This window comes from Dendrobates tinctorius, unplaced genomic scaffold (assembly GCF_039654945.1).
Source record: "Dendrobates tinctorius isolate UK_male_01 unplaced genomic scaffold, ASM3965494v1 ptg000107l, whole genome shotgun sequence".
Classification (NCBI taxonomy): Eukaryota; Metazoa; Chordata; class Amphibia; order Anura; family Dendrobatidae; genus Dendrobates; species Dendrobates tinctorius.
The window spans coordinates 21,323,822-21,468,000 of NW_027361775.1; the positions used below are offsets into that span (position 1 = coordinate 21,323,822).

Genomic DNA, 144,179 nt, shown 5'->3' on the forward strand with positions numbered 1-144,179 from the left:
CGATCAGTGATACCCGGCGGGGGAGCTGGTCGCTGATGCGTGCCACACACAGCGAGATCGCTAGCGAGATCGCTGATGCATCACAATATCAGCGATCTCACTAGCGATCTTGCTATGTGCGACGGCCCCTAAGACACAGGAGGGGGCAGAATGTGAGACATGGGGCAGAATGCGAGACACGGGGCATGATTGGAGACAGATGGGGCAGGGTTGGAGACAGATTGTGCAGGATCATGGGGCAGGATGGATACAATGGAGACAGATGGGGCAGGATGTGGAGATCATATGGGGCAGAATGGATACTCATGAGGGTGGGATGGGAGCACATATAGCTGAAGCCAGGAATGAGACACACGGGGGGTCAGGATGGGGGATATTATTACCATAGGAGCTAATTAAGGGATATTATTACTGCAGTGATGTATTTAATTTTTTGAGTATACTGTTTTACATGGAGGGGCGGTCCTGTTACTGTGCAGAGCAACACTATGTCGCCTTTTTTTCTTCATGTGGTGTAATGTAGAAGTTGGGAAAAAATAAGTAATGTGTTCTGCAAGCAGAGCTCTAGATAACTGTGTTATTTCCCGCAGAGACGAGCCCTGGCTGGAAGACGTGATGGCGATCTGTGCTGGATGAAAGATGAAAAGCAAGGAAGAAGGACTTCACCTAGAGACATCACTGGTGAGTTAGTGTGTTACCTATACACTGACACTATACACTGTATACTACATACAGAGGTCCTGTGTATAATGTCACTAGTGATAACTGTGTTACCTGTACATTATATACAGAGCTCCTATGTATAATGCCATTGATCACTATATTACCTGTACACAGACACTGCATACTAAGTACAGATCTCCAGTGTATAATGCCACTTATGGTCATAGTATTATGTTTTTTTTTATTAATGGTCAGTATTGTAGTATTCAGTCACCATGTGGTTGTAATATGTGGTCTGGGCATGGTGCGGTGGTATTTGTCCCTTGTATGTGCTATTATTTGGTCACTTTGTGGTGGTAATATGTGGTCTGGTCATGGTGCGGTGGTATTTGTTCCTTGTATGTGGTATTATAGGTCACTATGTGGTGGTAATATGTGGTCTGGACACGGTGTAGCGGTATTTGTTCCTTGTATGTGATATTATTGGTCATTTTAAAAATTGAAAAATAAATAAAAATATGCCTAAATTGTATTGCATATTTTAACAAATATTTAATAGGTTACAGTAGAGTAGGGCCTGGCCAAAAGTGTCTACCCTGTTATGGTGGCGGTTTAAAAGAAATCTTTTGGCCAAAGCAAAAGCTGCTGGCTATATGTGTGATCTGGTGATGGGAACTGTTAATGTGTGATAGGTAAAAAGTGGAGTTTTTCCAAAAGAGAGCGGTGGGACTGTGGACAGTTCGAGGGATGGAGCCTGGGTTAGGTGGAGTGTTGTGAGTTCATTCTCTGGTTCCCCTTCTGGACTCCCTCTGGTGGGGTCGGGAGGTGGTGCGGCTGGTTTGATTGGTGGAGATCTGCCACCTGAGAATGAGGATGATGATTGGATCTCAGGATTCTCAGATTGGATTTAAGACAGCCGATGCCCTATTCAGTTGCTGGTGATTCCTTCTGGCTTGTCAGCTCTTGGTTTTCAGCTCTGTTCCAGTCATCTAAAGCTAAGTTTTTCTGCTAATGATCACACTTGATTTTGTTGGTCTATTCAGTTTTTTGTGTGGTCTGCCAGCCCCGGCTGGGGGCTGAGCTGAATTTACACTCTTATTTGTCAGTATTTTGCCAATTGACTTTTTGTCCCTTACTAGTTCGGTCTCTTTTTGCTCTGTCTCCGAATATTTCAGAGTGCTGATATAGTGGGAGAAGTCTAGTGACTTCAGGGTTAATTTTGCTATCAGAAGTGTTGGACATTATTTTGGTAGGGTTTTTTGCAGGTTGCAGTATCTTCCCTTTCCCTTCCTGTCTAGTTAGTTTGGGCCCCATCATTTGCTCAGCCTATTTTCCTGCCTGTGTTTGTGCCTTCATCTTGTTTCACCGTCAATACATGTGTGGGGGCTATCTATTCCTTTGGGGTCTGCTCTGGAGCAGTTAGTTTTCCCTTTTCTTGCTTTGGGCTTATGTAGTCCTCTGGCCGTGACGAGGCGTCTAGCTCCACAGCTACTGCTAGTTGTGTGGTAAGATCAGGGATCTGCAATCTGCATAGTTACCAACCACTCTGGTTTTCTGTGGCTTAGCTTGTTTTGCCTTTTTCTCCTCGGTGACCCATTCATAACAGTGGAGCCTGGGCGGAGTCTCAAGAGGGCCCACAAAATTCTGCCAGTATGGGGCCCCGAAATTCCTAGTGGCAGCCCAGAACACAACCCCAAAGCATGATTGATCCACCCCCATGCTTAATGGTTGGCGAGATGTTCTTTTCCTGAAATTCTGTGCACTTTTTTTTGCCACACATACATCATTGTGACCAAAGAGTTCTATTTTAACTGTATCGGTCCTGTGAGGTAGCGCTGTCATTCACATAGGGGATCACTCGCTTGGCAGCCAAATAATCACGTCCGGCACGGGTTTTCCATAAAACAATAACTCCATGTGGTTTATTCAGGCACCATAAACCCACAGCCATAACATGAAATTCATTTAAACAGCATAGCGTCCATGCCAGAGCTCCACTCTGTTACCCTGTAGTCATACAGGTTATGCAACATTCAATATGCAGGCTTTCTAGCCACCAAGTTATCTCACCCTGTCAGGGTCTCCTCATGACTGCTTCATTCTCCAGACGTTCTTTCGTTCCCCTGGGAACTCTCAGATGCTGGCAGCCATTACACACTGCCACTTCACATGCTGTTAGCCATCTCCCAGCGGGACCTTCTACAACGGACCAACCGGGTCCCTGCATTCACATGTGACCTACCCTGGCCACCTTATATGGTCCGTAGCCACGCCCACCGGGTCACATGGCTATGACCTCATCACAGGTCATTGAACCATTGACATACACTTTGGAATAGCGTTCTTAACCACACCCCCTGGGTGGGTTTGTAGGTAACCGGGTCCCTGCATTCACATGTGACCTACCCTGGCCACCTTATATGGTCCGTAGCCACACCCACCGGGTCACATGGCTATGACCTCATCACAGGTCCTTGAACCATTCACACACACTTTGGAATAGCGTTCTTAACCACACCCCCTGGGTGGGTTTGTAGGTAACTGGGCCTGCCCATCTCCCCAGTTACCTGGAGACTTCTCCCGGACACATTGACACAACACATCAGCAGTATCACTGCTGATCAACACACACATCAGTCTCCATCTCAAGGCCAGCCATCTTGAGATACATAATGGTCATTCATGACTCTGCCATTCATCCTCTCTCCTTGGACATCCACACAGCGCCCCCTAGCGGACACAGTGGTCACTACACCACAGTCCACAGGACTTGTTTCCAGAATGCATCAGGCTTGTTTAGACATTCTTTTGCATACTTCCTTATTAGGTATGGCGGAATGCACTAAATAAATAAATAATAAAGTGCGTTCACCGCTCGGGGTCCACCGTGCAGAAGGTGTAAACACTACTGCTGAGTAATGGCAGATGCACTATATGGCAGTATAACGCGCACGGGTTAAACGCCACCCGATGTGAGCAGAGCGGACTCTGTTAACTCACAGAGGCGCTGTAACATAAACATAAACACCGAGCCTGTTAGTTTCACAGGTCTCAGCGAAATTACACGCACGTATCAGGTCACAGGACAGGGTCCAAGACAGGGGACAGTGTCCGTCTAGACCTACCGTGCGTGCGGCGTCGCTACTGCGGATGCTGGTAAGTGCTGCTGAATGCAGAACGGTGGCAGACACAGCCGCTATGCGATAGTTCCATGAGAGACGTGACACCACCGGACGCTAGTGTAGAGGTGCTGTGTGCACAGTGGCCTAAGGTTTGCCACTGACCGGCGCTGACTCTTTCTATGGTTCCCTATCCACATGCGTAATATCAGAGGGAGGGGAATCTTAATAAGTCAGTCACCAGAATCATACATCCATCACTATTCACACATCTAGCAAGAAGAGTCTATACTAGCACATGGCCGAGTGGCCATGCGGGCCTTTTATAGCCGTGCGCTGCCGGGACCTTCCAGATCTCTGAGATGGACCAATCAGATCTGGAGAAGAACCTGAGCACGTGACTCCCGACCTCCAATGGGAGATCGTCTCGTGAGCATGCTCAGTGGAGTGGCAGAGGGACTTAGCCTCGGGAATGGCTTGCTGCAGAGCAGCATGTGAGGCTCTGGATTCCTGTTGTGTCGCTGCAGGAATCCGACGCCTAACACTTCTGACACTGAATTTTAAGCCGAGGTCACACTTGCGAGAAACTCGTACGAGTCTCGCATCTCAATACTTGGCACTGCCGCCTGCACTCGTGACCGGAGTATGCGGCTGCATGCATTTATATGCAGCTGAGCACTCCAGTCCCGAGTGCCGCTGGCAGTGCCGGATATTGAGATGCAGATGCGAGACTCGTGAGAGTTTCTCGCAAGTTTGACCTTATGGTCCTCACCTTATGGTGAGGAGGCAGGTTTTCTTCTGATGACTCTTCCATGAAGGCCATATTTCTGCAGGTGTCTCTGAATAGTAGAACAATGTAACACAACTTCAGAGTCTGCTAAATCTTTCTGAAGGTCTTTTGCAGTCAAGCAGGGGTTTTGATTTGCCTCTCTAGCAATCCTACTAGTAGCTCAGTGAAAGTTTGCTTGGTCTTACAGACCTTATCTTGGCCTTCACTGTTCCTGTTAACTGGCATTTCTTAATTACATTTTGAACTGAGGAAAGGGCAACTTGAAAACGCTTTGCTATCTTCTAATAGCCTTCTCCTGCTTTGTGGGCCTCCTCCATTTTCATTTTGAGAATGCTAGGCAGCTGCTTAGAAGAACCCTTCGCTGCTGTTTTTTGGCACAAGGTTAGAGGAGGCTGGGTTTTTATAATGCTGTGAAATTTGCATCACCTGGCCTTTTCTAATGATGATAGTGAACAAGCCATAACCCTAACAGGCTAATTAAGGTCTGAAATCTTGGTCAAAGTTAGCTGAGCACACAAATCTCCAAAGGTGGCCAAACTTTTTCACCGGCACATTTTGTTATTTGTAATTTTTAAAATGAAAAAAATGACAATATATTTTTTTTTTGCCTAAAATACGAAGGAAATGTTTAATCTTTAACTTTAGGCCTTTTAGAGATAATTATATCTTCAATTTTCTCAACTGTTCTCAATAATAGTAATTTTGACCAGGGGTGCCCAAACTACATGCCACTGTACATGAACTTGTTTAAAAAAAAAAAAGTCACAAGAAGTGGTAAGCATGTTTTTAACATGTTTTGTTATTTTAATTTTCTCATGTTTGAGCAGAGATAAACTGTCACAAAATCAAATGCCACAATGGCGTTCTCGACACAGTACAATGACATCACATTGAGCAGTCAATCTCTCACATTTTTGAATAGAAAAGCAATTGGACTGAGTGAGACATTGGTTTTCTGTGACAAGGAGACTTAAGGCCCCATCACACACAGCGATATCGCCAGCGAGATTGCTGATTTTGTGATGCCACAGCGATCTCGCCAGCGATATCGCTGTGTGTGACATGGATCAGCGACCGGCCCCCCTGCCGGGTATCGCTGATTATGCAGGATCGTCCTGGGCCGTTTTTTGATCATTGGTCTCCCGCTGGCCAGCACGCATCGCTGCGTGTGGCAGTGGGAGAGCAACGATCAGCGACGCTGCACGCTGGTTTCCAATGTAAACAGCGGGTATCTAGGAGCCGCGCGACTCTTAGATACCCGCTGTTTACATTGGAAACCAGCTTGCTCGCTGGTCCTGATCGCTGGAGGGGCTGTCTATGTGACAGCTCACCAGCGATCAGCCTAACGATGTCCCAGCAATCCCATCCATGTCGGACCGTTGGTGGGATCGCTGGGACATCGTTATGTGTAACGGGGCCTTTACATTTTAGGCCCAGGAGACAGGAGTGGACGTCTCAGTGGTACAGCCTGTGCAGTTGCACAAAGGCCCAGGATGTAAGGGAGTTCATATTCACCAGAAGAGTAGGCGGATTTGTGCGTTATGATGAGCTGTTGGACTGCAAAGGACCCCCATATACTGTTCCTGCACAGGGCCCCTCTCCTGTCTGTGTCCACCTCTGCCAAGGGTGCAATAATAGTGGAAACAAAGGAGCTTTATCTTGTGTCAGGAACTGATGTCTGAAGAACGAAAAGCTGACATGAAAAGCTCCACGGTAGACTTCAGAGTTACTATAGTTCTTCTTGGGTAAAGGTATGCTTTTAAGTCCACATTCACATATCCGTGTGTCACAGCACGCCCATGGGTTTCCAACCCAAACTCAACAGCCTCATAGGCATACTGTATATGAAGATGAAGCTGTCAAGTTCGAGTCAGGAGACCCACAGCGAGACTCTGCATCAAAGTTTGTAGAGTGCGACACATGGATGTATGAATCTGGCTTAAGGGTAACAGCCAGGATCCCTTTAAGCTTGGGGGCCTACCTATACAATAATAAAAAAAAATGCCCTAATTTGTATGAGATTACATGTCTTGGCTGTTGGTCTGCAACCAACAAGACAAAATGATACAGTGGTGAAGTATATTGTCATGATCCCAGTGCAGGTTTTTGAGCTGCACACCTGGGGTTAATATCTGGAGCTCGGTGCAGGTTTTGACCTGCACACCTGGGGTTAATGATTGTGGCCTCTTTCTGGTTCTAGGAGAGCTTCTTAAACCCCTGGGAAGCTCCAATCCCTGTCAGTTATACTTTTGCCTTTGGCCGAGTGTGGTGACCTCCGTGTGCCTGTGCCTCTTCGTTGTTATAGCTTGTTTATATGGTTCTGACCCGGTTCTGTTCCCCATTGCGAGTTTGCCTGTTGATTCTGTACTGCGCTACCCTCTCTGTGTATGACTCGTTGCCTGTTATCTGACTACTCTCTGCTCGCCCCTCTTGTACCTTTGCAGCTATCTCTGTGTGTGACTCATTGGCTACGTCTTGACTATTCTCCCTGTCTATGCCCCCTGGTAACTTTGTCTCGCAGTTACCCTGCTAGGAGTTCTCTTGCAGCGCCTAGCTCTGTGGAGTTTAGGCCACGCCCCCTGCAGTCACGTGCTTCAGGTCCTGCGGCTCTGAAGTACGCACCTATTCGGTTGCTGCCCGCTCCACAGGTATCTTGGAGCACTGTTCGCATTACTCAGGACACGCGCACTGGCTCAGTGAGCAAGTTCAGTGCGGTGTTCCTGACATATATGCTACAAAATGAAGACTAAGACGTTCTATAATAACCATGGCATTCTTAAAAATACATCTGTTGGACATTAAGGAAACATTCACACGTTCAGTATTTGGTCAGTATTTTACCTCAGTATCTTTAAATCAAAATAAAGAATGGAACAATCAGAGGCAAATTATAATAGAAACACGTCACCACTTCTGGATTTCTCACCCACTCCTGGTTCTGGCTTACAGATACTGAGGTAAAATACCGACCAAATACTGAACGTGTGACTGTGACCTAAGGGGTCCAAGAACTGTTCTTGTATGTTCTTCCATTCTCTTGTCTATTGAGATGTGTACTTTTGAATAGCTGATCCAGCAAGTGATTCTTTTTTTATTATATGGCATCCATGTACTCAAAGAGGTTAGTGAACATAAATGTACAGTAAGGCTATGTGCACACGATGCAGATTGGTTGCGTATCCACGGCGTTTTTTTTCCACGCGGAAATGCTCCAAAAATGCAAAGGACTAGGATTACTAAAGCAAGGTTAATCAATGACAATCCTGAATTGTTGTGCACATGATCCGGAAATTTCCGTCCTTATTCGCAGAGTTTTATTTTCTGCAGCATGTCAATTCTTTTTGTGGACCTGCAGCGTTTTTCACCCATTGACTTCCATTGAGTCACTCAAATCTGGAGCAAAAACACAGGTGTAACAAGGTTTTGCGGGTTTGCTGCGTATTTGGTGCCAAAAATGATGCAGATTTGTCAATGGAAATGATGTCAAAAGGAGGAAGAGTGTGTAGGCAGAGAATATAGAATAATAATATATCTTTAGCTAAAATCCGCATACAAATCCGCATCAAAAACGCATAAAATCCGCACAAAAAACATACGGAATTTACACTGCATATTTCTGCCAAGAGATGCAGAAATTTCCGCAAGCAAATCCGCAACGTGTGGACATAGCCTAAGGGCATTGACAGATAAAATAACATAAGAACGAATGCTGTGCACATATCCAATATTTTTCCTCAGACCGTATCAGGCTAAGGAAAGAAATTGCAGCATACACAAGTTGCCTCTGATTACTGAATCACACATGGTCTTTCATGTTTATAGGTCTGTGGATAAAATTGGACTGCACTCGGATGACATCTAAGTTTGGTTCGATTTTCTCCACATCTGAGAAAATCGGATCTCACTCTGATCAAACTCTAATCAGTGTAATTAGCATAATCGGACTGATCGATTTTCTCGAATGAGAGAAAATCGGTCGTGTCCATAGCCTGATAGTGAAGGTTACCAATGCTGTCAGATTGTATAAATGTATAAAACCATTAAAAAGCAAAAACTATAATGTTGATCATCCCTGAAAACTGGAAAGAAAAAAGTACAGTTTTGCTTACCACTAAATACTAAAACTGCATCCCCAAGCAAGGGAAGCAGGGCTAACATTATATTTAGGCCAAACATTATATGATGCTTCCATGTAGGGATAATATATAATTTTATATTAATCGAATCAAACATTGTTATACATATCTGTGACAGTATCACCTCCTCATATTATTTTCATATAATTCTTCACCATCAATACCAATAAGCAAATAAAGACAAACGATCGCCATTTTTTTTAGATATATATATGTATATATGTATTTATATATACACAGCCGGTCATATATTTTCATAGACGCAGGAAAATGAGTTACAAACTTTTGATGTTACCGTACAAGACCTTCCAAGAGCAGCAAACAGACACGTACAAAATGCTAGAAAAGAAAGGGCTCCCCTGCACAAAGCATGCGCCCACAGAGCCCACAGGAAGGAGGGTCCCCACAGTGTCACCGGAGCTCCACAAGTCCTTGTACAGTCCTGAGGCTGCACAAATGTCACAGAATCCATAGCACACCCCATGTTCCTCACATTCTGGTTCCTGGATTCTGTGGTGCAGAGGGAACCACAGATTTGTGAGTAGATCCAGGAGATGGCTGGGACAAACCGTGCTGCCACTGTTCCTAACCCAGTTTCCACCACCAACACAAAATCAGGCTGGAGGTGGCATCAGTTGGAGGTGGCATAAAATGGGGTGCAACACATGCAGACAACAGATTTAAGGCCCTCCACTGAATCAGCACGGTGCCCAAGGGCAAGAATCATGCAAAATAGACCAAACAGGCAATTAATTGTGTGTATGTAAATAAAATAACATGAAAAAGGAAATTACAAAAAAAAATTAGTGAAAAGAAAAAAAAAGTTACCAAAAAGAGAAATCAAGATGTCTGGAAATAATAATCCAAAATGATTGAATTAAGCTTATGGAAGAAAGATGTAATGCTTTCATGAGTAATGCCCTTTCATTAGTCCATGATTCTCTGAAATCAAGTTATACCATAATTCAGAAAAAAGGGGAGACTGAAAAAGTGAGAGTGGCAGTTTGATTTCAAGTCAGGGTTGGTCCTCTTCATCTTCATCTAGTGACACCACACCAGAAGACACCACATCAGAGCCCTTCCTATGCAAAGCGAGCACACCAGACCCTCCACTCAGTGTAGGGAAAGAAATAAGCTCATCTTCACTTGGACTTAGACAGGACTCAGAGAAGGACATGGAATATGAAGAGTCCTCACATTCGAGATCTTGGAGACGATCATATGGACCTAGACCTGATTGTGGTTTTATGAGTAAAGACTCTTCAACCATCTGAGCTGGAGATCCCAAAAGCAGCTGTTCCTCATCTAAGCTGCAGAGACTGGAACAAAGAGTTTGAGGAGACAGGGTGCGCGAGGAGTCACTGTCACAGCAACATACATGAGAAGACATCAAATCCTTCTGCATTGGGCTCAGAAAATCTACACAGAAAAAGAAAAAGTATTACATTAAGGGCTTGTTCACACCACTATATAAATCGAACAAGTTATATCTAATTTTTTTATTGGATAGAACTCAGACCAATCTTATTCAATGGGGCAGTGATGATGGACTTTTTTTCACTGACAGAATCTGTCTGTGAAAAAAATCACAGCATGCTGTGATTTCACTCCAAAAATGGATGGGTGCGAGAAAAAATCTGGATGCCATTTGGAGTCACAGTATGGCGTTCGATTTTTACAGATACATTACAATTCTGCAGAATAGGAAACGGTAAATGGTCCTGTAAAATATTAATAGCTTGCTTGCCCAGCAAGTGACCCAGTGATGGAATGAGCATTTTTTACCAGGACAGGCCCATTTGACTAAGACCATTAATAAGATTCTCCTGGAAATGCCAATCAGCGAGTGAAGTGTGGCACATTTCTCTAGTTGTATTTCAACCTGCAGCAGAACTGGCTACTCTTAAGGCCCCCATATACAGTAGGCAAATGTTGTCGGAAACCTCCTATATCAACAGGTTCGACTTATGGTCTAATGTCGATCACGCAAGTCTAATTTCGGACTGCTGAACATATTGTTCTCACTGAGATAAGTCGCTGGCCAAATTGTCAGCTGGAGGCGTTCTCATAAAGTACACAGAAGCCCTTGGCCGAGCAAGTGCTCCTGTGCATGGGAGAGTCGGCTGAGATGTATGTCGGCCAAAGCATCATTCAACGCCAGCCATCTAATGTGTATGGCCAGCCTTACTCTTCTTGGTCAGGACAGAATTCGTGATCATTCAGATCACCTTTCAAGAAAAGTCATGATGTAGCACTTAGTGCTCCCAAACGGTAGGTACAGTAGCACCATCTCACATGTTGAAAAAGAAACTTCTATTGATGATCTACAGTATATATTCTATATCAAATGCCTGTCCCTATAAAAGGGTATAAATATTATCCATCACTCTCCACAAATATATTGTGTTTCTTCTCTTAAGATTCAGCACCTTACAATGGATGGTGTATTTTTTTTTATTGCACCGCTGGAGTGGTGCTTTAAGGGTATGTGCACATGCTGCGGATTCCGCTGCGTTTCCGCAGCGTTTTTGGCCGCTGCGGACCCGCAGCAGTTTTAGCTGCGGTGTACAGTACCATTCAAATGAATGGTAAAAAAAAAACGCTGTGTAGACGTTGCGGAAAAATCCGTGCGGATTTGCTGTGGTTTTGAAACCGCAGAAAGAATTGACATGACATTGTGGAGATGGTGAATCCGCAGGACCAAACCGCAGGCAAAACCGCAGATAATCCGCAGGTCTTTTGACCTGCGGTTTATCTGCGGTTTTTGCAAAATCCGTGCGGATTAATCGGCAGCGGATTCCGCAGCGTCTGCACACACCCTAAATGTAAGTCCCCCGTCTCATACCTACCTTTTGGCGTTTTCATCTATTTTTGTGTTTTTGACGCCGCTCCTGTTGGTCTCCAGCGGAAAGTGACCTTCAGTGTTTAATGCAGTTATGTAGAGGTCACTTTTCAATAGAAGTCTAAAAGAACCTTGTTCTGCCCTCGCTCTGGCTCTCACAGACTTGCATTGTGCTCTTGTGACATAGCGTCCGACTTCCAGCCAGTCAGAAGCTGCGCTCACAAGATAGCGTAGGGAGACTGGGGCGGCACCGAAAAAACTGCGAAGACGCCGGAGGGTGAGTATATGACCGGGAGGCAGTGGGCTTAGCTTTAAAGCACCACTCCAGTGCTGAAAAAAACCCCCACTGGAGTGGTGTTTTAAGGGAAAAATCATGCACAATATAAATGGATAGAAAAAAAAGAAAGACAAATTTACTAACCCTGTCAAATCTTTGCAAAACTAAGACTAGTCACCAAATTTATTACCGTGGATTATGCTTGAATATAAATTTGACAATAGTTTTAACAGTTTGTCTAACATAACCTATTTGTTGGCTTAAATGTACTCTAGTATGGTACACCAAAAATGTGGGGTGATATTGCAATAAGCCACACTTCTTTCCACTAACCAATTCACTTGAAAAGTAAATTCCAAAAAATGACTGAGGCCTCATTCACAAGTTTCAACATCTACGTGAAAAAATTGTAGCGATTTCATCAGTGTTGTGCATTAGTGTGTCCGTTTTCACCATCAGTGTGTCTGTTTTTACCATCAGTGTCAACAGTGTTTTTCACGGATGGATAAATAAATTAAAGTATCTTCTATCCTTTGCAATGCTAAACACGGACAACACACAGACGTGTTTTTCACTGACCCATAGCCCACGTTCACATATTCAGTATTTGGTCAGTATTTTACATCAGTATTTCTAAGCCAAAACTAGGAGTGGGTTATAAATGCAGAAGTGGTATTGTGTTTCTATTACACTTTTCCTCTGACTGTTCCTCTCCTGGTTTTGGCTTACATATACTGAGGGAAAATACTGACCAAATACTGAACATGTGAGTGTGGCTATAGAGTTGTAATGGCCCTTTTCATTGGCGCTGGTGGTCAGATGAGACTAAAATTGAACTTTTTGGCCACCAAGGTAAATGCTATGTCTGACGCCAAACCAAAACTGCTCATCACCCTAAGAAGACCATCACCACAGTGAAACATGTGGCAGCAGTGAGATGTATTTAGGCAGCAGTGACAGGGAAAATGGTCCGAATCGAGGGGAAGATGAGTTATGCGAAATACAGGGATATTCTTAAGCAAAACCTGTTTCAGTCTGTCAGTGATTTGAGAATGGATGGAAGTTCACCAGTGGCGGCGGTCAAGATGCAGCCTCCCTTCCCAGGCTGTGGTTCGATGGTGTCGGGGCTCTGTGGTGTGGTGGCAGTAGGTCTCCGTCCTGCGTGGGCGGCTCCGCCGGTATTTTCATCAAAGCCCGGAAGCCCCTGCAGCTCCATTGCTGCGATGCGGTGGCCTCCGGAAAGATGGCCGCCGGGGACGAGATTTGAATTTGAGCATGCGCTGCCCCCGGCGGCCATCTTTCCGGAGGCCCCCTGTGGCCATCTTTCCGGAGGCCTCTGCGTCCCACAACGGAGCTGCCAGGCTTCCGGGCTTTGATGAAATGCCGACGGAGCCCCCCACGCAGCACAGAGCCGCTACCACCCCAGGACAGAGTACTGCCGCCCCACAGAGCCCCGCTGTCCCACAGATCTCAAGCCACCCCACAGAGCACAGCCACCCCACAGAGCACAAGCCACCCCACAGAGCCCAGCCACCCCACAGAGCCCAAGCCACCCCACAGAGCACCGCCGCAACACAGAGCACCGCCACCGCACCAGGCTGGGAGGGATTTCCCGGAGGCCACCGCCCCTGCTTGGACCACCGAATGACCCCTGTGAACACTCCTCCACATGTGCCGATCCCTTCCCTGGTAAGCTGAATTCGGACTGTAAGACGGACCCCCATTTGACACGTTATTTTTTTTCCCTATTTTCCTTCTGAAAATGTGGGGTGTGTCTTATGGTCCGGTGCGTCTTATAGTCCGAAAAATACGGTAATTACTGCAAAAGGAGGCTCTGCAAAGTACTGACTTTAGGGGGGTGAATAGTTATGTACACTGAAGTTTTCTGTTATTTTGTCCTATTTGTTGTTTGCTTAACAATAAAAAGAAAACCAAATGTTCACAATTGTAGGCATGTTCTTTACATGAACTGATACAAACCCTGTAAAAAAACACTGAAATTCCTGGTTGTGAGGTAGTAAAACATGAAAAATGCCAATTGGTGAATACTTTTGCAGGCCAATGCATGATAAAGTGCAGAAGCAGTGAAAAATTAAGTACACCCTACTACCAAAGGAATTAAGAGGAAAAAGTAGCAGCCAGGTGCTGTCAATCAATGAATTAATTATTCTACAATTAATTTGATCTTGTGCAATGGATGTTTAGTTACGTTTATATTATTATATATGTTTTTTATTTAATAAAAAAATTCAAATATTTTTTTTCACTTTTCACTGGAGACCCCTAGCTCTATTGGTCCTTATTAATTAGGAGTTTTGTTGAACTGTACCAATGAACATTCATAAAAAGTCACAATTTGAGCAATAAAATGTTGCATTGACTTGTGAAGATTGGTCTCTGGCTTTTATGGCACATTGCAAAGTCTACTACCATGCTAAAAACATTGTGCTGGCGCAATTTGGGCCAAAATTCACCACTAAAATGTGTCATTTGATAAATATGGAGTGGTGGAGTTTAAGTGGGTACATGTATGAAAAATATGCCACAAATTTCATCATTTTTGGCCAAAGGAATTCATTGTGTGTAGAAAAAAAAATGTTTTCTAATCAACTAAGTAAAGAACTGCCAAAAAGAATCTTTGACAAGCTATGACTATCAACATTGAGATTTGAAAATAGTAGTCCAGTATCTCCGTTCTACTTTATAGATAGCCTTTTTCAACCAAATAATTCTGAAAAGAATTTTGTTTAGGATCTCCATTATTCCTAATATACACACAGAAAAGCCCAGACTGACCTGCAGACTGAGAATGTTCCATAGAAGGAGGCAGATCCTCATCATACGAATCATCTGTGGAATCTTCTCCATCAACTGATGACCACGCTCGGAGTTTAGCTTCTGCTATAGCAAACTGCTCAGCTACTCCTGGTAGTATAGGAAAAGTGGAGGCAGAAGGGAAACCACAAGAGCAAAGAGAACAAGCATAGGACAGTATAGACAGCAGCGGAACACGGTTCGAAAATCCAGGAATGTAATACAGAAAGACAGCGTCAGGACAGCAGAATTCAAGGAAAGCCAAACGCAAAGCATGAAGATGCAGCAGGAAAAATGCATGGACAAAGTGTAAAAAAAAAAGGACATAAAATTAATGTTGTATTCAGGCAGTAGAAAAGAAGAAAGGATATTGAGGGAGAGTGAAAGAAGAATGAGATAAGAGCAGCAAAAGTGAAGAAAATTTAGGAGCAGAAAAAGGCAGTGCAAAAAAAATGGCACGACATGAAAAAAAGCACAGGGATGGAAAGGAAAGTGAGTGACTGTTCCTTCATACAGTATTCCATTAATTGCTGTAGAATCTCTCTCTCACCTGCAGCAAACCTTGCCTCCTGTTCTCCCTCACTTAGATGTGAGTAAGAGTTAAAGTGAGTCTCCAGAGCAGCAGGATTGTCACTGGGTTTGCTCCAGCCCTTCCACTCAATTAGATGCGCCACACGTCCCTGAGCCATGGCGGTAGGTTTGGTCACATGATCCTTCACCACCTGTGAGATTCCTAGTACATGGAGAGAAGGGACAGGTGTCTCAGTGTAATAATAGGAGTATATATCACAATGATTGTTCATACTCATGTTTATTCACATCTATGTAATTGGGTGCCCTTCCATGTACCTGTTTAATTCAACCCTAACATGTGATGTACCCTGGCATCAGCTACAATCCTACCTGTACTATTACAGGTTTAAAACAAAACATTTGGAAGGGATTTAAGATGTTCCCTTTGCTCTATATTTAGGGTTATGAGAATTGTAGGCATTCATGGTCTTGGTAAAGACCCACCAAATCTAGTAGCTACATATTAGGATTTAAAACTTTCTAGAATTTGCCTTCACCAACCAAATTCAACAGGAGGAGATATTCCGGCAAATTTATCAATACAGAACTAATCCTCATGCAATACAACCTAAGACTAGATAATCTCAAAATGATAAATATGGTGTATTTTAAGACTGTCTAGTATAAGTTTACACCACCTTTTAGTTGGGTTACTTTGTGCTAGAAATGGGTGCCACCATTCTAGTGTGTTTTTTTTAGGTGCATGGTGTCACACTTTATGCAACAACCCCTTTCTGATAAGTCATACCCATTTTAGCTAGGTCAGGCCCCCTTAACATTAACAGACAAGGTGCAAAAAAAAGTCTAAAAATTATGAATACGGTGCAAGTCAAAAAAGACAATTTTTTGTGAAAATTACAGTAAAATTCTGGTGTCTGACTCCTACAAAGTTGTGACTAATGCAAAACAAATATCTTAAAGTTGCAATCAAGGGCAGGGAATGCTTTTACTGGTGATATGGGAATGCAAGTGATTCAAGTCTCTTGGTCTGGAGTCCATGGTCTTCTGAAAACAAAACTGGGACTTCTGGGGGGTATGCTTGCTGGTACATAGTGGAAACTTACTCTCTTACAAGATCCAGTAGACTAAGTACAGCAGAATTTTATACAGACTTCTAATATTTTGTGCCAGAAACTTTATTTTCAAAGAAAACTTCCAAAGGTCCCCACCACCCAACATTGAGATATATTCCTACCGATATAAAAATTGACACACGCAGCTTGCGGAACTCACGACTTACAGCTTATTGCTCAAACGGCTAATCTTCACTTCCAGATTAGGGCAATTAATCTTTGATGTATGAAGACGTACGAAGCATAAACAAATGCATTTTCTAGGTAGACCGAGATTCCAAAACATACAATGTCATCTATTTTTGGTAGATACACAATCGATTAACCAGTTCAGCGAATGCCTCTCTGTATAAAGTACCGTACTCTGTTTTCTCATATATTTTATGCACATATAAATGTGTTCTACTTGTACTGTGAATGTCACAGCTTTTTTTGTAATGTTTCAACTTTCAAAAGCAAAACTAAAAAACAATAAAAAAAAGGATTCTGGCGCATTTAGCTTGATACATTTGCTCTCTTGGTGTAGATGCCTTGCACCTCAATTATTAATAGGTTTTGGGACTTTTTTTTGTCCCGCATGAGACAAAACTGTGCAAACATTTTGGCACAAATTAATTATTGGCCCAAAAAAGCCAACCAACAGGTGGTGTGAGGGTGTGTGCACACGCTGCGGATTCTGCTGCGGATTTTTCCGCGCAGATTTTGCAAAATCCGCAAGTCAAAAGACCTGCAGTTTATCTGCGGATCAGCCTGCGGTGTTCCCCTGCAGTTTGACACCTCTACAATGAAGCAGGTGTGAAACCACTGCGGATTCCGCACAAAGAAGTGACATGCTGTGGTTTTGAAACCGCAGCAAATCCGTGCGGAAAAATCCGCACCGTGTGCACTGCGGTTTTTGTTTTCCATAGAATATAAAGGTACTGTACAACGCAGCAGAAACTGCTAAGGATCCGCAGGGCCAAAACCGCTGCGGATCCGCAGCAGAATCCGCAGCGTGTGCACACACCCTAAAGATGTGAGAAACTAATCATCAGATGATCCACTACCATAAATTTGACCATTTTGATACTCTTTAGTCTAAGTTTATGTAGTCTACAAATTAGATAAGTACATTTTTTCCACTGATTTTCTTTTTTTCATTCCCTCCCAGTACATTGCCAACATAGTGATCTGAGGCTGAGATCAAGTTTGTTAATGAGGGAGTTGTGTCAATAAACTGACTTTTCCGCAGTTATGTGCCAACCTCTTCAGCTCACAATGTCTGATCATTGTTTGGACATAAGATATAATCACTTCAAAAGAAAACTAAGTATTTCACCCTAAGAAATGACATTCGATTTAGTCTTTTTTCCCATTGTACTTGAAAAGCATAATGAAGAACAAACTGAAGGGGGGGAAAAAGCAAAAAAAAATGAAGTCAGGAAACTGTGGGAGTAAGACCATACAGTCAAGGAACTTGGCCAACTGTCCAAGTATTAAATCAAGTGCTTAGCAGAAATCAAAAATGGGCAAAAGGGGTAAGACATGCATCATTATACATAAAAAAACAACAAAAAATGCAGACCTGCAAGAAAGTAAACTGTTACTGAACTCACCGTGCAGAGAGGAGCGAGCAAGGGCTGTGATTTCGTGAATAGTGAGGGCTCGTCGAGACTTGGGTAACATTTCACCAGTGTCTTCAACATGTAACTATCACAAAAGAAACATGTTATATAGTAACAGACATCCAGAAGAGACAATACGACTATCCAGCTGCTTAACACAAATGTCCTACACAACCAGGCACTAATAGCGAGTTGTGCAGCATTGTGATCATTGCTTACAGGTAGTGCATGACTTTCCAGATTCACTGCCATAGCGATATGATAGAGTGAAGGGGTAACACTAGGGCATTCGTCATGTAACAGAAGAGAATTGTTATTTCGCCACTTCGCCCAGCCAGTCACAAGGGCAGAGATTCCGCTCTCCTGAAGTCTGTACACTTCGACGTGGAAAAACACAGCATCCAAGTTCTTCCATGTGACAAATCCTTAACAAATGCAGCTTTTCAAAAATAAAAAGCGCTTACAGCTGAAAGGAGGGCACTTTGTTCAGGCTGCGAGCATTGTTTCTAGGGAAGTCATAATAACGAAATGCATAAGACTACCGTCTCTATTCATTAGTGCTCGATTATGGGTTATATTTAAAGAGCAAAAAAACAATACAGCAATCAATCTTTTGCCTTGCAGGCAAAGCAAGCAAGAATATGACGGCATTTCTTCAGCTTATCTGAAAGTCTGGGAAATTAAAAAGTTCACGTTCTAAACTATTTTAGGGTAAAAAAAATGTTATTTTCCACATACACTGTAGAATAAAGAATATATCAGTAACGATGGTCTAATTTACAAACGAAATGCACAACACTGTCTACACAGGTCGGTTTGTAATGTAGCAGATGTGGCAGCACTTCTCATTCTGCACAGGCGGCTGCATGATATGAAGGTATGATCCAATATAAGACACTTCAGCTTGTCCATAATGGTGCTGAACGAACCGGCTGTTCAAACATATCTTTAAAGGGGTATTCACATCTCATACATTTATGTCCTATCTCGATTATACGTCAGTGAAGAAGTGATTGGAATTCCTATTAATGTGTATGGGAATTCTAGCAAGATCTCCACTGACAGTAGTGCGCAAGAGGGCCTGGTCTCGAGATAGACGAGAGTCTCATTGCTGTGCGCAAGAGGGCCTGGTCTCGAGATAAGACGAGAGACTCATTGCTGTGCACAAGAGGGCCTGGTCTCAAGACAGGCGAGAGTCTAGTTGACGGAACACACATCTGCTATACATTTATGGCACATTCTGTATATAGGCCATAAATGTATGAGATGGGAAGCCCCCTTTAATGGTCCAGATATAGGCCTTAAAAATGAAAAGATCATTATAGAATTCCAATTAAAAAACAAAATCAGAACATAATAGATGCACATCTAATAAACTAATACTGCAGGGGAACGAGCCTATTCCCGATTACTAGTGTCTATGTTCAATGACCATCTCATGTGTAATAGGGAGTTTTAAATGTTCCCCTATAACAGATTCTAGAGAAAGACCTCTTAGGCTGTTTCATGTCAACATGCCCATTCTTTTTGTTATTAAGGGAGATAAAACACTGCCAGAGGTGACTCCCCTCTCGCTACTGAGGTCATGTATAAACTTGTCCGATATCGGTGAGGTTGGGAAGAATAGTTGTCAGCTGAATGACAGCTAGCTCAATGGCATCTTAGATCAGCTAAGGCTAGGTTCACACATCCTTGTGAGGTTACCATCCAAGGGAAGCGGACCGATCTTTTCCTATGGTGTCATCCTACTTACATCCTAGTTGCTTCCACTTTTATTGCTCTCATCCATTGATTCTTAGTAATGGATCCATTAAAAACGGATGAAGTCTGAATTACAAAGCCGGTCTCCTACTTGTTTTATACAAATGCCCACAGACTTTAATGACAGACAAAATGGATGAGAATAGGACCCGCTCTGAGTCTCATGGACCATAGACATGGATCTGTTTTTAAAACTATTGGTTATCTTACTAAAAACCCAATTATTTTCAACTTATTACAACAACTTCTGTCTATCCACAACATATAGGGTGTGTACATGTCCTGTATGCTGTTGACACCCATGAGCAGAAAGGAGTGCCGCTAATGTAGTGTGTCTGTTAGGGTGCAGTCAGAAGGCAGTATAATTCGGAACGAAATCGGAACTCAGTGCATGGGTTGGTCGTTGGCTCTCTCGGCCGCTTCATTTATTTCTATGCAGCTGATCCTCAATAGTTTCTGAATCGGGCTCCTTATCACAAGACCAGCTTTATTTGTAAATTATGTTGTCTTCATTAGACAACTTTAAGAGTTTTCAGTTGATCTTATAAAATATAGTTTGTGTCAAAAGTCATTGCTATAGACTACTGCTTGATATGGGATCACCTGTGAATATAGTGAAGTGTTCCCATAAAGTGTATGTAAATTTAGAAAAAGGTGCCAGAATATGAAAAAGAGCAATATTTAAATAAACTATAATTACAAGCTATGAAAACCTTTGACATAAAAAAAATCTAAATTTTTTTTTACACATATTAGTGACTTTTATTTAATAAACTTGCAGTTCACAGATCCCCGTGATATGGGGATCTATGAACAAACCAAAGGTCAGTTTCACACATATGACATTCATGGTCCAAGTATGATCCGCATGTAAAGACTGGCTGCAGATCTTCTGACTCAAACTCAATAGCCTCATTTACGTTGGGTATGGAAAGTATTCAGACCCCTTTAAATTTTTCACTGTTTTATTGCAGCCATTTGGTAAATTCAAAAAAGTTATTTTTTTTCTCATTAATGAACACTCTGCCACCCATCCTGACTGAAAAAAAACAGAAATGTAGAAATTTTTGCAAATTTATTAAAAAAGAAAAACTGAAATATCACATGGTCATAAGTATTCAGACCATTTGCTCAGTATTGAGTAGAAGCACCCTTTTGAGCTAGTACAGCCATGAGTCTTCTTGGGAATGATGCAACAAGTTTTTCACACCTGGATTTGGGTATCCTCTGCCATTCTTCCTTGCAGATCCTCTCCAGTTCCGTCAGGGCTCTGGCTGGGCCTGTCTAGAATGGTCACACAGTAGTTCTCAAGCCACTCCTTTGTTATTTTAGCTGTGTGCTTAGGGCCATTGTCTTGTTGGAAGGTGAACCTTTGGCAAGTCTGAGGTCCAGAGCACTCTGAAAGAGGATTTCATCCAGGATATCTCTGTACTTGGCCGCATTCATGTTTCCTTCAATTGCAACCTGTCCCTGCAGCTGAAAAACACCTCCATAGCATGATGCTGCCACCACGTTTCGCTGTTGGGATTGAATTGGGCAGGAGATGAGCAGTGCCTGGTTTTCTCCACACATACCAAAAAGTTCTATCTTCGTCTCATCAGACCAGAGAATCTTATTTCTCATAGTCTGGGAGTCCTTCATGTGTTTTTTAGCAAACACTATGCAGGCTTTCATATGTCTGGTGCTGAGGAGAGGCTTCCGTCAGGCCACTCTGCCATAAAGACCCGACTGTTGGAGGACTGCAGTGATAGTTGACTTTGTGGAACTTTCTCCCATTTCCCTACTGCATCTGTGGAGCTCAGCCACAATGAAGTAGGGGTTCTTCTTTACCTCTCTCACCAAGGCTCATCTCCCACGATTGCTCAGTTTGGCTAGACAGCCAATTCTAGGAAGACTTCTGGTGGTCCCAAACTTCTTCCATTTAAGGATTATGGAGGCCACTGTGCTCTTAGGAACATTGAGTACAGCAGAAATTCTTTTGTAACCTTGGCCAGATCTGTGCCTTGCCACAATTCTGTCTCTGAGCTCCTTGGCCAGTTCCTTAGAACTCATGATTCTCATTTGGTCTGACATGCACTGTGAGCTGTGAGGTCTTATATAGACAGGGGTGTGCCTTTACAAATCAAGTCCTTTCAGTTTAATTAAACACAGCTGGACTACAATGAAGGAGTAGAACCATCTCAAGGAGGATCGCAAGGAAATGGAAAGCAAGTGACTTAAATATGAGTGTCTGAGCAAAGGGTCTGAATACTTGTGACCATGTGATATTTCAGTTTTTCTTATTTAATACATTTGCAAAAATTTCTACATTTCTGCTTTTTTCAGTCAAGATGGGGTGCAGAGAGAACATGAATGAGGAAAAAAATGAACTTTTTTGAATTTACCAAATGGCTGCAATGAAACAAAGAGTGAAAAGTTTTAAGGAGTCTGAATACTTTGCATACCCACTGTAGAGATTTTTAGGTCTGGGCAAGGAAACCCGGGGCTGGTTATTGTGTTCCGTACTCATACCATGAATGTTGGAAGTGTGTGAATCAAGTCTTACAAGGAAAGAAGGTAGAGGGGAACAGAGAGAGCCATCATAATGAGGAGCAAGAGCTCTGAAAAATTTGTAACATTTGGACAAGGACAAATAGACACCCGACAATAGCAAAATGGCAGAAATTGTTTATGAAGACTGCTCAAGTTATATCACTTTGCACTTAAAAAAAAATAAATAAAAAAAATGTGCAAAGGTGTACTGTATTTTTTGGACTATAAAATGCATTTTTTACTCCAAAAATGTGGAGAAAAATGGGGGGGGTGCATCTTATAGTACGGATGTACTGGCTCTGGCTGTTGTGGTATCTCCACGCCCAGAGAGGTGAATATTCATTTCTCTTAAGTAGCGGCACACGTGACTGTCCGGCAGCATGTACTACATACAGACTTTGGCTTTGTATTTCTGCAGACGGCACAGGGGTGTATGGTCTTGGAACATTCAGGTTGGAGAGGGCTGCTAAAGGGTTTTTCCATAATTCTCACTGGATTCTCTTATCAGGTGACAGAGGTGCATCCCAGTCTGATGTTTCCTTAGTTAAGTCTCTTAGTATGGCTTTTGTTACGGTTCTGCAGCACAGGACTAGGGTAGGGGGGGAAACTGACCCTGCACTGTGAGTAGGCTGATGCCCTACGATGGAGTGGGCGACCCATTTCTTGTGAATAGACCCACCGACGATCCTAGGCTAATCTCAAGCGAAGATCTATAGATAGGGGGAAGGGGGTCCCTGAAAGATGGTGTCTCTGCAGCGTTGGATGTTGATCTCCATGAGTTCATTCATCCTCATTTTTCACAGTCTTCTACTAGGCATTGCTCATACTGGCCAGTTTCCTACTCCACACTGATGAGGGGCAATACCCCGAAACAGCTGTCTGTGGATGGATACCATGTTTTGGCATAGGTGGTTTCCTTCATTGGAGACTGCCCTTCCCGTGGTTGTTCCTTCCCGGGGAAAGAACTGGCTAGTCATTGCTTGCGTTGAGAAACATGTGATGGTGTCTCCGCGGCTTGTGTTTTGCATATTTTTGCAACAGGATAATGACCCAAAACACCCAAGAATGGCTAAGAGAAAAACATTGGACTATTTTGAAGTGGCCTTCTATGAGCCCTGACCTACATCCTAATGAGCATCTATGGAAAGAGCTGAAACATGCCATCTGGAAAAGGCAACTTTCAAACACGAGACAACTGGAGCAGTTTGCTCTTGAGGAGTGGGCCAAAATACCTGTCGAGCGGTGCAGAAGTTTCACTGACAGTTACATTAATCGTTTGATTGCAGTGATTGCCTCAAAAGGTTGTGCAACAAAATATTAAGTTAAGGGTACCATCATTTCTGTACAGACCTATTTCATGAGTTTTATTTTATTTTTTTAAATTCTGTGGAAGCATGGTTGCAAAGCAATGTCTGACTTTCATTTGCTCATTTTCATAGATTTTTTATTTATTATTACTTTTGTCAGATTCAAGCAATTTATGTGACCATTTTGGGTTTTTCTGTCATTAAACCAGGGGTACCAACAATTTTGACCACGTATGAATATCCATCAGACAGGTGCATCCGTCAGACAGGTACATCCATATGACAGTTATATCCATCAGACAGGTACATCCATCAGACAGCTGCATCCATCAGACAGTTATATCCATCAGATAGTTATATCCATCAGACATGTACATCCATCAGACAGCTGCATCCATCAAGACAGATATATCTATCAGACAGGTGCATCCATCAGACAGATATATCCATCAGAGAGGTGCATCCATCAGACAGGTACATCCATCAGACAGGTACATCCATCAGACAGGTATATCCATCAGACAGGTACATCCATCAGACAGGTACATCCATCAGACAGTTATATCCATCAGACAGATATATCCATCAGACAGGTACATCCATCAGACAGGTGCATCCATCAAGACAGATATAACTATCAGACAGGTGCATCCATCAGATATATCCATCAGACAGGTGCATCCATCAGAGAGGTGCATCCATCAGACAGGTACATCCATCAGACAGGTATATCTATCAGACAGATATATCCATCAGACATTTATATCCATCAGAGAGGTGCATCCATCAGACAGGTATATCCATCAGACAGGTATATCCATCAGACAGGTGCATCCATCAAACAGGTACATCCATCAAACAGGTACATCCATCAGACAGGTATATCTATGAGACAGATATGTCCATCAGACAGGTATATCCATCAGAGAGGTGCATCCATCAGACAGGTATATCCATCAGACAGGTGCATCCATCAAACAGGTACATCCATCAGACAGGTGCATCCATCAGACAGGTATATCCATCAGACAGGTGCATCCATCAGAAAGGTATATTCATCAGACAGGTATTTATATTAGACAGGTATACATACTCATACTGTTTTTTATATATTCGTATTGCATGCTCAGTAACACTTCCACACAGCACACCGGCAAGAAGATTGACTTTACCCATTGACTATTGCTGTATTTACATACAATGAACAATCCTTGTTGAGTCCTCTTAGTTATTAATGGTGTTTTTACCTCTACTGTTCATCTGAAAAGCTTTGTGTTTTTTGTTGGTAGTTTGTTAAGAGTGAATTATTTATTTATTGTAAGAAAATATAAGCCATATTATCAAAACCTCCAAACAAATAGTGTGTAATTCCCACCTTAAGCCAACAAAACAGGTGTGACCCCTTAAGTCATGGACTTCTCTTGGTGGTACACCTTCAATTGTTTGTCAATTTCATAAAACTTTTACGGAATGATGTTTGCCATTGTAGTTGTAGGGGTTTACTTGGTCCGCAACAATATTTAGGTGGATAGATGTAACGTCCACATAAATGCTACGAACCCAAATTGTCAAGCATAAGAATGTCCAGACTGTCTATGGCAGATGTCCTTTGCATAGTTCTTGCTGTCACCATCTCTTGCCCAGGTACACAAAGTACTTGGACCCGGATAAACACATGATGGCCAGGTCACCTTTTTCCATTGCTCCAGTCCAGTTTTGATATCCACCTGCCCATTCTAAGTGTTTTTTTTTGTGGTGGAGAGGAGTCAGTAAGGGCACTTACACATCTCAAGGTCTACGTATCCCCATAAGCCGTGAACTGTAGTGCACTGTGTGTCCTGAACCTATCATAGCCAGCAATACCTTTTTTTGGCAATTTGCGCTACAGCAGCTTTTTGTTGAGTAGACCAAGACTGGTAGCCTATGGTTCTTACAGGTATAAATCACCTTGAGCGCCCATGACCCGTCATTGTTTCTCCATTTGCACTTTCTGAACTACTTTTGGTCAGTAGCAACCACAAGACCTGCTGTTTTAGAGATGATCTGTCCTGTTTGTTTGGGTCTCGTCAATGTTGGATGATCCTTGCCCATCATCCTACTTCCATCACGTCAACGTCAAGATCTCACTGCTCGTTTCCTGCCAAACATATCCCAACCCTTGACTGCTGCCAGTGTCACTTGTCAGTGATTTTAATGATTTGGCAGATTGTTGTATATAGGTACCTATTTATTACTTAGGTAAACGCAGATGAATAAATAAATGTAATTAGGTGGAAGAACACATTATATACAGACAATTGCATTGTTTTAATCATTGCCCTGAAATCCTGAATGTCTCCATTACAAGACTAGTCCATTTACTAGATAACAATGCAGAATTTACTAAAGCTTCACTACAATTAAATCTAATGGACATGTAATATAATAAGAAAATGCAAATATCCCTCATGAATTCAGTTTATAACATATAAGAGCACCGTAAAGCATTTACCTACATCACTTCTAAAAGAAAAGAGGCATCATAGAAACTAATCTCTGTCCTGGGATGGAGAGGGAAGACAAAAACAATGGCACAGACAGAAGAACGCACGTCAAATACGGATTATGGAGCCCAGTGCACATACCACTACCCCAGAATTGCCCAAACTTTTGGCTGTTCCTTCGCTCTGCTGCAGATCTTCCCAACTCAACACACAGGCGTTGCTCTGTTAGGGAGAGAGAGGAATGCGTATAGTGCTCTGCAATGCAATGTGCCAGGGAGACAATTCATGCGATGCAAAAAAAAAAGGGGGAGCACAACATGCGCTGCACTTTCCATCACATACAGTCTCAGAACAGGTGGCGCTTACTCCAATCTCCCCCTCCTGCCACCTACTCATTGAGCGCCAACATCAACAAGGTGAATTTCTATGGAAACCTCAGCATGGAGAGAATCTCCCAGGATACAAAGAACACGTCAGTTGGGGGGAGAGACAAATAAGGGGGAGATCAAGCAAAGAGAGGAGGAGGAGATTGAGAGAGCAGATAAATGTTCCCTTGTCCCAAATCAACAGGTGCGTCGCACCACAAATCATATTCTTTACTAAAAAGTAGGCAACAAGCAACGATAAACAGCGCCCATGGGCGACCAGCCCCCGTCACTTCATGGACCCCACAAAGCACGCTAGAAGGCCGTCACCCGCAGGACAGGTGGCAGATGTGCCAGTTATTCTTCCATTCAGAGCTTGCAGTTAATTTGGAAATGGACATCACATTTTCTTTATTGCCTGATGAGCCTTATGGCAGCAGGACACAAGGCCGCGCACCACTGTCCATCATAGAGATGCATCGGAATCTCTTATCATGGAACTACTACTCCCAGTATGCTCTGTCTGTAAACACATGCCCAAACAGAGGGAAATTTAGGTTTGAACAAACTCCAGTTTTATCTGGCTAATGTCATAGAGGCGTAGCAGCGAAACATCATATCTGACTTGGACCAATGTTAGTCTATGGGGCTGTGCACGTCAGATATTTTGCCTCGGCCTGAGGGAAAAAAAACCCGCTGCATGTCAGAGTTTGATCTGATATTCCGATCCCACTCAGACATGCAAGTCAAAAAGTTAGTGGAAAACATCAGACTGCACTCTGATGACATCTGAGTGTAGTACGATTTTCATGGATGACAGAATGGAGAAGATAGAAGAAAATTTTTTTCCCCATCTTCTCCTCATTCGACAGAATCGGAGCACACTCTGATCAAAGCCTGCTTATCTGCACCGGCCCTGTGCCTCATTCCACACAACTTATGCTGCTGGTAACTACTAAGGAGATTAGATACTTAGAGCTTTTGCAGTATTTGACACTACAGCAGCATTAGGATAAACTTTGATTGCTTCCTTTACTCTTAGTTGTCATTTCAGAATTGCCTTATGTAGTGTTCCCTCCCTGTCCTATCTGGAAATGAAATAGTTAAAGCAAAATACTAATGAGGATTAACATGGCTAATAACAACTGTAAGGACAAGGCCAAACGGAGTGGTAGAGCCGTAGCCGGAGTGCAGCCTTTTTCCTAAGGTATCTCCATGGGCGGACATACCACCGGTTCAACCGGTGTGACTGCACCGGGGCCAGAGGACCCAGGGGCCCCTGCAGGGCAGCTAATATTGAGGGCAATTTGGCCTGTTTCTCCAGGCCCGAGGCTCCGGGGGGTCCCTGGCCAGATTGCTCTCATGTGTGGCGGGCACGGAGCGATCCCAGCAGCTCCGCTGCCTACAAGAGAAAATAGCAGGAGCGGAGCTGCAGGGATCCGTCCCGCTTCCTGCCCGGAGCCGGCGCTTCCTGTCTCTGACACAGACAGCAGCGCCGCTGGATGACGTTGCTTGGTGACATCATCATTCAGCAGCCGGTGTGCCAGAGAAAGGAAGTAGCAGGCGACGGCGATGCTGCGGCTGCAGACAGGTGAAAGGTGCTGTGTGTGTGTGTGTGTTTTTTTGCATGTACGTGTGTTGTGTGTGTAGAGATGAGTGGTGGTGGTGTGTGGGTGTGCGTGCATGCGTAGCGCTGTGGAGTAATGTGCAGAGAGGTGAATGGTGCTGTGTGTAGGTGGAGGAGAAGGCCATGATGGGGGTGATTTAGAAGGCAATGATGGGGGTGATGGGGAGAAGGCAATGAAGGGAGGTGATGGGGAGAAGGCAATAATGGGGTTGATGGGTAGAAGGCAATGATGGGGTTGATGCAGAGAAGGCAATAATGAGGGTGGTGGGGGAGGAGGAAATGATGGAGGTGGTGGAATGGGCAATGATGGGGTGGCAGGGGAGAAAGCAATGATTGTGGTGGGGGAGAAGGCAATGATGGAAGTGGTGAAGAGGGCAATGATGGGGTGGGAGGGAGGACAATAATGGGATGCGGGTGGAGGAGGACAATGAGGGGTGTGGGTGATTGGGAAGGGATGAAGCGGGACTTATAATGGATTTAGGAACAGGGGGAGGTGGAGGAAGACATTATCGCTTATTATGTCTAACACAGTCCCTTAGTATATAGTGTACTCACTTATTATGTCTAACACAGTCCCTTAGTATATAGTGTACGAACTTAATGTCTAACACAGTCCCTTAGTATATAGCGTACGCACTTATTATGTATAACACAGTCCCTTAGTATATAGTGTACGCACTAATTCTGTATAACACAGTCCCTTAGTATATAGTGTACGCACTAATTCTGTATAACACAGTCCCTTAGTATATAGCGAACGTACTTATTATGTATAACACAGTCCCTTAGCATATATTGTACTCATTAATTCTGTATAACACCATCCTTAGTTACATGGTTTCTTTTATCATGTATAACACCGTCCCTTATTACATACCATCCACTCTAGTTATATATGGTACCATCCCTTATTATATAGCTTCCTCTGCTGTTATGTACTGTGCTTTCTCTTACATAGTGTATTCGTGTTAATTTTGTTGTTCACAGCACCCTCTTCTATCTGATGGAGCAGCCGGTGACCAGACTACCAGTCCATCAGCTCCTCAATTAGAAAGTAAGCTTTCCCATGCTCCATCAGCCATCATTGCATTATACAGCTAACAAGACAGGACGGTATGTAATAAAAAACAGGGCTCTATATAATCCAATATGTAAGGGACGGTACTGTACATAACAAGAGAGAGCACTGTATAAGGGACAGCAATATACATTATATACATATGTAGCTTTGTCACCATAAAAGGAAGGGGGCCCAGACACATTTCTTGCACAGGGGCCCCAAGCGGTCAGTGTTCGCCCCTGGGTATCTCATGTCCCCAGGAGCATTTCCTGAAGCAAGGTCTTTTTCTACACTGTTTTGCAGCTTTTGACTTCACAGTGTCAAGTATGTAGTGGATGCCATGAGGAAGATGCTTCATGTAACTGACTTGGTACTTCTTTATTTTCAAGGCGAGGTTTAAAACCAAGAAAAAAAAGCTCAAGAAAACTCGTCAGAAAACACAGCCATAGAATAGGAAGAGCATTCACAGAGCATTTGAGGCTGTTTTGGGGACAATGTTTAAGTGGATCTGTTTAAAAAACAAAACAAAAAAAACTGTGTGCGTACCTAACACTTCTTCACGTGAAAGAAACCTACTGAAAGTAGAAAATATTGCAGGCAAAACCCCTCTGACACATGCATGCTGAACCCCAGAATTATAATGCATGGCAACCAAGGAAAAGCTGCACCCGCCCCTGCGCAATCCTGCAAATCCATGCAAATTTCTATTCCAGTTCCATTTCACAGATGCGCCTACCTTTTGGGGTTCAAGAAAACAATAGGTTATTGACCCAATAATGTTTGTAGCAGGCATCTTAGAATTTCTACTTAGGTCACCAGTTTCCTGAGGAATGATTCACATATTGCCCAATCTAACTAGATTTGGCTAGAAATAGATTTTTGGAATTAACTAATCATCGATATATTGTCTCATCTAAGATATTTATGTAATAAAAAGCATTTCACAAAGTTAAGGGGCAGGGAGAACGTGTGCTCTATAGTTTTGTGTTTGCTTCCTGTTGGTGCCGATGACGGTACTTACTGCCAGGCAATTATGAATAAATCTGGCTCCTGAAATGAGCTCATAGCTCCTGATGTGGCCATAATTTTATCCACCTCTGTTGCGATCCTTCTTCTACCCAACCAGATCTCTAGCCTCAGCGCTCTACAGCCGCATGAATATACGTCAAGCCCAATTATACTGAGCACATTAGCAGCTATTGCGCCTGTCGAGTGCTTGTCATAGCCATTACGAACCTACGTAGACAGGAACCAAATGATCATGTTTGACTGTCATAAAGTAAGTAGGCCTTCACATGATAACAGCGGCTGACGGTAACGCTATTTGTAGGCCCCTATCGAGATCATGATGCTAATAAGCCGCGTTAAACATGTCACTGCTGCTACCAAGCATTACAGCATTAGCAGTGATAACATGAATCATGGAGGTGACATTGTCACTTGGAACATGGCAGTAACCCCTACATGACTTAAACATGCTTGCTCATGCAGAAAAGTGCTGGGATTACAGGTGCAGAAATTGTCAGCGCAGTAACAGTGTGCAGAGGGCATGTGTCACAGCAAGGCAAACCATGTGTCACCTCTAGGAACTCCTGGCTCTCCGATGGGACTTGTAGCTTAAACCTTCGCACAAGGTACGGTCTTTTCTGACGATAAAAAGCAGTACTGCACCTCCCCTCACGCCACTCCACTTGCAGAGCCTCCACTGGATGGGAACACGCAGGAATTAGTGAGGACAAGCACATATAACAACAACCATGGGCCAGGGAGAAGCTCCCCAACCACAGATCCTGGTGCTGGTGGTACTGGCATGCGGTGTTGTGTGCAGATGACGCTCAGATTGCGGATGGCAGGTACACTATTGACAGGTAGCAAAGCAGGGTCTTTTTCAGAAGACAGAGAGAGATAGATTTGATAGAACAGGTAGAATGGTTAAAGGATATACAGGCACCGATAGTGTCAGACATGTATGCAGTTTATTCTAGCTTACGAAGAAGAAAAAGTCATCAACTCGCTGTTCCTTGGGAATGATCATAAGTCCAGTGGAGTGATGCACGTGAATCTCCAAGTCGGTTCTTGGGTAGTCAGACAGATGGAACAAAGTTAACATAGGTCGAAAATAAGTCACTGGAAACATGTCCTGCGCAGTTCAAATCTGGCCGGGTTCTTATTCATAGCCAACCATGATTAAGGACCCTGATAGGTTCAAAACGTGCAGAACATGTTTCCAGTAACTGCGGCTTCCAACCTATGTCTTTAATGAAGCTGTAATAAAAACAGAGTTATTATAAGGTTTTTTTCCTGTGAGTTCTGGATCACATTTGTCCTCCTCTGTCCGACTAACTTATGTAGCTAGTGAGCCTGGCCAAATATACAGTGAGAGACCGGTGACTGAGCTGCCTCCTCGTCTCTGATGCCTCTGTTACTGAACTCTTCAGTGGGGTCACAGTGATTATTGGGATTTGTTGCATATCCTTTATCTAAAAGGGAATTTGACAAGACGCAACTTTAGAAAAATGTGATTAATATGAAAAGAAGACAAAGAAATTAAATTGCAGATGCACAAAGGTAAAAGGATTTTCCCATCTTCCAAGATCCTATCTCAATATGTAGTAGGTGTAATAATAATATTAGCAAATACCTCCAATTAGAAATGTAGTATAGTTCTGATTCGCTTTGTCGCTTACCTCATGTGTAGGACATTGCAGTAGCTTAGTTATCCATGGTTATGACTAGAGTTGAGCGACTTTAGTCGGATCGGGTTTCATGAAACAAAATTTGAGTTGGATGAAACTGGTCCGACTAGGGCAAAAAAAAGTCGGAGTTTCGTCCGAAACCCGACCCCAATGCAAGTCAGTGGGAAATAAAAGTCGGCATTGAGTGGATGAATGTCATCCGCTCAATGCCGACTTTTATTTCCCATTGACTTGCACTGGGGTCGGGTTTCGGACGAAACTCCGACTTTTTTTTGCCCTAGTCGGACTAGTTTCATCTGAAACAAATTTTGTTTCATGAAACCCGATCCGACTAAAGTCGCTCAACTCTAGTTATGACCACTAGTAACTAACTGTCACTATTGAGTGGTCGTAACCATGGTTACCTAATCTATTGCATTGGCCTGCACATGAGGTAAGTGACATAGCTAATCAGGAGAACTATACTACAGGGTGGGCCATTTATATGGATACACCTAAATAAAATGGGAATGGCTGGTGATATCAACTTCCTGTTTGTGACACATTAGTATATGGGAGGGGGAAAACTTTTCAAGATGGGTGGGGACCATGGCGGCCATTTTGAAGTCGGCCATTTTGGATCCAACTTTATTTTTTCCAATGAGGAGAGGGTCATGTAACACATCAAATGTGTTGAGAATTTCACAAGAAAAACAATGGTGTGCTTGGTTTTAATGTAACTTTATTTTTTCATGAGTTATTTACAAGTTTCTCTTTGTTTACAGCCATTGGCATGTCTCAGAGGTTAACACGTGAGGAGCGGATAGAAATTGTGTTGATGTCTGGTGAACGCAGTACCCAGGTCATTGCAGCAGATTTCAATGCAAGACACCTTATGCAAGAAAACTGTCACCATTCCCATTTTATTTAGGTGTATCCATATAAATGGCCCACCCTGTACATTTCTAATTGGAGGTATTTGCTAATATTATTATTACACCTACTACATATTGGGATAGGATCTTGGAGATGGGAATACTCCTTTAATTCAATATAAACTCTTGGAAGCAACTGTAAAGTGCAATTGAGTACCATTAGTCAACAGCGTAAGATGTGCTTGTAATATCAACTACTTTAAGAACCGCAAAACTTATAACCATAACACAAAGAGAGTAATGGGGCAATCAGTACCGCCTCTTATCTGTTGAAGGAGAAAAAAATAAGAACTAATGCAAAAGAAAATCAACTAAACTAAATCCCTTCAATTTTCTCTAAAATGAGGTCTACAAAGACTCTTCCTGGCTGTACACATGAGAACTATCTTCAGAATTTTTTTTTGCTGTTATTTTCTTTAAATACTTGAAACTAAGCCAAGGAACACGCCAATAAATCATTTTCTGAACAGTAAAATGCTATTTTTTTGGCCACAGTGTCTACTTCTAATAGAAATGTGCTAACATGACAATATTTGATGTCTGCTGACGAGATAAGACGGCAATGAACAAATACTCAACGCTGCAATGTCCTACGCAAAGTCGACACCAAAACTACTGACGACGGCGCGTGCACGACGAAGTAAAAGGGGTTGTAAGAATAAAAGGGGAAAACCTATAAATGCATATAAAGGGTGCAAAACAAAACAGTGTCCTTTACTAAATGACCCCGTCCCGCAATCTCTAGGGGTCAAGCAATGGACAGCTGCACAACTACACCGAAAAACCTCCATCCATTTCTCCATTTATTTGCTACACTGCATTATTTTCTGTTATAAAGTAGATTTTTTGTTTCCAGGCTCCGGTTCCTTGAAGCTCACTTTCACATCACTCCAATTAAAAACAAAATACATATTTCCCCAGGTACGTCTTCAGTTTTGAGCTTTTCTAATTACTGCAAAATAAACACCTTTTCAGATTTAGAGGAAGGTTTGGAGAAAATGAGCGCATGTTTTACGCTTTTTCTAATTTTTATCAGATTTTTATTTTTCTCTATGATGTCGTTAGGTCTTTTCAGGGGAAATTGTAAGCTTGGATTTCATGTCAAGGGCTGCACTAGTATGTCCCTAAACCTTTCACAAAACATGTCTATGTCTCGCACAATGAGGCATAAATGCCCGCCTTACACTACGGCACGGCGGGCGATAACTATAACAGCTGCTGCAGAACCACACCACTTAGAAACAGTCACCATGACGTGGTTTCCATAGAAGCAGTTCCAGGAGCATAACTGTTGTGAGTTCATTCTCTGGTTCACCAGTTGTGAGTTCCCCTCCTGGACTCCCTCTGGTGGTGATGGGAGGTGGTGCGGCTGGATTGATCGGTGGAGATCTGCCACCTGAGAATGAGGATGACGATTGGATCTCAGGATTCTCAAATTGGATTTAAGACAGCCGACGCTCTATTCAGTTGCTGGTGATTCCTTCTGGCTTGTCAGCTCTTAGTTTTCAGCTCTGTTCCAGTCATCTAAAGCTAAGTTTTTCTGCTAATGTTCACACTTGATTTTGTTGGTCTATTCAGTTTTTTGTGTGGTCTGCCAGCCCCGGCTGGGGGCTGAGCTGAATTTCCACTCTTATTTATCAGTATTTTGCCAATTGGCTTTTTTTCCCTTACTAGTTTGGTCTCTTTTTGCTCTGTCTCAGAATATTTCAGAGTGCTGATATAGTGGGAGAAGTCTAGTGACTTCAGGGTTAATTTTGCTATCAGAGGTGTTGGACATTATTTTTGTAGGGTTTTTTGCAGGTTGCAGACAGTGTCTTCCCTTTCCTTTCCTGTCTAGTTAGTTTGGGCCCCATCATTTGCTCAGCCTATTTTCCTGCCTGTGTTTGTGCCTTCATCTTGTTTCACCGTCAATACATGTGTGGGGGCTATCTATTCCTTTGGGGTCTGCTCTGGGGCAGTTAGTTTTCCCTTTTCTTGCTTTAGGCTTATGTAGTCCTCCGGCCGTGACGAGGCATCTAGGTTCATCGTAGGCATGCTCCACGACTACTGCTAGTTGTGTGGTAAGATCAGGGATCTGCAATCTGCATAGTTACCAACCACTCTGGTTTTCTGTGGCTTACCTTGTTTTGCTTTTTTCTCCTCGGTGACCCATTCATAACACATAACTAATTGATCTACAATCTAAGTTACCATTGTTTACCGCGACTGAAAAACCTTTATAGATGCCATTCAATGATATTCCGCAATTGTTTTAAAGCGGATTTGTCAGCTCAATAAGTCACCCCTTACATAGGGCAGCACGTCCAACTGACAGATCTGCTTAAACAGCCTGAAAATATACAGCTGAGAAATGAGTTAGCTTTTAATTATCATCATGAAATAATATCACTTTTCATATTTTATACCCATTTGAACACCTAGGACAAATAAGTCTAACCTCACTAAGCATGGCCTCTTGCATTCGTATCCAGGTTTAGAAAACAAAAATGAACTTTTTATTCTATTATTTAAGTCACGGTTCCCCAACTCCAGTCCTCAAGGCCCACCAACAGATCATGTTTTCAGGATTTCCTTTGTATTGCTCAGGTGATAATTGCTTCACCTGTGCAATACAAAGGAAATCCTGAAAACATGACCTGTTGATGGGCCTTGAGGACTAGAGTTGGGGAACCCTGATTTAAGTTAATCTGCCTGTAGGAGCAAGCCGTCTATATGGGCATATATGTCATAGGAAGCTGAATAAAATGATATCTTGATATTTACAATCCGATGTATTATTATAGTGAAATCCACATTTTTCTTATAAGTAAATGAGCTGTTCTGGACTATGGGCCAGACACAGATCTGCGCGAGAATCTGCCTTCAGAGATTTTTTTTACATGATGGGGAGTTACCACTGTGGTACGTGTATGTAACACTGAACAATAGAACTGAACTTTATCTCCTTACAAACACATTCTTTGCAGCTCTCTGAGCTTTGCTGTATTACAACAATATTCCAACCCTGTCTGCCTGTGATATGGAAGTGGAGAGGAACCTGTAGATGTGTCAGTTAGGCTGGCGTCACACTAGAGAGGAATACGGACGAGTGAGAGGCGAAAAAAAAACGCATTGCACACGGACCAATGATTCTCTATGGGGTAGCTCCCATCAGCCGTATTTTTCTCTCGCATTTTCTCCGGTCCATGCCAATCACAGCATGCTGCGATTGTCAGCGTATTACGACCGTAGTACGCCAAAGCAAGTCTATGGATGCGCAAAAAAATCGCATTACACACGGACCACCCGTGTGACTTGCGAGAAATACGCAAGACTTTTCCTGGTCACAGGAAATGGGCCAATCTATCATCAGGAAGCTTAGACATGCAAATTAGCTCAAAAAGCGCTCCAGACATACAGGAAGCATGCCTCCACGGAGTACAGCATCATGGCACCCTACCAGAATCTGAATGTGGAGCTGCTAATTGTTCTTGTGCATGATCGCCCAGAATTATGGGACCAACGGGATGCACATTATGCCGACCGGGCAAGAAAGGAGGCTGCATGGAGGCGCATATGTCGCAAAATGTTCCCTGATTTTGGTGATCGGCCACGTGAGGAGCAGCAGCACATAAGTACGTGCACATAAATTATGTATGTCAAATTACCTGCCATCCCAAAAAAATTTAACAAGTAGGCCCCCCCACATCCTGTGCTTCTGATATTGGGCTCTTGTGGCTGTAAATTATTTTTGGACCCACTGTTTGACCCTGAGAGAATGTTACCCTGTCCCCAAGCTCCTCATAATGCCTAGCAAAAACAGTTTAAAGAGTTGCTAATTGCCACGAGCTACTATGACCCTGTGCATCTGGTCTGGTTGCACCAATGCTATATGCCACCCTGGGTAGAACTCACACCCTAGTAGGCCACATGACTTTGAAACTAGCTCAAAAACTTGTTTTCAGCAAATTGTAAGTTTTCATTCTTTTATGTCATATTGCAGTCAAAGATGTGATAAGACGCTGGTGTAGCATCCGTGACCAGTATCGCCGTGAGCGCCAGCAGCGGGCAAGAAGTGGTTCAGGGGCCCACACAAAGCGGAAATATGTTTATTTCGACTGCCTCTCGTTCCTCGCTCCAATTATGGATCTCAGACCGTAAGTATAACAAAAACACCACATGACACAAATGCTTTATTGGTGCCCGATCAAAAATTTCCTTTTTCTACATTTTATATTTAATCACAGAACTCAGTCTAACATCACTGAAAGGGAGACAGGGTCTGAATCAGAGGCCATCCTTGATCCTGTAGGTGGAAGGGTTGAGGTGTCTGGCCCATCTTGTGACCTTCCAAGGAGCCAGGCCCAAGTCACTTCTCCAGCTCGACCTGATCCTGCCCTAGAACCTGGGCCGCCACAAGAAACACCACCACCAGGAACAGAGCCACAACAAGGACCGTCAGCTGCATCACCACCTGACATCCAGGATGAACAGGGCAACAGCAGCAGCCCAACTGTTCGGCTAGAGGGCTCCCCCCAGCCTGCTGTGCCATCCAGGCGATGGCGCCATATCCCTGCCACTAATACTACGACCAATGTGGATACAGGGGACCAAAATTCTCGTAACAGATTTGCCACTGATGATGGGGAGGAGGAGAACTCACGCAGCCTTGCCCATTATCTTCGCTCCCTTCCCCGTGAGGTGCGGCTACGTGTGCGAGGATCCATTCAGATACTAATTGACGCAAGCACACCCCCCAATACCCCTTATGAGCTGTTTGAGTTTCTGGAGAGGTGGCAACATGTCACCCAGGAATCTCATGCGTCTTAACCCACACCCCCAGGTGCTTGCTCAATCAGGGTCTGAGGATCCTCCTACACGTGGGCCTACACGTCACACCCTTCCCCCCCTACCCAACATTGGCAACATCATTCCCAAATGTCAGGGTATAACCCAGCACACCAATATGGCCACTTGTTCCCAGCCAATGATGGAGGCTGGTCCCAATCTGGTTGGGGACGACATGGCCATTTTGGTGGTTTAGACTCACGGCCCTACCAGCCTCAACAGGAGAGTCGTCTCCAATATAGTGCCCAGTATCCACCTCAAGCCCATGAGCCGGCCCACTACCTCCATCATGGGCAAGAGTATGCCCCCCACACAGGCCGAGGGCCAAGGTGGCCACACTAGCCATCAGGCAACACAGGCTGGGCTGCCGCCTTCTCCCCCCCTACATACTATAATTTATAACTTTGTGTGTGTTTTGTGGTTAAATGCTGTATTGTAACATTATAAAAATTTGTTTGTGTTCTAAGGCTAATTCTGGCCATTTTGCTAAATAACAAAAGGCTTCACAAGGCCTTTAAAAAAAGGATACATAAGTTTTAACTTTCAATTGTTGTTGTCTTTATCAATGATGCACTTACATCACAACATGCTGCCATATGCTTACACATTGATTTATAAACAGAGAAAAGACATAAGGGGTTGTAATATATATAGTTTCCCAAAGCTCAAAAACAAACATTTACAACATAGACACAGCATGCTCTTGCCAAGAAGTTTCCCCCTCAGGTGACATAAAGTAATTTGTGAAAATATCACGCACTTTGAGCCCAGAGAGCGGTCTACGTTGAGGGTTGATAGGTGGTCTCGCCCTACGTACATTGTCTGACCCACGCACAACACCAGCAGAGGAGGAACAACCATGTCAACCATGTATCCTGGTGAAGTTATGGCCAACGCCACATGCTTTATTTACTTCATTTACATTTTGTTCACTCAGCTGAATGGCAGACTGGAGGACCCGCCATTTGGCCCAATGAATGCCAAAGGAACACTCCACCAGTTGCCGAGCACGTGATAGGCGCAAGTTACAAATTCAGCGCCGGTGGTCTAGGTTGTGCCGGGGATATGGCCTCATGACATTGCGCGTTAACTGAAACGCCTCATCTGTCACAAGGACATAAGGGACTGATTCTTGAGTGGATCCTGGTAGCTGGCGTGGTGGTGGTAGATCCAACTGGTTGGTGCGTAGCCGCCGACCCATAATGGAAGTATTGAAGACTCTAGAGTCTCCCGTCCGTCCATAGGCCCCAATGTCAACAATTATAAACTTGTATTGAGTGTCGGCCAGAGCCAACAATACAACAGAAAAGTATTGTTTATAATTGAAGAATTGTGAGCCAGAGTTCGGCAGCGTATGCACCCGGATATGTTTGCCATCAAGGGCCCTAATCCTATTAGGAAACTGGCATTCCTCCTCAAAGTCCCTTGATATCCTCAACCAGTCTTCCATCCTGGGCTGGGGCGTGACGAGTTGATGTAGTCTTGACAATATTTGACTACATGTCGACCTGACTATGCCAGAAATGGTAGATCTTCCAATGAGAAACTCATGGTGGAGGGCGGCATAAGACAGGCCAGTGGACAGGAAGCTGAAGAACAACAGAAATGGAACATTTTAGAATGCACAAATTAACAAAACACCAGGTACATACATACCAAACTTGTTAGTGATTCATATCTATTAACACACATATATTTTGTCGCACAATCACTACGTGATGTTCAGTACATATTACACATAACATTCTGGTCTGTAAGTTTATATATATCTGGAATAAGATGAGGGCATTACACTTAGGACAAAATAAAAAACATACTTTTTGCAACACATCATGAACATAGAGAATCTAGATGTGTTGTACATACCGTAATGTGAGTAGAAGTCGCTCCTCTGCAGATATAGCTTTGCGCATCCTTGTGTCGTGAAAGGTTATCACAGGATCCCAGGGCGCACTGTCTCCAAGAGTAGATCAAATGTTGCAAGGCTCATGCAACAGTATTTGTAAAATTTTTCCGGATGATCCCGCAGAGAAGAATAGAGGGGATGAAAATGACCTCTTGTGAGTCATTGCCTCAAAAGTGGATGGACCCACATGCGTCTCCTCCTCCTCGGATCCACAATCAGTGGGTATGGCTGGCCAAAGTGCCTGGACAAAACCCAGTTGAAGAGAACATGGTCAGTTGGGGTGAACTGAAGTGTGTCAGACATGTTTGCTAACAACCAGCAAGACACCCACACAAGCACAGCACCAAAATGGGCAGATTGGAGGCTGCCACCTGATGCTGAGGCAATAAATAGTACACACACGGCTCTGCTACATCCACCTTGTTAAACCCCTCCCTGACCCCACACAAGTACACACACGGCTCTGCTACATCCACCTTGTTAAACCCCTCCCTGACCCCACACAAGTACACACACGGCTCTGCTACATCCATCTTGTTAAACCCCTCCCTGACCCCACACAAGTACACACACGGCTCTGCTACATCCACCTTGTTAAACCCCTCCCTGACCCCACACAAGGACACACACGGCTCTGCTACATCCACCTTGTAAACCCCTCCCTGACCCCACACCAGGACACACACGGCTCTGCTACATCCACCTTGTTAAACCCCTCCTGACCCCACACAAGTACACACACGGCTCTGCTACATCCACCTTGTAAACCCCTCCCTGACCCCACACAAGGACACACACGGCTCTGCTACATCCACCTTGTTAAACCCCTCCCTGACCCCACACAAGGACACACACGGCTCTGCTACATCCACCTTGTTAAACCCCTCCTGACCCCACTGTCCCACACATAAACGTTACCTCATCCATCCAGACCAGCACCATAATGACAAGCGACCAGTACAGCAGAGTCCTGCAGCCGCCCAGATCATGTGACCCGACTCCTCCCCTCCTGTGACCTCATCACAGGTCCTGTGCTGGCACCGCACACAAGATTACAGCCGAAGGAAGCGATGATCATTGCTGGCTGTAAGGGGCTGCGTCACTGCGTGGGTCCCTCGCGGAGGGCGCAGGATGGGGTCAGTACATGGGGGGCGTGGCGGCGGCCGGCGGGTATCCCAGACAGCGTGAGTGGGCCCTCCCATCTCACCAGGGCCCCGGCACTTGCCCGGGTGCGCCGGGTGCTGACGCCGGCCCTGTTAATTAGGCACATACACAGCTACATCCTGAAATATATTGCTTTTCCCAGCCCTCCAAATACAGCCTCATACTGCAGTATATTACAATTCTCAGCCCTCTATACACATCCACATCCTGCAATATATCACTCCTCTTAGCTCTCTATACACAGCTCCATCTGGCAATAGATCACTCCTCTCAGCTCTCTATATACAGCCCCATCCGGCAATAGATCACTCCTCTCAGCTCTCTATACACAGCCCCATCCTGCGATATATCACTCCTCTCAGCCCTCTATACACAGCCCCATCTTGTAATATATCACTCCTCTCAGCCCTCTATACAGAGTCCCATCCTGCAATATAACAGAGTCCCATCCTGCAATATAACACAGCCCCATCCTGCAATATATCACTCCTATTAGCCCTCTATACACAGCCCCATCCTGCAGTATATTACACTTCTCAGCCCTTTATACACATCCCCATCCTGCAATATATCACTCCTCTCAGCCCTCTATAAACATCCACATCCAGCAAAATATCACTCCTCTCAGCTCTGTACAGTCCCTGACAGAAGTTATGTCGCTTATCCATGATATGTAAATAAAAGCTTATAACCTGACGTTAAATTCATCCATTGGTTGTATAAATTATCCATTTGAAAGCTGAAACCCTCTGAAATGTGGTTTAGGTTAAGAAAATAAATTGGCATCAATGCAGAAATATTGATCATTTAATGGACACACAGAATGGTCAGATTTTGGCAAGAAAAGAGTTTTGTCACCTAGTCATATAATGCACCCAATCCTAGTTTACATCCTCACCTGTGCTCAGTAAATGATCAGTTAGTTAGTGGGTGTGTATAAAAAGAAACCCAGCACCCCAGACCTTCACTTGAGCTGTAACTTGAGCTCTGACAACATGCCAAAAATCCACCCTGCGACCAAAGCCTGGATTATCAAGAGGATGAAGACCAGATCCACTGCAGAGGTGGCTGGCACCTTTAATGTGTCTCAGCGTCAAGTACAAAAAGAATTAAAAAAAGATTCGAAGAGACTGGAGATGTGTTTGACAAGCCCAGGTCCGGCAGACCCCACAAGACAATTGCTCAGGAAGAACGTTTGTTGGTTAGAAAATCCAAAGCAAGCCCCTCTTCCACTGCAGCAGAGCTCCAACAGGCCAGGACACCTCAAGTCCCTGTGTCAACTAGAACAGTTTGTAGGATTCTGTCTCGAAATGGCCTCCATGGTCGAATCACTGCCCAGAAGCCAGCACTAAACAAAAGGCAAATAAAAAACCGTGTGGCATTTGCAAAGTCCCACAGCCTGCTAAACAAATGGACGCTGGAAAAGTGGCAGAAGGTGGAATTCTCTGATGAATCTTCAGTAGAATTACATCAAAGCCGACACAAATACTGCAGGAGACCTACTAGAGCCCATATGGATCCAAAATACACCCAGAAAACAGTTAAGTTTGGTGGTGGAAAGATCATGGTCTGGGGTTACATTCAGTATGGGGGTGTGCGAAACATTTGCAAGGTGGAAGGCAACATCAATAGCCTAAAATATCAACAAGTATTAGCTACCCCTTATATTCCAAATCATAAAAGGGGTCAAATTCTGCAGCAGGATGGTGCTCCATCTCACACATCCATCTCTACAACAAAGTTCCTCCAGGTAAAAAAGATCAAGGTGCTCAAAGACTGGCCAGTCCAGTCACCAGACATGAACATCATTGAGCATGTTTGGGGTAGGGTGAAAGAGGAAGCTTGGAAGACAAAACCAAAGAATCTAGATGAACTCTGGGAGGCATGAAAGACTGCATTCTTTGCTATTCTTGATGACTTCATTAATAAATTGTATGAATCATTGTTGAACCGCATGGATGCAGTCCTTCAAGCTCATGGAAGTCACACAAAATATTAAATATGACTCTAATAGCACCACAACTTCATTCACCAATGTTATGCAACATATATTTGTATTTTAAGTTAATTATGTGTTTGAATATCACATTACTTTCTGTGGCCGACAAAACTTTTCTCTTGCCAAAATCTGACCATTCTTTGTCCATTAAATGATCAATTTTTCTGAATTGATGGCAATTTATTTTCTTAACCTAAACCACATTTCGGAGGGTTTCAGCTTTCAAAAGAATAATTTATACAACCAATGAATTAATTTAACGTCAGGTTATAAGCTTTTATCTACATAACATGGATAAGCGTCATAACTTCTGTCAGGGAGTGTATACACAGTCCCATCCTGCAATATATCACTCCTCTCAGCCCTCTATACATAGTCCTATCCTGCAATATAACACAGCCGCATCCTGCAATATATCACTCCTCTCAGCCCTCTATAGAGTCCCATCCTGCAACATAACACAGCCTCATCCTGCAATATATCACTTCTCTCAGCGCTCTATACACAGCCCCATCCTGCAGTATATTACACTTCTCAGCCCTCTATACACATCTCCATCCTGCAATATATCACTCCTCTCAGCCCTCTATAAACATCAACATCCTGCAATATATCACTCCTCTCAGCTCTCTATACACAGCCCCATCCGGCAATAGATCACTCCTCTCAGCTCTCTATATACAGCCCCATCCGGCAATAGATCACTCCTCTCAGCTCTCTATACACACCTCCATCCTGCAATATATCACTCCTCTCAGCCCTCTATATACAGCCCCAACCTGCAATATATCACTCATTCAGCCCTCTATACACCGTCCCATCCTGCAATATAATACAGCCCCATCCTGCAATATATCACTCCTCTCAGCCATCTATATGCTGTCCCATCCTGCAATATATCCCTCCTCTCAACCCTCTATACATAGCCCTATCCTGCAATATATCACTCCTCTCAGCCCTCTATACACAGCCCCATGCTGCAATGTATCGCTCTTCTCAGCCCTCTATACATAGCCCCATCCTGAAGTATATCTCTGCATTTAGTGTCTGTATACAGAGGCGCTTACTTGCAATATGTCGCTCCTTTTGGTTAACGGATGCGTTACATCACGTTATGCCGCGGTGTAACGCAATTCGTCAAACGGACTGCCTAAACGCAGTATAAACCCAGCCTTACTCCTCTAGGGATGACTTTTGACAAAGACGTAACCTGTGCAGATAATTACAGTCTGCAGTTGTGAGCCGGCTAGAGTCAGTTATTGGCTGCGGCAGTCAAATTGTTCGTGCCGGAAAGTCATTGCTGGATCAAAAAGCTGCGAAACAGATCAGTAGGCAAGAATCACTTCATTTGTTATTTTATAATGTTTTAATTTAGTTTAAAAAAAATCAGCACCCCACAATTATGTTGCCCACAGAAACTAAGGGATGAACTGCTGGATCCAAAATCAATCTTTACGGTAGTAGCCTGGTTGTATATTATCGTAGAGCGAGCTTAGCCCCCATTTATGCTTGTAGACACCCTCTGCTGTAAATATATGGTGCCTAGGGGTTATTCACATAATGTATATGCCGTAAGTTAATGTACACAGCCACTGTATCCTTATCCATACTTTGCACAACTATACAGGACACCTTCCGGATCCAATATTCTCCTAAAACTGGATATATACTGCGAAGATGTAAACTATAAAACATACACATTCACTTACTAGCAGCCTGCATTAATCGTACTACCTGGCCCCAGTTCCTCGTGTGGTGTTTCATACCAGCAGGAGGGAGCATGCTGTCACCTACTGGCCACAAAAAATTGTATCCTCCAAAAAAAGACGATATATTTATTATTTAGCTGTGGGCCTCCCTTACCTTCCCGGCCACTGTGCAGCCTTCATGAATCAACAGGCTGACAAGTTTCTTGACAGGTACATTTCTGCTAGCTTACCTGAACCTCTGGAATTTAATGAGCCAATGGTTTTGAATATATTAATGACTAATCTAACATGACTAATGTAAAGGGTATAGTTCCAATAATCCTAAACTATTCAATGAGAAAATAAGGGATGCCTGGAGATCTGAGCTATGAAGTTTGCATTTTTTAATGTAGTTCTGGATTTTAAAGGAAATCTGTTAGTAGAATCAACCATCCTAGGCCGTCTATATGGGCAAGCAGGTCATAGAAAGTTGAATAAAATGATACCTTGATATTTGCGATCCGATGGCTTATTCCAGAGAAATCCATATTTTTCTTAATAGTGCTGTCAGCTGCATTCATTCAACATTAGCTCTGGAGGCAGATTTTTGGGGGGATCTACGTCCTGCCCAAAGCTCATTTATATAGTAAGAAAAACATGGATTTCTCTGGAATAAGACATCAGATCGCAAATATCAAGGTATCATTTTATTCAACTTTGTGTGATCTGCATACCTATATAGACGGCATAGGAGAGTTGATCACACTGATTTCTATCAATAAAGGCTAGTGCAGTCTAAATAAAGCAAAGTTACTCATTATTATTTTATTATTTTATTTATTCAGTAATTGGAAAATATAGCTTATTGATTGGCATTTTGTATATTTCCATTCGGCAATCGTTGTGCAAACTGTATACCAACAAACCATCATTGCTACAGTTCTTTGCAGCATACATGTTGCATGTTCTTGGGAAGCATTTTTTGGTGATGTGATGTCGAACAAAGATGATTTTTAAGACCGGGGTCAGACTTGCGAGAAACTTGCACGAGTCTAAAATCTCAATACCCGGCACTCGGGACAGAGTGTGCGGCGGCATGTCTTTCTATGTGCCGGGTATTGAGGGGCGAGACTCGTGCGAGTTTCTCGCAAGTCTGACCCCAGCCTTAACCTGTATTAGTGATGCAATCAGTCAACACAGCAGCGTCTGTTTAACCACTGGCAAACTTAGACAGAGCAAAGATCGGACATGAACGTTCATCATTGCCATAAACACAAGTAAGCAGAAAAAATATTATCCAAGTCTACTAAATTGGCCACGAAAAGGAGATGGCCCATGTGTTTGGAGACTTTCCAAAACAGTTTTTTCCCCTCTTTATATCAACAATAACATTTGACTGGTAGACCTTTTATGGTGGAGTAGACCAACAGGTATTCATTAACTATTGAAGCCACTTTTAGACTGCCTTACCCCCATGTACAGTACATAGGAATACAATAATGAACATATTTTATCTTTGGCATCAGCACTAAGTCTCAAACATATGAATCGCTAACGATAACAGAATATCAAATAATAAAGCAAGAACTTATCTGGACCTTCTGATGTTGGAATAAAGGAATTTTACTGACTTTATCAAGTACAGCCATGCATGGGAATTACTGTACAAAATAATTAAAAAAAAAAGTCTGCTTACTCAGCTTGTGGGGAATTGTAATCCTTCGTGGTATGGCTCAGCAACAAAGCCAAATAATATTAATCATCATTCAAGAAAGCGTTGCACACCTACACCTCTCAGATATCCCTGTATGCCCTTTTTAAACTATTAAGAGAAATACAGTATTTGAAACTATTCAAAAAATTATTACATTGCTCAGAAATTTACAGATCAGTTGACTCCCAACTACGACTCTCATTCTGTTGAGAAACTATAACTTTCAGCATACCATAAAAAAAAAAAAAAATCACACTGCTCAAAGTGCCAGGCAACATTCCACCTGTTTAAATACACTTTTTATTCTGACATATTAAATTGAGGGTCTACCTTATCTCCATGGGCCCCACCAATCATCAGAGCCAAGGAGCTAACTATACACTAGTATCGGGCTCCACGACGTCCATGTTACTTGACTGTACTTGGTATTGCAGCCTAGAGAATGGCTGACTTACAGTACTAGACACAAAGAATGTAGAAAATATGCATCCATCACTCATCCCAAGGTTCAATAAAAAGTTGGCATTGATTAGATTCATTAAAAATCAACAATCCAAAAATATTTTAAAAAAATACGCGTGTGTAGACTAACATGTTTCAAAAACCGGTCCATGGGTTGTTAATCACAAGTCTTACTGTTTTATAATGTCGATTTTTAATTAAACTAATAAATGGTAATTTTTGATTGAACCTTGGGATGAATGCTGGATACACCTTTTCTATATTCCTTGGGACTGGCTGCCTACGTCACTCCGTCCATCACCGGACTCATTAGACCATGGATTTTGCCTTGTTGAGGAGTTAGCTGAAATTGCTTCTGTATCCTATGTTTACAGGACTAGAAATAGCCAGACTTCTGTGGACATGAATACGCCAATCACTGCAGTGAAAGGGTCGTATTACTACTGCTTTTTAGTTCTATTGATAGGTATAATGGTTGGGTTGTCAGCTAGTGAGTCCACCACAGATCATATATTATTGGCTTATTGTAAGGATAGGCTTGTAATGTAATATACGGAAAAAGACCTTTAATGATCTGTGCGTAGGTAATAGGCATGGGATAAAGAATACAAAATTGACAACCTTATTGGATAGCTCCTACTGGACAAGTCTTGTAGGATCTCTGGAAAAGGAGGTATAAATAGTTAGGAATCTATGAGCAATTTTAACAGTGAAAATTAAACAACATCTGAAAAGCATAATATGATATCCTGATAGGGGCAAAGAGTTATCCATTTACTAGTGATATTAAAGTTATATGATGCAATTGTTTTATTTTTTACAATGAGTTAATTTTGAAGTGAATGACAACATCTTAGGGCTCGCTCACACTGGCGTATAATACGGAGGAGAGCAATGCGAGAAAACATGGCATTGCAGTCTGACCAATGTTATTCAGTGTTCATCGGCGAATTTTTCCTCAGCTGGAATTGGGCTGAGGAAAAAAAATCACAGCATGCTAAGATTGACTGCATATATCGGATGAGACTCGCCAATGCAATGTCAGTGGGTGCGAGGAAAAAAAAAATCAGACAGAACTCGGCCCATCTGTTTACCATACAATTTTTACGCACACATCTGAAAGGAACCATAACATTTTATCTGCTAAGTATAGTAAATTCACAGCCAGAACCATGAGAATAGATAGGCGAAATATATAGAATAGATAAAATAGATAAACCCCCTATATATAATACAATTGCATCCTTTAGTTCAGGGTTCCCAAACTCCAGTCCTCAAGGCTCTCCAACAGATCATGTTTTCAGGATTTCCTTTGTATTACACAGGTGATGCAATTATCACCTGGGCAATACTAAGGAAATCCTGAAAACATGATCTGTTGGTGGGCCTTGAGGACTGGAGTTGGGGAACCCTGCTTTAGTTAATTTCATGTGGCATTAAAGGGTATTTATGCTGGTTTAACCTAATAAATAAAGAATTAAAAACCCGTCGCCAAACTCCCCCCCACCCCCTCCCCTTTTTAGATAACCAGCAAAGGTAAAGGAGAATATTAATAGGCTGGGAAGGTCCATGGTTATTGGGTCCTTCCCACCTTAAAAATACCAGCCAATAGCTACCCCAGAAGTAGCGCATCACATTAGATTTGGCAACGCTTTCACTTTGCCTCGCTATTCCCGACTGCACTGATGCAGTGGCTATCAGGGTAATAATGGTAGTTGGGGTTGAGGCCAGTCGTGATTTTTCAAAATTCATAGCTGGCATCAAGCCTTTGTGTTAGTAATGAAGAGGTGTCTATCAGACAACCCCATTACTAACCCCGTAATCACAAATAAAAACACACACACACACACACAAATACATTACTTGAAAAAACACTCCCTACACTTTCCCTTAATCATCAATTTATTAATAACCAAAGAAAAAAAGTTCACAGAATCCGCTGTAGTCCATCAAATCCGATGTAGTCTAAAATTGGATACCTGAAAAACATAAAAAGAGAGAAAAAAAACAAGACAGTTTCTCTCGTTCACCAATTTATTACAAAAAGTTTTCCCACACAGGTCCGATGTAGTTGTATACATCACTCCTAAATAATCCATGATTAACTGAGAGGTATTATTTCAGAGTGGAAGTGATTTGGATTCACACTAAACCTCAAAGTGACAAGAAACAAAGATATAGATCGGGGATGCCGGGTGCTGATGCACAAAGTGCATAAAAGTCACCAACCCTCTGCTGACTCGATAATTGCACAAGTCCAAACCTGTGCCGTGACATATCACACGTCTCCATCTGGCAGTCTGATAGACAAATATAGTGACTGCCACAAGAACGTAACCTGCCTGACTGCATTGTGCCAGCTGTAAAGTTTGATGGAAGAAGAATGTTATGGAGCTGTTTTTCAAGATTAGCCTAAGGATTTACATTCAGTTTAAACAAATCTTACTGCTTTAGTATACCAAGACATTTTGGACAACAACAAGTTTGTCAAAATACTTTTTCTGTTTCAACAAGACTGTGCTATAGTTCACAAATCAAGATCCATAAAGGCATGGTTGGATGAGTTTGATGTGGACGATCTTGACTGGTCACACACAGGGCCCTGACCTCAATCCTATCGATAAACTTGAGGATGCACTAGAATGGAGTTCGGAAGCCAGGTCCTTTCATCAAAATCAGTGTATGATCTCACAGATGCTATTCTAGATGAATGGGTAAAAATACCTATAGACACAATCCAAAATCTTGTAGAAAGCGCTGAGATCTCATCTCCCAAGATCTTGGTACAGAGATCTCCAGCTGCGCATGCCCCGGCAGCCATTTTCCCAGAGTCCACCGCACAGTAAACCATGTAAGTGCGGGGGCTCTGGGCTTTCACAAAATGTTCGCAGAACCCCCGCACCACCGAACATCAGCAGCGGCGCACATCGGAACACCCCCTCATCCCAGCCTGCGAACGCTCCAATCTTGCCTCCTCCAGCAGCGACCCTGGGACCCCACTTCACCGCAGCCACCAACCCTAGTAAGCAACAAGACGCATGGATTATAAGAAGCACCACCATTTTATTAAAAAACGTTTTTTTTCCTATTTTTCTCCTCAAAATTTGCGGTGCGTCTTATAATCCACAAAATACGGTATCTATTCTATCTATTCTAACCTATCACTCTGTGATTTTACAGTACGCGACACATGAATGAATTGCCGGCTTTTATTCTAATATATATACTGTGTTCTGTCTCCGACATCTAATTCACAACCTTTGACTGTCTATTTGATATTTCCATTGATGTATTGAGAATATATAGAATGTTCAGTTTTCTATAGATTTTATTGTTTTCATTGTTTCTGGTTCCACCTAGTGGCCAGAGTCATAACCGCAGTGTTATTCCATTTTACTTTCATTTTTGCTTCTATTTTCCTTCCGTTCACAATGTATTCTGGGAAACTTGCAAGGCACCCTGGTAAGTTTTGCAAAGGATCATGGTTAGTCCAGCCCCAATTTTCCCTCCAGTTCTCCATTTTCTCTCAGCCTGCATCCTGGAAACATCTCATTCCTCTCCTCCCCTTGTGTCAGCATCACTGGTATGTAAACATGCTTCCTGTATCTAATTCCTGTCTCAGATCAACCTGCTCAGTTAGTTCTCCCCTCCTCAGCTAGTAGTGCAGATGTTGATTCTTAATGTATTATGTATGATATATATCCCTGACGTACCCTGTATTGACTCAGTTTATGTATATGTTTTATTTGTAGTTTCATCGCATCAATATACCACCACGTTCAATAAAATACAGATTCAACCTACAGTCTCCTTATTGGACCCTGGTATAGCGGTTTAGTTGCCTGTATAAGCTACATGACGTCTGCTTCAATTAGTGAGGACAGAACAGTGAAACAGCGGCTCTCCAGCTAGTGGGAATTCAGAGAGAAGAGCCTTCCATCTTGCAGGACAACAGTGAAACAGCGACTCTCCAGCTAGTGGGAATACAGAGAGAAGAGCCTTCCATCTTGCAGGACTGCAGTGAAACAGCTGCTCTCCAACTAGTGGGTACTCAGAGATAGAAGAGTCTTCCATCCTGCAGAGGCCAGTTACACAGCGCCATCCAGCTAGTGCAATTCAGGGAAAAGACAGCCCTTCACCCAGCTTGCAGGAACTAGTGAAACTGCAGAAATCCATCTAGTGAGATTCAAGTCACCGGCTACACAGAGACTACTACAGCTACAGCAATCTCTGCATAGCCAAGCATCCCTCCAAGACACCATGTCCCACAAATCACACAGGACGAAATCCGCTACATCCGTCTCTTCAAAGACTGTATCCATCAGCAGCGCGGTCGCCATTGCCCGTGCAAATGCTGAAGCCGCCAAAATGCAAGCAAGCTATGCTGAAGAAGAGATGCAACTTAAATTAGAGAAAGCACGCCTAGATGAGCGAGAGAAAGGCGCAGTTAGAGAAAGCACATGTGGATGCCGCCTTAGAGAGCCTAGCAGTAAAAAGAGAGGCTGCTACAGCACTAGCCAAGGCAGAATCACTAGAAGCCGCGCACAACTCTGAGCTGCATAGCCGTAGCAGTACCTCAAGTTTGAAGTTGCCGCTGCAAGATTCACCACAACGCACATCTCAATATGTTAATGAACTTCCTGATCCAAACTATAACCAAGATCACGACACATCCAGTGAAGCGAGTGAGTCATCATGAGGCTCAGCTCCAGGAAAACGTGGAGCAAAACAAGTCTGCTAATGTCTACCTTGCCCCTCGCCAGGTAACCAACGTGAATCACCTTGCTGACACACAGCATGTCAGACCAAAGCAATATGACACCGGCTGGCACCACCCTGAGGATATTAACAGGTATGAACGCATCTCACATCACTATCAGGGTGACCCATCACCAGTATACTCTGCTGACAACCGGTTCACAACAGAATTTGCTAAGTTCTTCACACGACGTGATCTGGTTGCCAAGGGACTCGTGAAATTCACTGACCACGCTGAAGGCTACAGAGCTTGGAAAGCTTCCTTCCAGAATGTCACTAGAGACTTGGGGCTACAGCACAGGGAAGAGATAGACCTCTTACTCAAATACGTAGGAGAAGAGTCAGTCAAACACGCGGTAAGGATCAGAGACATTAATATAAATCACCCTCAAATTGGCCTCAAAGAGATCTGGAAGAGGCAGGATGAGTGTTATGGCTCAGCAGAGGTAATAGAGAGAGCCTTGTTCAAAAGAATTGATGACTTTCCAAAAATATCTAACAAAGGTCTCCCAAAACTTAGAGAGCTAGGTGACCTGCTAAACGAGGTCCTAGTTGCCAAATGTGAAGGTGACCTACAAGGACTTGCATACCTTGACACAGCCAAAGGTGTTAACCCTATAGTCCAAAAGTTGTCCTACAATCTACAGGAGAGGCGGCTCACATGTGGTTCCACGTACAAATAAAAACACAGTGTTCCATTCCCTCCCTTCTCCGTTTTTGTAGATTTTATACACGAACAAGCGACAATCAGAAATGATCCCAGCTTTGACTTTGTAATGTCATATGCCGCACCACCACCAGCTGCAAACCCATGCAGAACATCTGTGGCAGTGCACAAGACTTATGTTTCTTCTCCAAGTTCCAATTACAGGTCTGCTGGCCGCTCTCAATCAGAGACAAAGGTACAGGACCCTGACAAGGAGTGCCCGCTCCTTCAGAAGCCTCATCCTCTCCTGAAATGCAGAGCCTTCAGGGGAAAATCTATGCCAGATCGCAGAAGCTTCCTGAAAGAGAACATTATCTGCTACAAGTGCTGCTCATCCACAGCTCACCTCGCAAAGGATTGTAAGGTCAGTGTAAAATGAAAAGAATGTGGCACCACAGATCATAACACTGCCGTACACCCTGGCCCAGCTCCATGGAGTGCACAAAACACGCCAGCTGACGGTGGGCATGGCAGGGAGGAAAGGAGCACTGATGCAGCTACGCCAGAGATCACTTCACAATGTACTGAAGTCTGTAAAGGGACAATAGATGTAGGTCCTGTTCTAAAATATGCCTCGTCAGAGTATACCCAAAGGGCCATAGAGACAAAGCTGTAAGACTGTATGCTATCTTGATGATCAAAATAATCAATCCCTGGCTAGATCAACATTCTTTGACCTATTCAACATCAAAGGACCAAGCACTCCTTACTCATTAAACACATGTGCAGGTACTGTGACAACAGCAGGCGGACAATTCTGCCTACCACTACCTACAATCATTGAGTGTAATCAGATCTCAGACAACAGATCTGAAATCCCTACACCAGATTATTATTATTATTATTATTTATTGTTATAGCGCCATTTATTCCATGGCGCTTTACATGTGAGGGGGGTATACATAAAAACAAGTACAATAGTCTTAAACAATACAAGTCATAACTGGTACAGGAGGAGAGAGGACCCTGCCCGCGAGGGCTCACAATCTTCAAGGGATGGGTGATAATACAGTAGGCGAGGGTAGAGCTGGTCGTGCAGCGGTTTGGTCGATCGGTGGTTACTGCAGGTTATAGGCTTGTCGGAAGAGGTGGGTCTTCAGGCTCTTTTTGAAGGTTTCGATGGTAGGTGAGAGTCTGATATGTTGTGGTAGAGAGTTCCAGAGTAGGGGAGATGCGCGAGAGAAATCTTGTATGCGATTGTGGGAAGAGGAGATAAGAGGGGAGTAGAGAAGGAGATCTTGTGAGGATCGGAGGTTGCGTGCAGGAAAGTACCGGGAGACGAGGTCACAGATGTATGGAGGAGACAAGTTGTGGATGGCTTTGTATGTCATGGTTAGGGTTTTGTAATGGAGTCTCTGGGCAATTGGGAGCCAGTGAAGGGATTGACAGAGGGGAGAAGCTAGGGAATAGCGGGGGGACAGGTGGATTAGTCGGGCAGCAGAGTTTAGAATAGATTGGAGGGGTGCGAGAGTGTTTGAGGGGAGGCCGCAGAGCATGAGGTTGCAGTAGTCAAGGCGAGAGATGATGAGGGCATGGACTAGGGTTTTTGCAGATTCTTGGGTGAGGAATGAACGGATGCGTGAAATATTTTTGAGTTGAAGTCGGCAGGAAGTGGAAAGGGTTTGGATATGTGGTTTGAAGGAGAGATCAGCATCAAGGATTACTCCGAGGCAGCGAGCTTGTGGGACTGGGGAGAGTGGGCAGTCATTTACTGTAATTGATAGGTTCGTAGGGGGGGTCACGTGAGATGGGGGAAAGATGATGAATTCTGTTTTGTCCATGTTGAGTTTCAGATATCTAGTGGAGAAGAAGGATGAAATAGTGGACAGACATTGAGGGATTCTGGTTAGTAGGGAGGTGATATCTGGTCCAGAGATGTAGATCTGTGTGTCATCAGCATAAAGATGATACTGAAAGCCATGAGATTCTATGAGCTGTCCCAGGCCAAAGGTGTAAATAGAGAACAGCAGGGGCCCTAGGACTGAACCTTGTGGGACTCCGACAGATAGGGGGCGAGGTGAGGAGGTGGTGTGTGAGTGGGAGACGCTGAATGTCCGGTCTGTTAGGTATGATGAGATCCAGGAGAGGGCCAAGTCTGTGATGCCGAGGGATGAGAGGGTCTGTAATAATAGGGAATGGTCCACTGTGTCAAAGGCAGCCGACAGGTCCAGGAGGAGGAGGACAGAGTAGTGTCGCTTGCTCTTGGCAGTTAAGAGGTCATTGGTGACCTTAGTAAGGGCAGTTTCAGTGGAGTGGTGTGACCGGAAGCCAGATTGTAAGCGGTCGAAGAGGGAGCAAGAAGAGAGATGGGAGGACAGTTCAAGGTAGACGTGTTGTTCCAGTAGCTTGGAGGCGTATGGGAGAAGTGATATAGGGCGATAGCTAGATACAGAGGATGGGTCAAGAGAGGGCTTTTTGAGGATAGGTGTGATGGAGGCATGTTTAAAGCTTGAGGGGAAAACACCAGTTGTTAGTGATAGGTTGAAGAGATGGGTTAGGGTTGGGATGAAGACTGTGGTGAGGTTTGGGATGAAGTGGGATGGGATCGGGTCGAGTGCACAGGTGGTGAGATGTGATCTTGAGAGTAGAGTGGAGAGTCGATCTTCTGTAATGGTGGAGAAGTTGGTTTTGAAGGTGGAGGGCTGGGAAGTCGGGAGGAAGGGCTCTGGGGGTTGTTGACCAAAACTGTCTCTGATGTTATCAATTTTCTGCTTGAAAAATGAGGCAAAGTCTTCAGCTGAGATGAGTGGGGAGGGAGGAGGTGCTGGGGGGCGGAGGAGAGAATTGAAGGTGTTGAATAACTGTTTAGGGTTGTGAGACAGGGAGGATATGAGAGATGAGAAGTAGGTTTGTTTAGCTGTGGCGAGTGTGGTCTTGAAAGTAGTGAGGGACTGTTTGAATGCGATGAAATGCTCGTTGGAGTGGGATCTTTTCCATCTGCGCTCAGCAGCCCTGGAAGCTCGCCTCAGCTCTTTGGTCAGGCTGGTGTGCCAGGGCTGTCTGTTGATTTTGCGAGTTTTGGTATGTGTAAGTGGGGCAGCGGATTCCAAAGCTACAGCTATTGTGGTGTTATATAGAGTGGCAGCGTCATCCGCATTGTGTAAGGAACTTATATCTGTAAGAGGGAGGAGGGATTCGGAGAATGAGTGTAGGTCAAGCTGTTTAAGATTCCTGCGAGGGTGTGAAAGTTTGTGGGGTGGGGATTGTAGACATGGAGTGAAGAGGGAAGAGAATGTGAGCAGGTTGTGGTCAGAGAGAGGAAGAGGTGAGTTAGAGAGGTTAGATAGGGAGCAGAGGCGGGTGAAGATGAGGTCCAGTGTGTGGCCATCTTTGTGGGTGGCTGTAGAAGACCATTGAGTGAGGCCGAAGGAGGAAGTGAGAGATAGAAGTTTAGTGGCAGCTGAGAGGGAAGTGTCAATGGGGATGTTGAAGTCGCCCATGATGATAGTAGGGATGTCCGCGGAAAGGAAATGAAGTAACCAGGTGGTGAAGTGGTCAAAGAAGGTGGTGGCTGGCCCTGGGGGGCGGTAGATGACAGCCAGTTGGAGGTTGGAGGGGGAGTAGATGCGCACAGAGTGCACCTCAAAGGAAGGGAGGGTAACAGAGGGTGGCAGTGGGATTGGGGTGAAGGTGTGGCAATCCATCATGCTCACTTAAAAAGCATAGCACACCTTATACCGGAACTCGACCATCAGGCACAGATAATACTGTTGTTGGGAAGAGATATCCTACAGGTTCATAAAGTGAGAAGTCACATCAATGGACTCCACAATGCTCCCTATGCCCAAAAGCTAGACCTAGGATGGGTCATAATAGGAAATGTATACTTGGGACATATGCACGCCCCATCTTCTGTGACAAGTATGCTAACAAATACATTGGGGAAAGGACGCCCATCTCTGTTTCAACAACGAGTTCCATGTCAAGGAACTACCACACAGCATCCAACTACCCAATCATTTAATAGACTTTACTCATGACAGCAGTATGGTGTCAGGAAGCTATGAGGATCAGTTGGGGGTGCATAGTCTTCCAGAGAATTAAGCAAGACAACCAAGTAGCAATGTCGGTAGAGGACAAGTTGTTCTTAGAGGTAATGGACAAGGGACTCGTAAAAGATGAGACCAACAGCTGGGTCGCACCTCTTCCCTTCAGAACCCACAGACCACGTCTACCAAACAACAGAAATCAGGTATTAAAACGTTTCTTCTCCCTTAAACATAATCTGCAAAAGAAACCAAAGATCACTTTTTCTCATTCATGTCAAAGATTTTTGAGAACTGCCATGCAGAACTAGCTCCCACTCTCAAAGACTCTGAGGAGTGCTGGTTCCTACTGTTTGGAGTATGCCACCCTAAGAAACCAGGCCAGATTAGAGTGGTGTTTGACTCCAGTGCTAAGTTTGATGATGTCTCTCTGAATGATGTTCTACTAATAACAAACTGCTGGGAGTACTTATGCGCTTCCGTAATGATTCCATTGCCTTCATCGTTGACATCCAGCAAATGTTCCATTGTTTCCTTGTGAGAGAGACAGGAACTTCCTAAGTTTCTTCTGGTACAGAGACAATGATCCTACTAAAGAGGTCACAGAGTACCGCATGAGAGTGCACATCTTTGGCAATAGTCCTTCTCCTGCAGTTGCCATTTATGGACTCAAAAGGTCAGCTCAAGAAGGAGAAACAGAATACGGATCAGATGTCAGACAATTCATAGAAAAAGACTTTTATGTTGACTGTCTGAAAGCCATGCCTTCAAATGAGACTGCCATCAGTCTTCTCAGGAGAGCCCAAGAGATGCCTGCTGCTCTAACCTCAGGCTTCACAAACTAGCCTCAAACAGCCAAGAACTTATGAAAGCATTCCCTTCATAAGACTAGTGTAACGGTCTCAGAGACCTGGACCTGGGGTCAGACCCCATACCAATGCAAGGCAGCCTCGGGCTTCTCTGGAATCTACAGTCAGACACATTTACCTTTCAGATCAGCCAGGAAGAAAAGCCTTTCACACGCAGAGGTGTCCTGTCTACCATCAACAGCCTGTACGATCCCTTGGGTTTTGCAGCTCCTGTTACTATACAAGGCAAAGCTTTTAGAATCTGCTCAGTTTGTGACTATCTGCCATTTTCTTGTAGTGTTTTGGCTGCTGGTCTTTTTCCCCTGGTGCTGGGTTTGCCTTTGGTCAGGTGATTGTATCACCCTTTATTAATCTGCACCTGTCTCCCATTCCTTGCTGGACAACAGTGTTAATCCGCTTGAAGTCTGGCTTGGAGCTTTGCGTGTTTAATTAGTGCAGTTCTGGGACCTATGGTTTTGCTAGTCTTAGTTTCTGTTTTCCGTTTGTTTCTGCAGCCTTCTTTGTGTTCTCTGTTAGGAGGTGACCCGTTTTTTTACTCAGTCCTTATATCTTTCAGGTGAAAAATGAGGATGAATTAACTCATGGAGATCAAAATCCAACACTGCGGAGACACCATCACATGTTTCTCAACGCAGTGATTCTAGAGCAATGCCCCCATCCCTTATGGGAAATATGTAAAAACATGCAAAACACAAGCCGCGGAGACACCATCACATGTTTCTTAACGCAAGCAATGACTAGCCAGGTCTTTCCCCGGGAAGGAACAACCACGGGAAGGGCAGTCTCCAATGAAGGAAACCACCTATGCCAAAACATGGTATCCATCCACAGACAGCTGTTGTTTCGGGGTATTGCCCCTCATCAGTGTGGAGTAAGAAACTGGCCAGTAGGAGCAATGCCTAGTAGAAGACTGTGAAAAATGAGGATGAATGAACTCATGGAGATCAACATCCAACACTGCGGAGACACCATCTTTCAGGGACCCCCTTCCCCCTATCTATATGTCTTCGCTTGAGATTAGCCTAGGATCGTCGGTGGGTCTATTCACAAGAAATGGGTCGCCCACTCCATCGTAGGGCATCAGCCTACTCACAGTGCAGGGTCAGTTTCCCCCCCCTACCCTAGTCCTGCGCTGCAGAACCGTAACAAAAGCCATACTAAGAGACTTAACTAAGGAAACATCTGACTGGGATGCACCTTTGCCACTTGATAAGAGAATCCAGTGGGAAGTATGGAAAAACCCTTTAGCAGCCCACTCCAACCTGAATGTTCCAAGACCATACACCCCTGTGCAATACAAAGCCAAAGTCTGTATGTAGTATGTATTTGCAGATGCTTCTGTCAAAGCAATCGCTGCTGTTGCCTACCTCAAAACTGTGGACTCCAAATGTCAGAGCCACATTGGATTCATTATGGGGAAGGTCAAACTTGATCCACAACCAGAGCACACTATACCAAGGTTAGAGCTTTGTGCTGCAGTCCTAGCCGTCGAATTAGCAGAGTTCATTGCATCCGAGATGGATATCGGCCTGACACAAGCCAAGTTCTACTCAGACAGCAAAGTAGTCCTTGGATACATCCACAATGAAATTAGACGATTCATAGTTTATGTCAACAACAGAGTGCTACAAATTAGGAGATCAGTTCATCCAAAACAGTGGCATTACATTCCCATGGCCCAAAACCCTGCAGATCACGCAACTAGAGCAGTTGACGCAAGTCGACTAGGAAGCACAACATGGCTCTCAGGACTAAAACCATTGTACACTGAGGAACATTGTCCAGACACCTTTGAACTAGTGAGAGAGGACTCAGGTGCTGAAATCCGCTCTCAGGTGTCTACACTTCATACAATGACTCCAGCTACTTTCCGCACCCAGAAAACAGGACTATCCAGTGCCCCTCCAGTCGTATTCAATGCTAAGGACCTCTACAAGCGTCAATGGAGACAGGTACAAAGTCTTGCAAATACTTTCTGGGACAGGTGGCGCAAACAATACTTGTCTACCCTGCAGCCATGGACGAAGTGGCAATCTACCAGGCCTAATCTGTGGATTGGTGACCTCATTCTTGTGAAAGACTGTCAGGCCCATCGGAACCAGTGGCCACTTGGACTAGTGACTGCAACATTCTCGAGTAAGGATGGCAACATCCACAAAGTCTTACTTAGGATGGCTAAAGGGAATGAACTTAAGACATTCTCCATACCAGTAACTGAGCTGGTCCTATTGTCTTCAGAGAATAAGAATAGTGACATCCGTTTGATGACAGACGGGGAGAGTTCTGTCTCCGACATCTATTTCACATTTGACTGTCTCTTTGATAATACTGCCAATGATGTATTGAGAATATATAGAATGTTCAGTTTTCTATAGATTCTATAATTTTCATTGTTTCTGGCTCCATCTAGTGGCCAGAGTCATAACCGCAGTGCTATTCTATTTTACTTTCATTTTTGCTTCTATTTTCCCTCCGCTCACAATGTATTCTGGGAAACTTGCAATGCACCCTGGTAAGTTTTGCAAAGGATCATGGTTAGTCCAACCCCCAATTTCCCTCCAGTTCTCCATTTTCTCTCAGCCTGCATCCTGGAAACATCTCATTCCTCTCCTCCCCTTTTGTCAGCATCGCTGGTATATAAACATGCTTCCTGTATCTAATTCCTGTCTCAGATCAACCTGCTCAGTTAGTTCTCCCCTTCTCAGCTAGTAGTGCAGATGTTGATTCTTAATGTATTATGTATGATATGTATCCCTGACGTACCCTGTATTGACTCAGTTTATGTATGTTTTATTTGTAGTTTCACCGGATCAATATACCACCACGTTCAATAAAATATAGATTCAACCTACAGTCTCCTTATTGGACCCCGCTATGGCGGTTTAGCTGCCTGTATAAGCTATATGATGTCTGCTTCAATTAGTAAGGACAGAACACACTGTATGTGTGTGTGTTTTGAAGAATATTTCATTTGAAAGCGATGTGTAAATGACAGAGAATTGCTGTATATAAAAGCTCATGTTAAAATCGCATTGCAATCGGATAGCAATCGCGCTGCATTCGGATGTACATCAGATGCTAGGTGTGAAAAATCGGATTGTATTCGCATGACACTAGCATAAAACTCGTGTGACTCTCGGTAGGGAGACTCGGAATCATTTTTCATACGATTAGTGTGACTCCAGCCTAAGGCTACGTCATCAGAGGTCATTCGCGCAATGCATCCCTGGAAACAGAAGTTGCTGGCAGCACCGAAGAGGGCCGGGGGCCGACAGAGGCTAAGTATATCCCTATTTTTTATTTTAATTCTATTTTTACAGGAATATGGTACCCAGGGCATGGAGGAGAGTTTCCTCTCCTCCAGACCCTGGGTACCATCCGCACATGAAGCGCTCACTTTACACATGGAAGGCATAGCCACATGCATAAAGTGAGCGTTTCAATGCAATCCTATGGCGGCAGAATCACCGCAATTCTGCAGAATTAATGGACATGCTGCAGATTTTACCGCTATGCGATTCTGCAGCAGAAAAATCCGCAGCATTGGCACAGCAACTGCGGAATCCCATAGGATTGCATGGGAATGCGTTTTGTTAGCGTTTTTTTAAGAGTTTCCCAAAAACGTGGCCGAAATGCTTAAAAAACGCAAAGTGGGCACACAGCCTAATACTGCAGATTTCTGAATACTCACAGCGTGTGTTTCACATGCTGTCAGGATACTCCAGTGTCATCAAGCGAAAGCAGGCTGTCACGCTACGGCAATTATGCGATAGAGTGAATTGAGTGAGCGCACACACGTCTAGTCATAACATGGCCGGAAATATAAAAATTGAATACTTGCAATCACTTGACCGCCCGATCTTGCCACCAATATCGAAAAAGACAGTGTATGAATTCAAAAGTCTGCATTATGATAGTGTAACTGTAGACTTTTAGGAAAAGACCAGGCAATCCTATAAAAAATATATTTGCTTATTGGTAGACCTTCATCAATAATGTAAAAATAATGCAAAAAATGGTGCATATTTTGTATTGCTAAATCTGACCTCCTCCAATGCTGCAGAGGAAAAGTTTCCTGTGCTTGCAGCATTAGAGAGCACACAGTTTAGGCCAGCATCGCAACTACAAATACGGTATACTGCTAGTCCAAAATGTCAATCTTCATGTACAGAGATTGTCTCACGCAACCTGCATTCACATTATCAGAAGTGCGGAGGCTGTTTCAGGAGCTGTAGTCATATTATCAGTGCTGCAGTCACATTAGCAGTGGTGCAGGGTCTGTCTTCTCAGCTGCAGTCATATTAGCAGTGGTGCAGGGTCTGTGTCCACAGCTGCAATCACATTAGCAGTGGTGCAGGATCTGTCTCACCAGCTGCAGTCACACTACCAGTGGAAGCACCTAGCCTGAAGCCCTGCTCCAGTGAAGGCATCACCAAAGGACAAGCCCTGCCCTAATCAGGGCATCAGCCGCTGAGAAGTTCTGCCTCTGCAGCGCCCCCTAGGGCTGGGGTTACTCGGTACCGGCCAGTCAGTTCTTAAAGGGGATGTCATGGCAGCAGTGACCCGGTCCGTAGCCCTGGGCGTGCAATGAAAATAGAGGAGAAGATGATGAATTTAGGGAATAAAGATGGGGATGATTCATGACGCCACCTGTGGTGTTTGGCAAGAAGAAAGGTGATAGCCGACGCTGCAATTCAGATCCACTGGGGCAGTTGGTAATGCAGCAGAGTTGGTACAGCTCTCCACGGGTAGAGCTAGACCCCAGTGCAGTTATGGTGATAAATGTGAAAGTGCCATAAGTAAACAGTGAATGAATGCATTTTACCTCAGTGGTGCAGGCAGGAGAACCCCGACACGTGTTTCGCGTTGGCTTTTTCGAGGGGCATGCCTTTAGCCTCTTACCTTATGAAGTTCACACAATGAATACTGTTGAATACTGTTATGGTATCTTTATTTAAATCACAGGATATACATGTGGGAACAAACCTCTGCTCTTTGCACAGTATTTTTGGGCATATTTTACCTGTATATGTAAATATCAATTCACATCTTTTGGGATGTTTATTTTCTTCAGTCATTTATTCCATTTACCGTCATGGTGCAGCGGTACGTTTTCTTATTGTAGTGTCCTCCAGTTTGCTAGCTGAGTCCTTAGTTTCTCCACTAGTCTGGGGCTGGTCCCCTACTGCGACCTGGTCCCTCCACCAGACTACGGTCGGCGTGGATGCAGGCCCCACGAGTGGATTTCTCACTACCTGTGCCCATAGGACTCCTTCTTCCCCTGAAGCTTATCTTTTGGTTCTTCTGTCTTTCCCTTCTCTCTTTCTACTGTTGTCTGGTCCAGAGATGAGCTCCTGTCAGCTCCAGTCCCCAGCTCCAACTGTCTCACTCTCTCACTGTCACTTCCTTCAGCTCCCCCTGCTGCTTTCTCCACCCACACCCTCTGCCTAGTCCCTCCCTGCACCTGAGTGGTCTGGTGTTGGATGCAAGTGTGTGAGTTCTGTGTGGTGCTCCCTCCTTACCTGAGAGCGGAATACCACACCTCTGGATGAGGTGCAGTACCTCTGTGGCAATTGAACCCTAAGGGGCGCCACACCTCAATTAGGACATCAACCGCTGAGAAGCTCTGCCTTAAGGCCCCATTACATTTAGCGATGCACCACCGATCCCGACCACGATATGACCCGGTCAGGATCGCTGGTGCATTGCTAAATGGTTGCAAGTGAGCTGCCAAACAGGCAGATCTCACTAGAGATGCAGCAGCGGTCAGCGGTCTATACTTACCGTCAGACGCAGCGATGATGTCTTCTTCCGCCCGCGTCCATGGCTCTTTTGTCGGCGCCAGCAGGAAGCTGAAGACGAGAAATGGACCAGGCCAATCTCGCGCGATCAGCGATAACCAGCGGGGGAGCCGGTCGGAGGTAAGTATCACATGTAGTGATATCGCTAGTGATATCGCTGCTGCGTCACAAAATCGGTGACGCTTTAGCGATATTGCTAGCGATATCGCTATGTGTAAAGGGCCCTTTAATCAGAGCACCAGCCACTGAGTAGCTCTGCCCCAATCAGGGCATCAGTCAATAAGAAGACCCACCGCAATCAGGGCATCAGCCGCTGAGAAGCTCTGCCCCAATTAAGGCATCAGCGGTTAAGAAGCTCTACCCCAATCAGGGAATCAGTCGATAAGAAGACCCACCCCAATCAGGGCATCAGCTGCTGAGAAGCTCTGCCCCAATCAGGGCATCAACTGATAAGAAGACCCACCCCAATCAGTACATCCGCCGATAAGAAGACCCACACCAATCAGTGCATCATTGAATAAGAAGCTCTGCCCTAATCTGGGCATCAGCTGCGAAGAAGCTCTGCTTCAATCAGGGCATCAGCCGATAAGAAGAGCTACCCCAATCAGGGCATCAGCCAATAAAAAGGCCCACCCCAATCAGGGCATCAGCCAATAAAAAGGCCCACCCCAATCAGGGCATCAGTCGATAAGAAGACCCACCCCAATCAGGGCATCAGCGCATGAGAAGATCTGCTCTAACCAGGACATCAAATCAGCATATTTGCATGCACAGTAAGGGTATGTACACACGATGCGGATTGGGGTGCAGATTTGGCTGCGCAGATTTTGTAAAATCCGCAGGTAAATCTGCAGGTCAAAAGACCTGCGGTTTTACCTGCGGATCGCTCTGCGGTTTTTCATCTCCACAATGGAGGAGATGGCAAACCGCAGCGGAATCCACAGAAAGAATTGACATGTCAATTCTTTCTGCGGTTTCAAAACCGCAGCAAAACCGCGCGGAAAAATCCGCACCGTCTGCACTGCGTTTTTTTATTCCCATAGGGAATAATGGTACTATACACCGCAGCAAAAACTGCTGCGGACCCGCAGTGGCCAAATCCGCTGCGGAACCGCAGCAGAATCCGCAGCGTGTGCACACACCCTAAGGCTATAGCAAACTGTGATTGAAGTACAGTTGAAGTCACATCACAATAACACATAAAAGCAAGCTGCCAGTAAATTAGGAAATGTACATGATAAATATGTAGAAATGAAAGAAACTGTGCATGTACACTCACTGGCCACTTTATTAGGTACACCTGTCCAACTGTGTGTTAAGACTTAATTTCTAATCAGCCAATCACATGGCGGCAACTCAGTGCATTTAGGCATGTAGACATGGTCAAGACAATCTCCTGCAGTTCAAACCGAGCATCAGTATGGGGAAGAAAGGTGATTTGAGTGCCTTTGAACGTGGCATGATTGTTGGTGCCAGAAGGGCTGGTCTGTGTATTTCAGAAACTGCTGATCTACTGGGATTTTCACGCACAACCATCTCTAGGGTTTACAGAGAATGGTCCGAAAAAGAAAAAAAATCCAGTGAGCGGCAGTTCTGTGGCCGGAAATGCCTTGTTGATGCCAGAGGTCAGAGGAGAATGGGCATACTGGTTCGAGCTGATAGAAAGGCAACAGTGACTCAAATTGCCACCCGTTACAACCAAGGTAGGCAGAAGAGCATCTCTGAACGCACAGTGCGTCGAACTTTGAGGCAGATGGGCTACAGCAGCAGAAGACCACACTGGGTACCACTCCTCTCAGCTAAGAACAGGCATCTGATGGCTACTTTCAGCAGGATAATGCGCCATGTCATAAAGCTCGAATCATCTCAGATTGGTTTCTTGAACATGACAATGAGTTCACTGTACTCAAATGGCCTCCTCAGTCACCAGATCTCAATCCAATAGAGCATCTTTGGGATGTGGTGGAACGGGAGATTCGCATCAGGGATGTGCAGCCGACAAATCTGCGCCAACTGTGTGATGCCATCATGTCAATATGGTCCAAAATCTCTGAGGAATGCTTCCAGCACCTTGTTGAATCTCTGCCACAAAGAATTGAGGCAGTTCTGAAGGCAAAAGGGGGTCCAACCCGTTACTAGCATGGTGTACCTAATAAAGTGGCCAGTGAGTGTACAAGGAGCAACTGGAAAGTCTGTGCTCAACATCACATAATTGATGGTAACAAATGAAAAGCTCACATAAGAGGGAATGGAAAAAATATCTCACAAATCATAAATAACACATTTACTAGAAAGCAAAGCAAGATTATTTTGACAAATTCCTTGGTTGACAAATATAACAAAGGCAGAAATGACAAAACACGGGATGGCATAGATCTCAGTTACAATTTACGCCAGCGTTCTGTCAAACATTATAGAAAATTTGTCATTCGATGGCACTTTTTTAGATGATGACTGTTGATGCAAAAACGGAAAACAGTTGCAAAATTGCAGCACAAGAACCCTTTCACCAAATTGCACAGAGGTGCTAGAGGGAAGGCTAAATTCTACCAATAGAGTAACAGCTGCACACTGAAATGTCATGATGCCTACTCATCTGGCCATTAACAATGAAAGTGCTTTTAGCTGGAGTCAATTCAAACATTGCCAACCCATAGGAGAGCATGGTATTTGGTCATATCACAGGAATACTTTTGGTATAAATGCAGCTGCAAGGTGTAAACTTATTCTAACAGGAAGCTCTTTGATATGACATTTGTGTAAAGCAGCACTACTATGTGTAATTGTACCTACTGGATCAGCCAGTGAACTAATTATGTATGCCAACCTCACAAGATAAATGACTGTGTCTCTTTATCTAATAAATTATAGATCAGTGGAAGAAAAATTGTACAAAACACAACACAAATTATAAAATGACCAGTTAGGCCGGTTTCACACTAGCGCATTTTCAGCGCGCGCACGGCCGGGGGTAGCTCCGCCCCCGATCCGGCTCTCTGCCCGGCGTGCCCGCCCCTTCCTTGTAGCGCCGCCTCCTAGCGGACAGCGGCGCCTGCGATCGGCGCACCCTATCTTTAGCATAGGGTGCGCCGATCGTGCGCAGGCCGTGCGCTAGTTGCGCTTTGACCTGCGCTGCGCACTTTTGACGGTGCGCCGTGCGCGCCAAAATCAAACTTTTCGGATTTTGGCGCGCACGGCGCACCGTCAAAAGTGCGCAGCGCAGGTCAAAGCGCAACTAGCGCACGGCCTGCGCACGATCGGCGCACCCTATGCTAAAGATAGGGTGCGCCGATCGCAGGCGCCGCTGTCCGCTAGGAGGCGGCGCTACAAGGAAGGGGCGGGCACGCCGGGCAGAGAGCCGGCTCGGGGGCGGAGCTACCCCCGGCCGTGCGCGCGCTGAAAATGCGCTAGTGTGAAACCGGCCTAAGCACTAAATTATATCTATAAAAACTATGGGAAAACAAAGGACCCAATTAATTATTACATATTTTGTCCATGAAATTAATGTCCCTTATGCTCTGGGGTATCTCGAATTTATACTCATCGGTCACCTGTTAAGCTGCCTTGCTGCTCAGTATCTGCCGTAAGATCCACAGAGATGCCTCTTTCCGCCACTGCAAGCCACATTTTCAGGTCTGTTTATTGTATCCTGGGAAATTCAGCGAAAATAAGGCCTTGGAGGTCTCTGGGCATTATACGTTGTGGCGTCATGGACATGAGCTGTACAGTGACCTCCGAGGCCTGGTAGCGACTGTAAGTCCTGACCTAGAGTGAACAGGCCACAACTTTGATGGCAAAAGGAAGAAGCCCAGAGGACCGTGCGCAGGCCAACAAGCTTCTGCCATCTGATCCTATTCTTTAAGCCAATCAATCTTAGACTTGTTTACTCTTAGTTGAGATTTCTGGGTGCTGCCAGGCCTCAGGCCTGTTTCACATTTCAGTTTTCTGGCATCAGTCACAATCCGTCATTAGCATAAAAAAATGGATCTGACGGATTTGACTGGCGGATCCGTTTTTTCCCCATAGACTTGTATTAGTGATGGATGGCCTTCCGTTTCATCCATCGTACAACGATTCTGTTGGAAAATAGCTGTCTGTCGGCCAAAAAAAACGTCACCAGGATCGTTTTTTGTCTCAGTCAAAAAGGCGGACAGTGACGGATCCGTCTCCGTCCGTCATCAGCTAGAATGGACGCCTATGGGCGTCGGATCCGTCGCTGTCCGTCAAAAAATGGATCCGTCGTCGGATTCCGTTTTTCATTTCTGTTCCTTTAATTTAACCCCAAATGCCTTTCTGGCACAAAAAATCTCTCTCTCTCCAGAATCGTGTTCCTTTAAATTCCAAAATCTGCAGTTTCAACGAATCCGTCAAAAAAACTGAAAGAACGGATGGAAAAAACGAATGCAAATGATTATACGAGTCCGTTCTTTAGGCAGATCTGCTAGACAGATCAGTTGAAAAAACTGATCAGTTGCATCCGTTTGTGTGGCGCCCCTGAGGCTCAGTCGCCACAGAGGTACTGCACCTCCTCCTGAGGTGTGGTATCCCACCATCCAGGTAAGGTGGAGACACCTGACCACACACCACAAAGTAGTGTGGCAAAGCTCCTTCGGCGGCTCCCTGCTTGGAGTATAGCAAAGCACCCATTGGTGGCTCCCTGCTTGGAACATGAAACGTGCTGGGAGGTGGGTGGAGTTTAGTTGACACTAAAAGAGCGGGAAGAGTTTAGGATGAGGAGTCAGTTGTTTAGGGAGTTGGAGAGAAGATCCCTGGAGAGAGGGATAGATGGATGGAAGTGCTGCAGCAGATCCCAGTTACCTCGGTCTGCTGGCACGGGAAAGGAAGAGAGAGAGAGCAACATAGACTGAAAGCCTGATAGCCTGATTTTCCATAGAAAGAAAGATTAGTACGGAACGTGAGGAGTAAAAGGGAACAGAGGACGTGGGTTAGAAGAGAACCCTTCCTAGAAGTTCCAAGCACAAGGCCAGGGCCCGGTCCCCGAGGTTGTATGGATACTAATGGTCCAGCAGCAGACACCGGAGGAATAGAAGTAGTGACCACTTTATTCCCACACAAGACTTGGGGGCACAACAGCAACTGGATAGTGAGCCGGGACTTAGTAGCAAGAAGTCCCCGAAGCAGGCTACAGCTGTCTGCCATACAAGTAGAGTTCATAAGAACATCGGACAGGAGGAACTCCAGTGTAACTCAGTACTAGGAGTACTTCATTTAAAGGCGCTATAAGAGGAGACGTTCAGAAAGGCACATGTTGGCAGAGTGTTGGAAAGGAGTATTCCATCTGGCCTGGAGGTTGACTGAGTCCCTGACCCGGAGGACACGGCACGGAGGCAGGCACCTGTTTGTACAACAGACTGTGAATAAAGCTTTGGAACTACATGCCCTGGTGTCCTCCACTTATTCCCTGCGCCATCCCGCCTAGCACAGCTGCCACCTCTGCGCCTGACTCTACACCATCTATATATCACTTCACCTACACTGCCCTGGGACCCCAGCCCTACCTGTGGAGGGCTATAACATCACTGCTGCACCACACCTGTCCCAGAGGATCTGTCTGCAGCGTCGGCTTACATCTTCATTGCCGAACACCACAGGTGGCGTCACGAATCACTTATAGACTTTCATCACCATAAGCACACTGAAACAACCCCTTTTACAATGGGCGCCCAGGGCCACGGGATGGGTCACAGCTGCCGTGACATCTCACATTGCAGCTCATCGGGCCCGATACCGAGTACCCCACAGCCCTGGGTGTGAGGGCGACCCATTTGCATCTGTGACACCCCAGAGTCCGGTGGTCACAGTGACATTACCTCCCTCTAATGTGTAAAGTCATGTTTGGAGCCGAAAGGGACCCCCATGCCAGGCAGCATAGATTTAATCACAATTTCCTGCTGCAGGTCAGAAAAGGGAGATGCCTTATAAATTCTGGCCAGCAGAGGGGGTTGGTGAGTCAGCTAGAAGTCAGCTGAGGGGGTTGTCATGGAAACGAAGCAGCTGTGAGCTGTGAGGAAAAATGACAGTTAAACATGAGGACGTGAGGTAAAGAGATCTTTCTGGAAGATCCTGTGAGACGAAGACAGGCAGATGATCTGAGAGGAGCTCGATAGGCACAGCTGATCTGTGAAGAGGGAAAGGACAAGAACAGAGACTAAGAGACTCTAGGGAAGCTAAAATATTGCATATAGCAGACCCTTGAGTGAAGCGCTAATAAAGAGAAAAGGGACATCAGAGTCCTAGGCTGACAGGAACTGTACGCCCTGATAGCCGAATCTGAAAGTACAGGAGATTGTAAATTCCTGTACACATTAATCACCTGAGGGCACGACAGCGGATAAGGAGCCTGGAGCCGACGGTGAAGAGAATGGTACCCGTGGAATAGGCTCACGCTGACAGCCGTACAGGTTAGTGAAACCATCACGAATAGAGGGTCGCAGCATAGTTATATACAGCGGAGACCCACACACAAAGCGCAGAAAGGAAGGTCCCAAATCCCCACCTGGCAAGGTGGATCCCCTGAATGCCTCCAGGCGAGCCGGACTCATTCCATCACCTGTATGTGGTACTCCGGACTGCAACCTATTACCAGTAAAAGGTAAAGAAACTGCACCTCTCTGTGTCTTTCTCTCATTTATCTGCACCCCAACGTTTACAGCCACTTTTACTATTTATTTAACATCTTTGCCCTGAGACTACAGCCCTACCTGTGGAGGGCTACAACATCATAGCTGCGCCCAACATCTATCCCAGAGAAGCAACACCGCAGCGCTGGTCATCTCTGACTAGAATACCACAGGTGGTGTCACGTATTTCACCATCTATAAACATTATCTTTATTTTTACCACAAAAATACCACACAACTTTCCCCTATTTTATTACTGGATGCCTCTGGGCCACGGACTGGGTCGCCGCCGCCGTGACACCGTCCCCCGTTGAAGTCAGACAGCAAGCAGTGATCAGTTAGGTTAGTATACAGTACGTTTTTTTGAATTCTCACAAATGCAGACTTTTTGTATATTCCAGTAGACGTAAATACTTATGTCCCCAAAAAAACAGAGAAAAGTATTCAAGGAGTGATACTTTTATTGGCTAACCAGAGAAATTATATTTGCAAGCAAGCTTTCAAGGCTCAGAAGGCCCCTTCATCAGGCTAAATTACAAGTGAATTACTGAGAAGAGACAGCAGCATTTAAATAGGAATGACAACAGGACATGAGGTGATACAGGCCAAGGAAATCAAATTAAGGTTTTTGTTACACATGCAATATTAACTGCATCAACATTTGATTATGATTGCTTGTAAGCACATTCAAAGATGTATTAATTTTAATTTTTGGCCACTTACATTTGTTTTTCGCAGTACTCTGAAAATCTTATTCTGATTGCTGAGATCTGTATAACTCCGCCCACACCACTGATTGGCAGCTTTCTGCATATGCAGTGTACACAGAAAGCTGCCAATCAGTGGTGGGGGCGGGGTTATACAGAGATCATGAATATGGAGGACAACAAGGCAGCCAGTTTACTAGTCCTCTAGTGATAATCTCCTGCACATAAAACAGTGATTGTATCAAAACTGCACTAGGCAGCCAAGTATGTGACAGACAGCTGGATTCGGTATTGAAGAGAATCTGTCACTATATTATGCTGCTCTCAGATTAGATGGCAAAAACCTGGTGACAGATTCCCTTTAAACCTAGGTTGGTGATTCCTTTAAAGTAAGACCTCCGTTTCACATTTCCGTGTTTCCAGTACTTGTGGCATCCGTTTTTTTCACAAATGCCACACGTACCTATTATAAACTATGCTGCTATTCACATGTCCGTGTTTCTCATGGACCGTATGTCCATGCAAGACACACGGAGACCTGTCCATTTTTTTTCTGACAGCACGGATGACAATGGCCAATACAAGTCTATCGGTCCATGTAAGAAGCATATAACGCATGATTGGAATCCATGTGTCATCCGTGTGCTGTCCATGTTTAACATTGCAAAGTAAAGGAAAAGATTTGTAATATAATTCTTTCTCTAAACATACAGGAAAAGCATGGTAAATATGGACACAAGAATGTCACTGATGACACAGTGATGGAAAACAATGATGGCACTAGTACTGGTTTTTCACGGATGTGTGAAGGATGCCTTAGGATCCATTTAGACAGGCAATTAGGAAGTGTTCTTAGGAATGCACCTTTCCAGATTATTGGAGAGTCTAACCAGCTCGAAATATGCCTGCTTTATATGCCTGCTTATAAGCCATCGTTCTCGGCAGCACATCGCTCTGTTTAAACAGGAGATATGCTGCCGATAACATGCAGTCGGCCTGTTTAAACAGGAGAAGATTGTGGAAGAAGAAGAGCTTGTGATTCATCGTGATACATAACCAGGGACGGGACAAGGAGTAGGCCCTCGGCTAGGGTGCTGCTTCCTGCCTCCCCGAGGGGGGCACACATTGGGGAGAAAAAAAGTGCCATGGCTGAATGTTTGTGTCCGCCCAACATCTTCCTCAGGCAGCAGGCATTCAGCACAGTGAAGGCCAGGGCGCGGGTACACAGGGGAGTAGTTTCAGTCACGCCTCTCTCCTGCGCCCCGGCCGTCGCTCCCTCTCTGCACTCCATTGTATTTGCGTCTATCGGATATGAATACAATTGATGTCAGAGCCACGTCGCCCAGGACAGAAGCAGAGGAGATGTAATCAGCTCCCTGCCTTGCCAGAAACTCCAGCAGAACGCAGGCCACTTCCAGCCTGAGCCCAGTTGGAGACGGCACGATACAGTGACGTGACGGTGTACAGGGAGCCGGGATTAGGTGAATATAAGCCTTATTTTTGTATATTTTCCAATGAATGGGACATATGTTTGGCCAGCTATGGGGGGACATGAGGGGCCGGCTGTGGGGGACAAAAGATGGACTGACAGTGGGGGACCATAAGGTGGGCTGGCTTTGGGGGACCAGAAGATGGGCTGGCTGCATGGACATAAGAGGAGCTGGCTTTGGGACCTTTCACAAGAGGGGCTGTGGGGAACATTATATTAGAGACTGTGGGGAACATTATACTGGGGGCTGTGGGGGAAGTTATACTGGGAGCTAAGTTATACTGGGAGCTAAGGGGATATAATACTATATAGGATATATATGTGAGGAACATCATTGTATAGGGGGCTGTGGGAGGGAATCATACTGTATAGAGGCTTTGGTGGACATTATACTGTATATTGGGGGCTGTGGTGAACATAATAGTGTATATTGGTGGGACATTGTAGATGTCACACTGTATGGACGGTTGTGGTCAGCATCATACAGTATAGGAGAACAGTGTGAGGAGGGGAATACAGTTTGGAGAGGTGGTGGGCAGTATGACGGCATAGTGTGAAAAGGGAGAACAGAATGGACAAGAAGAGAGGCAGCGTGAAATGGTGGCACAGTATGGAGAGAGGTTAACATGGCGGGGGACAGTGTGGAGAGAGAGTGTAAGGAAAAACTAGAGCCGGGACAGCCATGGTACAGGCAGTGGTTGATAAGGGAGGTTGGTGTGGAAGTTATAGCTGATAATGGCAGACAGTGTCATGGGTGTAGCTCATTAAGGCGGACATTGTGGAGGCCATATACCAAAGGAGACTTATTAAGTGTTGTAATATCCACACGTTATGAAGAATTCAAGGTATTAAACTTTAGATATGTTTTATTCTTCGTCCTCCAGCACACAGCATAACAGTTGCATTACCATGCTACACAGAAGTGAAACTGAAACTTCCCTTCTCATCCCTCTTGTCTCCACCCCCCAAGTCCCATAAGTCTGGCTTGCTTAAAGAGACAGATCTAATTATTATACATTACATCATCCCCTTTTTTTTTTTTTACTATAAATAACCCATATTACTGATAAATGCAACAACATGAAAACGTCCAAAGAAATCATGTGTCCGTTTAGTCTTATTTGTACAATTCCAAAACCAGAGAAACAAACAAAAAAAAAAAAACAAAACAAAACTGTAGTTACACTTCTTCAATAAGCCTCGATGGAGCTCTTCTCTCTCGTGTAGGATAACGTCTGGGCTCATTGAGAGGGTTCATTATTGATGGACCAGCTACCTCTTGTTGGTCCTCTCCACCATCGGATACCAAATCTTCCACCAATGAGAGTTCATTGTCATCATTCTGCGGTATGATTTTAAAATATGAAGAATTTCGCGTTATGGCGTGTCCATCTCGTTCAGCTGTGATCATGCTGCCTTTCCTTTTAGTAACATAATATTTTGCAGGACCATATACAGGTGAGGTCTTGTTGGTTGGTCTTTGACGTACCACCACGACATCCCCTCTTTCGATGGCACTTGACTGTGTCCTTCGCCTTCTGTCTGCATAACGTTTCATGGCTTGTTTGTTGGAGAAATCTGTGTATCTCACTGAGGAGTCACTCGGTCGGGGATGGCTGGTCACATCAGGGAGACGTATACGCAGGGTTCTGCTGAACATTAAATGAGCTGGAGCAGCATTAGTAGTGGAGTGTGGCGTATTGCGGTAATTACGCATGAATTTGTATAATGACTGTTTCAGTGGGATGTGCTCCAGACTCGCTGCCTTGATACGTTTCCCCAGAGTGCGCATAAAACGTTCCACAATTCCATTGGCTTGCGGCCAGCAAGGTGTGATTTTCCTGTGATTGAATCCCAAGTATTCAGAAAATTGTGTAAACACATGTCCATTGAATGGAGGTCCATTGTCTGTTTTGACCACTCTTGGAATACCATATGCCGAGAAAATGTCGTCCAGCTCTGGTATGACATTATTAGCAGATGTTGAAGAGATAAATGAAATGACAGGGTATCGAGAATATTCATCAATTGTTACGAGAATGTATTGGCCATTTGGCAATGGTCCATATATATCGACTGCCACTTCCTCCCAGACAGCAGTGGGTAACGGAGACATTTGTAATGGCTCTAAGTTTGATGATGGAGTGATTAATTGACAAGTAGAACAGCGTCTAATCTTTTCTTCCACCAAGTGATCCATATTTGGGAACCACACTTTTTCTCTGAGTAACTTCTTTGTGCCAACAATTCCTAAATGACCTTCATGTGCTATCTGTATGACTAAGTTACGCAAAGTCTTAGGTACAACTAGTTTGGTACCTCGAAGAATGAGGTGTTCTTCAGTGACTGATAATTCCTCACGTACGTTTGAGAATAGTTTTAACTCTTTCAGATCAATCTCAGAATCAGGAAATTTTTCCTTTTGAATTTCATGCCACCTTCGATTTTGGATGATTTGTATTAGGGCACAGAGTGTCTTGTCTTTTGTTGTTTCATTTATAAATTGATCAAGAGAAAGTGCTTTTGGCACGGCATGATCTGTAACAAAACGTAGGTATTCTTCAATAGAGGAATGCACAGGTATATCATCATTAGTAGGATGTCTTGAAAGATAATCAGCCGGATTGCTGTATTTTCCAGGTTTGTGAACAATTTTATAGTTGTAGTCCTGTAGACGTAGGCCCCATCGTTCAATTCGTGCAGGCATTTTAGCTCTGGGATTTCCAAAAATTGTAAGAAGTGCTTGATGATCTGTGACAATGGTGAAGGGAGCTCCATAGAGAAATAAGTGAAAGTGTTCACATCCCCAGACAACTGCCAAGCTTTCTTTTTCAGGTTGAGAATATTTTCTTTCAGTGCTTGTTAAGCTCTTACTTGCATAAGAAATGATGTGAGGATTTTGATTGTTATCCTTGTACTGCGTTAGAATAGCACCCAGTCCCACGGGACTGGCGTCCACAATCAGTTCAGTTCGAAGAGCTGGATCAAAATAAGCCATAGTGGTCGTCGAGCAGAGTCAATTTTTAATTGTTTCAAAAGAGGCCTGACAGTCTTGAGACCATTGAAAAATACAACTTTGTTTTGTAAGTTCCCGTAGTGGATTGCTGATTGTTGAAAAATTCGGAATATATCTAGCACAGTAACTTGCCATTCCAAGGAAAGAACGCACTTCACTGGCATCCTGTGGAATTGAGGCTGTTCTGATAGCTTCCACTTTCTTGGGGTCTGGTTGTACTCCTTTTGCCGAGAAGATGTGACCATAGAATTCTAATGAACCCTTGTCAAACTCGCACTTCTCTTTGTTTAAAGTGAGTCCAGCAGAAAGCAGACATTCGAAGATAGCATATAGAGCATGATTATGCTCAGCTTGAGTTTTACCAAAAACCAATATGTCATCACTGTAATTAAAGGCATTTGGGATGTGTTGAATGACACTCCTTATTGCATCCTGAAAAATTTCTGCTGCCAAAAGTCAATCTTTTGTATCTTCTGAGGCCCACATGGGTGGAAAATGTGGTCAAGTATCGGGACTCTGGACTCAGTTCTAATTGATGATATCCCTTATTGAGGTCGAGCTTTGAGAAGACGGTGGCTCTATTTAATAAATGAATAATGTCATCAATCGTAGGTGAGATATGTCTTTCCCTCTGGATAGCGGTGTTGGGCAGGCGCATGTCAACACACAGTCTCACTTGATCAGGAGTCTTTGGTTTTGGAACTACCACAAGTGGAGAGACCCACGGAGTGGGACCAGTAACAGTTTCAATAACGTCCTCATCCATGAGCAATTGGAGTTCCTTTTCTACCTTCTGTCTCAGGTGAAATGGAATACGCCTGTGAGGCTGGGCTACTGGACGAACATTGTCATCCACATGAAGGTGTACTTGAGAGTCCTTTAGTTTTCCCAAACCACTAAATAGGGAGGGAAAGCTGTTCACCATAGTTTGTACATCCATATCCGCAGGGTCAGTTATGGTATGAATAATCTGGATGAGCCCTAGCTCCAAGGCAGTGTGATAGCTGAGAAGACAGCCTCCCGATCCTTGTAATGTGCGGAAAGTGGTTTTCTGCCTGTTTTCTTTATATCTAATTTCAGCATCAAATTGTCCCATTATAGCTAGAGGTGTTTTAGATCCATAAGGAAAGATTTTAGTCTGCACTTGTAAGACTGGCCTTGTTTTCAATTGTTCATATGTAGTGCCATCTATGATATCCACTGAAGCTCCTGTATCTATTGTAAAGGTAATGTCAGTGTTGCAGATTGAGAGTGTAACACAGGGAGACTGTACTGAACCAGTGACAGAGGTAGTGAACACATAGTTCTCAGTCGTAGACATTTCTTCTGTGTCCTGATTTATCACTTTTACATCTGCAGATTTTGTCATAGGCAGCGGAGGCTTGTAGTGCGCTGATTTGCAAACAGCTGCAAAATGATTCCCTTTTCCACATTTACTGCAGGTTTGTCCCATAGCTGGACATTTGTTCTGGTGGTGAGGGAAATCCTGTCCACATCTATAACATTTCTTCTGTTTCTGGGCTTGTTTGTCTGGTAAATTTTTCTGTTTGAGATTATGCACATGTAATTTATCCCCATTCTCCATTACGGTAGCCTGATGATCTGCTATTTCTATAGCACGGGCCATTTTCAGCAAATCATGTAGAGAGATATCCTGCTGCAGAGCCTTACGCCTTAGGTTATTAGACGAGCAGGTGACAATTATTTGAGTTAGGATTTCATCATCTACATCTGTAAAGGCACATCATCTTTCAGCCGTGTGACATAAGTGTCTATGGACTCTTCTGGAAGCTGCTTGGCAATCCTGAATTTATATCTTTCATATCTGATGTTCTGTTTGGGGTTGAAGTAGCCAGTGAGAGCTTTAGTGCAGTTGCTGTATGTGTCTGTTTCTGCTGCAGGTAACGTACTGTATATGTCATAGACTCCTGTGCCTGCACAATGCAGGAGCAAAGCTCTCTTGAACCAAGGTCAAATACCTCTGCTTTTTCGCCTAAGTGACTTTCTTTGTAGAAAACAAGTTGTAAAATCATTTGTACTGCGCATGTCTGTAAATGTCTAAATTCTTTACTATAAAAGACGGAAGCCTAACTGATAAGCCAGAGGCGTCTTGGCAGGCATCCCGAGTGGTATTATACAGCTTGTGTCTGTGTTATCCTTCTCGACGGAGCAATCAATTAGAGACATATGATGCCTCACACCTAAGAACATCGGTCCTTCAGATCAAAGAGATATCTGAGGGATCCCGACAGTTTCCTGGCGCCCGAAACAGGGACCTGATATAGGCACCTCTCTAAGACTACCCGATCTACAGACCACTCCAGTTACTGATGAAATTGTGAACAGCAGACCTAAACACCTGGCCAGGTAAGAGATCAATTTTTCTCTTCTCTGCTCTTCATAATCTATCATTATAACTAAGGTCCGTATAAAGGGGAATCTAGTAGAGGAGGGGGCCGTAAAATCAGGTCCATATAAGAACTCTGAGGAAATCGGGTGTGACACGCATATGTAATTTCTGCTCGAATGAGAGGTTACTGTAGGTTCTGTCTGTGCACAGCTATTTTTAGAAAAAGAGCTGATGCAAATCAAAATGGGAGAGGTCTGACATTATGGAATATAAGGCTGGGTGAACAGTTCATACTGCGCAGCCCGGACGGACAAGTTTTTCACAATAGACGATTCCGCACTAGAAATAGAGGAGGTTGTTGAGTGACTGCCTTGATTTGAAGGACTGTGAAAAGTAGACAAATAAGCTGCACAGTAGGTATTCGTTCAAAGAGTGGTGATATTGCCTAACTGGGTCATGTGACAGCGTCCTTTCGGGGAGGTCACCGCCTAAGCTTAAATCAACACCCTTTACGAATAAACCTTGTGACAGATAAGAGTGTGACCGAATGAGCACAGGACCGTGAAATGAGCCTGTGACAGGATATGACTGAAGAACCCCGATAGATGGACACTTTGTTTACAATCCTGTGTGTTGTGGGAGTATTTCTGTTCGGATGCTACATAGCATATAAGTACACGAAACACGTAGTACACCGAGGAACAGACACTCCATTTAGCCTGTTAGCACCTTAGGAAGAAGGTAACGAGGTATAGTAGAGCCTAGTCTTGAGCTTACCCAATACACCACCTAAGGCAGGGGACTAACAGGAAGACAACAAGAGAAACAGGATAAGAATAAAAGATAAAATGGGGAACAGTCAGGGAAAGACACCCGAAGAAGGAGACCGGTTATGTGATATAATTGAGGATAGATATGGAAGTAGTGCAGCAAAGAACCTGGAAAAAGTATTAATCAAATCCAAAGTGCAAGATAGGCAGGCTGTGTGAATCCTTGTATATATGTCTATGAGAACCTCTGAATAAGATGAGAGATGAGTAATTGAGTATAAAAAAAAAAAAAAAAAAAAAAAATCAGTGAATGAGCACGTATGAATGAATCATCACACATCGTTTTTGTGTCAAGAGATTTGTGACCTTTCTAGTTGTGGTGGAATCCCGGACAGATGCGTTATAGATATTTCAAATCTACATCTGAGACTGAATGAATTGAGTAATGATATAGTTCGTGTTATATGTGGCATTACATTGTAAAGTTTCCTGAATGCATTTGGCCAGAAAAAGGGCAAGGCATGGTTAATCTCATTATACAGTTATCTGCCCTTACAGTGAAATCCCGTGATTTTGAGTTTCTTTGTAGAAATTGATTTTGATAATTCTAAAGAACTACAGAATTCTGTGAAGGACGACGCTGCATTCTGACGGGAGGGGTGAAGGATGGCGCTGCGTAGTTTTTCTTCTCCCTTCGCTCTTATCTCTGCTGAGTGTGAGCTGTGCTCAAAATTCTCTGTAATTCTATCCGTAAGGTACACGCTGAAAGATTTGTGCATTTTAAAGCAACAGTACTTAATTGAAGATTGGAAGTTAAAAGTAAGTTATGGTGCCTAATTTAGAAGGGAATTGTAAGTGATTGTTTGGTCATTGTAAGTGATTGCTTGGTCATTAATGTGTTTGAACCTGCTTCTAGTTGTGTGATTGATTTGTATAGCAAATTGTGTCAAATTACAAGAGACAGAGAAGGAAGGAAGCAGTAAAACAAGTGGGACAAATATTGAAAAAGGCAAAAATACCAGAGTGTGAATGTTTGGATGTACAAAAAGGCACAGACAAGTGAAGAAAATAGCAAGTGAATAAATGATGCTTGAGAATGTGCAGCAGTGTGGAAGGTGTATTATGAATGTTTGATTGACAAAGTGTAACCAGAGACCCAGACAAAACAGATGGACTTGTAAACACTGTGGTCAGACTCAGACAAACCCAGACTGAATAGCTACTTGTGTGACCTGTGCTACTGACCTAAGAGAATTGCACTAAATCCTATCCAGACAAGATCATAAGAAGCTGACATAATAGTGTGGATAGTGGGTAGTGGGGACATTGGCCCTTGAGGAGTAAGCTGACAGTAGACATCAGATGGCCAACCCCATCAGGACCTAGAAGTGTGACTAGAATAAGAAAGATACAGGTGTATTATCCCTGGAGCCCCTCTGACCAGCTAGCTTTGCTGAAGCAGCTGCCTGCCCCTGAAGACCAACCATTCCCGTTTTACAGACACATAAAGGAAGTACAGCAGACATATAAGTGTACCTGGGCAGACCTAGAGAGGTTGCTGAGTTTAAAGGCAGGTGACGCACTAGATCATATAATTAAGACACACAGATGTGACAAAGAATCAGGCTTGGGGCATGGATGATAAATCTGCACGATCTGGGGAGACGTACTGTGAGTCACTAAGACAATGGGCTGCAGTGGAACAATCAGAGCAGTCTGTACTCCTGACTAATGTGACACAGCAAAAAGGAGAGAGAGTAGAGATATACCTTGGACGGTTACAGCTGAAATGGGCAGACATGGGGTACATTTGCATAAACCCACTTGATGTTAGAATACTGGTGAATGCATTCATTGACGGTATGAACAAAGACTTACGAGACGCAGTACAGACAGCCAGACCTGAATGGAGACATGTAGATCCGAAAGACCTCCTTAAGGTAGCTAAAGAAATTGAGCAAACAAGGACAATAAAACGACCTGTCATGTATGCTGGAGCACAAGGAAAAAAGTGGAGACGTAATAGGGAAGGCATGTGAGATGACACTGACGTTTCTTTTGACAATCTATTCCCCACATGACATCCATGCCATACTCCTACAAGTTCAACCAAAACATCTGTCTATGGCCAGACAGCTCCGACTTGAGTGTGCTCTACTAATTCCTGAGTATGTCACTCCTCAAAAGATGTAACGTTCTGAATCCAGCCACCCTCCTGCCTGTGGATTCAGAAAAGGGGGAATTGGTGACCGTATTGGCAAGTGAGGAAGGATACTTTGACATGACGCATGAACATGTCTGCATAGAACTGATGAGTCAGGAGACAGTTGGGTTTGCACACATTCATGAAAAACCTGTTCCTAATGCAGACTTTGAGTTTCTTTTTTGTAGATGGCCCCAGATACCACCAGGATGGACGATTCTACACTGGATATGCAGTAGTATCCTCACATGAGGTAATCCGAGCAGAACCACTCTCTCCTCACATGTCGGCGCAGGACGCAGAGTTGAAGGCACTCACTGAGGCGTGTAGAGCCGCTGCAGGTAAAGTCGCTAATATTTTCACAGATTCGAAGCCCATTAAAAATGCAGAGCTGGTGAAACAATTGATGGAGGCATTGATGTTACCAGTCCAGGTTGGCATTGTCAAGGTAAAAGCACACACAAAGGTGACTCCGTGGAGGTAGAGGGCAATAGAAGGGCGAACGAGGCTGCTAAAATAGCACAAGGCGGCCTAGAGAGAGCAGTGGACGGTGGCGGGGAGTCAGCGTATTCCAGCCACATTGGGTCTAGATGTCCTGAAATCCCTCCAGCAAAAGGCTGCCCAAACAGAGAAGGTACACCGGGGGGAGACTGGGAGCTGAGCTGAACTCAAATGGAGTATGGGAGAATAAGGATAAAATGTGCCCACCAAAGTCCCTGTTCCCAATCATGGCGCAAGCAGCACATGGCCCCAATCACACCTCAAAAAGTCACATGTGTGCCATGGTAGATGCCTTCTGGATCGCTCCTGGCTTCAGTTGCGCAGCCGCGAAACTTGTACAATCATGCCTCATCTGTGCACAGCACAACCCAGGTAAAACAGTAAAAGTCCATAAGAAAGCGACACCTAGGCCTCTCTACCCGTTTCAGAGACGGCAGATTGACGACATACAGCTACCAAGGTAGGAGTGTATGCAAATATCCTAGTATGTGTAGATCTCTTCTCTGGATGGCCAGAGGCCTACCCGGTGAAAACGGCTACAGCTCGAGCCACTGCAAAGAAACTGGTGATGGAACTAGTACCACGATTCGGTGTCCCTGAAACAATTGAATCAGACAGAGGTACACACTTTACTGCTGAGGTAATGCAAAATGTAATGCAAATGATAGGTGTAGAACAAGCATTTCATACACCCTACCACCCACAGAGTTCAGGGAAGGTAGAGAGAATGAACGGGACACTAAAATTGAAAATACAGAAAACCATGGAACAAACCCATAAACCATGGCCAGAGTGTCTCCCATTAGCATTATTCTCAGTAAGGTACACAGCCACGGGGAAAACTAAACTGTCACCCTTCGAGATACTGTTTGGAAGACCACCGAACACAGGGTTGTACTACCCACAGGTCTTAACACTTAATGTGGATAATTTGACAAGTTATGTAATCCAGTTGCAAAAGCATTTAACTCAAATGCATTCTCTAGTTTTCTCTTCCATTCCAGATCCAGATAGTGTGGAAGGAACTCACTGTCTACAACCTGGTGATTACGTATATGTCAAGAAACACTCCAGAAAGACCCTTGAACCCCGATATCAGGGACCTTACCAAGTACTCCTAACAACGCCTACTTCTGTTAAGTTGGAAGGACGACCAACCTGGATCCACGCATCGCATTGCAAACTAGCCACAGGAATTAACAAAGCATAAGAGTGCATAATGTTTTGGTTTGGTTTTGTTGCATTATCTGTAATAATGGTAGCTGCGTGGGACAATCTAAATTCTCCAATGTCCTTGAATAATAAGTTTATACAACATCATGAAAAATTACTGAATGATTGGTCAAATCATTTGCTGGATCTGCACACATTCACCAATATCGGCCACTAGTATTCCGTTCCTTGTTATTCCTATGCCACCCGAGGAATTATTTGCCTGGACCAGTTGTTCTGATACACTTGCTAATAATGCCACAAATAATGTGAAGTTATGGAACACAACTGTTGGAATACCTATTGTGGGATGGGTAGGATACCCTTGGTGGCAGGGTAATCTTTCAGGAAGTAATACACACCTTCAATATCTGGCATATAAAGGGGGGGCTTGGGTACCCAGGAATAGAACTCGATTAACCTACCTGGGGCAAATTCCAATGTATGGCCTACAAGTTAGTTTTAATGTAACTTCCCACTCTACTGATGCCTTCAAACCAATACTGCTAGAAAGAAGGTTGCATAATACGTCCTGGGAGTATTCCAATTTATTTCCCCAGGGCAATAATGAAACTTGTTTTAATATTTCAGGTAATATACCTTGCAACGAGTCATCTGGATATGAGAAAGGAACTCCCACCTGTGGAAATCCCGATGTAGGGTATTGTAGCCCTTTAGGACAACTTCCAAATTGGTGTATGCTTCAGAATGTATCTGCGTTCATAGATTTAGTTCATAGACTGGTATTACAACATTCAGCCCTATGGGACCTACCTAGTGACATGTACTGGATATGTGGAGACAATGCATATAAATGGTTGCCAGTAAAAGGTGCTTGTACTCTGGGTCGTTTGACTCCAGCTACCTTTGTTATTCCGAATGACCAGTTGAATACTCAGAGCATACCTAAACACACGTTGTACAAAAGAGCTGCTGACAATACACCTCGCCTCTCTGGGAGACCACATATAGTGCAGATGAGTGTGGCTAATAAAATTGTCAGCTCTATTTTTATTTATCCTATGATCACTCAAATGTGGGATAAATTAGTCAGGGCTACAGATTACTTAGATGACCAAATATGGGATATATTGGATATATTGAACACCACCGTTGCTGTCCAAAATCAGCTCATCATAGCCACTAATCAGCATACCATAGTATTAGATTATTTAACTGCAGCGCAAGGAGGTATGTGTCAAGTCATCGGACCAGCTTGCTGTCATTATATAGATCCCCACAGCATTATAAAGTTAAAATTGAAAATAGAGGATGTTCAAAAACTTAGAGATCAGTACGATAAAGACAATGATCGTACTAAGGATAGTTGGTGGTCAGATACATTCTCCTTTCTTAATCCAGCTAATTGGTTTAAGGGTATTGGAGGCTGGATAACTGGGATTATACTAAGTCTATTACGTATTGTTGTTTGTATCTTCGTAATATATGTGCTATTGAAACTTGTTTTTTGGTGTATCTCTGTATGCAAGAAAAGATGTAGAAATAGATAAGGAAGTTTGACTGTAAACAACAAGAATTTAACAATTATTCCTTTGAGTCCTAGATTGACATCTCATTTCTGGCATGAAGGAGCGTACTCTTGCAATGATGGACGTGGCTTCAGTATCTGGGGGATGGAGAAGGTAGAAGACCTGTCTCCCTTGGGCAACCCGTCGGCCTGGGATAGTACCTGGTGAACGAGCCACTATCCGCTGTTGTTGCAGGATCCAGTGTTCCAGATTGTGGAAAATGAAGATGTCAAAGGGGGGAATGATAGGAACTGAAGGAGTTAAATTGAGTTCTGTCTATGTTGCATTCTCTTGTTTAAAACCTTATCTGTTCTTCGAGGAGATGTCTCAGACATCTCCCTTGTGAACCAAGGTCAAATACCTCTGCTTTTTCGCCTAAGTGACTTTCTTTGTAGAAAACAAGTTGTAAAATCATTTGTACTGCGCATGTCTGTAAATGTCTAAATTCTTTACTATAAAAGACGGAAGCCTAACTGATAAGCCAGAGGCGTCTTGGCAGGCATCCCGAGTGGTATTATACAGCTTGTGTCTGTGTTATCCTTCTCGACGGAGCAATCAATTAGAGACATATGATGCCTCACACCTAAGAACATCGGTCCTTCAGATCAAAGAGATATCTGAGGGATCCCGACACTGCTCATTTGTATCTGGTTTCAGAAGGCTTTCTAAATATGACTGCAAAATATGTAAAGAATCAATCTGCCTTTCCCATGCAACTTTCGTCTGCCAGCCTTGCTTTTCTAAGTGTACCTGTGCTGCTTCTGCTGCAATTGAAACCACTGAAGATGAGTAGAAAATAATTAAGTAACATCTAAGTGCAATATCCTTTAAGTTTTTTTCCATAATTTTATATTTAAGCAATAGTTAAGTAAAGATAACTGGAGCCTATTTGGCGGTACTACCGAAAAGTGGTACTTTTAGTTTTAATAAGTTTATGGTTAATAAATGTTTTTTTTTGCATCTGATTTGGTGTAATCTCTTTTAATACATTCCTATGAAGGTCACTGACTACTTCTATAGTCCTGAAATTGAAATATGTAGCTACTATAGGTGGTTTTCTGACCTGTGCTTGTCAGTCACATTGCGCATGAACTGAGGAGAATCTATATTGCGCCTGACGGAGGGTTAAACTTTAGATATGTTTTATTCTTCGTCCTCCAGCACACAGCATAACAGTTGCATTACCATGCTACACAGAAGTGAAATAATAACACTTATTTTTAAAGGGCACTGTGTGGGGATGTGCTACAGAAGACCGGAGAAGAGGGAATCTGGGGAGACAGCTGTGGATGTGAAAAGTCATCATGGCGTCTGAACAAGATGGAGACGAAAAGAAAGAAAAGACTCAATCAGATAAGAGGTCACCCATAAGGTACCTGGAAGTAAAAGTTTACTTGTTGATACTGACTACATCTCATCAGTACTGTGATTCCTGTATGATCCGCAGTCTGGTAATGAATGATTACAACAACTCCCAGCATCTTTTTACCATTGTTAAGGACATACTGGGAGTTGTACATTCGTGAGATACAAATGTATATGGGCCTGACTTAGAAGGATTCAGCTCGTCAATTTTAAATTACATGGTGCCATAGATCTAATGGAAAAGGGGAGAATTAGCTGGGTAGAAAGGCAAAATGTAAGTACACAGTGCCATATAATATCATGATTGCAGTATACTAAGAGGATAATCATTTTGATGGGAGGAAGAGAGCATCTTTAAAAACAATCATACTTATCGGTATCCTTTTATATAGCGTGGTTCAATAAAGGAACATCAGAATTACTGTATATCCATATTGGTTCCCATAGAAGGCAATGGATGATACCTATTGCCAAACAAAAAAAAAATTATAGAAACAGCTGGGGGATAACCCAAACTTAGGCTACTTTCACGCATCAGTTTTTTGCAGGATCCGGCTATTTTTAGAAAAAACGGATCCGGCTTAAATTTTGGAGAACTGTAGAAATGGATCCGTTTTTCTGCCGGATCCGTCTAGCAGGTTATATCTGTTTCCTGGGGGCTGGCCAATTGGATCTGAGCATGCGCAGACTTAAAAAAACGGATCCGGTGGCTGGATCCGTCTTTTTCTGGATCCGGCGCACTCCGGCGCCCATAGACTTTCATTGTGGCAAAAAGCCGGAAGCGTCGGATCCGGCGCTTCCGACTTTTTCGCCGGAGACAAATAACGTTACAGTAGCCGTTTTTTCCAGACGCCGGAATGAGACAAATAGCCGGATCCGGCAAAACACGGACGAACCGCAATGCTATCCGGCGCGATCCGGTGCTAATACAAGTCAATGGGGAAAAACCGGATCCGGCATTGCATTTCGCCGGATCCGGTTTTACAAAAAAAAGCCGGATCTCGGCTGACGGCGCAAAACAGATGTGTGAAAGAGGCCTTAGCTTCCAGCCTCGACGCGTTTCCCCGTCCACACGACATGGTTCATCAGGAGGTACAATAAGGAACCAGCCAATTCATGGATGTGAGGTGTCCAGATAGAGAGGCAAACCTCGCTATTTTTCACCTCTTGTCTGTGCTTGTCTGATTTTACTGCAGAGAGGTTTTTTTTGGCTTTATTTGATAATAATGCATATGGAATCTATGTTTTCTGTAGTCTATTAATACCCAAAAAGACAAGATTGCCACTATCTACTGGTAGCTTATGGAATCTATATTTTCTATGGTCTATTAATACCCAAAAAGACAAGACTTGCTGCTATCTATTGGTTATACAAGAGGTTTCTCTATGTTCACATGTAATAGCCTGTCTTTTATATATTGTACATTAATAGCCTGTGTATTATATTAAGCACTATCTTTCATCTCTTTTATTTGCTTATTGTTTTCCCACCTGTAGTTTATAAGGGTCATTTAGGGCGAGTCTGGGACAGCCGCCGTGGAGTGGGGGCGCCAAATCGTATCTTTTAGGGTGCCAACCTCCACTGTCAGGAAGGGATAGCAGGCTAGTGTAGGGCTATTGTAGGTTATTATTGTATAGAGTTTGTTAATTGTGTTATTGCACTAGGGGGGTATTTTTTACCTCAATTTATTAAAGTTTCATATTTTTAAAGGGATTATATGATTGCACATCCCTTTATCTATAATAGGGTCTGTTTAGCTTCCATTAGGGCATCTGCCAAATAATGGACATTTTAACTTGAAACCAAATGGCCCCACTCTCTGTTGAGCCTCACCCCTACAATATATTATTTTATTCTTACTTTTGCTGGCATTTTTTTAGTGATTTTTACAGGTCCTTTTACCTTAGACTCTGACCCATTCCTTTACTTGGGCGCTGAGGGTTCATCGGGGGAAGGCATCAGCTTCATCTACCTAGCACACCAAAATACCTTGTCTCAGCTGTGTACACAACATACTAGAGTATGAAAATAGGGCATTTACACTCACATTTATTTTTACTAGTGATGTGCGAACGTGCTCGGAGGTGTAATAAGTTTGAGTCCCTACGGCTGCATGATTCGCGGCTCTTAGACAAACAGGCAATCCCTGCATGTATTGCAGCTGTCTAACAACCGCGAATTATGCGACCACGGGGACTCGAACATACTATTTGAGCAAAGAAGACACTCGGATAACACTCGAGCGTGCTCAGACAACACATCCAAAAGTGTTCGCTCATCACTAATCCTGACTTAATATAATTTACCCCGGGATCAATAAAGTGTATCGTATAGTAATATATATACTACAAATATAAGGACACAAGGCCTGTGAACAAATCTCAGAATAGACACAAAGCAAACTAGAGGAAAAGAGTAATTTTAAATCATCCTCAGTTTTACATATAAATCCAGGCTGACCAGTACGCCACAAAATGAATGACTTTTAAGTTCAAGCTGTGAAACCATAATGCCACATTGACATCCAGATTAGCACTTAGCCTGTTCTGCTCATTGACTACAAATTATGATAAAAATAACCGCACTTTAACAATACCACCTACCTATTACATTTACATGGGGTTTTCCATTTTAAACAGTGACATACTTAAACTCCCCTGAACTGTATATGTGTTGAATTTTAGGTTATTACAAGTCGCTTTTTAATACTAAAAAGGGGTTTTCCCAAGAAGAAAGTGAATTTTAATCATATCTTTGAATAATAATAACTTCCACAATTGGATGTGTTCAAAAAACTGTTCCTGTGCTGAGATAATCTTATAACTATGCCCCTGCTATGTGCTGTGTAATGGCTTTGTCTGATCATACTACAGCTCCTGGGCAGGGGAGGAATCAAATTCAAAGAAGCTTTATTGACAGGACTAATAGTTTTGCCAAAGCAAGTGTACAAAAGGGAATAGGGGTAGGGACTGTAGGGATGTTGGGTAGGGGCTGTAGGAAAGGTGGATGGGGGCAGATCCAGGAAGGGGCTATAGAAGTCCATGGCATAGGGAAGGTGGATGGGGGGGATGGGGGCAGATCCAGGGTGGGGGCTATAGAGAAGTATACAGACAGGAGAGCATGGGATTGCAGCTTCCTCCCCTGCCCAGGAGCTGTGGTAGGATCAGACCATGTTCCTGTACGGTCAGACACAGCCATTACACAGTACACAGCAGGTGCACATTTATAAGATTATCTCCACACACAAACTTCTTTTTTAGCACAACCAATTGTGAAACTTATTATTATTCCAAATCTAATAATTAAAATGAACTTTGTTTGTGGAAAAACCCCTTTAAGTATTTGCCTACATAAATCTTGCATTGGTGGAACCTCTGAGCATAGTTGCCGACAGCATCATTGACGTGACATCAACACTACAGACAAAAACAGACACTGGGAGCAGGGGTAGAGACTCAGTGCTGGACCCGTGGAAGATGAGTAAAGCGCAACTAGGGGGGAAGTCGGTTTACTACTAACAGAAGTTTTAGGAAAAAATCTTCTGAAAGAGAATAACCCCTTTAAGCTAACAACACATGACATTTGGTTGCCTTATTTTACCAAGTTATATGTTACATACCGTAAGTTTCCCTGGAAAAAAAAATATGGCCCACAGGAAATGTGCTCCTAAGTATTGTGCACAATATTTTACATTTAATACATCACACGCTACAATTATTTTTCAAATAGAGCAGAAATACACGCAGTTTCTGTTACTATAGCAATACAGAATTTTTCCGCACAGACCACGAAGGATACATTTGGATACAAGTAACACATTTATTACATTTTCTAAAACCATGGAACATTTGTATCTAATATACAAACTACAAATCTGTACTAATTCCAAAGTCCTGGGGATCAGAAGGACAGAATGTACAAAGTTCAGAGGTCTAATGAAGGACTTATATTATATTATAGCCATACTGCTGCACAGTTTATTAGTAGAGATACTTATACTAGAAATTACATTTTAAAAGGGTTTTCTACTTTATAAATTTATTTATTTTACTCACTTAGGCCTGTTTCACACGTCTTGATATTTCCGGTACTGAAAAAAAACAGTACTGGAGATATCCATGTACGTGGGTCCGTGTGTTCATTTGTCACTAGGGATGAGCGAGTATACTCATTAGGATTCGGTACTTGGCGAGTAATGCGGTACTCGCGTTACTCGAATCCTGGCGAGTATTTCACTACTCGCCTCGCAATATTCGGCACAGCCCAGCACAGTCTCCGCACAGCCCAGCACAGTCCCCGCACAGCCCGGCCAGTCCCCGCACAGTCCCTACACAGCCCAGCACAGTCCTCGCACAGGCCAGCAAGTCCCCGCACAGCCCAGCACAGTACCTGCAAAGCCCAGCACAGTCCCGCACAGTACCTGCAAAGCCCAGCACAGTCCCGCACAGTCCGGCACAGTACCTGCAAAGCCCAGGACAGTCCCGCACAGTACCTGTACAGCCCAGCACAGTCCCACACAGCCCGGCATAGTCCCCGCACAGTACCTGCAAATCCCAGCACAGTCCCGCACAGCCCGACACAGTCTTCGCACAGGCCAGCACAGTCCTGCACAGTCTTCGCACAGGCCAGCACAGTCCTGCACAGCCCGGCACAGTCTTCGCACAGGCCAGCACAGTCCTGCACAGCCCGGCACAGCCTTCGCACAGGCCAGCACAGCCTTCGCACAGGCCAGCACAGTCCTGCACAGTCTTCGCACAGGCCAGCACAGCCTGGCACAGTCTTCGCACAGGCCAGCAAAGTCCCACACAGCCAGGCACAGTCTTCCCACAGGCCAGCACAGTCCCTACACAGCCCAGCACAGTCCCCGCACAGGCCAGCAAGTCCCCGCACAGGCCAGCACAGTCCAGCACAGTACCTGCAAAGCCCAGCACAGTCCCGCACAGTACCTGCAAACCCCAGGACAGTCCCACACAGTACCTGTACAGCCCAGCACAGTCCCACACAGCCCGGCATAGTCCCCGCACAGTACCTGCAAATCCCAGCACAGTCCCGCACAGCCCGACACAGTCTTCGCACAGTCCTGCACAGTCTTCGCACAGGCCAGCACAGTCCTACACAGCCTGGCAAAGTCTTAGCACAGGCCAGCACAGTCCCGCACAGTCTTCGAACAGGCCAGCACAGTCCCGCACAGTCTTCGCACAGTCCCGCACAGCCTTCGCACAGGCCAGCAAAGTCCCACACAGCCCGGCACAGTCTTCCCACAGGCCAGCACAGTCCCGCACAGCCCAGCACAGTTTTTGCACAGTCCCCGCCCAGCACACACACACAGCCCATTAATCGCATTTACCATAGACTTACATTGGACTCGCTACTTGTTACGAGTACCCGAGTATTAGGAGGTACTCGTAACGAGTACAGCGAGTCCGAATACTTCACTACTAGCTCATGCCTATTTGTCACATCCGTGTGCTATCCGTGTGTGATCCGTGTGCTGTCCTTGTGCTGTCGTGTGGATATGTACCAGAGCCTATTTTTGAAACAATTTGATTCAAACTTAACCCTATAACTTTAAAAATGCACACTGACGCCATCTGTGTGCAGTATGTGCTAACACGGACCCATTGACTTGTATGGGTCCATGTGATCTGTGCAGCTCCACAAAAACGGATATGTCGACGTGTGGAGCACACGGACACAGAGTCCATGAGAAAACACAGATATGTGCACAGACCCATTCATTTGAATGGGTCTACATGTGTCAGTGTCTCCGGTACGTGTGAAAACTGTCACCACACGTACTGGAAACACTGATGTGTGAAAGGGGCCTTATATAGCGCCATTAATTCCACAGCGCTTTACAGATATTATCGATGCTGTCCGCGATGGGGCTCACAATCTACATTCCCTATCAGTATGTCTTTGGAGTGTGGGAGAAACCCCAAGGAAACCCACGCAAACACGGAGAGATTATATAAACTCCTTGCAGATGCTGTCCTTGGTGGGATTTGAACCCAGGACCCCAACGCTGCAATGCTAACCACTGAGCCACCTTGCGGCCCTATAATATATATATACATACAGGGTGGGCCATTTATATGGATACACCTAAATAAAATGGGAATGTTCGGTGATATCAACTTCCTGTTTGTGGCACATTAGTATACGGGAGGAGGAAAACTTTTCAAGATGGGTGGTGACCATGGCGGCCATCTTGAAGTCAGCCATTTTGGATCCAACTTTATTTTTTTCATTGGGAGCCTTCTTCTCTCACTCATGACACACTGATAGCAACACCGCAGAAGAAATGCTAGTCTAAGGGGGTCAGATTCCTTGTAGGAATGCTCGGACCTAACACCCATAATGTGGTGGAGCTCCATCTTGCTGGAAAACTCAGGGAATGTGCCATCTTCAGTGCATAAAGAGGGCACCACATCATCATGTAGCAATTTCAGTTATCCAGTGGCATTGAGGTTTCCATTGATGAAGAATGGCCCCACTATCTTTGTACCCCATATACCACACCATACCATCAATTATGGGTGTCAGGTCCGAGCATTCCTACATGAATGGTTTTCTGGAAAGTGGATTGGTCGTCGTGGGCCAGTTGAATGGCCACCAAGGTCTCCCGATCTGACCCCCTTAAACTTTTATCTTTGGGGTCATCTGAAGGCAATTGTCTATGATGTGAAGATACACGATGTGCAGCATCTGAAACAACGGATACTGGAAGCCTGCGCTAGCATTTCTTCTGCGGTTTTGCTATCAGTGTGTCAAGAGTGGGAGAAGAGGGTTGCATTGACAATCCAACACAATAGGCAGCACTTTGAACACATTTTATAAGTGGTCATAAACTTGTAAATAACTCATGAAAGAACAAAGTTACGTTAAAACCAAGCACACCATTGTTTTTCTTGTGAAATTCTCAATAAGTTTGATGTGTCACATGACCCTTTTCCCATTGATAAAAATAAAGTTGAATCCAAAATGGCCGACTTCAAAATGGCTGCCATGGTCACCACCCATCTTGAAAAGTTTTCCCCCTCCCATATACTAATGTGCCACAAACAGGAAGTTGATATCACCAATTCCCATTTTATTTAGGTGTATCCATGTAAATGGCCCACCCTGTATATATATATATATATATATATATATACAGTGGGGAAAAAAAGTATTTAGTCAGTCAGCAATAGTGCAAGTTCCTCCACTTAAAAAGATGAGAGGCGTCTGTAATTTACATCATAGGTAGACCTCAACTATGGGAGACAAACTGAGAAAAAAAAATCCAGAAAATCACATTGTCTGTTTTTTTTTTCATTTTATTTGCATATTATGGTGGAAAATAAGTATTTGGTCAGAAACAAGCAATCAAGATTTCTGGCTCTCACAGACCTGTAACTTCTTCTTTAAGAGTCTCCTCTTTCCTCCACTCATTACCTGTAGTAATGGCACCTGTTTAAACTTGTTATCAGTATAAAAAGACACCTGTGCACACCCTCAAACAGTCTGACTCCAAACTCCACTATGGTGAAGACCAAAGAGCTGTCAAAGGACACCAGAAACAAAATTGTAGCCCTGCACCAGGCTGGGAAGACTGAATCTGCAATAGCCAACCAGCTTGGAGTGAAGAAATCAACTGTGGGAGAAATAATTAGAAAATGGAAGACATCCAAACCACTGATAATCTCCCTCGATCTGGTGCTCCACGCAAAATCCCACCCCGTGGGGTCAGAATGATCACAAGAACGGTGAGCAAAAATCCCAGAACCATGCGGGGGGACCTAGTGAATGAACTGCAGAGAGCTGGGACCAATGTAACAAGGCCTACCATAAGTAACACACTACGCCACCATGGACTCAGATCCTGCAGTGCCAGACGTGTCCCACTATTTAAGCCTGTACATGTCCGGGCCCATCTGAAGTTTGCTAGAGAGCATTTGGATGATCCAGAGGAGTTTTGGGAGAATGTCCTATGGTCTGATGAAACCAAACTGGAACTGTTTGGTAGAAACACAACTTGTCGTGTTTGGAGGAAAAAGAATACTGAGTTGCATCCATCAAACACCATACCTACTGTAAAGCATGGTGGTGGAAACATCATGCTTTGGGGCTGTTTCTCTGCAAAGGGGCCAGGACGACTGATCCGGGTACATGAAAGAATGAATGGGGCCATGTATCGTGAGATTTTGAGTGCAAACCTCCTTCCATCAGCAAGGGCATTGAATATGAAACGTGGCTGGGTCTTTGAACACGACAATGATCCAAAGCACACCGCCAGGGCAACGAAGGAGTGGCTTCGTAAGAAGCATTTCAAGGTCCTGGAGTGGCCTAGCCAGTCTCCAGATCTCAACCCTATAGAAAACCTTTGGAGGGAGTTGAAAGTCCGTGTTGCCAAGCGAAAAGCCAAAAACATCACTGCTCTAAAGGAGATCTGCATGGAGGAATGGGCCAACATACCAACAACAGTGTGTGGCAACCTTGTGAAGACTTACAGAAAACGTTTGACCTCTGTCATTGCCAACAAAGGATATATCACAAAGTATTGAGATGAAATTTTGTTTCTGACCAAATACTTATTTTCCACCATAATATGCAAATAAAATGAAAAAAAAACAGACAATGTGATTTTCTGGATTTTTTTTTCTCAGTTTGTCTCCCATAGTTGAGGTCTACCTATGATGTAAATTACAGACGCCTCTCATCTTTTTAAGTGGTGGAACTTGCACTATTGCTGACTGACTAAATACTTTTTTTCCCCACTGTATATATATATATATATATATATATATATATATATATGTTACATTTCTCTGTTAGATGGTATAAAACATTTTTAAAGGGATCTTGTCACCTGGTAAATGCCGTCCAATCTGCAGGCACCATGTTATTGAGCGGGGGAGCAGAGTAGATTGACATACAGCTTTGAGGATTGCGATGTGATCCTCATGCGAGAAATACATCCGTCTGACTGCTCATTACCTTGTGTTTTCATCATTGAAACCTTTACTCTTACTCTTCATGGGATTTTTGGGTCCAGTGGACAGTCCTATCAGTGACTGACAGCTGTGCCTGTGTGCATTCTTATACAAAGGAAGCTGTCAGTCACTGATAGGACCGCCCACTGGACCCAAGATCCCAGAAAGAGCAGAGGATTAAATTATGAAAATACAGGTTAGGCCACATTCACATGTTCAGTATTTTACATCAGTATTTTTAATCCGAAACCAGTAGTATGTGAGAAATACAGAAATGGTGACGTGTTTCTATTATACTGAACGTGTGAACATGGCTTTATGCTGAATCTTTTCTCACAAAACTATAGATCAGTCTGCTCAGCTCCCCCTGCTCGATAACATGATATCTGCAGATTAGACTGTGCTTTCATGGTGACAGGTTCTGGCTAAATTAGGATCATATTATAACCATGTTCCTATGGCTAGTTAGTGCATTTACAAACCCATATATTTTAGATTCCTTCACAGAATGTCCACTAACAGGGAATCTGTCAGCAGTTTTGGCCGATATAAGATACGGCCACTGCCTTTCAGGGCTTATCTGCAGCATTCTATAATGCTTTAGGTAAGCCCCGATCTGAACTGAAAGATAAGAAAAATAAGTTTTATTATACTCACCCGGGGGGCGGTCCAGTGTGGTCCGGTCCTATGGGTGTCGCAGGTCCGGGTCTGGCGCCTCCCATCTTCTTGCGATGTCGCCCTCCTGCTTGCTTCATGGTTCCCCAGCATCGCCCTCCTGCACAGGTGTACTGATCTGTCCTGTTGAGGGCAGAGCAAAGTACTGCAGTGAGCAGGCTCCGGGAAAGGTCAGAGAGGCCCAGCACCTGCATACTGCAGTATTTTACTCTGCTCTCAACAGGGCAGATAAGTACACCTGTGCAGGAGCGCGATGCTGGGCAGCCATGAAGCAAGCAGGAGGGCAGCATCGCAAGAAGATGGGAGGCGCCAGACCCGGACCTGCGACATCCATCGGACCGGACCGCCCCCTGGGTGAGTATAATAAAACTTATTTATCTTCTCTTAGGCTAGTTTCAGACTAGCGCATTTTACATGCAGCGCACGGCACCGCTAAGCCCCGCCCCCTGCCCGCCCCGTCCGGTCATCTCCTCCTACTATCGCACACAGCTGCATGCGATCTGCACACCCTATCTTTAGCATAGGGTGCGCAGACCGTGCGCTGGCCGTGCGCTAGTAGGATTTTTGCGTGCGCTGCGCACTTTTGAAGGTGCGCCGAGCGCACCAAAATGCAACATGGTGCGTTCGGCGCACACTGGCGCACCTTCAAAAGTGCGCAGCGCACACAAAATTCTACTAGCGCGTGGCCAGCGCACCCTATGCTAAAGATAGGGTGGGCAGATCGCACGCAGCCGTGTGCGATAGTAGGAGGAGATGACCGGACGGGGCGGGCAGGGGGCGGGGCTTAGCGGCGCCGTGCGCTGCATGTACAATATGCTAGTCTGAAACCAGCCTTACAGGTTGGATCGGGGGGCTTATCTACAGCATTATAGAATGCTGCAGATAAGCCCTAAAAGGCAGCGGCCGTATCTTATAGCGGCAAAAAGAGGTGACAGGTTCCCTTTAATGTGGTCAGTGCTGGTGAGAGACACTATACCATACATGATACTATAGCAGACATTTGTTTACAGGAGGACCATGGTGGTGGGATCATGTGGATTTACTAGCCCTGGACAGACTATGGGCGTTCACATCTTGTTTTTTTATCCAGATCTAGGGTCTATGCTAAGAAAGCTTCTTACGTACATGCTTAATATGTCTATTAACATTTATTTCCAGTGAAGGACCCAAAGACTATCCTTTTGACTCTAACAAGTTGATTTGTATCTGGTTATGGCAAATAAAGTATAGAACAGCGTACTAGACTACATTACTCCATTCCACGGGATTCAGTACGCCATTCCAGCCTATGTGTGACAGACGTCACTGTAGGGGGTTTAACCACCATTTACCCGCAGACTGCCCCTATATGAGCAGGTATACAGCATTTCTGGATGTGACAGGGTTCCCACTATGCTATTGATTCAGACTTCTAGTATAATGTCTAGTCTTTGTGACATTAGTGCGTTAGAACAACATTAGAATTTTTTGTACAAAATCCTGTTATAAAAAAAGATTAACAATTTCATTGAAAATGAAATATTTGGCTTCATAAATGAAGCATTCAATCATGGCTGTACCCCTGTGGCTTCACCCTCCTTGTGGAAAATACTAAACAACTTGTCTTTGTCAAAAAAGAGAGCACCATATATCTTCTGCTGTTTATCCAAGGGGCTGGCAATCGTATAGATTATTGTTGAATATAGCATTCCTCATTTCTTTTACCAGGAATTCACTTTAAGAATTATTTGTAAAATGTAACGCTTTGGCCTTCTACCACTCTGCCTGTGACTGTCTATAGCTGCGTTACTGACAGCACAAAACAAGTAGTAATTACTTTTTGGAACCGTATGATTCTTTATGCCATGTCTCTGACAGTATAAATGGATCAACCCAAGAGAAAGTCTGAGACATCAGTGAAGAAGTACAGTATTCTGTTTCATCTTACTTCCCATTCGTGCCCTTAGAGGCCCTTTGTAGTGGATATACTCTCCTAAGACACAAAGCCCCAGACTCCACCGTGGAACGCTGCCAACGGTTCTTCACTGGTTTGTTGTGTTGACAACCACTTAATCAGCACTAAGAGTGGATGTTCTTAGCTGCAAGTGGAAGTCCATCAATAAAGTGTCATACAAGTATGTCAAGGGAAGTATGTCAAACAGTAGGCGCTGTCTATCAGAACACGGAAAGTCAGTGGACGTAACTGGATACGACCATTCAGTAATCGCAAGGATAAAGTTGTAGTCTTCTCGACGATCCCGCAGATTGTATCTGTCCTCGGACTGATCCACCACTGATTGATGTCCTTATGCAGATCCTGAAGATCCAAATACAAACCATAGTCTAATACACAGGAACCACTCGCTTATAACATGAACAATATCATACAGAGAGGTCACCAAAGATTATATTACTAGGGGTTTAGGACACCCCTTGACGTGTGGGATAGAGTCCAACACTTGTTCTACAAATCTTCGTAGCTCTTAGGCAATAAAAATGCCAATCATACGTCTGTAATGAGTGACAAGGGCATCCTATAAATTGCAGGTATAGATTAGATCAGGATACCTCTGCATGGTGGAAGGTCCATGACTGGATACCAGAGCGAGCAGACAGAGGGATAGGGAGGAGAAAGCTGACCAATACATACAGTTATCTGACGGAGACATAACAGAAAGGTCGTCTATTAGCTAAAGATACCTGTGCATCGAACAATTGGTCCTCACGGGTCCTGGAAACTCTGGCTTGCCAAAAGTACTACATACTGGCCATTGAATTCAACGGCCAATCACGCAATGGTCCATAGCCTTGTAGCTCGTACCGACAGGGATTCTTTATTATACAACCACTTTGTTAAAGAGAACCTGATTTTGTTAAACTGGACAATGTTTGCTCCTATTTTATTCCCCTTGCTCCTCTGAACAAGCTTTTTTTTTTTTTTAAGTGACCCATACGGTTTCAGAAAATATGGCCTATTTTATTTATTTTATGGCCTTTATAAGCTGGTGAGGCTCACAGGATTCTCAGATGGCGTGTCTTTAGGCTGCTTTGCATTATTATCCTATGAGCGCTTCGCACAAAAAAGGCCACTTTTGACTTGGTGACAGGTCGTTAATATGGAATTGAGAAGACTAAATTTAATTGCTGAACATAAGGGTATAAGAGCAAAGTCAAGAGATTTTTTGGGGTAAAGAAAAGCATGAAAAGAAGCAGGTCATGTGATTCATGACACCCGAGCTACAGGCAGCGTTTCACAGGGACAGACAATCATTACAATCATTTTTCTGTGCCTTTCTGTGCAACGCTGTCATAAATTTACAAAACTGAAGCGATTAGGGCCGTATATTTATGGCACTGGGCCCAGCAGTTGCACCTGATTACCCAGGTTAGGTACACCCTAACAGCTGCCTGTGCAATATATATTGTATAATATATTATATTAAACTAGATGGTGACCCGATTCTAACGCATCGGGTATTCTAGTATATGTATGTAGTCTATTTATGAAGTTTTAATAATAATGCAAAAATGCACCCCAAATCCTGATATGCATGGTCCTCTCATCCCCCAATCCTGATATGCATGGCACCCCTCCCCCCCTATCCTGGTATGCATGGTCCCCTCACCCCCCAAACCTGATATGCATGGTCCCCCTCCCCCCTTTGCTGGTATGCATCGTCCCCCCCCCTTGCTGGTATGCATGGTTACCCTCACCCCCCTTTCCTGGTATGCATGGTCCCCCTCCCCCCCTTTGCTGGTATGCATGGCTACCCTCACCCCCTTTCCTGTTATGCATGGTTCCCCTCACCCCCCTTTGCTGGTGTGTATGGTCACCCTCACCCCCCTTTGCTGTTATGTATGGTCACCCTCACCCCCCGTTGCTGTGTTACTCTGCGGTATTCTCTACGCCGCGCTGCGGTAGCAGCTTTCACGTGCGCTTGCAATTGCAACGCTAGGCACACGAGTATTACGGTAGGTCTAGACGGAGTTAGTGCCGCCATCTAGGGCTTCTCCTGTGACCAATTACCACGTGTGCGTCGCTGGTCCCTTTGCCTTTACAGATCACTCTGTAATGACTCTATATAATAAAGGAGTTTCACTTTTTGTATTGAAGAACTGAAATAAATTAACTTTTTGATGATATTCTAATTTTGTGAGAAGCACCTGTATATTTACTATGTGTGTGTAAATAAATGAATGAATGCAGCACATCATTTAAGGAAAATAGAAATTGTGGTTTAATAGCCCATAGGGGCTCGGCAATGTTTCAGTTCATCTGAGAAACTTTTTCAAGCCAAGCTTTTTATTTATATTTGGAGGTTGGAAGATTGGTCTATGCCTGGAAGGCTTTTGGCACCTGTATTATTGCATGGTTTGCTAGTTCTGCTTTCAACTTTCATACTTAGAAACATTGCCTGCTGCAAACATTTTTTTCTCACTGGCAGGCTCATTTTTCTAGCTCTTTGAATTAATTGAGTTTGGTGCTAAAGTTTGTGTGTATAATTTTATGTGTATACATATAAATATAAAATAAATGTATAGTTTGTGTATATCTAATATAATATAATATATATTATACAATATATATTGCACAGGCAGCTGTTAGGGTGTACTGAACGTGGGTAATCAGGTGCAATTGCTGGGCACAGTGCCGTAAATATACGGCTCTCGGCTATAATCGCTTCAGTGTTGTAAATTTATAGCAGAGTTGCACAGAAAGACACAAAGATTGTAATGATTGTCTGTCTCTGTGAAATGCTGCCTGTAGCGTGGGTGGCATGAATCACATGACCTGCTTCTTTTCATGCTTATCTTTACCCAAAAAAAAACCTTGACTTTGCTCTTATACCCTTATGTTCAGCCATTAAAATTGTAAGCCATGTAAGCCATAATCATAAACATTAACAGAAGTAAACACTTGAAATAGATCACTCTGTAATGACTCTATATGAGCTTCACTTTTTGTATTGAAGAACTGAAATAAATTAACTTTTTAATGATATTCTAATTTTGTCAGATGTACCTGTGTATACTGTATATACATACAGCTCTGGCAAAAATTAAGAGACCACTGCAAAATTTTCAGTTTGTCTGATTTTTCTCTTTATAGGTATATTTTTGAGAAAAATGTAACTTGCTCTTTTATTCTATAAACTACTGACAACATGTCTTCGAACTTCCAAGCACTAAATTTTGTATTTATTTTCAGAAAATGAGAAATGGTCAAAAGAACAAAACAAAAAACTGCAGTGCTTGCAGACTTCAAATAATTCTAAGAAAACAAGTTCATAATCATTTGGAAACAATACTAATGTTTTATCTCAGGAAGAGATCAGAAATCAATATTTTGTGGAATAATCATGATTTTTAATCATAGCTTCCATGCGTCTTGGCATGCTTTCCACCAGTCTTTCACACTGCTTATGGGTGACCTTATGCCACTCCTGGTACAAAAATGGAAGCAGTTTTTCTTTGTTTGATGGCTGGTGACTATCCATCTTCCTCTTGATTACATTCCAGAGGTTTTCAATGGGGTTCAGGTCTGGAGATTGGTCTGGCCATGACAGGGATTTGATGTGGTGGTCCTTCATCCACACATTGATTGACCTGTGTGGCATGGCGCATTGTCCTGCTGGAAAAACCAGTCCTCAGAGTTGGGGAACATTGCCTGAGCAGAAGGAATCAACTGTTTTTCCAGGATAACCTTGTATGTGGCTTGATTCATATGTCCTTCACAAAGATTAACCTGCCCAATTCCAGCCTTGCTGAAGCATCCCCAGATAATCACTGATCTTCCACCAAATTTCACAGTGGGTGCAAGACACTGTGGCTTGTACGCCTCTCCCGGTTTCCGTCTAACCATTAGATGACCAGGTGTTGGGCAAAGCTGAAAATTAGACTCATCAGAGAAGATTACCTTACTCCAGTCCTCTATGGTCCAATCCTTATGGTCTTTGGCAAACTTCAGCCTGGCTCTCCTTTGCTTCTCATTGCTGAAAGGCTTTTTTCTAGCTTTACATGACTTGAGCCCTGCCTCTAGGAGCCTGTTACGAACTGTTCTTGCTGTCTACTTCACCTCAGCTGCCATTTGCCATTCCTTTTGTAGGTCACTTGATGTCATCCTGCAGTTGCTGAGTGACATTCGAATAAGATGACCGTCATCCCGGTCAGTGGAGAGTCGTTTTCGCCCTCTGCCAGTCTGTATCTTTGTTGTCCCCAGTGTCTGCTACTTGACCTTTTTGTAATCGACTGCTATCTTAGAAATTTTGAAGATGGAGGCAACATGATGCTCACTGTATCTCTGTAAAGCCAGAATTGAGCCCTTCTTTTCCCTCACTCAAGACTTTTCTTTTCAACTCCTTTGGCATGGATAAAAGTTATTTTTTCATTCCTATTACTTTTGGGATATTACTAGCACTTGTTTTGCCATCCAGCTTGTCCTATTGCAAGAGGATTGTGAACACCACAGCAGGGTTTTTTTTATATTTTCCTTCATTAAATAAGATTTGGTTCAGGTGATCACCTAATCAGAATCAACAGCCGCGGAGACACCATCACATGTTTCTCAACGCAAGCAATGACTAGCCAGGTCTTTCCCCGGGAAGGAACAACCACGGGAAGGGCAGTCTCCAATGAAGGAAACCACCTATGCCAAAACATGGTATCCATCCACAGACAGCTGTTTCGGGGTATTGCCCCTCATCAGTGTGGAGTAGGAAACTGGCTAGTAGGAGCAATGCCTAGTGAAAGGCTATGAACATAAGGATGAGTGACCTCATGGAGATCAACATCCAACACTGCGGAGACACCATCACATGTTTCTCAACGCAGTGATCTAGAGCAATGCCCCCATCCCTTATGGGAAATATGCAAAAGCATGTAAATCAACAGCCGCGGAGACACCATCACATGTTTCTCAACGCAAGCAATGACTAGCCAGGTCTTTCCCCGGGAAGGAACAACCATGGGAAGGGCAGTCTCCAATGAAGGAAACCACCTATGCCAAAACATGGTATCCATCCACAGACAGCTGTTTCGGGGTATTGCCCCTCATCAGTGTGGAGTAGGAAACTGGCTAGTAGGAGCAATGCCTAGTGAAAGGCTATGAACATAAGGATGAGTGACCTCATGGAGATCAACATCCAACACTGCGGAGACACCATCACATGTTTCTCAACGCAGTGATCTAGAGCAATGCCCCCATCCCTTATGGGAAATATGCAAAAGCATGTAAATCAACAGCCGCGGAGACACCATCACATGTTTCTCAACGCAAGCAATGACTAGCCAGGTCTTTCCCCGGGAAGGAACAACCACGGGAAGGGCAGTCTCCAATGAAGGAAACCACCTATGCCAAAACATGGTATCCATCCACAGACAGCTGTTTCGGGGTATTGCCCCTCATCAGTGTGGAGTAGGAAACTGGCTAGTAGGAGCAATGCCTAGTGAAAGGCTATGAACATAAGGATGAGTGACCTCATGGAGATCAACATCCAACACTGCGGAGACACCATCACATGTTTCTCAACGCAGTGATCTAGAGCAATGCCCCCATCCCTTATGGGAAATATGCAAAAGCATGTAAATCAACAGCCGCGGAGACACCATCACATGTTTCTCAACGCAAGCAATGACTAGCCAGGTCTTTCCCCGGGAAGGAACAACCACGGGAAGGGCAGTCTCCAATGAAGGAAACCACCTATGCCAAAACATGGTATCCATCCACAGACAGCTGTTTCGGGGTATTGCCCCTCATCAGTGTGGAGTAGGAAACTGGCTAGTAGGAGCAATGCCTAGTGAAAGGCTATGAACATAAGGATGAGTGACCTCATGGAGATCAACATCCAACACTGCGGAGACACCATCACATGTTTCTCAACGCAGTGATCTAGAGCAATGCCCCCATCCCTTATGGGAAATATGCAAAAGCATGTAAATCAACAGCCGCGGAGACACCATCACATGTTTCTCAACGCAAGCAATGACTAGCCAGGTCTTTCCCCGGGAAGGAACAACCACGGGAAGGGCAGTCTCCAATGAAGGAAACCACCTATGCCAAAACATGGTATCCATCCACAGACAGCTGTTTCGGGGTATTGCCCCTTCCCGTGGTTGTTCCTTCCCGGGGAAAGACCTGGCTAGTCATTGCTTGCGTTGAGAAACATGTGATGGTGTCTCCGCGGCTGTTGATTTACATGCTTTTGCATATTTCCCATAAGGGATGGGGGCATTGCTCTAGATCACTGCGTTGAGAAACATGTGATGGTGTCTCCGCAGTGTTGGATGTTGATCTCCATGAGGTCACTCATCCTTATGTTCATAGCCTTTCACTAGGCATTGCTCCTACTAGCCAGTTTCCTACTCCACACTGATGAGGGGCAATACCCCGAAACAGCTGTCTGTGGATGGATACCATGTTTTGGCATAGGTGGTTTCCTTCATTGGAGACTGCCCTTCCCGTGGTTGTTCCTTCCCGGGGAAAGACCTGGCTAGTCATTGCTTGCGTTGAGAAACATGTGATGGTGTCTCCGCGGCTGTTGATTTACATGCTTTTGCATATTTCCCATAAGGGATGGGGGCATTGCTCTAGATCACTGCGTTGAGAAACATGTGATGGTGTCTCCGCAGTGTTGGATGTTGATCTCCATGAGGTCACTCATCCTTATGTTCATCACCTAATCAGAAGCACATTAAGTAGAATGAGGTGTACTCTGGTTGGAATTCAACTGACACTGGAACAGAATGGCTGTTAGACATGTAGAGAAGCTGATTTTTATAAAACTGGGCAGTGATCTCTTAATTTTTGCCAGAGTTGTATATACACATACATACATACAGTGGCTTGTAAAAGTATATATATACATACATACTGTATATATATGTATATATATATTTTTTTTTTTTCCATTTAAAGAGATGCATATGTCTGATATATGGGACAGATGGATTATTATCTGAGCTCTCAAGATACAATGCACACATGTAGTGAATTTACCTTTAAAAGGGATGTGCGCTCTCCATACACTGTTATAGAGTGAGGCTGAGCCCCCTGGCCGGCAGCATGTATAACTCATACGTATCTTACATTCCCGGGTCTGAAACCGACGAATCCTCACAGCGCACAGTGCATGTGTTGGGGGGTTCATAAGTCTGGTCATTGGTTTTGACCAGACAACACTTTTAAAAGAGGTAAACTCACTACATGTGTGCATTGTATTTTGAGAGCTTAGATAATACGCTACTTGGCCCATATATCAGACGTACGCATTTCTTAAAATGAAATATATACATATATACAGTGGCTTGCTAAAGTATCCACCTGACGGTTTTGACCGAACAACCCCTTTAACAGAAATGCTCCCTTCCCAAATGTACCTATCACCGTCATCAAATATTACCACTGGCCCACAAGAACCCCACACAGCGAGGCCTTCCAACGCGTCACTGCAGTCAACCAGATAGCGTCTGAACTTGGATGGACAAAATCGTTAGATTTAGGAAAAACTGGAAAAATGTAAAGCTATGGACGAATGTGATATTTGCTTGAAATATGATAATTTCATTTTGCAAAGTGTTGATTTTGCATCTTTCCCCCCCCCACAGGAGTGGATTCTAAGTTAATTTTATATGTATAATCTGGTTATGTGACGATTGTATGTACAATCCAAGTGAATCTAGTTTTGCATTAATAGAAGAATTTTGTTAATTTTTAATTACATTTATGTTTGGTTTTTACAATAAAAATTGCCCCTTCCCAAGAACAAGTCACTGCTCTATCCGTCATCAATGGTAGTAAAAAAAATAATGCTGTGTTTCTCCTTCCATAATCACAACAATAATTATGCAATTACTTCTACTAATAACAGTACCGATTCAGAAGACTCTCCCACTTGTCACAGTAGCCCCTCAGTAGTCAAAGCAGTTGGTTAATTTCACCCTATCAGCTGACAGGCCTATCTCCCCACTAGTACCAGCAGCAGCCGGCGTCCCACAAGTGACAGCGGTCTGCAGGCAGGAACTACGTAGGAGCAGCCTATTACCCTTTACTGCCTGTTAAATGTTGCTTAATGTTCCTGCATCAATCAATTAAGAGATGGCAATGTAGCTGTCATCAGATGGATGCTGTCAGTGAAGGTCCAGCTGCTTCTTTCTGCAGGGGATGTAAGAAATGGTTTCCAAAATCATTTCCTTTTTATCACGGCAAATAAATTAAAAAAAAATTGCCATTTTTTTTGCACATTACAAAAAAAGATGCAAATTACTCTTCAGCCTGCAAAATGTACATCTCCTAAAATAAGATCATGTTCATACGTTGTCAAGTAATTGATGTAAGTGATATAAGCAGCCTTGCAACACTATTGTTTGCAAAGCAACTGGACAACTGCTTACATTGTCGCCAGGTGGGCAAAGTTTACAAGGAGAACTATAAAGGGCCAAAGTGTCATTTTTACATGATTACAGCCATGAAATTAGTTGAAAAAGTAAAGCTTATCGGGAGAAAACGTATGATTTCCTTTTTACTGTATTTCAATAATTTTATGAGATAAATACCCCTTTAACACGGCCTTAAAAGTCACTGAAGAGTTAACCCAATGCCTGGAAATGACCAGAAGCCAGATAGCTGATGTACAGATTTGCTACCAGCATTTAGGGCTCTGCTTATATTGATGAAGATATTTATAGCCAAGTGATAACAATGAATGTAGATTCTCGATTACTTTAGTGGCTAAAGTTTTCAGAACTTTTTCCATCCTTGGTACCTTTGTGGGTGCTCAAGGACCTGAGGTGGGTTGTGTGATCAAGCTGATCAACTTTTGGATGAAAACTTCAACGTAGATCTATCGTTTAGGAGAATTTTCTATTGTATTTTAGAGATATATTTGGATATGTAAATAGCCTCTTCAGAGAGGAAGAGGACCCGAAATCTATTAGCAATACTAAGAGTTCCTACATATACTGTAAAATCCTACGTATACAAAAGCAATCCTAAGGCCTCATACTCACTTGCAAGAGACTTGCACGATTCTCATGCGAGTCTCTCGCATGAAAACCTGGCACTGCCGCCGGCACTCGGACCGGAGCGTGCGACTACATGTATTTCTATAGCGACCACGTAATCTAGCCACATAAACCACAAATAGACATCTAAATGACAACTGATAATCATCTATGGGCTGTTTTTACCATTATACACGGCATGTCTACAATTTTTGGCCATGTAGTCCTAGCCTAAGGGCAGGTTTATGTCACCTGACTTTCGACGTTAAACGACCACCATACTGCTACTTGTTCACTGATCGTCAGTCATTTAATAGCCTGGATTAGATCGGCAGAAAACATTTCCTATGCATGTGGAACGGTAAGGCATAGATCATTCCGTGTGACAGCTATTACTCTCGGCAGCACGTGTCCTGTTTACTCAGGACAATGTGCTGCCGAAAAGGATGATTTTTTTTTAAGCCTTTCACTGGACAAAGGAGCATTGTGCTCGTTTGCCAGGTGATTGGCAGCCTGTTTACACTGCATGGTTCTCGGCAAACAAGTGTTCCTAGGAGCGCACATTCACGATAATTACCCAGTTAGTGGATTGACTTTGTAAAGGCGTGATAACATCGCTCACCAGAATAAGAGACTAGAAACACATCACTGACTCTTCGAAATTTCATGAAGCCGTCCCATAATATCAGAGTGGCTGCTTGGAAAAGCAGTTGGTTATTGACAAGGATTAAGTCGGAGACAGAATTAAAAGCCTGTATACATTATCGGTAATGGGAAGGAATGTAGCATTGAGAATAAAAAAAAATGTAACTCATCGCAGTAAGGGAACGAACAGCGATGACTGCATTTTCGTGGCACAGACCTTCAATAATAATAATCACAGTCAGGTCGTCTTGCTCATGCCTGTAGCCATTAATTGACCAGCTGCTCTCAATGCTCTTCCATAGCCACAGAGGTCTATGTGACAGGAAGTGACAGTGCCAAGGAACGGGGGACGGAGAGATGGATAAAAATAATATGGGCAGGCCACGCTGGAGGAACTGCTGCCATCAAATGTACTTGTATCACGGGCGGCAGAGCCCATTCCTCATCACGGGGAGAGAAAGGGTTTCAATAATGCAAATGGTCTCCGGTGCATTGTGTTTACACATATTAATGTGCAAGAATTACTAAAAACCGGCTGCAGGGTAGAAATTGCAGGGTGCGCATTCTTGTCCAGGTGTTTTCCCACATTTGTCTGCATTCTTGCGCTGTCTCTATAACCAATGCCATCTGTGGATTTCATTTTAAATATACTGATAGATAAAAAAATTAGATTTAACACCAATTTCTGCCTTGCACTTCTTTCTTTTGATATGTGTTGCCTTTTTATGGTTTTATAGACACATGTGTACACGGTGTAATATTTAAAAAAAAAAAAAATCAAGATATACTTTTTCGAAAAAAATAAATAAATCACAGTCTCATTATAAGTAGATGAGATCAATCTTAAGTCATAGCTGCTATGGCTCTGGTAAGGCCAGAAGCTATGGCAGGGGTGTGATCACAGATTTCTGATATGTTACCGTACATGGGAGCAAGTTACAGAAAATCCCCTCTTATCTACGATTTAAAAGGAAACCAGTAAGGATGATCTTATTATTAAACCTACAGCTGGATAAATGCTAGTGCGACAATAAAAATCCAGGAGTAATCCTATGTGATATTGCTGAAATAGCAAACTTGGAGGATGCCTACAAATGAGCCTGGAAGAGCATTGGAGGCATGTCGATGCCCGCTGACTGCCCCAGTGCACTTCTGGACTAATTTGCATGTGGCTGCAAAGCTTTATTTCTTTGTGCTGGCACACTGGATTACTACAATATTTTTATTATTGTACTAGGATCTGAACAGTCATAGATCTAGTTTCAGTAGTAAAATCTCTGAGTCCTTATCAGATCAGTCTCAGTCAAATTTAAGAAACCATCAAAGGGTGTGTTAGGTCATAGCATATCGACTATTATCGTTAAGATGGTCATCACTATTAGATCATTGGACCTTTGCTATCTAGTACCCCAATTTATCAGCTGTGATTTGTTTTAGTCGTTGCCGGATGTAAACAGGTGGAACAAAGTGGCAAATAATAGCCCCATTCGATGTATGGTGGCTGCTGCCGAGGATTTCAGAAAAGAATAGGAGCTGTTCTGCAGTACCTGGCAGCGGCCGCTGCGTATTGAATGGAGATGTGCCTTGCAACGCCATACTATGTGTTTATATGTGGCCACCACTTGAGCAAATAACAGCTGATTGGTGGGGTGCCACATGTTAGCCTCCACTGATATAATATTGATGACATATTTTATGGATAGCTTATCAATGGTTTATAACCAGAAAATCCCCTTGACAGCACCCATGCTTACTATTGCCAGGTAAATGCATATGAGATCCCTTCTGATGATACTGAAGTCCTTGTCTGCCCTAAGGATATGTGTACACAATCAGTAACGCTGTGGGTTGGATACTGTGTATTTGTGCAGCGTCCAACCTGCAGCCACCATATGTTACAGCATAGTGTATGGGATTTCAAGAAATCTCATGCCCACTGTGTGTGCACAGACGCCTGCAGATCACCTGCAGAGACGGACGTGCGGCGCATCTTTCCAGACCACAGCATGTCTATCTTGTGAAGACGCGATCCTCCGCAAGAGAAATTTCGCCAATAGAAATTTATTAGGCCAGGTGCACACGATCCGCAAGAGGCAGCGATTTGGATGCAGAGCGTGTTCACTGTGTCCAAAGCGCTGCCATCTATTGAACACAGGTGAATCCGCATGTGTGATCACTGAACCGTGCAGATTCACCACGATTAATACATTCTATTGGTGAAATTTCTCCTGCGGAGACTAGACATGCTGAGAAATAGACATGCTGCGGTCTGGAGAGACGCGCCATATCTTCGTCGCCACGGGCGTCTCTGGACACATAGTGTACATGAGATTTGTTGAAATCCCATCCACGATGCTGTAACATCTGGGCGCTAAACAAATACGCAGAAACAAACTCATAGCAACTCCTGATCGTGTGCACCTACCCTTAAACGTGAATCTGCACGGTTCAGTGAATAAATGTGGATTCACCTGTGCTGAATAGACGGCAGCGCTTTGGATGCAGCAAACGTGCTCTGCATCCAAAGCGCTGCCACTTCTGGATCGCGTACACCCGGCCTAAGGGTTCAGCAGTTCTTCAGGTATTGTCAGTGTTTTCTGCTGTTAAATCTGGAAATAAAGGTATTCTAAAAAACATTATTTATGCAGTAACAGTGAATTCTCGGTAATACATTTACTATTCCTTCTCCAGAAAGAACAGCTTTAAGAGAAGGCTTGGTCTTGGTGTCCATGCCCACCAGGACATTTGCCATCTGTATGTGTTGTAGGGTTCTGAATGTGCAGCTTAGACTTAGTCTATACAACATTTTTCTATATGCATATTCATGTAATGGTAGTGTTGGTCCTTCGCAGGGGGTCGCACATATCTCTTGGTCCATTTACTACACTACTACAGTCTGGTACCAAAGCCAGATACCATTCGGTGATACAAGCATAAAGGTACCACAGCGACAATCTCCGCTGGCAGTTTTATTATATGGCAGCACTAATGATGCTCTGTGCACATTACTGGTACACTCACAAAAGTAAAGCAAAAAAAAAGAGGGAGAGACGTTCTAGAAATTGGATATATGCTTTTAAACTAAGCAGGATCACTGGGCATAAATGTAAAGAATGCGTCATCTGCAAAACCCTGCAGATATCATGCCGAGTAACCCAATACACCACGTTGGAACTCTACAAGCAAAATTAAAATACATATTACAAACAACTTGGCACCTGCATGGTCGCCTGCACCAATAAGCTGATCCGTGGCTATACTACTCACATGCATCATTTACTGGTCTCTTTCATCGTTCAGAAAGACTGCACAAATAAAGTAAGTCCATGTAGAGGTGCTGCGTACCAACATAAAAACCAAGCTAAAAAATACATCAAAGCTTCCAATATTGCTCAACACGCAACCCTTCCATCGAGGAACACATCCGACTATTAGGAGGAATCTGCCTGATCTAATCCGGTAAATCCAGGTAGTCGCACTGCCAACCTTACACCATGATCTGCAGAGATTCCCCGCAGACTCTGGACTCGTACTGCTGGAAATCTAATAACCTAATGGTACTCAATAACACAATTTTCCCACATACAGAAGAGTTGGCAGCGAATAGGCACTTTACATTGGAAAAACAATCCATGGAAATGATTTACCGTCTGGATGTACATGATTTTCTATAGGCAGATGCCGGCCACAGAAGTTATTACACTTTCTCGTGTGGCATCTGATTTGTAAATATCTATTCACCAAAATAAATAAATAAAACATCCGGCAGCTGCACAAGGTCCCTTATGGGTGTGATCGTAACACTGTTGTGAAACCAGCAGCAGGAAAAGAATGCGGTTTTATTAAATCTCCGCAACAATTGCATCATATATAGTCAGCGTTGTATAAAGGAACAGGAGCTTCAATGTCTTCTTGGTCTGTTATTCACACTGGTCCGTGTGCTTGCCACAGTAACCACCCAGACTTGAGTGCAAAGGTGTTCAAGCCTCATGTCGGTGAGCAAACATGCACTGCTACATGTCACACGACAGGGATGAAAACTGGACAGATAGAATACAGTCATCACCCTCTACTGTACTGCAGACAAAAAAGGGCCATGAGAAAGAAAGAGGTCCCAGGAGAAGAGACCCCAGGCATCCACTAATTAATGGTATAAAGATCCAGGTCCCTGGACCCCGGAGATCAGGGCAGGAGGATAACAGGGAGATGGGGTCACTGGACCCACAAATTCCACATCATAAGACGGTGCTATATGTACATAATGAAGAGAAGATATTGTGACCCCCTGTAAAAATGTATAAGGCCAATGTGAGATGTGCTGGAGATAGAGGCAAAGTGTAAGGACCCAGGAGAGCAAGGAGGAAAATAACAGACCGCAAGAAAGAGAGAAAAGACCCTGCTGGCATTGCCACCATCAATATGTCATTTTTTTCACAAGTGTGTAACATAATGTATCACTGTTTAGGTGACACCTTGTCTTAAAAAGTATTAACCATCTCCTGCCTGTACCGACACAGCATGTACCCAACCTGGCCAGCACTCTGTTATGCCCACATCAGCCAGCCAGCACTGCATTAACCCCTCAAGTGCATTGCCAAAGCCTGCCAAGCATTAAGCACATCCTCTCTCGACAGCATACTGAGCCTAAAAAGCACAATCCTGTTCAGCCACAGCGGTTACTACACGTTGACAAAGCCTGCAGAATACTAGTCCCATTATCCAGAACTGCCAGGGTTAACCACATGCGGCAAGATCTACCATGAAAACATTTATGCAAGGCCTTATGGAGCTCAAGATTCAGTAGTAGCCATTTCTACACATATTTCGTGAGAAAAGCTGTGGACACTCATAAGACACCTTCACAGGAACAAGGGTTCGCTACCACTGCTTATATGTCACTCCATACATGGCACACAGTTATTCTGTATACCAGGTATACATCTTGTGGCATACTGGCGCTATAGCACAGCTCTTCTCTTGACATTGCCCATGCCAGGTCCAGAGATGCCTGGCACTGACTCAATGATACTAGGCACAGAGTCCCAACCAACTCTCGCCTTATCCCTTCCTTGCTCCAAGTTTTTCTTATACAAGTCATTCTGTTCAGACTATTCAGGTCTCCATCTTCACACTCCATTACAGGACATATGGCCTGGCCAAGATGAGTTGTGTAGGAGGGCATGCTATGGGTACAGTCATTACTGTACCATAACAATTTACTAGAATGGGCCAAAACTTCATTTTGCTACCCCACATTGAGGCTTAAGTCTTTCCGTTATCAGAGAGTATTTTGTTTTTCTGGTCAACAGCTGTAACCACATATGGATAATATTACCCTTGTCCTATGAGCATAGTGACCATTCCATGGGTATTGTACAAAACGTTATCTTCATGGTCTGAAAGGCCATAATACACAGACGTCATTAAGAGCAAGTCATTTCCTTGGCCATGCTTTGCCACAGTGTGGGGCATTGCACATAGTGTGGGACAGGGCATCTATCATAGTGTGGGGCAGGGCATCTACCATAGTGCGGAGCAGGGCATTGCCCATAGTGCGGGGCAGGGCATTTCCCATAGTACATGGCAGGGCATTGCTCATAGTACGGGGCAGGGCATCGTTCATAGTACGGGGCAGGGCATCGTTCATAGTACGGGGCAGGGCATTGCTCATAGTACGAGGCAGGGCATCGCTCATAGTACAGGGCAGGGCATCGCTCATAGTACGGGGCAGGGCATCGCTCATAGTACGGGGCAGGGCATCGCCCAATAGTACGGGGCAGGGCATCGCCCAATAGTACGGGGCAGGGCATCGCTCATAGTACGGGGCAGGGCATCGCCCAATAGTACAGAGAGGGCATCGCCCCTAGTGCGGGGCAGGGCATCTTCCATAGTGTGGAGCAGGGCATCGCCCATAGGGTGGGGCAGGGCATCTCCCATAGTGCGTGGCAGGGCATCACCGATAGTACGGGGTAGGGCATCGCCCAATAGAACGGGGCAGGGCATCGCCCAATAGAATGGGGCTGGGTATCGCACATAGTGCGGGGCATCGCCCATAGTGCAGAGCAGGGCATCGCCCACAGTGCAGGGCAGGGCATCGCCCATAGTGCGGGGAAGGGCATCTCCCATAGTACGGGGCAGGGCCAATATTGCGGGCAGGGCATCGACTAGTAGTGTAGAAAGGGTAATGCCCTAAGTCAGAGAGCCGCCTAGTAGTGCAGGCAGAGCATTCCAACATAGTGCAGGCAGAGCATTACCCCAGCGGCAAAAACAGACTGAAGAGGGCCCCTGTGCAAGAATACTATATGGGCCAATCTTTGTGTCTTTGACAGTACCTGCTTGTTGATTTGAAGGTAAAATTGGACCCCTTACTTCTCTGGCCGTTTTTGGCATCAATAATAGTGCAGGCAGAGCATCGCCTTGTAGTGCAGGCAAGGCATCTCCTTGTAGTCCAGGCAGAGCATAGCCTTGTAGTGCAGGCAGAGCATTGCCTTGTAGTGCAGGCAGAGCCCAGTCCTCAGGCAGAGGATCGCCCATAGTGTGGGACAGGGCATCGCCTATAGTGCGGGCAGGGCATCGCCCATAGCACAGGGCAGGGCATCGCCTAGTAGTGCAGGCAGAGCATCGCCTAGTAGTGCAGGCAGAGCATCGCCTAGTAGTGCAGGCAGAGCATAGTCCTTGGGCAGAGCATCGCCTAGTAATGCAGGCAGAGCATCGCCTAGTAATGCAGGCAGAGCATCGCCTAGTAGTGCAGGCAGAGCATCGCCTAGTAATGCAGGCAGAGCATCGCCTAGTAATGCAGGCAGAGCATCGCCTAGTAGTGCAGGCAGAGCATCGCCTAGTAGTGCAGGCAGAGCATCGCCTAGTAGTGCAGGGCAGGCAGAGCATCACCTAGTAATGCAGGCAGAGCATCACCTAGTAATGCAGGCAGAGCATCACCTAGTAATGCAGGCAGAGCATCGCCTAGCAGTGCAGGCAGAGCATCGCCTAGCAGTGCAGGCAGAGCATCGCCTAGTTGTGCAGGCAGAGCAACGAACAGTTGTGCAGGCAGAGCATCGCCTAGTAGTGCATGCAGAGCATCGCCTAGCAGTGCAGGCAGAGCATCGCCTAGTAGTGCAGGCAGAGCATCGCCTAGCAGTGCAGGCAGAGCATTGCCTAGCAGTGCAGGCAGAGCATCGCCTAGTAGTGCAGGCAGAGCATCGCCTAGTAGTGCAGGCAGAGCATCACCTAGCAGTGCAGGCAGAGCATCGCCTAGCAGTGCAGGCAGAGCATAGTCCTCGGGCAGAGCATCTCCTAGTAGTGCAGGTAGAGCATTGCCTAGCAGTGCAGGCAGAGCATCGCCTAGCAGTGCAGGCAGAGCCCAGTCCTCAGGCAGAGCATCGCCCATGGTGTGGGACAGGGCATCGCCTATAGGGCGGGCAGGGCATCGCCCATAGCACAGGGCAGGGCATCGCCTAGTAGTGCAGGCAGAGCATCGCCTAGTAGTGCAGGCAGAGCATAGTCCTTGGGCAGAGCATCGCCTAGCAGTGCAGGCAGAGCATCGCCTAGTAGTGCAGGCAGAGCATCGCCTAGTAGTGCTGGCAGAGCATCGCATAGTAGTGCTGGCAGAGCATCGCATAGTAGTGCTGGCAGAGCATCGCCTAGCAGTGCAGGCAGAGCATCGCCTAGCAGTGCAGGTAGAGCATAGTCCTCAGGCAGAGCATCGCCTAGTAGTGCAGACAGAGCATAGTCCTTGGGCAGAGCGTCGCCTAGCAGTGGAGGCAGAGCATCGTCTAACACAGGGGTGGGGAACCTCAGGCCCCAGGGCCATTTACGGCCCTCGATGACCTTTTATCAGGCCCCTGAGCAGATTCTCAGGGACCGCATTCTTGGGCAGGGAGCTGTATTTTGATTGCCACAATCTCATTAATTTCTTCTTCCTCTGTTAGCACACACGCAGTGTTCACTACTGAACACCGAAGGGCAAGCAATGAAAGACTAAGTCATGAAACCAGTGCCAGAGTCAGGATGTACTTTGTGGGCGGAGTTTGTATGGCCCCCGAAGGATGGTATAAATATCCAAATGGCCCTTGGCAGAAAAAAGATTCCCCACCCCTGGCCTAGCAGTACAGGCAAAGCATCGCCTAGTAATGCAGGCAGAGCATAGTCCTCGGGCAGAGCATCGCCTAGTAGTGCAGGCAGAGCATAGTCCTCAGGCAGAGCATTGTCCTCAGGCAGAGCATCGCCTAGTAGTGCAGGCAGAGTATCGCCTAGTAGTGCAGGCAGAGCATCGCCTAGTAGTGCAGGCAGAGCCTAGTCCTCAGGCAGAGCATCGCCTAGTAGTGCAGGCAGAGCATAGTCCTCAGGCAAAGCATCGCCTAGCAGTGCAGGCAGAGCATCACCTAGTAGTGCAGGCAGAGCATCGCCTAGTAATGCAGGCAGAGCATCGCCTAGTAGTGCAGGCAAAGCATAGTCCTCAGGCAGAGCATCGCCTAGTAGTGCAGGCAGAGCATAGTCCTCAGGCAGAGCATCGCCTAGCAGTGCAGGCAGAGCATCACCTAGTAGTGCAGGCAGAGCATCGCCTAGTAGTGCAGGCAGAGCATCGCCTAGTAGTGCAGGCAGAGCATAGTCCTCAGGCAGAGTATCGCCTAGTAGTGCAGGCAGAGCATAGTCCTCAGGCAGAGCATCGCCTAGCAGTGCAGGCAGAGCATCACCTAGTAGTGCAGGCAGAGCAACGCCTAGTAGTGCAGGTAGAGCAACGCCTAGTAGTGCAGGCAGAGCATCGCCTAGTAGTGCAGGCAGAGCATCGCCTAGTAGTGCAGGCAGAGCATAGTCCTCAGGCAGAGCATCGCCTAGCAGTGCAGGCAGAGCATCACCTAGTAGTGCAGGCAGAGCATCACCTAGTAGTGCAGCCAGAGCATCGCGTAGTAGTGCAGGCAGAGCATCGCGTAGTAGTGCAGGCAGAGCAACGCCTAGTAGTGCAGGCAGAGCAACGCCTAGTAATGCAGGCAGAGCATCGCCTAGTAGTGCAGGCAGAGCAATGCCTAGTAATGCAGGCAGAGCATCGCCTAGTAGTGCAGGCAGAGCATCGCCTAGTAGTGGAGGCAGATCCTAGTCCTCAGGCAGAGCATCGCCTAGCAGTGCAGCCAGAGCATCGCCTAGTAGTGCAGGCAGAGCAACGCCTAGTAATGCAGGCAGAGCAACGCCTAGTAATGCAGGCAGAGCATCGCCTAGTAGTGCAGGCAGAGCAACGCCTAGTAATGCAGGCAGAGCATCGCCTAGTAGTGCAGGCAGAGCAACGCCTAGTAATGCAGGCAGAGCATCGCCTAGTAGTGCAGGCAGAGCATAGTCCTCAGGCAGAGCATCGCCTAGCAGTGCAGGCAGAGCATCGTCTAGCAGTGCAGGCAGATCATCGCCTAGCAGTGCAGGCAGAGCAACGCCTAGTAGTGCAGGCAGAGCATAGTCCTCAGGCAGAGCATCGCCTAGCAGTGCAGGCAGAGCAACGCCTAGTAGTGCAGGCAGAGCATCGCCTAGTAGTGCAGGCAGAGCATAGTCCTCAGGCAGAGCATCGCCTAGTAGTGCAGGCAGAGCATAGTCCTCAGGCAGAGCATCGCCTAGTAGTGCAGGCAGAGCATCGCCTAGTAGTGCAGGCAGAGCATAGTCCTCAGGCAGAGCATCGCCTAGTAGTGCAGGCAGAGCATCGCCTAGTAGTGCAGGCAGAGCATAGTCCTCAGGCAGAGCATCGCCTAGTAGTGCAGGCAGAGCATCGCCTAGTAGTGCAGGCAGAGCATCACCTAGTAGTGCAGGCAGAGCATAGTCCTCAGGCAGAGCATCGCCTAGTAGTGCAGGCAGAGCATCGCCTAGTAGTGCAGGCAGAGCATCACCTAGTAGTGCAGGCAGAACATAGTCCTCAGGCAGAGCATCGCCTAGTAGTGCAGGCAGAGCATCGCCTAGTAGTGCAGGCAGAGCATCACCTAGTAGTGCAGGCAGAACATAGTCCTCAGGCAGAGCATCGCCTAGCAGTGCAGGCAGAGCATCGCCTAGTAGTGCAGGCAGAGCATCGCCTAGTAGTGCAGGCAGAGCATCGCCTAGCAGTGCAGGCAGAGCATCGCCTAGCAGTGCAGGCAGAGCATCGCCTAGTAGTGCAGGCAGAGCATCGCCTAGTAGTGCAGGCAGAGCATCGCCTAGTAGTGCAGGCAGAGCATAGTCCTCAAGCAGAGTATTGTCCAGTAGTGCAGGCAGGGCACAGCAGAGGACAGCTTTGCATGCACTGCAGTGGGAGGCTGTTATATGTTCTGCTCATCAGGTGTACCATCACACAGAATAGACAGCACACACCCGGGAGCATCGCTCCATGTCTCCACACACACATCGCCCCCTCCTCTCACCGGTCCCGCTGCTCCGGCTCCCGATACAGCCCATAGTCATCCTCAGCAGTCCGGGCACATCCCGACAGTGCACAGGACCCGGGCACAGGCGTTTCTGGGTGTCTGAGGAACCGCTCCCAGTGTAAATAAGGACGAGGGGCCGCCGCTGAGAACGGGGAGACTGCCGTGTCCCTGCTCCCGTTATGTTCCCCGGAGCTGCAGCTGCTGATGAGCGGAGACCGTGACGTCACTGCCCCTCCACGACTACAGCATCCACAGCAACACCCTGTGCCGCCTCATTGTAGGGGCGGGAGAGAGGGGGACGGGGACAGATTGGGGGAATTAGAGGAGAAGCCATGGCTGGTCACACACCGGGGAGAAATGGCGGTGACTGGAGGAGAGAACACTGACCAGTCCCAAGGGAAGTGCACCCTGATAATAGGGATGAGGGGAGCAGCCCAGCCTGGCTGGTAATTATGGGGCCAATTACATGGGCGCTGGTCAGTCCGGGAATAGGATATAGACCCCCAGCTGTTGTTAGGGCAGCCCACCTGATCTATCTAGTAGTAGTAGTGGGCATGAGAGACCCCAGATTCCTGTGTGCATTGGGTTGGGTGCATTATTGCAAACATATTAAACAGCACCGTCTACAGCTCTTGTGCATACCGATGTGTCTCCATGGTAACAGACAAACCAAATGATCCCTCAGTCCAATGTTACCTTCTTGTCTTTCTCTTTGTATCTTAGAGAACAGTCGCTGGCCGCATTTGGAGAATGATACAGAAATAATAAGGCTGTGTGCACACGTTGCGGATTCTGCTGCGTTTCCGCAGTGATTTTGGCCCTGCAGAAACGCAGCAGTTCCGCTGACCATGTACAGTAGAATGAAACCCTATGGGGTTTCAAAAACGCTGTGCTGACGGTGCGGATTTTTCTGTGTGGCATGTCAATTGTTTGTGCGGATTCCGCAACAGTTTCATACCTTTACCATAGTAGAGGTGTGAAACCGCAGGGCAAAACCGCAGACCAAACCGCAGCGGAATCCGCTACATGTGCACATAGCCTAAAACAACACTATTCCTGACCATTTTGGTTCCCGTCACCTCTCCTGACAGGTTTAGCAAATGCCTATATTATCCACACAATGGCAGCTCTGAAGCACCACACCTACCTGGTAATGCCCAGTTATCAATGTATTCCTTTACTTGCAGGAGGAATGACAGCAGGGGCATACTGTAATTAGTAGAGCCAGAGCCCCCCATATCCATACACCCGTCCCACTCCATGGGACCGGGACGTCCTATCCTGCCGCTGACATGCGATAATCTGCAGGAACGCAGGATGCAGTCACTCATGGGGAGGCAGAGCAAGGGTTAAACAGGTTTATTTACAGGGGGATGTACTCCACGCAGGGAGTGAGGGATTGCAGGGGGACGATAAGGAATGGGGCAGAACTGGAAGGATGGCAGGGTTGGTGAGGGACGAACGAGAGTTCAGTAATAAAGAGGTTAAACTTATTGGACTGTAGTCTTCTGTTGCAAGGAAGTTCAGGGTTCCAATGGTGGCACCGGCAAGAGTGGCGCGGGTCGTCTCGATGCAGTCTTTGACAGGCGGGGATCCAATGGAGGCACTGACAACAGCGGCACATGCAGTCTCTCAAGTCTCTGTCCACGATGAAGAAATGGCCACCGGGGGAAAACAACAGGATGCTGGGCGGTAAGCGGGGGTACTGCTCTCACCACTCTTAGTCACAAGTCCACACTCAGAACGTGTCACCGTAGGAACAATGCCGCGCTCCTCGGTCAGTCCAGCTACTACTGTCAGGGGCTCAGGTCTGTTCCTGCGCACGTCGGGCCTGCAGGCAGTAGCGTCTGTCTCAGACTTGTCAGGGGAGTCTCCTCCGGTCACGGAGGCTGGCGGGTCCACTTACACACAAAGGGCGCTCACTGCATACTGTCTGCCTGTCTCAGTCCTCAGCCGGAGGGCTCTTTCAAGTATGCGGTCACTCTTGAGCAGAGCAGGCGTGGCACTCACTGTCTGATAGTGTACGGCACCTGGCTTAACTTGGCTCACTCCGCTCTGCTGAGATGGCTCCTTCACTGCTGGCACGGCTAATCCCCCAAGTACCACAGCTTCTATCCTGGACAGCAGGAGCACGACCTGTCACAGGACCAGCACACTCGGATGGGGGAAGCAGAGCGCCCTCTTCTCTGCGCGTTGCACTTAGGCTAGTTTCACATTAGCGTTTACGGCCGCAGCGTCGGGCTGCGCACGGCCGCCGCTAAGCCCCCGCCCTCTGCCGCGCCTCCGCCAGTAGCTCTGCCTACGGACGCATGACGCTGCACGCGTCCTGCGTCCCCTATCTTTAGCACTGGGGGCGCAGGCCGTGCGCAGGTATGCGTTTGGCGGCGCATGCGTCCTTTTGACGGGAGGGGGCGGGGCTTAGCGGCGGCCGTAAACGCTAATGTGAAACTAGCCTTACTTTGCCCCAAACTCTCTTGCAGTGCGTGCTTTTCCTTCCTCTACCCCTGTGTCAGCATGCTCTCAGGCTCTCCCCGCCCACTCCTGTCAGCAGGAAACTCCATCTCTCCTCTCCTTCCCTCCTGCAGAAGGGGAAGGTCCACCTCCCTCAGGCTTCCCCCGGAAACAGAGGATGCAACCCTTTCAGTTCCGGACCAGGCATGCAGGTACCCATGGTCCGGTCCACCTCCTTACATTCATATACTGCATTTTTCGGATTGTAAGGTATATCCCAGGTTTAGATATGAGAAAATAGTTTAAACCTGTTTCCTGCTAACTAAAACTTCCCTGGTGGTGTAAATAAGTGGAAGGGTTAATATCATTATTGCTGTACTCTAAGTTAGAAAAAGGAGAGAATACTTGAAGGGGTTGTGTCACAAATAAAGTACATTCTATAGATCTTGGAATAATAATAATAATTTCCCCAATTGGATGTGTTAAATAAAAAGGTTCCTGTGCTGAGATAATCTTATAAATGTGCCCCTGCTGTGTGCTGTGGAATGGCTGTGTCTGACGGTGCAGGAACATGGTCTGATCATACTACAGCTCCTGGGCAGGCGAGGAGGCAAAAGAGAGTATACCAACAGGACAGCACGGGATCGCAGCTGATTCTTTCTGTGAAGTAAAACATTTCCCTGCCGGTGAGTTCACATCAGTTAGCTAAAGAAGTAAAAAGTGAAACTGGGGTGAGTGTTTCCCATGACACAATACGGGGTACACTGCAAGGGAATGGTGTGTATGGGTGTCATCCACAAAGGAAGCTTATCCTAAAGCCCATACACAAAAAAGCCCACCTACAATTTGCTAAGTCCCATGCTAAAAAAAATTTGAAGACTATTGGAACACTAGCGTGAGGAGACCAAGATAAATGTTTTGGGAACTGATGGCTTTAAAACTGTATGGTGTCAGAAAGCTGAGGAGTTCAAAGAAAAATACTTGGTGCCTACAGTGAGACATGGTGGTGGCAGTGTCCTTATGTTGGGCTGCATTAGTGCTGCTGGTGTCGGGAAGCTACATATAATTGATGGTGGCCTGAATTCACAGATGTACTGCTCTATATTGAAAGAGAAGATGCTACTATCACTTTGTGCCCTTGGTAGATGTGCACTTTTCCAATATGACAATGATCCAAAATATCTAAGGCCACTGTTGCATTTCTGAAGAACAGGGTGAAAGTGATTCAGTGGCCTTTTATGTCTCCGGATCTGAACTCAGTCAAACACCTATGGGAAATTACAAGTGACAAGCTGAGCTTCGTTCTCTAGCCATCATTCAGGCTCTTAGGCTATGTGCACATGATGCGGCTTTAGATGCAGATCCACAGCGTTTTTGGAGGCGCGGAATTGCATCAAATCCGCAGTGTAGTGCACAACCATTGTTAGTCTGTGGGAAATTCAGAATTGTGCACATGCTGCAGAAAAATGCACTCGGATTTGCAGCGTTTTATTTTCCGCAGCATGTCAATTCTTTTTGTGGATCTGCAGCATTTTTGCACCCATTGACTACCATTGAGTCAGTCAAATCTGCAGCAAAACCGCATGTGTAAAAAGATTTGTGGTTTTGCTGTGGAGTTGCGTGCAAGAAACGCTGCAGATCAGGAGGAGGAAGAATGTGTGGGCAGAGACTGTGTGTGCAGAGAATGTGTGCGGGTCTGTGTGTATCTGTGTGTGTGTGCGGGGGTCTGCGGGTGTGTGTGTGGCTGTGTGTGTGTGGGTCTGTGTATAGGTAGGCATTGTCCGATGGGACTAGTCCCATCCGGCTATGTCTGCTACAGTGACAGCATTAGCCGATGATGGGACAGTAGTAGTCCCATCATCCGGCTACCGTGTTGAATATAAAAAAAAAACACATACACACATACAGAACACATACTCACCATACAGCTAATCCCTGACGCCCTTGATCACCTGCAAAAAAAACCCAACACAAATACTCCCTGTTCTGACGTAATCCATTTAATCACGATTTTCCCACGACGATCTCCCGTGTAGAGCTGTCACATCAGGAGATGTGACCGCTCGACAGGGGCTCCAGTATACAGTGACTGGAGCTAATCCTCCCTCAGTGTATCCCTCTGCCGCTTAGAGGTCACCGGAGTTCATTCTGTCACTTGCGGCACCGCTGCATGAGAAAATTCTCACACAGCAGTGGTGCCGTAAAGTGAGAGTATGAACTCCAATGAACAACACTGCGGGAATATTATCTCCGGTCAGTGTGTGATGTGACAGCTCTACATGGGAGATTGTCGTGGGAAACTCGTTATTAAATGGATTTCGTTGGAACAGGGAGTATTTGTGTTGGTTTATTTATTTTTTTTTGCAGGTGATCAAGGGCATCGCAGGAATTAGGCATATAATAAATATGGGAAACTGCGTTGTGTTTTATTTCATTAAAATACTTTATTCTGGCCGTGTCTTTATTTAACCTCTTAACTATAGGAATAGTAATGGATAGGTATCTTATTGACGCCCCTGCATTACTAAGCAGAGCTTGACTTCACGTTACAATACAAAGGTGTCATCAACCCCACAACTATTACACCATATGCCACCGCTACAGGGCAGTGAGAAGAGAGAGGCTAAGTGCCAGAATTGGCACATCTTAGAGATGCACCATTTCTAGGGTGGCTGAAAGCTGGTGCTTGTGTCTGGGGGGGGGAAATATCCATGGCCCCTTCCTAGGATATTAATATCAGCCCGCAGCTGTCTGCATAGCCTTTTCTGGCTAATAATTATAGGGGACCCCACATCATTTTTTTGGGGGGCTCCCCTATTTTAATAGCCAGTATAGGCTAATTATACAGCTTTGAGCTGATATTAAGAGCCTGGGAAGGTCAGTAGGTATTACCCCCTTCCCAGGCTATAAATATCATCCCCCAGGCACCGGATTTCCCGGTTCTGGTTTTGAAAATTACGCGGGAGCCCACGCCATTTTTTTCCCTTTTTCTTTAAATCTATATTTTTTTAAATCTGTAGATAGATCTATCCATAGATAGATAGATCTATCTATCAATAGATATATCTATCTAGAGATCTATCTATAGATATTCACTTATATTTGTTTGGTGTACATTATATGTGAACATGATATGTGATGATATGGAATTCAATGGAGTATGTAAAAGAAGAGTTTGGACAAAGAAATGACATCACAATTCTTTTTTTGTTAAATAATAGATCTTTATTTAGCTTACAAAAACGCATACATATCTGCATGAAAATCCGCATCAAAACGCATGGATTTTTAACTACGTTTTCTGCCAAGAGAGGCAGAAACCACGCAGAAAATTCCACAGGCAAATCCGCAACGTGTGCACATAACCTAAGGGTATTTTCTGGGCGGAATCTGCATCTCTTGGCAGAATCCACAGGTCAAAGTCCGCACTTTTTTTATGTGGATTTGGCATGCGTTTTTATACCTGCGGATTCCTATAATGGAATGGGTGTAAAAAACGCACAAAGAATTGACATGCTGCGGGGAAAAAAGCGCTGCGTTTCCGCGCTGATTTTCCACAGCATGTGCACAGCAATTTTTTTTCCCCATAGAATAACATTGTACTGTAAATCACTTGCGGATCTGCAGCGGCAAATCCGCTGCGGATTTGCAGCAAATCCGCAACGTATGCACATACCCTAAAAGAGTGTGTTCTCGAAGAATGGAAAAAGATACATGTTGCAATATGTCACCAGCTTGTTTATTCCAGGGCTAGAAGACTTGGTGCTGTCCTTAAAATCATGGAGAACATACAAAATACTAGTTGTAGTTTTTGATGTGGGGTTATACTTTGTGCAGAAACCTTTGCAGACAATGACTGCCTGAAGTCTGGAAGTCATGGACGTCACCAAATGCTGGGTTTCCACCTATGTGATGCTCTGCCAGGCCTTTACTGCAGCTGACTTTAGTTGTTGCTTGCTTGTAAATCTTTCTGCATTAAGTTTTGTCTGAAAGGGAACCTGACAGGTCCCCCCCCTGTGCCCGCCAACCTACTAACATTAGACTATCTCTTGCTATATACCCCGCCTAACTAGCCCTCTATAGTGTCGGACAACAAACCAGGTGGAGGTGATGGTCTGCTCCTTTCAACCAAATATACCTTTCAGGTTACCCCCCCAAGTACCCTACTTCTCTTCTTTTGAGGTACACGTGGTCAGACTCTACTTCTCCTTCTCCATGCGAGTGGCGGTTGTGTATCGTCTTCCAGGTCCCTCCCATAGGTTCCTTGATCACTTTGCCACCTGGCTTCCACATTTTCTATCCTGTGACATTCCCACCCTCTTCATGGGAGACTTTAACATCCCCATTGGCTCCCCTCTCTCCCCATCTGCCACTCACCTTTTATCTCCAACCTCCTACTTCGGCCTTGCACAGCTTATTAACTCTTCCACGCATGAAGATGTTAATTCCCTGGACCTGGTCTTCTCCTGGCTCTGCTCAGTGTATGATTTTACCAACTCCTCTCTCCCTCGCTCTGACCACAACCTTCTTTCTTTCTCTGTGAAGAACTATCACCCTGCTCATGACACCGTCCCATTAACACTTAGAAACTTATGAAGAATTTGCAGTCAGCATTGTCCCCAATCTCCTCCTCTTATATCCTGACTCTGCACTGAAACATTATAATGAAACATTGCAAATTGCCCTGGCTGAAGCTGCACCTCCTATACAAAGACCAACTCAGCACAGACAGTGACAACCCTGGCACACGCTGCAAACACGTTTCCTACAGCGGTGCTCCAGGTGTGCCGAACATCTATGGAGAAAATCCAATCTGGTCGGAGATTTCATCCATTATAAGTTTATGCTTAAAACATACAACTCTGTCATTCACCTCTACAAACAAACATACTTTAACACCCTCATCACGGCATTATCCAACAATCCTAAAGTCTCTTTGACAATTTTCATTCCATCCTCGATCCAAGAGGGCAGGCCCCAACCACGGATCTAAGCGCTGACAATCTGGCCAATTATTTCAAAGAAAAAAACTGACCATATCCAATAGGAAATTTTCTCCCAATCCCCTCATACCATGCACTGTCCTCCCTCTCCCACTGCATCTAGCTCACTCTCTGTCTTTGAACCAGTCATTAAAGAAAACGTGATCAGGCTCCTTGTATCTTCTCAGTCTACTACTTGCACCAGTGACCCTATTCCCTCACATCTCCTCCAGTCCACTTCCCCAGCTGTCACCACTCACATAACAAAAATATTCAACTTCTCTCTCTTCTGGTATCTTTCCCTCCTCATTTAAACATGCCGGCATACATCTATTACTTAAAAAAAATCCCTCTACCAAAACTGTGCTGCTAACTATTGACATGTCTCTAATCTTCCCTTCATCTCTAAACTCCTGGAAAACTCGGGTCAACTGTCGTCTAATCCGCTATCCCTCAGATCACTCTCTTCTTGACCCTCTACAATCTATTTTCTGTTCTTTACACTCTATTTAAACTGCCCTCACTAAAGTCTCTAATGATCAACTAACAACTAAATATAATGGTCACTCAGGCCCGTATTGATAATATAACCAACCGGACATTTTCCCGCTGGGCCGCTGTCATGTGGGCCACGGGCGGCAGCGCCCGCTCATCTGGCCGCTTGCCAGCTGGCTGTTGTTCCTGCCGCCAGCCATAGTTTCCAACCCTCCCACACTGCAGGGAGATAAGCCGCCACCCCTCCCCACGCACCCCATCCTCGCCCTAGCTTGAGACCTCCCCCCCGCAGCCACTCACAGCGTCGCTTTCCTGCTCTCTTCTCTGTACACAGGACCTGTGATGAGGTCACAGGAAGGGAGGAGTCAGGGGGTCACATGATCAGGAGCCTTTGTCCAGACCCCTGATCATGTGACCCCCTGACTCCGCCCCTCCTGTGACCTCATCACAGGTCCTGTGCGCTCAGCCTTGCCTCTTTGTGTATGCCGGACTCTGCTGTGCTGGTTGTCATGGTGCTGGATGAGGTAAGTATGTGTGGGGTCAGGAGGGGTTTACAGGGTAGATGTAGCAGAGCTGTGTGTGTATGAGGTGTACGGAGCAGACCCAAGCCATGTGTGTACAAGGTGTACGGAGCAGAGCCGTGTGTACGAGGTGTACGGAGCGGAGCTGGATGTGTACGAGGTGTACGGAGTGGAGCTGGATGTGTAGGAGGTGTACGTAGAGGAGCCGCGCGTGTACGAGGTGTACGGAGAGGAGCCGCGCGTGTACGAGGTGTACGGAGAGAAGCCGCGCGTGTACGAGGTGTACGGAGAGGAGCCATGCCTTTACGAGGTGTACGGAGAAGAGCCGCGCGTGTACGAGGTGTACGGAGAGGAGCCGCACGTGTACGAGGTGTACGGAGAGGAGCCGCGCGTGTACGAGGTGTACGGAGAGGAGCCATGCCTTTACGAGGTGTACGGAGAAGAGCCACGCGTGTACGAGGTGTACGGAGAGGAGACGCACGTGTACGAGGTGTACGGAGAGGAGCCGCGCGTGTACGAGGTGTACGGAGAGGAGCCGCGCATGTACGAGGTCTACGGAGAGGAGCCGTGCGTGTACGAGGTGTACGGAGAGGAGCCGCGCGTGTACGAGGTGTACGGAGAGGAGCCGCACGTGTACGAGGTGTACGGAGAGGAGCCGTGTGTATGAGGTGCACAGAATGGAGCCGCGCGTGTACGGAGCGGAGCTGGATGTGTACGAGGTGTACGGAGAGGAGCCGCGTATGTGCGAGGTGTACGGAGCGGAGCCGAGCCGTGTGTGTACGAGGTGTACGGAGCAGAGCCGTGTGTACGAGGTGTACGGAGCGGAGCTGGATGTGTACGAGGTGTACGGAGAGGAGCCGTGTGTGTATGAGGTGTACAGAATGGAGCCGTGTGTGTTGTGAGTTCATTTTTCCCTTCACCATTGAGGTCTGATGAACTCCCTCCTCTGGTGAAGGAAGGTAGTGAGGCTGATTACCAAACACCTGGGCAGCTAGATGATGACTGGGTGGCTGGAATTGAGGACTGGATATAAGGCAGCCGACGCCCTTCTGCCTTGCTGGTGATCCTGCTGGATTCTTGGAGACCAGTCTGATTCCTGCGTCTCAAAGCTAAGTTTTTTTGCTCTGCTTTGTACTCTTCAGTTTTGTTTTTGTTTTGCCTTGTTTTTTGGGAGTTCTGCCATCCCCGGCCGGGGGTGAGCTGAATTCCATTTTTGTCTCTGATCTGTTGATCTTTTGCTCTGTCTTCAGAATATACCTGAGTGCTGATATAGTCTTTTGAAGCCTAGCGACTTCAGGGCCTGTTTTTCCTATCAGTCGGTTGGCTCATTTTGGATAGGGTTTTTGCGGATGGCAGACAGCAGCTTTCCTATCCTGTCCTATTTAGTTAGCTTGGGCCCCATCATTTGCTCAACCTATCTTTCTATCTGTGTTAGTGTTTTCATCTTGCTTCACCGTCATTATATGTTGGGGGCTGCCTATTGCTTTGGGGTCTGCTCTGGGGCAGTTTAGTTTTTCCCCTTTCTGTCTTTAGGCTATGTAGTTCTCCGGCTGTGATCGAGGGGTCTAGGGCACCGTAGGAACCCCCCATGGCTACTGCTAGTTGTTGTGGATAGGTTCAGGGGTCTGCAATCCGATAGCTGCCAACCGCTCTGGTTTTTCTGGACTTAGCTAGTATTTTGTTTTTTCCTCTTTTGGTGACTCATCATAACAGAATCACCAGCCATACCGCAGATCCTAGGGTACTCAATAGCAGGAGAGAATTGTAAAAAAAAAAAAAAGTGTGTCAGAATTTTTTTTTTGTGCATATTTTTTCCTCTATATCTCTGAGGCCGTAGGGGGAATTTTTCTCTCAATGGAGATGAAGCAATTGTCTGATCGTGTGGAGCAGCTCGCTGCTGAAGTGCGGGGAATTTCCGCCTATCTTGCTCATTCACATGCTGCTGAACCAAAGATTCCTACTCCTGATGTGTTTTTTGGGGATCGGTCTAAATTCTTGAATTTCAAGAATAATTGTAAATTATTTTTTGCCTTGAAGCCTAACTCGTCGGGGAACTCCGCTCAGCAGGTTAAGATTGTCATCTCTTTGCTGCGCAGCGATCCCCAGGATTGGGCGTTTTCTTTGAAACCTGATGATCCTATTCTGTATAATGAGAACTCATTTTTCAAGCCTTGGGGTTGTATGATGAACCTAATGCTATTGATCAGGCTGAAAAGACCCTGTTGGCATTAAGCCAGGGTCGGGATTCGGCAGAGTTGTACTGTCAAAAATTCCGAAAGTGGGCGGTCCTTACTACCTGGAATGATGGTGCCTTGGCAGCCCTCTTTCGGAAGGGTTTGTCAGAAACTGTAAAAGATACTATGGTGGGATTTCCTGTTCCCCCTGGTCTTGACGATTCTATGTCATTAGCCATTCAGGTGGATCGGCGTTTACGTGAACGCAAAACTACACGAGAGATGTTGCCACCTGTTGAACAAATGTCTGAACCTATGCAATGTGATAGAGTTTTGTCTAGGGCGCAACGTCAGGAGTTCAGAAGGCGTAATAAGCTGTGTTTTTTTTGTGGAGATGCCTCGCATATTATTTCTGTCTGCCCTAAACGAGAGAAACGTTGTGCACACACGTTTTCTGTGGGTGGTGTTCAACCTAAGTTTCTTCTGGCAATTACTCTGATCTGCTCCCTGTCCGCAATTTTCCGCCAAGGCATTTGTGGATTCGGGAGCAGCTCTGAACCTGATGGACTTGGATTTTGCTAAACGTTGTGGATTTCCTATCACACCTCTGCGGATGCCTATCCCTTTGAGGGGTATTGATGCTACTCCTTTGGCGAAGAATAAACCTCAGTTTTGGACCCAGGTGGTAATGCGGGTCGCCCCAGACCATCAAGAAAATTGCAGATTTTTGGTGTTGCATAATTTGCATGATACCATTGTTCTGGGGTTTCCCTGGTTGCAAATCCATAATCCAGTTCTGGATTGGAAATCTTTGTGGTGAGTTGGGGTTGTCGGTGTGCCCTTAGTGATGCTCCTGTTTTCTCCACCTCTCCCCAGTCGCATGATGTTCCTGACTATTTGGCTGAGTTTTATGATGTATTTAGTGAGAATGAGTCTGCGTCTTTGCCTCCTCATAGGAGTTATGACTGTGCAATTGAGCTGAACCCGGAGTGTAAATTCCCCAAGGGTCGGCTTTTCAATTTATCTGTACCCGAGCACGAGGCTATGCGATCCTATATTAAGGAGTCATTGGAGAAGGGTCATATTAGACCATCCTCTTCACCCTTAGGTGCTGGGTTTTTTTTCGTGGCTAAAAAGGATGGTTCATTAAGGCCTTGTATTGACTATCGTGCCCTCAACAAAATTACTGTTAAATATCAGTATCAGTTACCCCTGATTTCTGATCTATTCTCCAGAGTTAAAGGTGCTTGCTGGTTTACCAAGCTTGACCTCAGGGGGGAGTATAATCTTATTCGCATTAAGCATGGGGATGAATGGAAGACGGCGTTTAATACTCCGGAGGGACATTTTGAGTACCTGGTGATGCCTTTTGGGCTCACTAATGCCCTTTCTGTCTTCCAGTGCTTCATGAACGATATATTCCGAGACTTTGTGGATAAATTTTTGATTATCTATCTGGATGATATTTTGATCTTCTCCAAGAATTGGGACTCTCATGTGGAACATGTTCGGACTGTGTTCCGGATTTTGAGGGAGAATTCCCTGTATGTCAAGGGATCGAAATGCCTTTTTGGGGTACAGAGGATTTCATTTTTGGGATTTATTTTGTCTCCGTCAACTATTGAAATGGACCCGGCCAAGGTACAGGCCATTTATGATTGGGTTCAGCCCACTTCTTTGAAGGCCCTCCAGAAGTTTTTGGGTTTTGCTAATTTTTATCGGAAATTTATAGCTAATTTTTCTGGTATTGCCAAGCCATTGACGGATTTGACTAGGAAGGGTGCTGATGTGCTGAATTGGTCTCCGGAGGCTGTTTCTTCCTTTCAGGAGCTGAAGCGAAGATTCACTTCTGCTCCGGTTTTGCGGCAACCTGTTGTCTCACTCCCGTTTCAGGTGGAGGTGGACGCTACTGAGATTGGTGCAGGAGCGGTGTTGTCCCAAAAAGATCCTGTGACATCTAAAATGAATCCTTGTGCTTTCTTTTCCCGAAAGTTCTCCCCATCCGAACATAACTATGATGTGGGGAATCGGGAACTGTTGGCCATGAAATGGGCATTTGAGGAGTGGAGACATTGGTTGGAGGGAGCCAAACACCAAGTCGTGGTCCTTACTGACCACAAGAATTTGATTTACCTGGAGTCGGCCAAGCGCTTGAATCCTAGACAGGCTAGGTGGGCCTTGTTTTTCACACGTTTTGATTTTGTACTCTCTTTTCTTCCGGGCACTAAGAATGTCAAGGCAGACGCCCTCTCTAGGAGTTTCCTTGCTGATTCTCCTGTTGTGACTAAGCCTCCTACCATCTTAGGCGAGGGGGTAGTTCTTTCTGCCATCTCGCCCGATTTGAGACGTGCTCTGGAAGAGTTTCAGGAGGACAAACCTGAGCGTTGTCCCAGTGGAAAGTTGTATGTTCCTGACCAGTGGAGGAAGAGAGTGATGTCTGAAGTTCATTGCTCTGCATTGGCTGGTCATCCAGGTATTTTTGGTACTAGAGATCTGGTGAGTCGGTCTTTTTGGTGGCCCGCCTTGTCTCATGATGTCAGGAATTTTGTGCAGTCCTGTGGGACTTGCTCCCGGTCTAAACCATGTTCTCGCTCTAGTGGCTTGTTGATGCCTTTGCCGGTGCCCAGGAGGCCATGGACCCATATTTGAATGGATTTTATCTCTGATATGCCTATCTCTCAGAGAATGACTGTTATTTGGGTGATTTGTGATAGATTCTCTAAGATTGTCCATCTTGTACCATTCCCTAAGTTGCCATCTTCCTCTGAGTTGGTGCCCTTGTTTTTGCAACAGGTGGTTCGCTTGCACGGGATTCCTGAGAACATTGTATCTGACAGAGGAGTTCAGTTTGTGTCTAGATATTGGAGGACTTTCTGTTCCAAGCTGGGAATTCAGTTGTCCTTCTCCTCTGCGTTTCACCCTCAGACCAATGGAGAGACGGAGAGAACAAACCAGACTTTGGAGTCGTATTTGAGATGTTTTATTTCTGCCGATCAGGATGATTGGGTTTCATTTTATCCCTTGGCCGAATTTGCTTTAAATAACAGAGCTAGTTCTGCCACTTTGATGTCACCTTTTTTTGTAACTTTGGGTTTCACCCTCGATTTTCTTCAGGGCAGGTGGAGCCTTCTGCCTGCCCAGGTGTTGACACTGTGGTGGAGAAAATGCACCAGATCTGGGACCAAGTAGTGGATAGGTTGTCTCTCTCCCAGGAAAAGGCCCAGCGGTTTTCCAACCGGCGTAGGACCGTTGGTCCCCAGTTTAAGGTGGGTGATATGGTTTGGTTGTCATCAAAAAATATCGCTATGAAGGTGGCTTCTCCTAAGTTTAAGCCTAGATTTATTGGACCTTACAAGATTTTGGAGATCATTAATCCGGTCTCTTTTCGGTTGGCTCTTCCTGTCATATTTAAAATTCATAATGTGTTTCATAAGTCCTTGTTGAAGAGGTTTGTTGAACCAGTAGTTCCTGTGGTGGCACCTCCTGACCCTATATTGGTTGAAGGTAACATGGAATATGAGGTAGAGAAGATACTGGATTCCCGTCTGGCTAGACGGAGACTCCAGTATTTGGTTAAGTGGAAGGGTTATGGTCAGGAGGATAATTCCTGGGTCTCTGCCTCTGATATTCATGCCGAAAGATTGGTTCGTGCCTTTCATCGGGCTCACCCGGATCGCCCTGGTGGCATGGATGAGGGTTCGGTGACCCCTGCTCAAGGGGGAGGTACTGTTGTGAGTTCATTTTTCCCTTCACCATTGAGGTCTGATGAACTCCCTCCTCTGGTGAAGGAAGGTAGTGAGGCTGATTACCAAACACCTGGGCAGCTAGATGATGACTGGGTGGCTGGAATTGAGGACTGGATATAAGGCAGCCGACGCCCTTCTGCCTTGCTGGTGATCCTGCTGGATTCTTGGAGACCAGTCTGATTCCTGCGTCTCAAAGCTAAGTTTTTCTGCTCTGCTTTGTACTCTTCAGTTTTGTTTTTGTTTTGCCTTGTTTTTTGGGAGTTCTGCCATCCCCGGCCGGGGGTGAGCTGAATTCCATTTTTGTCTCTGATCTGTTGATCTTTTGCTCTGTCTTCAGAATATACCTGAGTGCTGATATAGTCTTTTGAAGCTTAGCGACTTCAGGGCCTGTTTTTCCTATCAGTCGGCTGGCTCATTTTGGATAGGGTTTTTGCGGATGGCAGACAGCAGCTTTCCTATCCTGTCCTATTTAGTTAGCTTGGGCTCCATCATTTGCTCAACCTATCTTTCTATCTGTGTTAGTGTTTTCATCTTGCTTCACCGTCATTATATGTTGGGGGCTGCCTATTGCTTTGGGGTCTGCTCTGGGGCAGTTTAGTGTTTCCCCTTTCTGTCTTTAGGCTATGTAGTTCTCCGGCTGTGATCGAGGGGTCTAGGGCACCGTAGGAACCCCCCACGGCTACTGCTAGTTGTTGTGGATAGGTTCAGGGGTCTGCAATCCGATAGCTGCCAACCGCTCTGGTCTTTATGGACTTAGCTAGTATTTAGTTTTTTCCTCCTTCGGTGACTCATCATAACACGTGTGTGTAAGAGGTGTACGGAGAGGAGCCATGTGTGTAAGAGGTGTACGGAGCGGAGCCGTGTGTACGGGGTGTAAGGAGAGGAGCCGCATGTGTACGAGGTGTACGGAGCAGAGCCGTGTGTGTATGAGGTGTACGGAGAGGAGCCGTGTGTGTACGAGGTGTACGGAGAGGAGCCGTGTGTACGGGGTGTACGTAGAGGAGCCGTGTGTGTACGAGGAGTACGGAGAGGAGCCGCGTGTGAACGAGGTGTGCGGAGCGGAGCCGCATGTGTATGAGGTGTGCGGAGCGGAGCCGCGCGTGTACAGGGTGTACGGACCGGAGCCGTGTGTGTACGAGGTGTACGGAGCGGAGCCGCGTGTGTATGGGGTATACCGAGCGGAGCCGTGTGTGTACGGAGTGGAGCCATATGTGTAAGGGATGTATGGAGCGGAGCCAAGTGTGTACACAGCATACAAAGCGGGCTTTTCCCACGGACACAGGAGTACACGGCAGAGCCCCGAGGAGCATTTTAAAACTCACACATGATGTTCCACCGGAAGTGATGTGCTGGAAGCTGACCGGAAATTAGATAATTTCATGAGGAGATTGTGACGGAACTAGGAATGCTTCAGTTCCGTCACCATGTCCTCCTCCAACAGCGCGGACAGCGGGATCGCCTTGGAATCGGGGATGCCGGCCATGTGAGCGGATCATGATATGTCCTGCATTGGGAGGCTCAGGTGGGTACTACAATAGGAGCCGGGCTGCTATAGTATCTTTATAGAATCTTTCTTTATTTCTTTCTTTCTCTGTTCTTTCTTTCTCATTCTCTGTTCTGTCTTTCCCTCATTTTCTTTCTCTCTCTCTGTTCTTTTTCTCTCTCTAATCTTTCTTTTTTCTTTCTCTCTCTCTGTTCTTTCTTTCCCCTTTCTTTTTCTTTCCTCTCTTTCTTTCTCTCTGTTCTTTCTTTCTTTTCTTTACTTCTTTCTTTCTCTCTCTGTTCTTTGTCTCTCTCTGTTCTTTCTTTCCCCTCTTTCTTTCTCTCTCTGTTCTTCTTTCTCTCTCTGTTCTCTCTCGCTCTCCCTTCTTTCTCTCTCTCTTCGTTTTCTTTTTTCTCTCTCTCTGTTTTCTCTCTTCCTTAATGCCAGTCAGTGTGCCCATAATGCCAGCCACTGTGCCCTCAGTACCAGTCAGTGTGATCAGCAGTGCTAAATGGGTGCGGTTGGGCATGGACATGGGTGTGACTAGTTGCAAAATGGATGTGGCTGGGGCGTGGCCTAAAATTTGCAGCGGTGTGCTGCGTGCGCCGCTGTCTTTCTCCCTCTTTCCCTTCTTCAAAACTTGGGAGGTATGATAGGGGCGGCTATGACCAGGGGGTCTTGTTGCCCAATGGATACCAGTTCTGCCAGGAATTCTGTCACCGTGCGTACAAAAGTGGATAGAGCTTTGGGAGGAGTTCTGCAACTAAAAGCAATAAATAGGACTGAGCTGAAATACTGGGCACAGCTCTGACTACATGTTATATAGTCATGTTAATCTCTCACTTCTTGTAACCTACAAGTGTACAAAGATATTATATAGTCACCATGTGACTAGTGGGCCTGTGTAACTTCAAATGCCAGGGCTGAATTTTAGTCCCAGTCCGGCCCTGTGGTCACTACTCCATGCCATGCTGATTCTCCTGGATCTCTTTGCAGCATTCGACACTGTGGATCACCAGCTCCTCCTCACTATTCTCCACTCCATCAGCCTCAAGGACACTGTTCTCTCCTGGTTCTCCTCCTACCTCTCTGACTGCTCCTTCACTGTATCTTTTCTTGGCTCCTCCATCTCTCCTCTCCTCTTACTTTCGGGGTTCCTCAAAGATTAGTTCTAGGCCCCCTCCTCTTTTCCTTCTATACCGCCCGTATTGTAATAGTTTCCAGTACCATCTCTATGCTGATGACACCCAATTAAACACCTCTACTCCTGACATCACTCCTGCATTATTACAAAACACCAGTGATTGCCTTACCACTGTCTACAACATCATGTCCTTCCTCTACAGTATCTGAACCCATCAAAATCCGAACTCCTTGTGTTTCCTTCCTCCACTAACCTACCTATTCCCGACATTGCCCTTTCTGTATCTGGTTCTACCATTACTTCCCAACATCATGCTCGCTGTCTAGGGGTCATACTTGATTCAGATCTTTCATTCATCCCCCACATCCGATCAATGGCTCGCTCTTGTTATCTACACCTCAAAAACATTTCTAGTTCAACCTTTTCTTACTTTCGACTCTGCAAAAACTGTTACTGTAGCTCTTACTCATTCTGGCCTGGACTATTATAACTCTCTACTATTCGGTCTCCCTCTTAGTAAACTCTCCCCTCTCCAATCTGTCTTGAATGCTGCAGCCAGGATCACATTCCTCACCAACCGTTATGCAGATGCCTCTACCTTGTGGCAGTCATTGCACTGGTTTCCCATCCACTCCAGTGTTCAATATATACTTATCACTCTCACCCAAAAAGCGCTCCACGGTTCAGCACCACCCTAGATCTCCTCCCTCGTCTCTGTCTACCACCCTTCCTGTATCTTCTGTTCTGCTAATGACCTAAGATTAACATCCTCAATAATTTAAACCTTCCACTCACGTCTCCAAGACTTCTCACGTGCTGCACCAGTTCTTTGGAATGCATTACCCAGGATAATTCGATTAATCCCCCAATACCAACAGTTTTAAGCATGCCCTAAAAACGCATTTCTTCAGACTGGCATACCGTCTCTCTACCGTATCTAACTATCCATGTGTTGCCCATTCAAAATTTTCTTCATAACCAGGACCCTTGTATCATGTCCTCATACCCTACATGCACTTAATATCCCTCTGTGTCTGTACTTTTGCTCATACTGATTGGCAACTGGGCCATGCAGCATTACATGCACACATTGTTACCATCCACCTTTCATGTCTACCCTATTTCCTCATAGAATGTAAGCTTGACATCAGGGCTCTCACTGCTCTTAGTATTTGTTGAATTATGTGATTATTATTATTCTGTAATGTCTTATCATCTGTACAAATCCCCTCTAAAATGTAAAGCGCTGCAGAATATGTTTGCGCTATAGAAATAAAATTATTAATTAATTACTAGCTGAAGAGCCCGGCGTTGCCTGAGCATAGTAACTAACTGTGGTTAGCTGTAACAAATTATAGTTATTATATTGCACAAAAATTGTCGCTGTATGTCATCTCCTCCGGTATATAGTATATACCTGTATGTCATCTCCCCTGTATATAGTATATACCTGTATGTGATCTCCTCCTGCATATAGTATATATCTGTATGTCATCTCCCCTGTATATAGTATACCTGTATGTCATCTCCCCTGTATATAATGTATACCTGTATGTCATCTCCCCCTGTATATAGTATATACCTGTATGTCACCTCCCCTGTATATAGTATATACCTGTATGTCATCTCCCCTGTATATAGTATATACCTGTGTGTCATCTCCTCCTGTATATAGTATATACCTGTATGTGATCTCCTCCTGCATATAGTATATATCTGTATGTCATCTCCCCTGTATATAGTATACCTGTATGTCATCTCCCCTGTAAATAGTATACCTGTATGTCATCTCCCCCTGTATATAATGTATACCTGTATGTCATCTCCCCCTGTATATAGTATATACCTGTATGTCATCTCCCCTGTATATAGTATATACCTGTATGTCACCTCCCCTGTATATAGTATATACAGTATATACCTGTATATCATCTCCCCCTGTATATAGTATATACCTGTATGTCATCTCCTCTGTATATAGTATATACCTGTATGTCCTCTCCACCTGTATATAGTATATACTTGTATGTCATCTTCTCCTGTATATAGTACACTGCTCAAAAAAATAAGGCTATGTGCACACAGTGCGGATCCTCCCGTGGATTTTTCAGCCCGGATTTTACTAAATCCGCAGGTCAAATGACCTGCATTTTTCCTGCGGATTTCTTCCTTTTTTTTGTGGTTTTACAGCGGTTTTTGTGCGGTTTTCCACCTGCGAATTTGTAGAATGGAGCACTTGGAAAACTGCAGCAAAACCGCACAAAAGAAGTCACATGCTGCTTTTTTTTTTCCGCACAAACATAGGCTTTAATGGTACTGTACATCACCTGCAGTTCTGCTGCAGATCCGCAGCGGCAAATCCGCTGCGGATCCGCAGCAGAATCCGCACCGTGTGCACAGGGCCTAAAGGGAACACTTAAACAACAGAATATAAATCCAAGTAAATCAAACTTCTGTGAAATTAAACTGTCCACTTAGGAAGCAGCACTGATTGACAATCAATTTCACATGATGTTGTGCAAATGGAATAGATAACAGATGGAAATTATTGGCAATTATCAAGACACCCTCAATAAAGGAGTGGTTCTGCAGGTGGGGACCACAGACCACATCTCAGTACCACACAAGTGGCTCAGGTAGTGCAGCTCATCCAGGATGGCACATCAATGCGAGCTATGGCATAGTGTCCAGAGGTTGGAGGCGCTACCAGGAGACAGGCCAGTACACCAGGAGACGTGGAGGGGGCCGTAGCAGGGAAACAACCCAGCAGCAGGACCACTACCTCAGCCTTTGTGCAAGGAGGAACAGGAGGAGCACTGCAAAATGACCTCCAGCAGGCCACAAATGTCCATGTGTCTGCACAAACGGTTAGAAACCTACTCAAAGAGGATGGTCTGAGGGCCCGACGTCCACAGATGGGGGTTGTGCTCACAGCCCAACACCATGCAGGACGCTTGGCTTTTGCAACAGAACACCAAGATTGGCAAATTCGCCACTGGTACCCTGTGCTCTTCACAGATGAAAGCAGGTTCACACTGAGCACATGTGACAGACACCGGAGTCTGGAGACGCCGTGGAGAGTGATCTGCTGCCTGCAACATCCTTCAGCATGACTGGTTTGGCAGTGGGTCAGTAATGGCGTGGGGTGTCATTTCTTTGGAGGGCCGCATGGTGTTGGGCTGTGAGCACAATCCCCATAATTGTATGACTTAATATTGAGCAAAATTAAGTATGCTGACATCCCCTTTATACACTATGAGCCCCCACATAGCCCACTACATGCAATATGAGCCCCCACATAGCTACCTACAGTATATACAGTATAAGGCCCACATAGAGCCCTATATACAGCATGAGCCTCCATATAGCCTCCTATATCCAGTATGCACCCGCACATAGCCTCCTACAGTGAGGAAAAAAGTATTTAGTCAGCCACCAATTGTGTAAGTTCTCCCACTTAAAAAGATGAGAGAGGCCTGTAATTGACATCATAGGGAGACCACAACTATGAGAGCCAAAATGAGAAAACAAAGCCAGAAAATCATCTCGTCTGATTTGGCAAGATTTATTTTGCAAATTATGGTGGAAAATAAGTATTTGGTCATTAACAAAAGTTCATCTCAATATTTTGTTATATATCGTTTGTTGACAATGAAAGTGGCCAAACGTTTTCTGTAAGTCTTCACAAGGTTGCACACACTGTTGGTGGTATGTTGGCCCGTTCCTCCATGCAGATTTCCAGTGATGTTTTGGGCCTCTCACTGGGCAACACGGACTTTCATATCCCTCCAAAGGTTTTCTATGGGGTTAAGATCTGGAGACTGGCTAGGGCACTCCAGGACCTTCATATGTTTCTTACGAAGCCACTCCTTCATTGCCCTGGCAGTGTGCTTGGGATCATTATCAAGCTGAAAGACCATCCATGTTTCATTTTCAATGCCCTTGCTGATGGAAGGAGCTTTGAACTCAAAATCTCACGATACATGGCCCCATTCATTCTTTCATGTACATGGATCGGTCCTCCTGGTCCCTTTGCAGGGAAACAGCCCCAAGGCATGATGTTGCCACCCCCATGATTCACAGTAGGTATGGTGTTCTTTGAATGCTACTCAGCATTCTGTCTACTCCAAACACGACGAGTTTTGTTTCTACCAAATAGTTGTATTTTGGTTTCATCAGACCATATGACATTCTACCAATACTCTTCTGGATAATCCAAATGCTCTCTAGTAAACTTCAGACGTCCCCGGACATGTATTGGCTTAAGCAGGGGGACACATCTGGCACTGCAGGATCTGAGTTCCTGGCGGCGTAGTGTGTTACTGATGGTAGCCTTTGTTACGGTGGTCCCAGCTCTATGCAGGTCATTCACTAGGTCCCCCCGTGTGGTTCTGGGATTTTTGCTCACCGTTCTTGTGATCATTTTGATCCCACGGGGTGAGATCTTGCGTGGAGCCCCAGATTGAGGGAGATTATCATTGGTCTTGTATGTCTTCCATTTTCTTATTATTGCGCCCACACTTGATTTCAATTCACCAAGCTGTTTGCCTATTGCAGATTCAGTCTTCCCAGCCTGGTGCAGGGCTACAATTTTGTTTCTGGTGTCCTTCTACAGCTCTGTGATCTTCACCATAGTGGAGTTTGGAGTGTGACTGCTAGAGGTTGTGGACAGGTGTCTTTTATACTGATAACAAGTTCAATCAGGTGCCATTACTACAGGTAATAAGTGGAGAAAAAGATATAAATTTAAATTTATGCTATGATCTAGGGAATTTAGGTCACTAAATGTAATGTGTTTACTTGTTGTTCATTTTGTCTGCTCACTGACTATGTGTTTTTTTGCATATATGTGCATTTTATGTCATATTTAATGACAAATAACTATTTTCTATTTTTGTAAAATAGCATAGACTCGGTTTTCTCTGTTTCTAAGCATATGTACAGTGTGAGTCTGCACATAGCCACCTATATACAGTATGAGTCCCTATATTTCCTCCTATATATAATACGAGCCCTTTTTAGCCTTCTATATACAGTATGAATCCCTTTATAGTCTCATATATACAGTATGAGCCCCAAAATATAGCCTCCTATATACAATGTGAGCCACTATATACAGTGTGAGCCCACTCCTCTATAGCCTCCTTTATACAGTACGAGCGCACACATCCCATACACATTTTAGTTTAAAAGAAAAAACATATACAGACATCCCGTTCCCCTGGCGCTCGGCTCTGGGCCCTGAGGCTCCACTTCTGGTCTGGCCAGCACGTACATGCTAGTGCGATGATGTCATTGCGCTGGCACGTCACAGCAGAGGCAATGAGAGCTCACCTAGAGCTGCGCTGCCATTCTGTAGCAGCCCAGCACCAGGAAAGCTTCCTGCCAGGATATGTGCGCGACCATCAGCAATCATCAGGGCAACCTAGCGATGGGCCCCCCGGAGCTTTGGGCCCCAGGCGGTAGCCTAGATTGCTCTCATTACAATCCGCCTATGGAAACACCTACTTCCTGGAGAATGTTCTTCACTTGGGTGGATGTTGTGAAGGATTTTTTTCTTCACCATGGAAAGGATTCTGCAATTATCAGCCACTATTGTCTTCCGTGGACCTCTAGGCCTTTTTGAGATCCCAAGCTCACCATGTGAAGGGTTAAAACTAAAATCAAAGCTGAAGTTTCGTTTTATCCATTCTCTGAAGGTTTCGTTTCTCCATTTTTGTTGCTGTAAGATAAATTTTTGTAATTGGGATGGGCTGTCATGAAACCAGACTGTTCCCATCAGGTACAAGATAAGGGAACCGAGGGTGTAAAACTCTGAAGAACATGCCATTATATTGCTTTCTATGCTATTTGGATACCGACATATATGTAGTTTCCGGTTTTCTTGCAATATTATTGGCTTATAAAGTGAAGTGTTACCATGATGCTATTGGTATAGAATCCTAGAATCATAGAATCGTAGAGTTGGAAGGGATCTCCTGGGCCATCTGGTCCAACCCCCTGCTCAAAGCAGGATTCGCTAAATCATCCCAGTCAGATGTCTGTCCAGCCTCTGTTTGAAGACTTCCATTGAAGGAGAACTCACCACTTCTTGTGGCAGCCTGTTCCACTCATTGATCACTCTAACTGTCAAAAAAAATTTTCTAATATCTAATCTGTGTCTCCTCCCATTCAGTTTCATCCCATTGCTTCTAGTCTTTCCTTGTGCAAATGAGAATAAAGATGATCCTTCTGGTAGTTGAGAACTTTGCATAATTAAGCAAAAGATTATAAAAGAAGTGGCTAAAATAAAGGGGACTGGTGATCTGTCTTGATCCTCCTGTACAGAGACCCCCGTCTCCGTGTGGTCATTTGAGTTGCTAGCAACACTCTGTGGAATAATTTGGACATCAGTGGCTCAACCGTGAAGGGTTAATTTAGCCCTCCCTCAATAGCTACCCCAACAACCAGTGCACTCTTTTTTTTGCAGAATCTCTCTTTTTTTCAACCTAATGATGGTCTGTTTCTTTTCCAAAGAGAGCTCCATTAAATGCATGTTGTGGGTTCACACCAACAGCTTCCAAATGCAAATGCCATACCTGCAAATCAGCTCCAGATCTTTTACCTGATTAAGTTATGATGGATTAGCAAGGGAATAGCCCATGCAGACCTTTAAAGCACTTTTGAGAAAACTGTCTGTACGCTCTGCTGCAGCACGTGCTACCAATCGAGAGCGTCACTACTTTATCTTTCACTACTGCAATCCGCACTACTGATGAAGGTCATGTTTTGTCCGAAATGTCTACATTTATGTTTTGGATTGCTTGCACTTAATAAATTACATCAATACAGAGTTTTGAGTGCCACGATTTATCTACGAGTACAATGGCAGCGACAGTGTAGTTTTTATTGCGTAGAATACTATAGTTTTCATTGTTATCATTCTGGGTTACATACAATGTTTTGACTCCTTTTTATTACATATTTTGGCAAGCTGCGGCGACTAAAAAATGGCAATTACGCTGTTTACAGATGAAATAATTGTATGCTTGGTCAAAGGTGCTTTTTTGTACAAGGTGACACCAAATATCTTTTTTTTCTATTTTTAATTTATTTTTTGTGTTGGCAAAAGAGGACTGATTCAAATGTATATGTTTTTTATTTTTTTTTATATTTTCAAAAACGTATTTTTAGTATTTTTTTTTTTTACCAACTTTTATTCTGCAATACATTTATATTATATATAAAGATCTCCAATGAAGCCCAGCTGCTCCTTAGGAGACAAAGATGTCGGTGATGGGATCCTTTAGTGGGTTAGTGGGCTGCCATGGCAAGCCATTTGTCCTCCGTGGTTTTGTTGCAGAGGAGCAGGAAGTCTCGATGGTCACCCGAATAAGTTCGACATTCTCTTTGTCAACATTATGCCATTACACTGTCTGACAATGTCCAATAAGGGGTTCACTTCTGGTTGAGACCTTAAAAGGAATCTGTCACCATATTTTTGCTACCTCATCTGAGAGCAGCATGATGTAGAGGCTGAGACCCTGATTCCTGTGATGTGTCATTTACTGCGCGTCTGCAGTTTTGATAAAATCACTGTGCTATCTGTTGCAGATCTACCAGTTCTCTGATTGCTGAGCTCTGTATAACCCCGCTAACACTTTTGATTGATAGCTCTCTGTGTTCACTGTGCATAGGTAGAAAGCTCTCCATCAGTGGGGTGGGCGGCATTTTACAAAACTCATGAATATGGAGGTCTGTATGCTAAGCGAGCACCTGACTGTTCACTAGAGTCTCTGATGGTGAGGTGCGGGAACTCTGGAGAGATGTTTAATGGGTCGCCCTCCCAGGGCTGTGGGGTACTCTGTACCAGGCTGGTGTCAGGGGGATGTGTCACAGCAGCGGTGTCCCGGTCCGTGGCCCTGGGTTCCCAAGCAATGGGGAGATGTAGTGGTGTTAAAGTTTATTAGAATAGTTCGTGACGCCACCCGTGGTGTTTGGCAAATATGGTGTTAGGCAAACGCTGCATACAGATCCGCTGGGACTGATGGTAGGGTGCAGCTTAGATGGTAAAGCTCCCCACAGGTGGAGCTATAGTCCCAGGGCAGTGTAGATGTAGCTGGCACGGGGATGTAGCAGTGCCAAAAGCATAGGGAACAGACAAGACACAGCGGTTGCAGTTTCTGTACCTTTACTTAGTATATGCAGTCCAGAGTCCTGATTACAGATGGTGTTGGAGCAGGTTAGCCTGGAAGCAGATCAGGATTCTCTTTCAGCAGAAGGGCTGTGCAGTCTCCTTCCTAGCGCCTTTTGGTGTGAAGCACCCCAGTACTTAGTTACTCTGAAATGCCTCTCTTCAGATGTTCCTAGAACTATACTTGTATGACAGACAGCTGTAGCCTCTCTCGGGGACTCTTCTCCTGAGTCCTGGCTCTCTATTCAATTGCTATTGTGTCCCAAGTCTCTGATGGGAGCAGGGCATTTACAGCCTCCTACTCCTCTGGTATCTGTGGTAGGACCGTCAGTATCCGTACAGCGTCGGACTGGAACACCTTGGGCCCACCAGAGAAAATCATTCTTGGGGCCCACTATGTAGCTGCATAGAGTTAAATACCAGACCACCAATTGTGCGGTAAAACACACTAATATCCGGGTATAATATAAGGTTGTACATGTCTTAATTATGTAGCAGGAGTTGGGGTAGCCCCCTCATAGAATATAAAGCAGCCCCCTCATAGAATATAATGTAGACCCCTCATAGAATATAATGCAGCCATCTCATAGAATATAATGCAGCCATCTCATAGAATATAATACTGCCCCCCTCATAGGGTATAATGATAGGGTATAATGCACCCCCTCATAGGGTATAATACTGCCCCCCTCATAGGGTATAATACTGCCCCCCTCATAGGGTATAATACTGCCCCCCTCATAGGGTATAATACTGCCCCCTCATAGGGTATAATGATAGGGTATAATGCACCCCCTCATAGGGTATAATGCACCCCCTCATAGGGTATAATACTGCCCCCCTCATAGGGTATAATACTGCCCCCCTCATAGGGAATAATGCACCCCCTCATAGGGTATAATACTGCCCCCCTCATAGGGTATAATACTGCCCCCCTCATAGGGTATAATACTGCCCCCCTCATAGGGAATAATGCACCCACTCATAGGGAATAATGCACCCCCTCATAGGGTATAATGCTGCCCCCTCATAGGGTATAATGCTGCCCCCCTCATTGGGTATAATACTGCCCCCCTCATAAGGAATAATGCACCCCGTCATAGGGAATAATGCTGCCCTCCTCATAGGGTATAATGCTGCCTCCTCATAGGGTATAATGCAGCCCCCTCATAGGGTATAATACTGCCCCCCTCATAGGGAATAATGCACCCCCTCATAGGGTATAATGCTATATAGATATATAGAGTTAGATAGATATAGATAGAAAGATAGATGTAGAAATAGATAGCTATAGAGATAGATAGTAGATAATGGATAGAAAGTAGATAATGGATAGATATAGATAGAAAGATTCATAGAGATAGATAGAGATAGATAGAGATAGATATAAAGATAGATATAGAAATAAATATAGATAGATAGATCGATAGGTAGATAGATATAGAGATAGATAGAAAATAGATAATGGATAGATAGATAGATATAGAGATAGATAGCTATAGATAGAAAGATATAGAGATATATAGATAGAGATAGATAATACATAGAGATAGATAATAGACAGAGATATACAGATATAATAATAATAATAATAATATAGACATATATAGATAGATATAGAGATAGATAAATATATATAGATAGATGGCTATAAATAAAAATAGATATAGAGATATATATAGAGATAGATAGATATAGAGATAATATATATAGAGATAGATAGATATAGAGACAGATAGATATAGATATATATAGAGATAATAGCTAGATATAGAGATATGTATAGAGATAGATAGATATAGAGTTAGAAAGATAGATAGATAGATATAGAGAGATATAGAGATAGATAGAGATAGCTAGATAGATAGATGGATAGATAGATATAGATAATAGAGATAATAGATAGATATAATAGATAGATATAGAGATAGATATAGAGATAGATGGATAGATCAATAGATAGATAGATAAAGAGAGAGATAGAGATAGATAGATAATGAGATATAGAGATAGATATAGAGATATAGTGTTAGATAGAAAGATAGATATAGAGATAGATAGATATAGAGATAGATATGGATATAGAGATAGATATGGATATAGAGATAACAGATAGATATAGAGATAGATAGATAGATAGATAGATATAGAGATAGATAGATATAGAGATAATATATAGATAGATAGATAGATATAGAGATAATATATAGATAGCTATAGAGAGAGAGATATAGAGATAGATATAGAGAGAAACAGATATAGAGATAGATATAGAGATAGATAGGTAGATAGATATAGAGATAATAGATAGATATAGAGATAGATAGATATAGATATAAAGATAGATAGAGATAGAGAGAGCGGTAGATATAGAGAGAGATAGATACAGAGATCGATAAATAGATAGAGAGATAGATATAGATAATAGATAGAGATAGATAGATAAAGATAGATAATAAATATAGAGATAACAGATAGATATAGAGATAGGTAGATATAGATAATAGAGATAGCTAGATAGATAGACATAATAGATAGATATAGATATAGAGATAGATAGAAAGATAGATATAGAGATAGATGTAGAGATAGAAAGATAGATATAGAGATAGAGCGATAGATAGATAGAGATAGATATAGATAATAGATAGAGATAAATAGATAGATAGAGAAAGATAGATATAGAGATAGAAAGATAGATAGATATACAGAGAGATAGATATAGAGATAGAGATAAATAGGTAGATAGATATAGAGAGATATAGAGAGATATAGATATAGAGATAATAGATATATATAGAGATAGATAGATATAGATATAGAGAGAGATAGATACAGAGAAAAGATATAGAGATAAATAAAGATAGATAGATATATAGATATAGAGATAGAAAGATAGATATAGAGATAGAGCGATAGATAGATATACAGAGAGATAGATATAGAGATAGATAGAGATATATAGATAGATAGCTATAGAGAGATATATAGATAGATATAGAGAGAAATAGATCTAGATATAGAGATAGATATAGAGATAGAGATAGATATATAGATATAGATATAAAGAT

General features: G+C 44.6%; 1 protein-coding gene across 2 annotated transcripts; it reads right to left on the minus strand.

Moving 5' to 3' along the window:
• Positions 1-5,353: 5,353 nt before the first annotated feature.
• FAM131A (family with sequence similarity 131 member A) lies at positions 5,354-116,278 on the minus strand. Of its 2 annotated transcripts, XM_073589226.1 has the most exons (7): positions 115,937-116,278; positions 30,607-30,731; positions 26,116-26,196; positions 17,883-17,976; positions 15,192-15,374; positions 14,624-14,752; positions 5,354-10,127 (listed from the first exon to the last, which is right to left on the minus strand). In XM_073589226.1, exons 1-7 carry the CDS (start codon positions 115,974-115,976, stop codon positions 9,724-9,726), a joined length of 1,056 nt encoding a protein of 351 aa, XP_073445327.1. In that variant the 5' UTR covers positions 115,977-116,278; the 3' UTR covers positions 5,354-9,723. The 2 variants fall into 2 exon arrangements, with proteins under 2 accessions (XP_073445327.1, XP_073445328.1); XM_073589227.1 differs by lacking the exon at positions 26,116-26,196 and having other exon boundaries at positions 115,937-116,237.
• Positions 116,279-144,179: the final 27,901 nt, after the last annotated feature.

What these genes read in the sequence shown, in the direction of transcription:
- FAM131A (XM_073589226.1), bottom strand. Translation starts at nt 115,976, where the DNA reads ATGACTATGGGCTGTATCGGGAGCCGGAGCAGCGGGACCG. An exon ending in AGAGCCAGGAGTTCCTAGAG is followed by an intron (nt 26,197 to 30,606) that starts GTGACACATGGT and finishes TCTCCCTAACAG; the next exon opens with AGCAACGCCTGTGTGTTGAG. An exon ending in TGGGCAATTCTGGGGTAGTG is followed by an intron (nt 17,977 to 26,115) that starts GTATGTGCACTG and finishes CTTTTGTGATAG; the next exon opens with TTACATGTTGAAGACACTGG.